This window comes from Pongo abelii, chromosome 14 (genome assembly GCF_028885655.2).
Source record: "Pongo abelii isolate AG06213 chromosome 14, NHGRI_mPonAbe1-v2.0_pri, whole genome shotgun sequence".
Taxonomy (NCBI): domain Eukaryota; kingdom Metazoa; phylum Chordata; class Mammalia; order Primates; family Hominidae; genus Pongo; species Pongo abelii.
Genome location: NC_071999.2, coordinates 49,906,376 through 50,050,554, shown reverse-complemented (window position 1 = coordinate 50,050,554; position 144,179 = coordinate 49,906,376). Strand labels below are relative to the sequence as shown.

At 40.4% G+C, this 144,179-nt stretch overlaps 2 protein-coding genes and 1 long non-coding RNA gene across 6 annotated transcripts; 1 reads left to right on the top strand and 2 right to left on the bottom strand.

Annotated features, from left to right (window-relative positions):
* Positions 1-12,272: 12,272 nt before the first annotated feature.
* Positions 12,273-19,760, bottom strand: LOC129049517 (uncharacterized). The gene is made up of 3 exons (XR_008512653.2): positions 19,666-19,760; positions 15,638-15,775; positions 12,273-12,606 (listed from the first exon to the last, which is right to left on the bottom strand). It is a non-coding gene; the product is annotated as an uncharacterized LOC129049517 (long non-coding RNA).
* A 14,636-nt stretch (positions 19,761-34,396) lies between these two features.
* GPALPP1 (GPALPP motifs containing 1) lies at positions 34,397-79,038 on the bottom strand. 4 transcript variants are annotated; one of them, XM_054528684.2, is made up of 9 exons: positions 78,860-78,999; positions 63,174-63,306; positions 61,303-61,419; positions 58,933-59,017; positions 52,725-52,856; positions 52,209-52,373; positions 47,532-47,630; positions 39,972-40,190; positions 34,397-34,768 (listed from the first exon to the last, which is right to left on the bottom strand). In XM_054528684.2, the coding sequence occupies exons 1-8, from the start codon at positions 78,945-78,947 to the stop codon at positions 39,972-39,974; spliced, it is 1,038 nt and encodes a 345-aa protein (XP_054384659.2). In that variant the 5' UTR covers positions 78,948-78,999; the 3' UTR covers positions 34,397-34,768.
* Positions 79,039-79,130: 92 nt separating this feature from the next.
* On the top strand, positions 79,131-132,705 carry NUFIP1 (nuclear FMR1 interacting protein 1). The gene is made up of 10 exons (XM_024230973.3): positions 79,131-79,578; positions 86,055-86,137; positions 87,398-87,496; positions 88,263-88,325; positions 88,948-89,024; positions 102,217-102,309; positions 114,756-114,949; positions 124,195-124,311; positions 130,046-130,278; positions 132,399-132,705. Exons 1-10 carry the CDS (start codon positions 79,167-79,169, stop codon positions 132,513-132,515), a joined length of 1,488 nt encoding a protein of 495 aa, XP_024086741.3. The 5' UTR covers positions 79,131-79,166; the 3' UTR covers positions 132,516-132,705.
* Positions 132,706-144,179: the final 11,474 nt, after the last annotated feature.

Below are 144,179 nucleotides of genomic sequence, written 5' to 3'. Positions count from 1 at the left end.
GTGGGAGGGTGGTGATAACCAACCATCTGGAAACATGGAGCGAGTGCCTGTGTCCCAAGTACTGACAGGAAAGGCACAAGAACAAAACATGGTTCCTGCCTTTGGATGGCTTATGATCTGGTGAAGAATGCATGTGGGCAGCAGAAGTTAGCTATTGAAGATAGCTCTCAATATACCTAGCCCCAAATGTACACACACTTTCTCCCACTTAGTAAACCAAAGAATAATCTAGGCATTGCTGTGAAGAGATTTTGAAGATGTAATTAAGGTCCCAAGTCAGTTGACTTTTAAGATAAAGAGATTTTATCTAGATGGGCCTGACCTCATCACATGAGCTCTTTAAATCTGTGTCTAGGTCTAGAGGTCTGAGACAGGGGAAGTCAAAACTTGAAAATGTGAGAGGGGGCCAGGTGTGGTGGCTCATGCCTATAATCCCAGCACTTTGGGAGGCCAAGGTGGGCGGATCACTTGAGGTCAGGAGTTCAAGATCGGCTCGGCCAACATGGCGAACTCTGTCTCTACTAAAAACACAAAAATTAGCTGGGCGTGGTGGCATTCGCCTGTAATCCCAGCTACTCAGGAGGCTGAGGCAGGAGAATCACTTGAACCTGGGAGACGGAGGTTGCAGTGAGCCGAGATCATGCCACTGCACTCCAGCCTGGGTGACAGAGTGAGATTCCATTTCAAAAAAAAAGAAAGAAGAAAAAAGAAAATGTGAGAGGGATTTAATGTGACGAAGACTCTTCATTGAAGATGGAGGGGTCATGTGGCCAAGAACGTGGGTGGCCCCTAGGAGATGAGAGTGGCCCCTGGCTAACAGCCAGAGAGGAAAGAAGGACCTCAGTTCTTCAACTTCAAAGAACTGCATCGAGCCAACAACCTGAATGAGCTTGGAAGAAGTTTTTTGTTTTTTGTTTTGTTTTGTTTTTGAGAGCTTCCAGCAAGAAATGTAGCTTGGCGAACATCTTGATATCAGCCAAATGAGACCATGAGCAGAGAACTCAGTTAAATCTGCCCAGACTTCTGGCCTATAGAACTGTGGGCTCCGAAATGAGTGTTGTTCTAAGCCACTAAGTTTGTGTAATTTGCTACAAAATAATAGAAAACTACTACATGCATGAAAACATAATACTATAAAAAAACTTTCATGTCAGACATGCTACTGTATTACAAGTGGAGCTGCCTCTATCTCTAGAGCGGGTTATATGTGCAGATAGTGTGAAGGAGTATGGAGGATTTTTTTTTTTTTTTTTTTTTTTTAGATTGGGTGTCTATGTTATTTTGCCCAGGCTGGACTCAGCTCCTGGACTCAAGTGATCCTCTTGCTTCAGCTTCCTGAGGAGCTGGGACTAGAGGCATGCACTGCCGCACCCTCTGGAGGATATTTTTGAGAGTCTGTGTTTAGTAATTAAGAGCTCAGGCTTGAAGTCAAAATGAGCAGATTTAAACCCTGACTGCACCTCTTACAAGCTGCTTGATCATCTATAAACTACATAACATCTAGGAATATTGTGAAAGGTAAATAAAATGATGTTTACAGAACGCTTAGGTAGTGACTGCACAATACATATAAATATATATTTTAAAAAGAAACATTTGTGGTGCAATCATGCTCACTGCAGCCTCGACCTCCTGGGCTCAAGCCATCCTCCTACCTCAGCCTCCTGAGTAGCTGGGACTACAGGTGTGTGCCACCATGCCTGGCTTTTTAATTTTTTCTTTTTTTTGTAGAGACAGAATCTCACTATGTTGCCCGGGTTGGTCTCGAACTCCTGGACTCAAAGGATTCTCCCACCTCAGTCTCTGAAATTGCTGGGATTATAGGTCTGAGCTGCCGTACCCAACCAAAAACATTTATTAAGTGCGAAATTATTGTTGTTTGCTAGAATTTCCACCATATGGTCTTTAGAACACTCATCGTGAAAGATAGGCTGGGCATGGTGTTTCATGCCTGTAATCTCAGCAATTTGGGAGGCCGAGGTGGGAGGAACGCTTCAGCCCATGAGTTTGAGAACAGCCCGGGCAACGTGGTGAAACCCCATCTCCACAAAAAAATTTTAAAAAATTAGTCAGGTGTGGTGGCACACACCTGTAGTCCCATCTACTCTGGAGGCTGAGGTGGGAGGATTGCTTGGGCCTGGGATTTGAGGCTGCAGTCAGTGAGCTGTTAATTGTGCCATTGCACTGCAGCATGGGCAACAGAGTTAGACCCTGTCTTGAAAGAAAGAGAGAAAGAGAGGAAGAGAGAAAGAGAGAAAGAAAGAAAGAAAGAAGAAAGAGGAAGGAAGAGGAAGGAAGGAGGAAGGAAGGGAGAAAGAGAAAGAAAGAAAAAGAAAGAGAAAAAGAAAGAGAGAAAGAAAGAAAAAGAGAGACAGGGGCTAGGTGCAGTGGCTCACGCCTGTAATCCCAGCACTTTGGGAGGCCGAGGTGGGTGGATCACCTGAGGTCAGGAGTTCGAGACCAGCCTGGCCAACATGGCGAAACCCTATCTTTACTAAAAATACAAAAATTAGCTGGGTTTGGTGGCGCGTGCCTGTAATCCCAGCTACTCAGGAGGCTGAGGCAGAATTGCTTGAACCTGGGAGGTGGAGGTTGCAGTGAGCCGAGATTGCGCCACTTCACTCTAGCCAGGGCGACACAGTGAGACTCTATCTAAAGAAAAAAAATAAATAAGAAGACAGTAAAATAAGGATTCTATAATGTAACTTGTTTGAGAAACATCACATACACTTCCCCTTTCATGTTCTGTATTCACAGTGTTCCTTGATAAATTATAGGCTCTGAGATGTCCTGCAGTACAGAAACCTGTTGAACTTTGTTTAACTCAGTTATTTAACAAACTTATTTGACCGCAGAACTCTTCTGTCTAGAAACATATATTGTCATCCAAGAGAATGATTTCTGTGGCCCTTACTTTACGAAACACAGATATGGACAATTCACTCCTTCATCCAACAAATCCTGAGCCCCTGCTTTGTCATAAGCACTCTGCTGGGCACTGACAGCAGGAGCCAGGGTTCCTGTTTCCTCCACACTCACACATGGGCTGGGGGGCCAGGCAATGCACGGGCAGTCCTCAGACACACCGTGAAAAACTGTGATGAGCACTGTGACAGAGAAGTATGGGCACAGGAGAGAATGCCATTTGGATTGAGAGAGGGTCAGAGAAGGCCTGTTTGATAAAGTGACATTTAAGCTGAAGATAGACAGAAGCCATTCAGGTAAAGAGTGGGAGAAGTGCATTGTAGGCTGAAGGACAGTGTGTGTGGTGCCTTCCAGAGTCCAAAAATAGAGCAAATGGGTGAATATTGATAATATTTATCAATATGAGAAGATTGGTGGAAAAGCAGATTTGAAGAGAAAGATCAAGAATTCAGTTTTGGACATAATTACCTTGAGATGCTCATGAGAAATTTAAAAGATGTCAGAAGGTGGCCAGGTGCAGTGGCTCACACCTGTAATCCCAGCACTTTGGGAGGCCGAGGTGGGTGGATTGCCTGAGGTCAGGAGTTCGAGATCAGCCTGGCCAACATGGTGAAACCCCATCTCTGCTAAAACTACAAAAATTAGCCGGGCGTGGTGGCTGGCACCTGTAATCCCAGCTACTCAGGAGGCTGAGGCAGGAGAATCGCTTGAACCTGGGAGGCAGAGGTTGAAGTGAATTGAGATTGTGCCACTGCACTCAAGTCTGGGCAACAAGAGTGAGACTCCGTCTCAAAATAAATAAATAAATAAATAAATAAATAAAGTCAGAAGGCAATTGGATTTGGGAGTTTGGAGCTCAGAAAATATTAATAGATTTAGGCTAAATAGTTAAATTTTAATTTGCTGATATTTCAATTAAGAATTACTAAAATTATAGTAACTGAAAAAAAACCACTAGTGGGTATTAGGAAGTTAATCACCAAATTCTGTGCCTCTTCTAACCAGGAGAAAAATACCTGAGTTTGTCTTTAATTTAGTCTTTTAGATGGGGGGGGGGGTCTCACTATGCTGCCCGGGCTGGTATTGAACTCCTGACCTCAAGCGATCCTCCCACGTCAGCCTCCTGAGCCTCTCAGATCACAGGCATGAGCCATCATGCTCAACTTAATTCAGTCCTATTTTCCTTAAAAAAGAACAAAGCATATTCTGGTGATTAATGCTCTTAAACCTCCTGGGAATCCCAGCTGGCAGCCATAATAGCTGTTCTAAAGGCAAAGAGGAAAAGTATTTGCTTAAAAGTGGAGTAATTAATGATGTGGGAAAATATTTTTCCTTCATTTGCTACTCAACATGGTAGATTTATATGGCGAAAGGTGGAGTATTATGGTTCCATATGAATACTATGAGGGGAAAATATGTGAGTTGATATGCCTGAGTTGTATGAAAATGTTTAGATGTGTCACAGATACGCTGCAAAAATCAAGATGGCATCTTAAAACATCTAGAGAATTCTCAATATAGGCTAGGCACGGTGACTCATGCCTGTAATCCCAGCACTTATGGAGGCTGAGGCTGGAGAATCACTTGAGTCCAGGGGTTCCAGACCAGCCTAGGCAACAATGTGAGACCTCATCACTACAAAAAATACAAAAACTTATCCAGGTGTGGTTGTGTGCACCTGTGGTCCCAGCTACTTGAGAAGCTGAGGTGAGAGAATCGTTTGAGCCTTGGGAGGTCGAGGCTGCAGTGAGCCGAGAAGCGCCACTGCACTCCAGCCTGGGTGACAGAGCAAGATCCTGACTCAAAATAAATAAATAAAAGAATAAAATAAATAACAAATAAGAAAGAAAATTTTCCATGTAAAACTCTTAGAAAATGATAACATCCATAAGACACTTTGGGCATCTAAGAATTGAGAAACTAAGGCTATTGAAAGGGGATGTGGCTGGGCAAGTTTTCCTGGTAACAAAGTAATGGTGGGAATATTTTTGGGGGGGGAAGGACATGAGAATGTTAGAGCTAAAAACACTGGAGATGAGATACAACTGCTTGGATCACATCCTTCGTCAAGTTACTTCATATTCATCCTTGAGATCTGAGCTCAAATTCAAGGAAGCCTAACCCAATCGCCTGCTGCCCCCTTTTCTCCCAAGATCGGATGCCCATTACAGGCTCTCATGAACGCAGTCCTTCTTTCACAGAGCATGATACCATTATAATACACTCATTAACTGCATATAGGAGTAGGGGTTTCAGTTCACCTCAGGTGAGCAAGAAATATAACTTAATTTATATTTGAAGATCCCATTCAGCCAGGTGCGGTGGCTCACACCTGTAATTCCAGCACTTTGGGAAGCTAAGGCGGATCACGAGGTCAGGAGATCGAGATCATCCTGGCTAACACGGAGAAAGCTCATCTCTACTAAAAATACAAAAAATTAGCCAGGCGTGGTGGCGGGTGCCCGTAGTCCCAGCTACTCAGGAGTCTGAGGCAGGAGAATGGCGTGAACCTGGGAGGCAGAGCTTGCAGTGAGCCGAGATCGCGCCACTGCACTCCAGCCTGGGAGACAGAGCCGGACTCCGTCTCAAAAAAAAAAAAAAACTCATTCAACCATGGTGATAGAATCATAATTTCAGTCAATTTGGGAGTCCCAAAGGTTTTTTTTTTTTTTTTTTTTCTGAGACAAGAGTCTCACTCTGTCGCCCAGGCTAGAGTTCAGTGGCATGATCTCTGCTCACTGCAACCTCTGCCTCCCGGGTTCAAGCGATTCTCACCTCAGCCTCCCAAGTAGCTGGGATTACAAGTGCATGCCACCACAGCCAGATAACTTTTGTATTTTTAGTAGAGATGGGGTTTCACCATGTTGGCCAGGCTGGTTTTGAACTCCTGACCTCAAGGGATTTGCCCACCTCAGCCTCCCAAAGTGCTGCGATTACAGGCATGAGCCACAGTGCCCAACCCCAAAAGTTTCTATAGTTAAGTAGGACTAAGCCTCTATAGTTGGAGTGAAGAGTAGAAGAGTGGAAGGTATTGGGGGTGCCCACCTTATCGTCAGTGTTACCTGTCTATAAAGCTGTCGGTTAAGATAATCTAAAGTCCTATATGGTTCTACTTAAGTACCTAGGCTATTGGACGCCATGGCCAGAGAGACCCTTGGAAAAGGCTTTTTACTGCTAACACCTCCTCTGAGCAGTGAACATGGCCTCACTATTTTTTTTTTTTTTTTTTTTTTTCTGGAGACAGGCTCTCGCTCTGTGGCATAGGCTGGAGTGCAGTGGCATGATGTTGGCTCACTGTGACCTCTACCTCCCAGGTTCCAGCGATCCTCCCACCTCAGTCTACCTAGTAGCCAGGACCACAGGCATATGCCACCATGCCTAGCTAACTTTTTGTATTTTTTGTAGAGACAGGGTTTCGCCATGTTGCTCAAGCTTTTTTTTTTGGTAAGAGATGAGAGTCTCTTACCAAAAGAGATGAGACCATCCCAGGCTGGTCACAAACTCCTGGGCTCAAGAGATCTTTCTGCCTCGGCTTCCCAAATTGCTGTGATTACAGGTGTGAGCCAGTGTGTCTGGCCAGCCTCGCTATTTAAATGGGGAGAACACAGGGAGAGGAAGGAAAGAGCTAGAGAGAAAAAACAATGGTTAATATTTTAAAAATAGTAGGTCAAATATATATTTACTCTGTCTGGGAATGTGCGGTTAAAGTTATGTGAGAGGAATAATTTGCCAGTGTTTACTGGCTCTATAAGTCTAGTGTGGAAACTTAAACCTCTTTTAAAAAATTTTAAAATACCTCTTTTTCTTTTGAGACAAGGTCTCACTGTTTCCCAGGCTGGAGTGCAGTGACACAATCATGGCTCACTCGACTTCTCTGGGCTCAGGCTCCCACCTCAGCCTCCCAAGCAGCTAATTTTTTTCCCGTATTTTTTGAGAGCTTGAATGGAGGTTCTGGTAGGGGAGTGCAGCTACTCATATACCCTTGACCGAAGACCAGTCCTCCTCTGTTGGGGATGGTCGTCCCCTTTGACTGAGCGCACAGAGGGACGCACATGGAGCCGTGAGGGAGGACGGGGACACCCTCCTAGCCAGCCAGATTAGCCACATCAACCCTGGTGATCAGTGGGGTGACAGATATTGACACCTTCCTAGCCAGCCAGATTAGCCACATCAACCCTGGTGATCAGTAGGGTGACAGATATTGCAGCCAGATTGCCCTTACATCCCTTTTTTTGTATTTTTTTAGAGACTGGGCCAGCTAATTTTTTGTTGTTATTTTTTGTAGAGATGGGGTCTCCATATGTTGCCCCACTGGTCTCAAACTCCTGCACTCAAGCGATCCGCCCACCTCAGCCTCTCAAAGTGCTGGGATTACAGGAGTGATCCACCGTGCCTGGCCAAAAATAGCTTTAAAATATTATCCAAAAAGTGGAGGTGACCCAAGTGTCCATTAACAGTTGAATGGATAAATAAAATACAGTGTATGACTACAATGGGATTTTATTCAGCCTTCTAGAGGAAAGCTATTGTGACACACAGTTCAACATGAATAAACTTTGAGGACATTATGCTAAGTGACATAGCACAAAAAGACAAATACTGTGACTCCGCTTGTATGAGGTACCTACAGTAGTCAGTTTCATAGGGATGGGAAAGACTGGTGGTTACTAGCAGGTGGAGAGAGAGGGTGGTGAGTTACCATTTAATGGGTACAGAGTTTCAGTTTTGCTAGATGAAAAGAGCTCTGTGGATGGATGGTGGTGATGGTTGTACTACAATGTGAATGTGCTTAATACCACTGAACTGTACATCTACAAATGATTAAGATAGTACAGTCTATGTGTATTTTACCCCAATTAAAATAATATTATCCGAAAGCATGCATAATTTGTTGTTCACTATTTTTTCCTTCTACTAGGCATTCTGTGAGAATGGGATCTTGTCCATCTTATTCCCTGGTATGTGCCCCACATCTAGTACAGTGCCTAGCACATAACGATAGCTGTATAGATATTTGCCAAACGAATAAATCATCCTAGGAGTGGGATTTGGGGGCAGAGGATTCTCCAGAAAAGCAATATCTCGTATAATTAATTACCTAGGAAACTTTGGCAGGGGACTGCATAATTTGCTACTGATAATATTCAGTTACCAAAGTGTTTGAGAATTTGTGAATATATCTTTTGATTAACTATGAAAGAGAGGAAAAATAGGTATCATATTACAAACCTGTAGTCGCATTGTTGATTACTTGGTCTCACGCAGAATAGGGCTTCTTTCTTTAAGTCTTTTAAAACAATGGGGATTTCTTTATTATACAATATTTATTGCATTTTTATATAGTAGCACAATTGTTTTACATTTTAGCCTGTAAGATTGACCTAAAATAAAACATTTCAGCCTTTTAATTTAATTATAGAAAATAGAAGCAAGAAAGGATGTAGCAGGGAAGAGGGGAAAATGGAGAATTGTAGGAAGCCAGGGAGAAAAAAAGGATGATGTGAAGGAATCAAGCCATTGCAATTGAAGACAATGTTGATTAAAATTAAACATTCTTATGGCTTTTGACCCAGCAAGCTCACGCCTGGGAATCTATTTCACAGAGATAAAACCACTAGTTCACGTGGATGCTATTGCAGCATTATTTGTTGTGACAAAAAGCACAAAACAAAGCCCATGGCTGAATAATTTATGGCATACCAATATAATGAATTATTAATCAGCCATTAAAAACAATGAAATAAATCTAAACCAATGGATTTAAACAGATGTTTATGAGGTATAGTTGAATGAGAAAAGGAAGATGCAGAAAAGTGTATATAATATGTTCTCACTTTTTTTTTTTTTAATGGAGTCTCACTCTGATGCCCAGGATGGAGTGCAGTGGCACAAATTTTGCTCACTGCAACCTCCGCCTTCTGGGTTCATGCAATTCTCCTGCCTCAGCCTCCCAAGTAGCTGGGATTACAGGCATGCACCACCACACCTGGCTAATTTTTTGTACTTTTAGTAGAGACAGGGTTTCACCATGTCGGCCAGGCTGGTCTTGAACTCCTAACCTCAAGTGATTCACCCACCTCGGCCTTCCAAAGTGCTGGGATTACAGGTGTGAGCCACCGTACCCAGCCACGTTCTCACTTTTATGAAGAAGAAAATGTCCAAACTCCCAATTTCTACACAAGATTTTGTAAGTATGGAGAAAAATACAGGAGTGTGCATACTTGGTTGGTGACCTGGCTTGTTGTGTGTGTTAGTAGAGCAATGGCTGCTGCTGGAGAGGAGAAAGGAGAAGAGAAGGGGGAAATCAAGCAGAAAAAAAAAGAGGAAGCATTGCGCCCAAATAGCCAATGATGTGCATCTATGTAAAATTATATGTGGCCAGGCACGGTGGCTCACGCCTGTAATCCCAGCACTTTGGGAGGCCAAAGCAGGTGGATCACTTAAGGTCAGGAGTTTCATACCAGCCTGGCCAACATGGCAAAACCCCATCTCCACTAAAAATACAAAAATTAGCCGGGCATGATGGTGCATGCCTGTAGTCCCAGCTACTTGGGAGACTGAGGCAGGAGAATTGCTTGAACCCGGGAGGTGGAGGTTGCAGTGAGCCGGGATCGTGCCACTGCACTCCAGCCTGGGCGACAGAGTGAGATTACGTCTCAAAAACAAAACAAAACAAAACAAAAAACAAATAAAATTATATGTGAAACAGAAAAAAAATAAGTTATGCAGAAAAGGCTAACTACTTGCTTCCTGATATCAGGAGGCTTCTCTTTAGCTTTGGTTCCACCAAACTTATAGCAGTGGGGTGGAACAGCCTTGAGTGATGCTGGCCTCCAAGAAAGATCAGGACTCTCCATCATGGTCAGCTTTCCTTTCTCCTGAGTGTGATGGGGCAGGGGTGAGGGCATGCTGGGAACCAAGTTACTTGTTAATAATAATAGAAACAAAGGTGGTCCTGAGGACCTTATCAGAGACTCTCAGGGGTAAAAACATAGATGGAAATGGAGTGAGAAGGAAAAAGTATGTCAAACATACAACGTGGCTGGGAACAGTGGCTCACACCTGTAATCCCAGCACTTTGGAAGGTCGAGGTGGGTGAATCACTTGAGGTTAGGAGTTCAAGACCAGCCTGGCCGACATGGTGAAACCCTGTCTCTACTAAAAGTACAAAAAATTAGCCAGGTGTGGTGGTGCATGCCTGTAATCCCAGCTACTTGGGAGGCTGAGGCAGGAGAATTGCATGAGTTGGAGGGCACCATATTCACTCTGGGATCTAGTACAGATCCAGGAAGTTAGCGCCACGTTCATCAAAGTGGTCTGCTATATGATCTGTGAAATGTAAGATGTATACATAACATGTATAATAGAGAAGAGGCCCATGGTGTGGAAAACATCATGTGGTGGTCATTCAGAGCTTGGATTCTGAGATCAAGTGGCTCTGGGCTCCAATCTGCATTTGCTAGATATAGGCTACTTTCATGAGACTCAGTACGGTGGCTTAAACAGGAAAGTCATGGCCAGGCGTGGTGGCTCACGCCTGTAATCCCAGCATTTTGGGATGCTGAGGCAGGTGGATCACTTGAGGCCAGGAGTTTGAGAGCAGCCTGGCCAACGTGGCAAAACCCTATCTCTACGAAAAATACAAAACTTAGGCTGGGTGCGGTGGCTCATGCCTGTAATCCCAGCATTTTGGGAGGCTGAGGTGGGTGGATTGCCTGAGGTCAGGAGTTCGAGACCAGCCTGGCCAACATGGCAAAAACCCGTCTCTACTAAAAATATGAAAAATTAGCCTGTGTGGTGGCAGGCACCTGTAATCCCAGCTACTCGAGAGGCTGAGGCAGGAGAATCACTTGTACCCAGGAGGTGGAGGTTGCAGTGAGCCGAGATCGTGTCACTGCACTCCAGCCTGGGTGATGAGAAACTCCGTTTCAAAAAACAAAACAAAAAACAAAACTTAGTCCGGCATGGTGGCACGCGCCTGTAATCCCAGCTACTTGGGAGGCTGAGGCAGGAGAATTGCTTGAACCTGGGAGGCAGAGGTTGCAGTGAGCCAAGATCACACCACTGCACTCCAGCCTGGGCGACAGAGACTCCGTCTCCAAACAACAACAACAACAACAACAACCACCACCACCAAACTAGGAAAGTCGTGCAGTTCTCAGGTTCACAATCCAGATAGTGAGTGGAGCTAGTCTGGTGGATTGATGGTGATGGACACCCAGGCTCCCTTTGTCCCTCTGCTCTCCTGTCCCTTATCAGTTCACCGTTACATTTGGCTTCAGGCTGTTGAAGGGAGAAACAGAAAAGAGGAGGCTCCCCTCCTTTCCTTCTAAGTGCTACACTCAGAAGTCGAATGCATGTCATTGGCCAGATTCCAGTCACGAGGCCACACCTAGCTGCAAGGAAGGCTGGGAAATGGGGTTTCGGACAAGCAGCCACCCAGCCAAAACTTCCGTGACTGAGTAAGACAGGAGTTGGCCTTAATCCCCAAATCACACAACAATAGCCTTATAAGCCTAAGAAGGAGTGGCAGCATGAACTCTGAAAGCATGTAACAGGGAGCCCTGATCCAGCCACAGGGGTTGGGGTAAGGAGGTTTAGGGAACTGACTTTTTCCAGAGGAAATGATTTTGAGCGGAGATCTGACAGAGGTCACTGGATGAGGAAAAGAAGAGGGTTCCAGAAGGAGGAACACTGCACAAAGGCCCCAAAATGGGAAGGACAAGGCATGTTTGAGGAATTGAAAAAAGGCTTAATTTAAGGAGAAGCATAGATGGGGTTTCTTCCCAAGGAATGGAGCCTGGCTAGTGAAAGATATTCCAACATGAGCACCAGCTCTCACAGATACCATTTGTTTTCTGTGGCTTGGAAACATCCCACGGTGGTTTGTCTGGCAGCCCAGAGAAAGCTGACATTGGTTTGAGAAGGTCTAATTATTCCTCGTCTAAGACTTGGGTAAATGAGTAAAGTCTTTGTGTGGGTTGCTTTAGAAGAATTTGGCAAAATTGTGCGCCTCGTTTGTGTTATTTATAATTTTAAGAAAGCATAGGAAACAGTCTTAGCATCTTGTCTATAATATATTGAAATGCAGTGGCTTTGAAAATCATTTGCCTTTTTGAATTAAAGGAACAGATCGGCAATTGAGTAATGGATCCACCCTGGGACGTGGGAGGTGAGAGCAAAAGTAGTTGTTGACTCATCTCCATGTATGTGTGGTAACACATGAAAATCAGTTTCATTACTTTATAGCTTCACCTCCTATTAAAGCCCTGTAAAGTGTGAGTCACAGGAAACTTGAGGTACTGGAATTTGAGACAGCCCAGTATAAAAATTCATGAAATCTTTCTGCACCACTTACTCTACTTTTAGTTATTGCAACTGGGTAATCGTTTTTTTAAATTTTAATGTGCTTCTCCTTCGCTTTCCCAAGGACACAACCTGTACTTTAGCTGGCTCCAGGCGTCTGTCTGATTGGAGAAGATGCACATCTGTTATGGGAGGAAAGCCGAGAGAAAGACTGGGTAATTTCGAATTTTTGGCACTCAAAACCAGGATCAGGCAGCTGGCTTTCATCTTGAAGGTGGATTTTGCACTTCAGCATCTTTATCACACCCAGAAACCGGGGCCTGGCTCGGTTTAGGAAAGGGCAGTGCAGCGTAGAGAAGATACTCCTAAGGCGAGCTGCCAGAGAAGAGGCAGAATGCCCAGTTAAATGTGAATTTTAGATAAACAATGAATAATTTGTTAGAATAAATATGTTCCAAATATTCCATGGAACATAATTACACTAAAAAATTTGCTGCTTATTTAAATATAACTGGGCATCTTGTATTTTTTTTTTTGATAGGGAGTCTCACTCTGTCACCCAGGCTGGAGTGCAGTGGCACAATCTCAGCTCACTGTAGCTTCCATCTCCTGGGTTCAAGCAATTCTCGTGCCTTAGCCTCCCAAGTAGCTGGGACCACAGGTGTGTGCCACCATGCCTGGCTAATTTTTTGTGTTTTTAGTAGAGATGAGGTTTCACCACGTTGGCCAAGTTGGTCTCGAACTCCTGAGCTCAAGCAACCTGCCTGCCTTGGCCTCCCAAAGTGCTGGGATTACAGACGTGAGCCACTGTGCCCGACCCGTATTTTTCTTTGTAAACCTGGCATTCCCACCCCTTAAGGCTAGGACAGCTGGATAGATAAGTACCACTCTATCTATAGTGGGAAAATAAACCAGGAGGGAAGAGTAGAGTGTGCTAGTCACACTGACAGGCCAACCTTGAAAGCCCCTTTCTCTATTTGAGCAGAACCCATTCCCACTAGAGAATCAGAAAGTACTAGATCTTGCTTTTCCAGCTCCTTGAGCACAACTGAAGGCCCATGCCAGTCAGGGACATCTTCCCTAACCTTGATTGATGAGAAATCAGGGGTTTGGAAGAAGCAGGTGCGGTGCAGAGCAGATGACGGCAGTGACCGTAGCCACATTATTCATCCTGTGTTGTCAGTGGTGGAACCTGTGGGGTCTAGCACAGAAGTGTTTCTAAGGCTTTCTTGTGGGCAATTATTCCTGGCTGCAGAACCTCAGTGCCTGGCTCTGGGCCTCTCAGGTTCCTGAAAGCCATCCAATATCCTTCTGATAAATTCCTTTGCTCCTTAAGTCCAGCAGCGTCGGTTCTGTTCCTTGCACCTAAAAACTGAGTGATAAATGAAATAAAAGCCTTTTGAGGTGTGAGGAACTGTGGAGAGAACAAGAGGAGTGAGGTGGGAGAACAGAGTGAGCAGAAACGTGCCTGGAGAGCAGGTAGTATACAGTGAATCAGGGGAGGATAGGGGCCTTCTTACAGGACGCCCCTGTACCATCCTGCACTCACAGAGCCACTTGGGGAGGTTGCAGCCAATTTTGATTCATAAGGACCAGTTTCCATGCTGATTGTATGGTGCTTGTACTTTACTGGCTTTTAAGTATTTCAAATGACTCCGGGTGCACCCATTTCATCTTGGAGAGTCTCTGAGAGTTAGTTGTTTAAAGCTTCCCTTGATGCCAGTATGTTACAGATAAAATCTAGAGTTTAGCTGAGGAGATTGACATGGTGGAGGAGAAGTAGTTCCACAGCAAAGAACTGTGCAGTGAACAGCACTCATGCCAGGGTTGAATGGGAAACACAGACAGACTTCACTGTGTTAGGGGACCCAGTAAGTGTTCATAGTCCAGGCAGCACCACTGGGCCAGGTCAAGCTAAGTTAGACTAGGATAGCCCTGGACTTTCAGCCTCAAATGCCAGCCCTGCCAGGAGCACTCTGGAGGAAAGAGATGCTGCCTATGTTCTTGAAGTCCCCAACTCTTTTTGGCCATCATGAGGTTATAAAAACCGTAATCTTCCATGCTCCCTTAGGGAGAGAAGCAGATGGCAAGGTGGGCATAAGACACACACACGGACATAGGTGACCTACATGGATGGCCAAATTATTGTATTAAATATTTAGTCACTTCTGTGGCCCATGCCTGTAATCTCAATACTTTGGGAGGGTGAAGTGGGAGGATCTCTTGAGGCCAGGAGTTCAAGACCAGCCTACGTCACATAATGAGACCTCTGTCTCTACAAAAAATTTAAAACTAATTAGCTGGGTGTGGTGGCACATGCCTATGGTCCAGCTGTTCGGGAGGCTGAGGTGGGAGGATTGATTAAGCCCAGGAGTTTGAGGCTGCAGTAAGCTATGATCAAAACACTGCACTCCATCCTAGGTGACAGCAAGACCCTGTCTCAAAAAAAAAAAAGAAAAGAAAAGAAAAGAAAAAAATAGTTTACTTTCTGCACACCTGAATAATGACATGTATTAACCTTGGTGACCCTGGTTTCTCCACTTCTGAACCCACATCTTGTGCCCCAGCCATCATTCTCCAGACCCAGCACACGTCACCTGTGGGACTCACGAAGCCGATGTTCTCATGTGGAGTTCAGGATAGTGGCTCAGCTGCTGCTGCTTGTGGCCCGGGAAAATCAATGGTTTCCAAGGTGCCTCAGCGTTGGAGCCTATGTCCTCCTTTTCATTCTGTTCCCTCGCTGTGGAACTCTCTCTTCTACACTTGAAAAAACCCATTAGCCCCTCAAGAGCCAGACAGAATGTTATGACTGAGAAATTTCTTAAGACCTGCCTTCCCTTTCTAGACAGAATTAATTGCAGCCCTCTTTCCTTGCCCTTTGCGTTTGAAGGCTGTGTGGCTGTCTGCCTTGCTGGGCCAGGAGCATATAAAGGACAGAGACCACATGGTTTTCATTGTTCCACCCAGCTTCTGACATTGACCCAGCAAAGAGCTGGGCCCTGACAAATGTCAGCTGAGCTAATTGAATGAGTATCCTCCTTTGTCTTCTCCTATTTACCTACCCAGTCTCACTGAAATGGCCTTTAATTGTATTTGTCTTTGATCTAAATACTGGTAAGTGTTCATTCCTATCCATTTATTACAGCATTTAGTGCAATAGTTTGTGCGTCATAAGTGTGCACATGGTGGTTGATTTAATTGAACATCTTGGTTTAATGCCTCCATTCACAGGATGTGACTTTGAAGAGACCTTAGAAATCATCTAGCACTAGCCAGGCGCGGTGGCTCACGCCTGTAATCCCAGCACTTTGGGAGGCCGAGGCGGGTGGATCACCTGAGGTCAGGAGTTTGAGACCAGCCTAGCCACCATGTGAAACCCCATCTCTCCTAAAAATACAAAAATTACCTGGGTGTGGCAGCGTGCGCCTGTAATCCCAGCTACTCGGGAGGCTGAGGCAGGATAATTGCTTGAATCTGGGAGGTGGAGGTTTCGGTGAGCCAAGATCACGCCACTGCATTCCAGCCTGGGCGACAGAGTGAGACTCTGTCTCAAAAAAAAAAAAAAAAAGTCATCTAGTGTAACCGCTCACCTGGTCTGTGCATTGATGAGATCTGTATACCAACGAGTGTACGTCACACACGTGGGGATACTATCTCTACTCACTTGTTCTAACTTACGACACGGTCAGGTCTGTGTTCGGTTACAGAGGCGTTTGGTGTGTGCTTTCTGATGTTGATGGTGGTGACGATGATGGAAAGTGTTAGCTGCCAAGGCAGTTTCTCTGCTGTCTCCTTGATAACAATATTAATATCTAATATTTAGTAAATATCTACTGTTGTCGAGAAATTTTGTGGGGCACTGACGGGAAAAAAAATACAAGGACAACAAATAAGTAGTACGTGTCCTTGAAGAACTAGTAAGTCTAAGAAGGAAAATAGATGAGTCCAACAATTATAGCACAAGCAGAGAATTGTTAGATGAGAGTATGTCAAAGGCACAAGGAAAGCCAGGCCTGTGAGGGAATGGGCAGTGGCAAAGAGGAAGTAGAGAATACGGGGGAGGAGTCTGCCGGATGAACACCCTAGGGAAATGTTCCAGAAAGAAGGAATGGATGTGCCAAGTGGGGAGGTGTGAGAGACATGATTGGGGCCATTCCATCTGGCCCAGTACTGTAGCCACGGTGCTAGAAAGGCAGGGGTTAGGGAGGTGGCCAGACAACTGGTGAGGCTGGAGAGAGAGATGGGACTCAGGTCATATGCAAAGGAATTGGTTTCATTATGTTGGCATTAGGGATCTTTTGGTTTTGTGGAATGGAGTGAGATGCATTTTAGAAAGAAATCACTGGTATCCTTACGGTTGAGGCTTAAGGAAAAGGGAGACTGGTGAGGTGATTTTAATATTTTAGGAGAGAAAGGATGACTAAGACAGTGGTAGAGGGATCAGGACAAGGAACAGAAAGCTACACATGAGGGGTCATGGAGATGCCTGTCAGAGGGATGAAGGACTGGAGAATGACTTCAGATATTGTGACTTGGGCTTCTGGGTGGATGCAGTGTTGAGTTGAGGATGGGGAGTCCACAGATCACGCAGCTGAGATAGTCAATTGCCATTTTTATCCATTGATGTGAATTCAGAATGGAGGCTTAGTTGAAGATACAGACATGATACTGACAGTGCCCAGAGAGAGGAAGAGCAGGTTTAGGGTCCAGAAGCATACCCCAAAGTAAGGAATAGGCCATGAGGGAGGAGCCAATAAAGGAGACAGAGAAGGAAAATCCAGAGTGGAAGCACAGAAGAAGGTCAGGCCAAGGGAGGCGAAGGTTTTAAAGGAGAGAAAGTGATCAATAGAGTTAAATACTGCAGAGAAGAGTGGGACTGAGACTTTTAAAAAACCATTTATCATGAACCCGGGAGGCGGAGCTTGCAGTAAGCTGAGATCGCGCCACTGCACTCCAGCCTGGGCGACAGAGAGAGACTCTGTCTCAAAATAAATAAATAAATAAATAAATAAAAATAAAAAATAAAATAAAATAAATAAAAAGCCATTTATTTTAGCAACCTTGGGGGCCACCAGGAAAGCAACTGCAGTAAAGTGAGGAAGCCAGACCTCAGAGGGTGCAGCACCCATGGGACATGAAGGGGTGGAGACAAGCATAGACAACTCGAGCCAGGAACTTGGCTGTGGAGAGGAGAGAGGACAAGCAGAGAGACTCAAGTGGTGTTGAAAAAAGTAAGGTAGGGGCTGGGCGTGGTGGCCCATGCTTGTAATCCCAGCAGTTTGGGAGGCCGAGGTGGGCAGATCACTTGAGGTCAGGTGTTCGAGACCAGCCTGCACCACATGGTGAAACCCTGTCTCTACTAAAAATACAAAAATTAGCTAGTCATGGCAGCGGGTGCCTGTAATCCTAGCTACTTGGGGGAGGCTGAGGCATGAGAATTGCTTGAACCTGGGAAGGGGAAGTTGCAGTGAGCTGCACTCCAGCCTGAGTGACAGAGTGAGACTCTGTCTCAAAATAAATAAATTAATAAATAAATAAAATCAACAAAATAAAATAAAAAAGTAAGGTAGGACATTTCAGCCAAGTTCAAGAATGGGGAAAAAATATATAAGGCAGGATGGGCTTGCACCTGCTGACATACTGAGAGGAAGGTGCTAAGTGAGAGGAAGGATTGGGGATCAGAAACAGAGGAGTAATTGAGGGAGCAAGGAACTTGAAATTGGGGTGGGAGGATTAGAGGAAGGCTGGTTTTTTCTTCTGAAACATGGACTAGGGGCTGATGAAGATGCAGGTTAGTGCAGGCAGATGTTGGCATTGAACAGGAGACATCTGAGGGAATTCATTCATATCCATTGGACTCTTAATTCACAGTGAACATTATCACTGGAGAAAGCCTGACTATTGAACAGTGGCTGAAAGTGCAGACTTTGGGGGCACTACTAGGGTTCAAATGCTTTTTCTGCCATTCTATAGCTTATGACCTTGGGAAATTTCCCTAAACACCTTGTGCCTCAGTTTTCTCATCTGTATAATGGAGATGACAATAATCCTCAATGGATTGTGGTAAGATTTAAATGAGTTAAAATATGTGAAGTGCTTAGAACAGTGTCTGGTATATAATAAGCCTCATATAACAACTGCTGTTGTCATCATTGTCTCCATCATTTTCTGCTGAGACAGATGGTTGTTTGTTTGTTGTTGTTTTGAGATAGGATCTCACTCTGTTACCCAGGCTGGAGTGCAGAGGTGCATTCTTGGCTCACTGCAACCTCCACCTCCCAGGCTCAAGTGCTCCTCCCACCTCAGCCTCCTGAGTAGCTGGGATTACAGGCACACTCAGCTAATTTTAAAATTTGTTTTGTAGAGATGGGTTCTCACTAGGTCTCACCCAGGCCGTCCTCAAATTCCTAGCTCAAGCGATCCTCCCACCTTGGCCCCGCAAAGTGCTGGGATTACACACATGAGCCACCATGCTCGGCTGGTTTTGAACGCATTGTTGGAAGTTGTAAACATTTAGACCTCCTGTTGAGTAAAATAGGAGAAAGAGCTAAGAACATGAAAGACTGCTGAGTGATATTGGGAAGTAAAGATAAAACCAGAAGATAAAACTTGGTAGCAATCTAAAGTTTCACAGTTGTGTGAAGTTGTCACTGAATAACCTAAAGACTGGTTTTATTTCCCCTTTATAGATGAGGAAACTTGAGGCTTAGGAAGGTTTAATAGCTTGTCTAGGGTGACACATGGGTAAGTGGCAGGCACAGGTGATTTGACACTGCTCTCTACCTTTTCACCACACTGGTGTTCAAAACACACAACAAAGCAGCTCCCCCGACAAACTGTCATCAAGGCCTTTGAACCTGTGGTTGCCGGAGGAGTGATGGGGTTGTAATGCACACAGGGAAAGAAGAAAAGAAATGGGACGGAGAGAATGGTCTGACTTTGTGAAGGACTTCTATGACATTGGAATAATGAGCATTTCCTTCAAAATGAAAGAAGTCTAGTTCTCATCTCACTTACTGAAAGCACAAACCCAAATTCTGTGAGATTCTGGTAAAGAAGCGTTCTGATAAATGGACCCTTTTATTCAGGATTTGCCTGGGCATTAAAGCTGCTAGGACAGACAATGTATATGAACTGGGATATATACAGATAATGTATATATCTGTATATACACCATATTATATAATGTATATGATGGGATCCAGTAGTGCCCAGCACACCAAGGTGATTTCAAGGTAATTAGCATGTGTCTGCTGAATGAATGACTGATTAAGTCATGACTCTGGAGGTGTGGTAAGAGGGTTGGGGAGAAAGATGTGGAGGATCCTTCAGAAATTAGTCTAACATAGGAAGCCCTACGAAAAGGCCTTCTCTCGAACATTTTAAAGCATTAGCAGTAGCCAGAAATTACTTAAATGTCTGTAAAACACTCACCTAAACAATTGACATCACTTGACCATATTAACTAGGGCTAACAGTCCTTCTAATTGCCACAGCCCCACCAGCTTCTAGATGGTAATGGCCCAGCCGGTTTCAATGGGTCTCCATGGTTACACTCATGCTCTGGTTTCCATGGTTACATTTCCAGGTCTCTCATAGGAATTAGATATATATTTGAAATTTAAAAGGATTTTTTTTCTTTCTTGTCAGCCTACACAGAAATCTAGGGTTCAGAGGTCCAGGATGAAAGTTTCAGTGACCTCTTGGGAGGTTACCAAGGAGGAAATGGTAATATTTGTGACAGCTGTGATCTATCATGGAATAAGGAAGAGAGCACTCAATTGGGAAATACTGTGGAGCTAGAATGATAACCCAATATTTTATGAGCCTTAGTGTTTTGCTTAATTAGAGGAGGTGGAAAAACTGGGCTGAGAAAACAATACCCTATTGTTTGGATACGTGGCTCCCAGCGCTGGGAGTAGGATGTTGTCCAGAGGTGGGGGTGGGGGGTTTTCTATTGAAGTCTCTTTAAAATGATCATTTCTTTACCATAACAGTGTTGTGGCCTCCCTGCACTCATTCCTCCCTCAGTCCTCATTCAAATCATCTTTGTTGGTTTACTCGGCTAAAGCAGGTATCTGCTACAAGGTACCAGCCGGGGCAAGACTTAGTTGGCTCCGGCTTTTCTCCGCAGAGGGAGACAGGTGGAACTCTAGTGCCTCCTTGTGGAATCTCTAACATTTCCAGGTCTACCTCACCTAGAAAAGAACTCAAGTTTGTACTGTTAGGATTTAAGAAGTCTTTCTCCATTTCTTTTGATGTATCCATCCCTCCCTCCCTCCTACAAAGTTCGCTGAGTATCTATTATATTTCAGCTAGGCCCTAGAAATAATACTAATAAAAAAGATAGGATATTGCCTTCACACAGTTCATAATCCGTTGCAAAACAAGTAAACAGCTCATAACAGTCCCAAGAGCTAATGGAAGAATGACAATGGGGTGACCTACTGGCTGGGAAAGCTGTGTAAGCTATCGAGCAAGAGGTTTGTTTGTTTTTTTTTTTTTTTTGAGACGGAGTCTCACTATGTCTCCCAGGCTGGAGTGCAGTCGCACGATCTCGGCTCACTGCAAGCTCCGCCTCCCGGGTTCACGCCATTCTCCTGCCTCAGCCTCCCTAATAGCTGGGACTACAGGCGCGCGCCCGCCACCACGCCTGGCTATTTTTTTGTATTTTTAGTAGAGTCGGGGTTTCACCGTGTTAGCCAGGATGGTCTCGATCTCCTGACCTCGTGATCTGCCCGCCTCGGCCTCCCAAAGTGCTAGGATTACAGGCGTGAGCCACCGCGCCCGGTGCTAGAGAACATTTTTGAGCTGGGTGTTCAAGGATTGTGTCCCTCAAGGTTGAAAGATGAAATAATGCAATGTTTTATCAGTAGGGGGACTTTGTCATCAAAATAAACCAGAGAATAACATGTAGTAATTCCTGTCTTCATTTGGGTTCATATGCTTGCTACCTTCCAAACAGCTCTTCAGGCAGAAGCAGGTACACAGACAGTGCTGGTGGAAAACCCTGAGAAGCAGCTATCAGTATTAGACCACATACGAAAGCCTCTTCGGGACATTTGCAAGCATCCAGAGCGGAGATGATAGGCACCTCCTTGCAGGAACAGGCTCTTCACTGGGCAGGGGGAGGGAGGGAAGGGGTGTGAGGAGGGTGGCAGAAATGAATGACTTTAAGTAGGTGAGTAATGTCATCAAATTTGAATTTTACAGATTTGTTTCTATGGCATTACGTTCATAACCAAGTTCCAGAATGACTCTCCGGCCCTGGATTGGGCGACTTCGTTGTCTGTGCTTCTGATTCACAGAAAGAGGGAATATTAGGGGAAGAAGTTGGAACATGACAGCTACACTTACTGGTTTCTTGTGCCTTCTCCCAGAGATATTCTTTGCTTCTATAGGCAGATTTTGATTTAAAGCAAATATTGAATTCTCCTTTGGTCCTGCTGTGTGTGTTTGAAGTGCTCGCGGATCATCCAAGTGGAGAGAGCACCCAGTAGGCCCTCCTTACTTTTTTTTTTTTTTTTTTTTAATGGTAACACATGATTCTACACTTCAGTATTCTTATTATATCTTGGAGATGGATATATAGAACTGACTCATTCTTTTAAATAGCAGTGTAGACTAGAGGTAGAATGGAGGTAACAATGTATTTAACCAGGCCCCTTTTAATGGGCTTTAAAAGGCCACATCACCAGGTGTGGTGGCTCACGCCTGTAATCCTAGCACTTTGGGAGGCCAAGATGGGCAGATCACGAGGTCAGGAGTTCAAGACCAGCTTGACCAATGTGGTAAAACCCCGTCTCTACTAAAAATACAAAAATTAGCTGGGTGCGGTGGCGCGTGCTTGTAGTCCCAGCTACTCAGGCGGCTGAGACAGGAGAATTGCTTGAACCTGGGAGGCAGAGGTTGTGGTGAGCAAAGATCACACTACTGTAGGGAGACAAAGCGAGACTCCATCTAAAAAAGAAAAAAAACAAGCCACACCAGTTTATATTTGACCAGCAATGCATGAGAGAGCCAATTTCCCACCACCTGCTTCTGTGAATCGTGTTCAGATTCTTTGCCCATTTATCTATTAGCTTGCTGGTTTTTTTATTTTCTTATTTTTATCAGCTATTCAAATGCTAAGAACTTAGGCTTTTGTCTGTGATGTGAGTTGCAAATATTCATGTCTTTTGATTATGTTTTCTATGCAGAATTTTTCTTTAATATATACCAATTTATCAGTTTTATTTTTAAATTTATTTTTATCTTTATTTTTTGAGACGGAGTTTTGCTCTTGTTGCCCAGGCTGGAGTGCAATGGCATGATCTTGGCTCACTGCAACCTCTGCCTCCTGGGTTCAAGCGATTCTCCTGCCTCAGCCTCCTGAGTAGCTGGGATTACAGGCATGCGCCACCATGCCCTGCTAATTTTGTATTTTTAGTAAAGACGGGGTTTCTCCATGTTGGTCAGGCTGGTCTCGAACTCCTGACCTCAGGTGATCTACCTACTTTGGCCTCCCAAAGTGCTGGGATTACATGCGCAAGCCACCCTGCCCGGCCTATCAATGTGTTATTTTAGGCTTCTGGATGTTATGTTATTCTTAGAAAGTTCTTGCCAGTTTCAACATTACCAAAAAGACTTTTATTTTGTATCATATATATATATGATACAGTTGCAGTGGCTCCGCCTGTAAACCCAGCACTTTGGGAGGCCAATGCAGGTGGATCACTTGAGGTCAGGAGTTTGAGACCAGCCTGGGCAACATGGTGAAACTCTGTCTCTACTAAAAATACAAACATTAGCCAGGTGTGGTGGCATGCGCCTGTAATTCCAACTACTGGGGAGGCTGAAGCAGGAGAATTGCTTGAACCCGGGAGGCGGAGGTTGCAGTGAGTTGATATGGCGCCACTGCACTCCAGCCTGGGAAACAAAGCAAGACTCTGCCCCAGGGGAAAGAAAGGTTTAATCTATCTGGAGCTTATTTTGATTTACAGAGATCTAATGTATTTTTTTCCCCCACATGTCTACCCAGTAGTCTCAACACTATGTATTGAGTAATCTATTTTTTTCCCACTGATTTGAAATGCTATCTTTATATATATGTCTGTTTCAGAATTTTCTATGGCAGATGAGTTTTTTGTTTGTTTGTTTTTGGGTGGAGTTTCGCTCTTTTTGCCCAGACTAGAGTGCAATGGCATAATCTTGGCTCACTGCAACCTCCGCCTCCTGGATTCAAGTGATTCTCTTGCCTTAGCCTCCTGAATAGCTGCGATACAGGCGCCCACCACCACGCCCAGCTAATTTTGTATTTTTAGTAGAGATGGTGTTTCACCATGTTGGTCAGGCTGGTCTTGAACTCCTGACCTTAGATGATCCGCCCGCCTCTGCCTCCCAAAGTACTGGGATTACAGGCATGAGCCACTGTGCCTGGCCAGCAGATGAGCTTTAATTCCATCCAACCTTGTCCTTGAAGGAAGGTTCATTGTTTCTGTTGTTTTGTTTTTGAATGTGGGAAAGCCTTGAGCATGTTTGCATGTGGAGGGAGAAGAGCAAGTGGTCAGGGAGAGGTGCAGAAGAGACGCAGATGGGATCATGAAGGGAAGATGGGTTATGACAATTAGTGACAGATCCAAAGAGCTGACAGGTGTGCCTACCTCAGCAAGGGAGGAGGTAGGAGCTCTGCATTTTTCCAGGAGTTTTTGGTGTAATGTGAGGTAGCATCCCTTCCAGCTCACAAAGCCCTCTCTCCCAGTTTGTCAGTCCCCTCCTGGGCTGTCTTCTTCCCTACCTGCTCTGGAATTCATGTTAATCACTTCAGTGTTCCTAATGGGCATTCTACTCTCTTAAGTTCCCAGCCTGGATCAATGCTGCAACTCACCTTGGCACAGTTATGCTGACAGACATGTCACACTACTGTTTCTAACCCAGGCCAGGAACTTTAGCTCTGTTGTCTGCTTGTCTTTGTTTTGGTCCCTCTCACTTGGGCTGCAGTGTTTATTCCAAACCTTTAAGCACCCTCTGTCCCCGCAATTCCTTACTATCAGCAAATGACCTGTCTTGCACGGGTAGAATGCAGGCTCTCTGCCTGGTGTCTGTGGTTAGGATTCAGCAGGTTGAGAAACTGAAATTATATGTTAAAATTTGGGTAATGTTTTTTTTTTTGAGACAAGATCTTGCTCTGTTGTCCAGGCTGGAGTGCAGTAGCATGGTCTTGGCTCACTGCAGCAGCGTGGTCTTGGCTCACTGCAGCCTCTGCTTCTGGGTCTCAAGTGATCCTTTCACCTCAGCTTCCCAAGTACCTGGGACCACAGGCATGCACCACCACCCTCAGGTAGTTTTATTTTATTTTATTTTTTTGTACAGACGAGGTCTGACTATATTGCCCAGGCTGGTCTCGAACTCCCAGGCTCAAGTGATCCTCCTGTCTTGGCCACCCAAAGTGCTGGGATTATAGGTGTGAGCCATGGCTCCCGGCCTAATGTGCCTTTTTGAGAGAAAAACATCTGTAGTTTTCAACAGATTCTCAACATCCTGAAAGGTTAAAAACCTCTACTTCAACAAATTGAATATGCCAGGTCTGATCTCCCTTAACTTTCTGGCCCTCTACCTCCAAGCTTATCACTGCCCATAACCATCTTTATCTGCTCTTCTCTGGGTTTGGAGGAGGTTGGGCCCCTCTCCCTGTTTATTCTGGGCCAACCCACTATACTCATCCCATAACTCTAGCCTTCCCGTTGGATCTGTTTTCTCTTTTAGTTACTCCAGCTCTCCCCTTCCATTGCTTCTTCTTTTCAAACTGGCTTCTCTCACTCCTAAATGTACACATAACAACAGCAGCAACAACACCCACAGGCCACTTTGTATTCCTCTCTCATTCCGTCTGTTTTCAGCTCATCCCTAGCCATTCCTAGTGCCTCCCCTCTGTGACCTCAATCAGCGTCCTGCGCATATCTCTGTTCTCTGCTCACCACATTGCATAATTAGAGCTATTTCTGTGTCTCTGTCTCTCCCATTAGACTGTGAAGCTGAGGACCATGTCTTTTATATTTATCTCCAGACCAGTCTCACACATTGTGGAAGCTTGATAAATATTTGTAGACAAGAACTACTAATCAATTTAGTTGTTCTTCTCTAGATCTTCTTTTCTTACCATGTTTTTTTCTTGAGGTATCAAAACTAGAATAATAAACAGGTTTCTGTTTTTGTTTTTTGAGATGGAGTCTCGTTCTGTTGCCCAGGCTGGAGTGCAATGACACGATCTCAGCTCACTGCAACCTCTACCTCCTGGGTTCAAGTGATTCTCATGCCTCAGCCTCCTGAGTAGCTGGGATTACAGGCGTGAGCCACCATGCCCACCTAATTTTGTATTTTAGTAGAGATGAGGGTTTCACCATGTTGACTAGACTGGTCTCAAACTCCTGACCTCAGCCAATCCACCCACCTTGGCCTCCCAAAGTGCTGGGATTACAGGCGTGAGACACTGCATCTGGCCAAGAAACAGTTTTCTAGATAGATCCACCATAGGTTTGTCCAAGTGTAGCACATTGTTTTTCTTTCGTATTTTTCTCTATTATCCAATATTCTACTAGCTTTTTTTTTGGCTATAGCTACCCACCCCCCCCCCACCCTTTTTTTTGCATTATTACTGAGAACTCAAAACTCACACTCTAATAGGTATAATTTGTATTATTAAATGCCTAAATTAATGTCATTATCGCTCATACTGAAGTTCAACTGCTTACTAGGCAGTATAAACAAAGCTCATTTAGGAATATTTACCTATGTAAGAAAAAAAATACCTTCACCTTTTTTTTTTTTTTTTGAGACAGAGCCTTGCTCTGTCACCCAGGCTGGAGTGCAGTGGCGTGATCTTGGCTCACTGCAACCTCCGCCTCCTGGGTTCAAGTGGTCCTCCTGCCTCTCAGCCTCCCGAGTAGCTGGGACTACAGGCACGTGTTACCATGTTTGGCTAATTTTTGTATTTTTGGTAGAGATGGGGTTTTGCCATGTTGGCCAGGCTGGTCTTGGACTCCTGACCTCAAGTGGTCCCCCCGCCTCTGTCTCCCAAAGTGCTGGGCTTACAGGTGGGAGCCACCATGCCTGCCCTTCTATTCTCTTTAGAATAATACATTTACAAGTTATCTAATGGCCATGTATGGGAGGCCAGCAGAATTACAGCATCATATTTGATTGCTAATTATAAACAACAATTTATTAAATACCTACCTCTACAATGCTTTAAGAATTCCTTTTCGAACTACTCTATGTCTGGCTTTTTACTGATTGTAGTTTCTTCCTTCCTCTTTATGTTTTTGCCTACCCAGAATACATTATCTTCTTTTGGTAACAATACCTCCAGTTTCCTTTAGGGAACCATTACGGTGCACAGAAGCTAGAGAACTGCAGAGCAAGCTGAGGAATGCAGTGGCTTACCAGTGCCCTCAACTAATGATAATGGTTAGCTGGGAGCTGCTAACTCTAGGCCCCTTGGGCTTGAGGTGACGGCAAATCTGGTTTCGACTTTGGTTAACCTCTCTCCAAGCCTCCTGTCATTGGACATCTCATATCCAAGAGACACGATTAATTGGCAGAGTCAGGCAGGCTTCCTTGCTATTGATTGGGTTGGAGCTGGTAATCCTTCTTATTTTTTTCATTTCTCTTTCTTCTTCTTTTTTTTTTTAGATGGAAAGGCTGAATAAATCATTTTGAATTGTACTGTGATTTATAAATTGCAGCAGAATGTGGTGAATAAACTTTGACAGCTCATTTCTCATCTACCTTGTTTGTGCTAAATGTACTTCTTGATGTCAGAGGATGTGATGGAAGCAAATCAGGAGGGAGGAGCAGGCATTTTAGAAACAATGCCATCTTACTGGGCGGCACCCACCCTGGCTGAGTCATCTCTGAAGCATGTCTATGTGTGCATGTGCCCCATCCCCTCTGCACATGAAAATTCATAACCATGAGACAGGACTAGCAGATATCTAATGAAAAGGGGGTTCACAATGGCCAGATGCTAACATTGGTAAACCTGAGATGAATGGACAGGTTAGGTGGGTGAGACCCCAGTTTGGTAAACACAGTGTTGGTATTCTCATTAGAAAACTGGTGGGAATCAAAGGTGAGACGGAGCCATAGCATCAGATGTTTTTGCCTTTACAGTATGTTTAATCTTTGTTTCCAATGATAACATTTCCACTTTCTTTTAGGGAACTACCCTGCCAAGTTTTTGTTCTAGGTGGTTTAGATAGAGTTTAACCCACCCTTTGGCTCCATGGGTGGAGATAGGAACTAGCCTGGGCTATTGGGTGTTTTATTTCCTGTCCATGTGATTGATTTAGGGTGAACAAGTGACCAAAAGCGGGCCAATCAGCATCAGTTCTTGGACTTTGGCAGGAAAGAGCAGCTTTCTTTTCACTGGTTGGTTAAGTTGGCAGAACGTCACTTCAGACATGCTGCTATCCAGCTTATCACTGTCCAGGAAGCCCACGTGAGGATGAAGTCCACACAAAGGAAGGCAGGCTGGGGAAGAGACAGAATCCTGTGACACATTTTGGGCACCCAGATCCAGCTGTGCCTAAAGACAGGGCTACAGTCTGGATTTTCATTACATGAGTGAATAAATCTTTATCTTCTTTTTTCTTTTTTTTTGCTTCTTTTTTTTCCTTTTAACTTGTTTTTGTTTTTTATTATTTTTATTTTTTAAAAAAATCTTTTATTTTTAATTAGTTTTTTGAGAAGGGGTCTCACTCTGTCGCCCAGGCTGGAGTCCAGTAGCGTCAACATGGCTCACTGCAGCCTTAACTTCCCGTCTCAGTCTCCCAAGTAGCTGAGATTACAGGCTCACACCACCATGTCCAGCTAATTTTTGTTTTTGTTTTTTTTTTTGAGATGGAGTCTCACTCTGTTGTCCAGGCTGGAGTGCAGTGGTGAGATCTTGGCTCACTGCAACCTCCACCTCCCTGGTTCAAGTGATTCTTCTGCTCAGCCTCCCAAGTAGCTGGGACTACAGGTGCCCACCACCACGCCCGGCTAGTTTTTTGTATTTTTAGTAGAGACAGGCTTTCACCATGTTAGCCAGGATGGTCTCAATCTCCTGACCTCGTGATCTGCCCACCTTGGCCTCCCAAAGTGTTGGGATTACAGGCGTGAGCCACCGCACCCGGCACCCAGCTAATTTAAAAAATTTTTTGTACAGATGTGGTCTCCTATGTTGCTAAGGCTGGTCTTGAACTCCCGGCCTCAAGCAGTCCTCCTGCCTTGGCCTCCCAAAGTGCCAGAATTACAGGTGTGAGCCACTGTGCCTGGCCACATGAGTGAATAAACTATCTTTTTTTGATTAAGCCTATTTGAGTTGAGTTGCTATCACTTGCTGCAAAGAGTCCCAATACAGGAATCTTCTGAGGTCATAAGAAATAAGTGAGCCTGTTTACCAGAGTTGTCTGAGTGCATCTAATAGCCAGGGAGCTACAATAACAACCATCATTTATTGCTGGACTTTGTGCTAATTATTTAAATATGTCATCTCATGTAATCCTGGTAACATCTTGTGAGTTATTATTGCCCCATTTAAGAGACAAAGAAATTACAGTTGAAATAGGTTAAGAAACTGTCTCAGGTTTACATAGCTAGTGTTTACATAGGACTTGACTGCAGGCTGCTGTCTCCAAAGTTTATACCATGGTTAACTGGCATGGTATAACTTCCATATGTTAGTCAGGGCTTAGTTGCAAACAAAGTAGTATACTCTGATTAGTTTAAGCTGACCCAGAAGTTATACAAGCAGGAATGTGTCCACCCACACTGCAGTGCTCCTCTAGAGAAGCCCCAGTCTCACAGTCACAGCAGTTGACACCACTGATGCTTGGGACTGGGTGCCAGACTTGCTGCCTCTGCTGCTGTTGAAGATCTGTCCACGTCCACTAACATGCCCATCAGAAGATGATTCTGGGAATGCCAACTTCTTCCCTTTTCTCTTGGAATACCAATTGCATGTGGGTGCATCTGATTGGCGGAGGCCAGGCCACATACTTGTGCTCTAGCAGCAAGGGAGCCTAGGAAAATGAGTTTTGCCTTCTATCTTTTGAATCAAGAGGCTCAGTGGCCACAATCTGACAACCATCCAACATCTTTGATTCTAGAAATCTTAATCTTGATTCTATTAATCTTAATGTTACATTCTAAACTGTGGTTTGACTGCAAACATTTTAAGCTTTAAGAACCTCTAGAAATGTCATGTTCAGACCAAACCAAGTTGGATTCTCATACTTCAGGGTATACAGAATCACCTGGGCAGCTTGCCCAAAATAGATGGCCCAACCATCTATTGGGCCCAACCCCAAACCTATAGATGGAATCAAAACTTCTGATTGGCTGGGCATGGTGGCTCACACCTGTAATTCCAGCACTTTGGGAGGCCGAGGTGGGCAGATGACTTAAGACCAGGAGTTTGAGACCAGCCTGGCAAACATGGTGAAACCCGTCTTTACTCAAAATACAAACAATAGCCTGGTGTGGTGGTGCATGCCTGTAGTCCCAGCTACTCAGGAGGCTGAGGCAGGAGAATCGCTTGAGCCTGGGAGGCAGAAGTTGCAGTGGGCCAAGATGTGCACCACTGCACTCCAGTCTGGGCAACAGAATGAGACTGTCTCCAAAAAAACAAAACAAAACAAACAAAATCCTCTGGAAGGTTAGGGCATCTATGTTTGTAATAAGCTCCCAGGGGACTCTGATTCACATCAAAGTTGGGAAGACATCGATTTTGCTGACTATATTGGTCATCATTTTTGTTCAACTATCACCTTCCATTCACCTAAGCCTAGATATTACTCAGTTCTGGTAAATACTCAATAAAGATGCAGGCCCACTGTGTGTTCACATATGCTCACTGGAAATACTATAAATGTGATTTTAAAAAGCTCTTTATGATTTGCTGGTAGAAAGAAATATTCTGAAACCATCTTTTCATGCCATTTTCTTAGAGGCAACACAGTATAATGGATTGATTAACATCTTACAAACTGACAGGTTAAAAGATAGTTTTAAATCTTTATTGATAAACTGTCATTTGACTGCAAACATTTTAAACTTTAAGAATCTGTTTTCAAATATGACAATTTTATTAAGCAATATACAAGGCTGTTAGGGAAAAACATTAATTTAAATTCAGTTGAAGAGTAAATAACCACAATTTCTAGATTTATTTGCTGGTCAATATTAAATTAATTATGTCTGTATCTGTTATAAAAATTAGCAATCTTAGGCTGATGATAAATTGCTTTTGTTAAGTGTGTAGTGTGAATTAGGTATTATAGTATTATTTATCCTTAGGTGAGCAAAATGTGTTGCTTTCAGCCTTTACCTAAAAAGACAAAAATCATCATATTATATACATAAGCAACTTCATTTGTTCTTTTGTACCTAGTGATAAAAAAGGAACAAGTTTATTTTCATCTCAGAGCTCTGACTGTATGAAGATAAAACTAGGACTAAATACTTTATCATATAGCCTGTTTGGCCAACATCACCCCATCATAAAGAAAACAAATGGAAGTGCTTTAAAGGGCAGGACAGTGGTAAGTAATCAGAGATATGAAAATGAACTTTGAAATGTTTTTCAATATTCTTGAATAGGTTCTTGAAATTTGTCCAGGTCTCAAAACAATGATGCACCCTTGTAGATTTTATTATTTGTCTTTCATACCTGGTTCTGCAGAATTTTGTTGCTTTTTTTTTTTCTGTTTTATAGATGGTGTCTCTCTGTCTCCCTGGATGGAGTGCAGTGGCACGTTCATAGCTCACTGCAGCCTTGAACTCTTGGGCTCAAGTGATCCTCCTGCCTTAGCTTCCTGAGTAGCTGGGACTACAGATGCATGTCATGCCACCATGCCCAGATAATTTTTAATTGTTATTTTTTTGTAGAGACAGGGTCATGCCATGTTGCCCAGGTTGGTCTTGGACTCCTGGCCCTCAAGTGATCCTCCTGCCTTGGCCTCTTGAAGTGCTGGGATTACAGATGTGAGCCACTGTGCCTGGCCTTTTGTTTCTTTTTAACATTCTACTGTTATCTTTTCTTTGTCAGCAAATACAGAAACTGGTACCTAAAAGTAAACTCAGTTGCTTCTCAAGTTAATACCTTAGCTGCCAAAGCACAGTTATCTAAGACCTCAAAGTAACATTAACTGGTTAATTCCCCAAAGGAAAATAGTCATAAGGTAGAGACCATCCTTTGCAGATCATCTATAGCCCACCAGTGCTCCCTTTTTGTGCTCCCTGCCTTTTCAATGTTCTGCATTCCTGAGGCATTCAGTCGTCTTATATGGCCCCAAGTCAGCCAGGGACAAGGAACTACAATCTGACTATTCCTCTTAGGGACTTATCTATTTTAAAAGGTGCTGAAGAGAGGGAAAAGTGCACTGAAACTGAATTCTCATTGGCAGTAGAATCTTGAGCACTGTAGCAGCTGGCTGGTAGATGTTTGAAGGGTGAATGCTTTTAGGCATTCACTCAACAGAAGTGACAATCCATTCTTCAAGAGGCAAGTATTGCTGGTACTGGTGTTTGTTGCTATGCAACGTAAAGTGATTATGTATTTAGGAATATATAATGGGAAAACAGAACATAGAACAAAGGAGAGGGGATTGTTTATAGGAACACATGTAAGTGCAGTGGTTATTATTTTTTTAAATTTCTTTTTAGAGTCAGGGTTTCACCATATTGGCCAGGGTAGCCTCGAACTCCTGGCCTCAAGCAATCCTCCCACCTTGGCCCTCCAAAGTGCTGAGATTACAGGTGTGAGCTACTTGTCTGCCCATAAATGCAGTGGTTCTTAAACTTGAATTTACAAAGAATGGCCTGGGATAATTGTTAAAAGTGAAGATTCTCTGATGCTAACCCCAAAGATTCCTATTCAATAGGTTTGGGCCTGGAGATCTGCATTTAAATGAACTCCTAGGTGATTCTGATAGAAATAGTTTAAGGATTACAAATTAAGAGACAGACTGATCTACTGTATTTTTTAGTCCCTAAGTAAAAACATTCTGCTATGTCCGGAATTCTAGAGACTTGACTAATAATTGTTGAATTCATCTGGTGCTATTCAGTTCTTAAACAGAATGTAAATAACCCTCAATAATTAGGCCCAGGAGGAAACAAGTAATTTACAACAACTTCTTAAGAAAACAGCTATTCTTAAATATTTATGGTTTTGATGATAAAGTATAGGCTCAATGTTCAGTTCAATGTATTAATGTTCTGATAACTAATGACAGTTATTAGTGGAGTTACATACAGGGTGTTTGCAGAGCAAGGGCCTAAGAGTGAATTCAGACACATTTGGGCAATTCTGGAAGGCCAGCAGAGTAGACCTTTGGTGTAAGAACCATCTGGCCAACTCCAATGTCATGTTTATAACTTGGTTAAGAAGTATTCTCCATTGGAGGCCCGGGGTGGTGGCTCACGCCTGTAATCCCAGCACTTTGGGAGGCCAAGGCGGGTGAATCACCTCAGGTCAGAAGCTCAAGACCAGCCTGGCCAGGCAGGGCGTAGTGGCTCACGCCTGTAATCCCAGCACTTTGGGAGGCCGAGGCGGATGGATCACCAGGTCGGGAGATCGAGACCATCCTGGCTAACACGGTGAAATCCCGTCTCTACTAAAAATACAAAAAATTAGCCAGGCGTGGTGGCGGGCTCCTGTAGTCCCAGCTACTCGGGAGGCTGAGGCAGGAGAATGGCGTGAACCCGAGAGGCGGAGCTTGCAGTGAGCCGAGATGGCGCCACTGCACTCCAGCCTGGGCGACAGAGCGAGACTCCGTCTCAAAAAAAAAAAAAAAAAAAAAAAAAAAAAAAACCAGCCTGGCCAACATGGTGAAACCCCGTGTCTACTACAAATACAGAAATTAGCCAGGTGTGGTGGCGGGTGCCTGTAATCCCGGCTATCAGGAGGCTGAGGCAGGAGAATCACTTGAGCCTGGAAGGCGGAGGGTGCAGTGAGCGAAGATCGTGCCATTACACTCCAGTCTGGGCGACAGAGCAAGACTCTGTCTCAAAAAAAAAAATAAATAAATAAATAAATAAATAAAAATAAAAATAAAAAGCTTCCTTTCACCTCCCAGGACTGGGCTAGATGTTCCTATATAGGCTCCATAGTATCAGTAGACACTAGGAAGACCCAACCCTGATCCATCATATTTCTCACAATATACCCGCTACACTGGTGCAGTTCTTCAAACACCAAAGAACTAAAGCTTCAGGGCATTTGCATATGTGATCAGTCACTTTTCACACTGCTAGCTTTTCATTTTTTTAGGTTTCAGCTTAAATGACACATCTTCAGAGACTTCTTATCACCCTAACTAGATAGAATTCCCATCCTCAACTATTTGTTCTAGTCTCTCACTACCCTGTTTTCTAACACCTATCAACAATGTGCAATTACTTGATCTTTTTTACTCAGATATTTTTCTGCTCTCCCACTAGAATATAAAATCACAAATCAAGGAAACTGCTTTACTTATCTGTGAATACCCTATAAGTGACCAGCACAGAATCTTCTCCCAGGGAGGAAGACTATGCCTGCCTGGCTCACCATTGTGTTCTTAGCACCTAGCATACACTTGCATTTAATAAATGTTTATTGAATAAATGAACAAACATATAACTTCCTCAAGAAATACTTATTATAGGGAAATGATCTGAGAAAGCAAAGGCTCTCTTTTTGACCCTACATGTTCAGATTCCTATCATTCAATGCTTAGCTTTGATGTTGCAAAGCATCTCTTTTGGTCACTTTCAATTTGGGAGGTAGAGAGACCAAACCAAACCAAAGAAACTCATACTCAAACAATCCAGAAAACACCTACCCACTGTTACAGGTCCTGTGATAAGAAGAACAATGGAATCTTGGTTATAACCCAGTGTTACAGTGCTCTCAAGAACATTTCCAGTTTGTCTGTCTTGTGTTTCTAAATAAACAGATAATATCTGTATAGTTATATTAGGATAATGAAAACCTGGCAAGCGAGTTGGAGTTAAAGTTGTTGTTGTTGTTTTTTACAATAGCCTACAATGATCTGGTTGGCCGGAATAAACCTTTACAGAATATTCTCTTTACCAATACTGCCTGCTTCAGAAAAGCTAATAATGTTAAAACAAAAATAAATACTACAACTTCTCAGATATAGATAAAACTTTATTTATACATAAAAAATTACACTTTAGGAATTCTGTTCCTAAAAACATTCTCTTAGTAAAGCTCAAAATGAAAAGGTTGAAAGGGGCAGTGAACAGCTTTTTAACTGTGTACATACTGCAGTCACCAGCAATTTTTTAAGCTGCAAAAATCACCTCTTCTAAGTAGCATGAGCTTTTGAAACTGCAGACTTAAATCTCACGATGGCATCAAAAGCCAAAGCAAAATAAATCAATATTCTGAAATAGAAGACTTGGCTGTCGATGTTAATTGGGTGCTATCTCCAACCACTTTCCAACATGTTACTTCTTCCTCTTAGGTGTAACTCAACAAATAACTTTTTTCTAATAATACCTATCACTGCATGGAAAAAATGAAAAGAGAAGTGATAAGGGCCTCCTATTAGTAGTTTAATATTAACATTATCTACCCTCAATAAGAAACAAAAAATGTCATAATGTTTTAGGATAAAATTATTTATACAATAACCACTGATCTATTCTAAAGCATGTAAGCCTTGGTACCATGCCAATCTCAACCTCACTTCTTTTTTTTTTTTGGAGATGGAGTCTTACTCTGTCGCCCAGGCTGGAGTGCAGTGGCGCGATCCTGGCTCGCTGCAACCACTGCCTCCTGGGTTCAAACAATTCTTCTGCCTCAGCCTCCTGAGTAGCTGGGACTACAGGTGCATGCCGCCATGCCCAGCTAATTTTTTGTATTTCAGTAGAGACAAGGTTTCACCGTGTTGCCCAGGCTGGGTCTCGAACTCCTGAGCTCAGGCAATCTGCCTGCCTCAGCCTCCCAAAGTGCTAGAATTATAGGCGTGAGCCACCACACCTGGCCAATCTCAATCTCACTTCTAAATAAATCGTTAATTCAAAGAATCATTCAGGACAGGCGCGGTGGCTCACGCCTGTAATCCCAGCACTTTGGGAGGCTAAGGTGGGCGGATCACCTGAGGTCAGGAGTTCGAGACCAGCCTGACTAACATGGTGAAACCCCGTCTCTACTAAAAATACAAAAATTAGCCAGGCACGGTGGCAGGCGCCTGTAGTCCCAGCTACTCAGGAGGCTGAGGCAGAAGAATCGCTTGAACCCGGGAGGTGGAGGTTGCAGTGAGCCGAGATCACGCCACTGCACTCCAGCCTGGGCAGCAAGAGTGAGACTCCATCTCAAAAACAAAAAACAAAACAAAGAATCATTCAATGTTAAGATGATAAATATCAAGTGGTTGCTACATCTAAACAAGATTAAAAACTCTTAGATCAGGGCTTTTCTTTTTTCTTTTCTCTTTTTTTTTTTTAGAGCAAGACTTAATTTACTATGTTGTGCCTAATACAAAAAGGATTTCATTTACCTGGTAAGGCAGTCTTACTAGGGGTGTAGCCACCATCTCTCGTGTTTTGTTCACCCCTCCTTACTTCCCCACTTGCTAAACCCAATAACCCCAGCATTTACTTACCAGTAATGTGGTTACTATTTATAGAAGCATCTAAATCTATTGGAGATGACAATTTAGAGAGCTGGACAAAAATCATATAATTTCAAGTATAACAAACTTAAATGGCACATTCAACGGTAAGAACATTAAAAGTATCTGCTCCATTATATGAACTTAGTGTTGCTCTTTTTTTCTTCTTCATTTTTAAATTTCAAGAGGCCACATTCCTATGACACTTGGCCAAGAAATGTAGGAAATTAAAAAGTCCTTATTAAAATGTCTCCTGCCAGATGGAAAGGAGACGACTCAATTAGGCCTTTTGCATCTTTGGAAGTGGGGAAGGGATGAAATAAAGACACCTTTCCATCCTGTGCAATAACTACTTTGTCCTTTTGTTGTCAATATTCTTGTATTGGGATTAGTCTCTCTGTGGGGCAAAACAACCTCTGAAACTGGCCTTACATTTTGTTAAAATTATCCTCAGGTTGGCACAAAAGAGCATTAGCTCCAAGGCCAGTAAGGTAATAACTCCTGGAAGCATTAGGCGGAAAGCAGAAGTTTCTCTCCTTCATGCCAAGGTCATGGTCACTCCAAAGGGGAGGGATGAAACAGTAAATACATAATACAGAAATATCCCTATTCTCTTTAAATGAGGAAAACAAAGAAAAGTAAGTATTCAAAGATAACAATTTTACTTTAAAAAATACAAATTTCTCAAAAATATATGTTAAGAATTAACATAAGGAAGAGGAGCTAGAAAATACTTTTTCCTTTCATTGGGAAAAATTATAACAAAATTAAATTAATGCAATGGAGACATTCGTGTACAAAATTTTGTGTTCAGAAAATACTGCTCATTAAAAATGACATTTTTATTCAAAAGGTAGCTCTGTTCAATTTTGAGTACACAAGAAGCTTTTTCAATTTGCTTAGGAGAATAATTCATCTATTTATTTATTTATTTATTTAGAGATGGAGTTTCACTCTTGTTGCCCAGGCTGGAGTGCAATGGTGTGATCTTGGCTCACTGCAACCTCCGCCTCCCAGGTTCAAGTGATTCTCCTGTTTCAGCCTCCTGAGTAGCAGGGATTACAAGCACCCGCCACCAGGCCCGACCAATTTTTATATTTTTAATAGAGACAGGATTTTACCATGTTGGTCAGGCTGGTCTTGAACTCCTGACCTCAGGTGATCCACCCACCTCAGCCTCCCAAAGTGCTGGGATTATAGGTGTGAGCCACTGTGCCCAGCTAATTCATCTTTTTAATAGCAATGCTCCTTTAGTTTGCTATGGTTTACACTGATGCTATGGAAAAAATATATTGTACTGCTATTATTAGAGGAAGAAGAATTTGTACCATCATAAACAGTATACTCAATTTTCATAAAGCTTACATGAACTGGGAATCAGAATCTTTTTCCATTAAAAATTTGTGTCTTGGCCAGGCGTGGTGACTCATGCCTGTAATCCCAGCACTTTGGGAGGCCGAGGCAGGTAGATCACCTGAGGTCTGGAGTTCGAGACCAGCCTGGAACAATATATAGTGAAACCCCATCTCTACTAAAAAATACAAAAATTAGCTGAGCGTGGTGGTGCACACCTGTAGTCCCAGCTACTTGGGACACTGAGGCAGGAGAATCGCTTGAACCCAGGAGGCGGAGGTTGCAGTAAGCCGAGATCACGCCACTCTACTCCAGCCTGGGTGACAGAGCAAGATTCCACCTCTCAAAAAAACAAAAATAAACAACAACAAAAATTTGTGTCTCATCAAAACTAGAATACTAGTGGAACAATTGGGATTAATCTGCAAGAAAATATAACTTATAGAATTGGCATTTATTTAACAATAGTTTAACAGTTTAAATAGAATTTCTCATCTTATAAATTTATCATCTTAAGAGGCAGTGCTTAAAGCATTACAAACATAATACTCCCAATTAGGGGGGTTATGATTATAAATTTTCCATTTCCATTTTTGTATTCAGGGATTATTAAATTTTTAAAAAAGGCTATTCATGATTGATATGACCCCCATAAATTAGCTAAAAAAAAGAGATGACCCCGTAAATTAGCTACAAACTGTTAAGTACAGCATATAAATGAGTAAAGTAAAGTTGTCCCAAAGCAAAGTTCCAGGACTCAGAAAGCTTTGGTTGAGATCATAGAGATTGAGTCTTACAGATTTCACACTGCTAACAGTTAATGGTATATCTAATCCTGATTGCCTCCCCTAGAAATACTATTAAAGTTGGAAAAACCAAAATAGTTTTTCCTTAGCACATGAGATAACCCAGAGATCTTTCTGACTTAAAAACAATTAAAAAAATTAAATAACAAATAAAAAGCCCTGAGTGCTAAAACAAGCAAACTGATTACAAAACAGGCAAACCCCCATACCCTCTATTTTCAAGTAAATTTGTATTCACTGGCTGCAGTTTAAAGGGAAAAAACAACAAATTTCAAAGTCATGGATTTACAGGAAGGACTTGACACACTGACTCTAGCGCAGGTTAGGTATATTTCACGAGGCTGTCCAGGCTGTGGTAGGGATTTGGTGGTCAGTCCTGACCAGACCTTAGAGGGTACTTGTGAGACACCACAAAAATCAGGGGAAATGGAAGCCTCTTAAAATAATTATTTGAAGAAAAGCCCATAATTCCCCATACTTCCACAGAAGCTAAAGGCACATAGAATATTCTGTTCTACATAAAAAACGTTCGTTTTATGTTTCCACATGACCTTAAAAGAACACACAGAACAAGGTAAATTTGTATGTTTTTTAAGATTAAAGTAATCTCTAATCTTAAGAAGCCAAAAACAAAGAAATAAAGATGGACAAAGAGTATTCTTCAACTTTTCTTCATTGCACAGGGAAATCCCCCTGAGGTAAGAATAAGAAAACTCAGTAAGTTGGAAAATATTTCTAAATTTAACTATATTTTCCTCAAAAATCACATTTCAATATTGATACAGGTTTCATACAATTAAAAATCATGAAGATTTTAAGAAGCAACCTCAGCTTCTATGTAATTTCTTTTCTTCTCTTTTTCTTTCTTTTTTGAGACAGAGTCTCTCAATCTTGTCACCCAGGCTAGAGTGCAGTGGCACTATCTCGGCTCACTGTAACCTCCGCCTCCCGGGTTCAAGCAATTCTCCAGCCTCAGACTCCCAAGTAGCTGGGATTATAGGCGCATGCCACCACACCTGGCTAACTTTTTATATATATATATTTTTAGTAGAGACGGGGTTTCACCATGTTGTTCAGGCTGGTCTCGAACTCCCGACCTCAGGTGATCCACCCGCCTCAGCCTCCCAAAGTGCTAGGATTACAGGTGTGAGCCACTGGCCTCTTTTTTTTTTTTTCTAAAGAGACGAGGTCTCACTTTGTTGCCCAGGCTGGAGTGCAATGGCACAATCACAGCTCACTGCTGCCTCAAATTCCTGGGCTCAAGGGATCCTCCCACCTCAGCCTGCTGACTAGCTGGGACTATAGGTGTGCTCCACTGCACCTGGCTAGTTTTTTGTAGATATGGGGTCTCACCATCTTAAGCAGGCTGGTCTCAAACTACTGGGCTCAAATGATCCTCTCACATTGGCCTACCAAAGTGTTGGGATTACAGGCGTGAGCCACTGCACCCAGCTTTATGTAATTTCTTAATTACCATTCTGAACCCTTGTCAGATTGGGCTATGGATGAATATTGGAATAGTTTTGAACCTTAACTTACAGGGGACCTTTCTAAGCAACAAACATTTCCTAGTTGGGATTTTGTTTAACATACAAACTACCAGCAAGCCTTTCTTCATCTTTAATAAAGCATGCATATTTACTCAAGTATCAAACCACACCTTCCTTTGCCATTTCTCATAAGCTGAATTTGTATTTTAGCATTTTTAATAGCAATGCCCTATTAGGTTATTATGAGGGATTTTTCCAGTAAGCCATATTTTTCATCCCACAAGGCTGACTTTTCAAAAATCACTGTTTACTTATAAAAAATATAAAATTTTTAATCTATTATAAAAGGAAATATATTTCAGCACAATTATTAAAGACAACAGAGTATTTAGAAAAGTTCACATTTATCAGTATTGAAATATACCTCACTGAAATATACTTACTTATAAAAACATATTGCCTTTGCCATGTGAAAATCTGGTGTTTAGTTCTCTAGATTTTTTTATTAGGGCTTTTTTCTGAGCTTCATCAAACCGATTAACCTTGAGATCTTTATCACGATCAAATGGTATTCTCTCTTGAGGCTTATTTTTGTCTTCAGCAGCCTTACTCTTTAACTTTTTATGATGTATGTCCATAAGAGATTCTGATCTTTTTGATTCCTGGAGAGAGCAGGAGAGCAGAAATAAAAACTATAGTTTGTATAGATTATTGACAGAATATGACCATGAAACGGAATAATGAGATAGTAATGGTGCACATTAAGGAGGGCTATTTACAAACCCCAATAGTTTTTTTTTTTTCCAAATCCAAGACAGCATTTATAAAGAAAATATGTAATGAAAAGCATTATGGTTATTTAAATACTAAACATCAGAGTACAAACCAAGAACAGAGGTGTGAAAGAAAGAGCAATCATATTGTCACTTCAGAGATGTGCTGGTCTTTGAAGGCTAAATGGATGGATAGGAAGGGAAGGCACTGTCAGGCTGAAGCAAAACCAAAGGTAAAAGAAAAGTAGTAAGAACACAGATGTGGCAAAATTCAAGGCCTGTGCAGCATATGTTGGCATGTTCCATAAGCTAAGATAATTTTTGTTCCTTTCAGTTTTCTGTCTTTCTCTTTTTCCTTTAATTCCCTCATTTTTTTTTCTTCTTAGCTAGGGTAGGTGTTCACATTTTCAGATGTATCTAGTAAGACAAGGTCTGAGCAAAAACAATTGATTTAATAAACTAGGGATTGATTACAGACCACTGAGTATTGACTAAGGTAAAGGAAAGAACAGTCCTGGATGGAAGGAGCAGGGAGGGAGATGGAAAAGGAGATGCAGGTAGTACAGACCAGCAGCCTTCAATCTGGGGTATATGTATCCCTGGGGGCTACAGAGAGTACAGTCTATGGAGTATGAAGCCATGGGTAATTTTAAGGTTATGATTCTCTACTTCTTCATGTAGTCTTTCTTACAATTCATTTGGCCTAGACTACCTCTTGTGAAGATGCCATCCCTTTCATTAGAGCCCTTTCTCATTTAACAAAGGAGACTATAGAATATTGTTTAGGAAAGCAAAAGTCTTCAGGGTATGAGACAAAAAACCTAAAATACCAGTATGATTGAAACTTCCTTTAATCAATAAACTGTAAACACAGGAGGGTTCTGTGTCCTTCTGTGTCTGAAACACATTTCTCCTAAGAGTGTAGTGTCCTTTAGAAATGGGTATTTTACCTTTTATTGAAATGTTCTGAATTCAGATATATTGAAGAGTGGGTAATGGAAGAAAAGACAATTTTTGCTTAACAACCATATCTCTTCCAGGCCCTTCCTACTGCCAAAGAATGTACTTGAGGGGGAAGGAGTGAAGAAAGCTCAGTAAAAGCAAAATAACAAGGCACTAGTAAAAAATGCTGAAAGTGACAGTATCTTATTTTATCCAGAAGGTAAAATGGCACCTAGATCAGAATTCAAAGTGTCATAGGAATGGTCATTAACACATTTATTTGAATGGAAAAAGTGAATCAGAAAGTAAGTCTGGTCTGGCTGATCTGACAACCAGAAATGACTTTGTCAATTAGATTATGTGACAGACACGTCTCATAAATTAACTGAACTCAATCTGGAGCCATAAGGTTTTAGCAGAATGTACAAAAGATACATTAGTAAATATGTATTTAAATTGACACTATTTACATTTTCCTATTTCTGCTCAGTATACTGGGTTAAGCTAAGTACTTCTTAAGTATTTTATAAATATTGATAAAGTCTTTAGAAACAAACTGATTAGCAAATCAAGTGCTTTCCAATTCTTTAGGTGCAACAAAATTGAAGGAGGTAAAAAAAAAAAAAAATCATCAAATATTGCTAAGAAAAATTAGGTAATCAAGGCTGGGCGCGGTGGTTCACGCCTGTAATCCCAGCACTTTGGGAGGCCAAGGTGGGTGGATCACCTGAGGTCGGGAGTTCGAGACCAGCCTGACCAACATGGAGAAACCCCTCTCTACTAGAAATAGAAAATTAGCCAGGCATGGTGGCGAATGCCTGTAAACCCAGCTACTCAGAGGCTGAGACAGGAGAATCGCCTGAACCCGGGAGGTGGAGGTTGCAGTAAGCCAAGATCGTGCCATTGCACTCCAGCCTGGGAAACGAGCAAAACTCTGTCTAAAAAAAAAAAAAAAAAAAAAAAAAAAAAAAGATAATCAATACATGGAGCATGGAGAAATAAAACTTAAGTTCCAAATTCAGAAAAATCTGCATTGCAATGATGGTCCTGCTGCTTTCAACACTGGTAACAATGGGCAAGTAATTTAAGTCTCATTTCCCCAGCTGTAAAATGGTAGTAGTCATAATAATAATTTCTAAATATTTGAGGGAGGGAGGGAGGAGTAAAATGATCTAATGAATACAAAGGATTTAGTACAGTGTTGGCTATATAAGAAACAATAAATAAATGCTAAATGTTAGATATATTGAGCATTTACTATATCCTCACAACATCTCTGTAAATTAAATGTTGTTATTCTCATTATACAGACTTGGAAAGAATGAGAAAACTTATTAATAGGATCAATGTGGAAAAAGAAATCAAACGAGATCCTAATGACTTGACAGTTAAGAGGCTATTAATAATCGTTTTTGTAAATAGATCAATATGAGGTTTAAGAGAATAACTCAAATTGTTCAAAGAACTGAATGACATCACTATAACAAAATGGGTTCATTCTCATTTACTTCTTTATAAAAACCTGGTTTCTTAACTCTTAGAAGTATAAAAAAACACAATTGATGGTAAAATCTGTCTTAATTTTTTTTTCTTTCTATTTTTATTTCAATAGCTTTAGGGGTACAAGTGGTTTTTGGTTACATGGATGAATTGTACAGGGGGTGAAGTCTGAAGTTTCAGTGTACCAGTCAACCAAGTAGTATACATTGTATGAAACCTGTCTTATTTTTGCAATAAGTAACATTCATCCAAAGACCAGGAACTAACTAGAAAAAAAGTCTTTCACTAAAAGAGTAAATTAAATTTACGTTTTACTTTTTACAGAGTCTTGCTCTGTCACCAGGCTGGAGGGCAATGGCGGGATCTCAGCTCACTGCAAGCCTCCTGAGTTCAAGTGATTCTCCTGCCTCAGCCTCCTGAGTAGCTGGGATTATAGGTGCCCGCCACCACGCCCAGCTAATTTTTGTATTTTTAGTAGAGAGGGGGTTTCACCATGTTGGCCAGGCTGGTCTTGAACTCCTGACCTCATGATCTGCCCGCCTCGGCCTCCCAAAGTGCTGGGATTACAGGCATAAGCCACCATGCCCGGCCCTTATGATGAAAAACTTTAGATGTCAAATTTAAAAATACACAGTTTTAGGGCCAGGTACTGTGGCTCACACCTGTAATCCCAGCACTTTGGAAGGCCAAGGCGGGAGATGACCTGAGGTCAGGAGTTCAACACCATCCTGGCTAACATAGTGAAACCCCATCTCTACTAAAAATACAAAAATTAGCTAGTATGGTGGCATGTGCCTGTAGTCCCAGCTATTCGGGAGTCTGAGGTAGGAGAATCACTTAAACCCAGGAGGTGGAGACTGCAGTAAGCCGAGATCGTGCCACTGCACTCCGGCCTGGGCAATGGAGCAGAGCGAGACTCAGTCTAAAAAAAACACACACACACACACACACACACACACACACACACACACACACACACACACACACACACACACACACACACACACACACACACACACACACACACACACACACACACACACACACACACACACACACACACACACACACACACACACAGTTTTAGGGGATACCAAGCAAAAACACTTGAAGACTGCTGGTCTCTAGCACTGATGGGTTGAAAAGAAATATAGATTGCCTGTCCTATCATAAATGTAGTGAATCAAAACTGCCAACTGTGGGTCTCAGAAACCTTGCTTTTACCACCCAAGTTCTGATAGAGGTGATCCACGGGATGTGGAACCTACTTGTGGATCATTCTTTCTAGTAGTTTGGTATTAATAGGAGATAGGATGCCAATACAAAGGAGTGTAGTAAGGTGAATTTTAGGATGGAAAACCATATATGTAGCATTATATGTATGTATAAATGTAAAAAAGCTACACTATCAAAACTTGATCTTTTAGCTCCATTTCTCCACATTTCTCCTCCCTTCCCTTGCTTTCACATCTTTCCTTGCTAGTGAGATAATAACTCCTTAGTGAGGTAGTAATGATGAAGGCTGACAGGCTAACAAGAATTGGAAGGGGAAGGCCTAAATATATAACAAAGACCTGGAGAAAATAGAGAACAAAGTTTGAGCAGATGTGTGGAGATGTGAGAAAGAATGGAGTTGTAGGGATCTTACTACTTTACCTAAAGCCACTACTGAGGAAAATGATTTATAATGATGAGCAAAATTGTACATAAGGTAACAAAAAGCAAACAAAAATGGAGAAATAAAGATGTCAGGTTTCAATGTACTGATTCCTTATATTAGTAAATTAAACATCAATAGAGACAGAGGAATACATAAAATCACTGGACTACTATTATACAATCAATCCAAACAATTCAAGTGCTCAAATTCATGGTGATAAAAGAAATAAACTTTTATATCAGTTGTTTCAGGTGTACTACTGTTGGTCTGATTTAGGATAATTTGCACATTGTGACACACAGGACCAAACTAGTGCTAAAATATAATAAAATAATAAGTAACACCTAGAAGCAGTCAATTTACTGAAAATCAAAAGCTGAAAGCCAGTTGATGTAAGAGATTAATCTGCTAAATGACTAATTTGCTGACTTACCACATTTAATCATTTAACACAAATGTTTGCATTTTCTAACAATACACAATATTTACAGCATTTTTTATTTATTAAAAAAAAGTCTTTTAGAGACAAGTCTTGCTCTGTGTAGACCCTGCAGTGGAGTGCGGTGGTGTGGTCATAGCTCACTGTAACCTCAAACTCCTAGGCTCAAGTGATCCTCCAACCTCAGCCTCCCAAGTAGCTGGGACTTTGAGTGTGTGCCACCAAACCTGACTAATTTTTCACCTTTTTATTTTGGTAGAGATGGGGTCTTGCTATACTACCCAGGCTGGTCTCTATCTTTTGGCCTCAGAAGATCCTCCCGTCTCAGTCTCCCCCAAAGTGCTGGGATTACATGTGTGAGTCACAATGGTTGGCCAAGAGCAATTCATTTTTGAATAAGATGGGTTTGTAACAGCTTTTGAAAACTAATGCCAAACTTCTACTTGATTGGCTTTTGTCTTCATTAAAGTATTTTAAAGACTGTTCGATTTATCAAAAGCTAAGGTTTCTAGAGTGGCTTAGTCTTAAGACTATATTAATACTTTGAATAGAAAGTATCTGGAATTTCAGCTTTCAGGGTTCAGATTAGAACCCTAATTTTTTGGATGCATTTTAAAGTAAACTGTAAACATCACTACATGTCCCCCTAAATACCTAAGCATGCATTTGAGTTCAATATTTGTTTTTCATATATACATATATATTTAAGATAAATATACATATGATAAAATGCATAAATATTAAGTGTATATTCAATGAGTTTTATAGTTCACATTCCAATCAAGATCTGGAACCTTTCTATCACTTCAGGCATATGCTGTTTCCTAGTCAAATTCCACACCCCTATTCCGACTATTAGCATTCTGATTTTTTTCCCACCATAGATGCATTTTGCTTATTGGACAGCTCCATATAAACATAATAAGAAGTATGTACTTGCTTGTGTAAGATTTCTTTCACTCAGTATGACTTTGAGATTCATCCATGTTGTATTTATTTGTAATGTGTTCCTTTTTATTGGTGAGTAGTTTCATTTATATGACAGTTTGGTTTTCTTTCTCTTACTGATCAACATTTGAGCTGCTTACAGTATTTAACTATTATGAATAAAGCATCTATGAACATTCTTGGATAAGTTTTTTTGAGGCTATTAAGAATAACATGGTCAACCCTTTGTGTGGGTATGTTTTCATTTGTCTTAGGTAAATACCCAGGAGGAAAATAGCAGGGTACGTGTCTGTTTAGTTTGATAAGAAATGCCAGTTTGGAAAAAGGCTTAGTTATTTATCTTCAGCCATTGGTCTTACATAACTCATTATGGCTCTAAATTTTCCCTCTAAATACCACTTCATATGGCATCTCACACATTGTGATATGTTGTATTTTTGTCATTCAGGTCTACATTTTTCTAACTTCCATTATCATTTTTTCTTTGATGCAAAGTTTAAATTTTGAGTTTTTCTGATTTCCAGTTTTTTTTTTAAATCTTTTTTTTGAGACAAGGTCTCGCTCTGCCATCCAGATTGGAGTGCAGTGGCACAGCCATGGCTTGACTCAACCTATCTGTCCGCCTCAGCATCCCAAAGTGCTGGGACTATAGACATGAGCCACTACAACTGGCCAGAGTGGGTTTTTAAGTTATTCTGAATCCAAACTTCAATTCTTTGTGGTCAGATAATTTGGGTTGAATGAAGTAATTCCTTTGATTTTGTTGATATTTGACTTCTAAGCTGGTCAGTTTTCATAAATACTTCAAGTGGCTAAGTTTTTGGTCAATTTCCCAAAATGTTTTAAGCATGCTTCACTGTGGTACTGGTCAACATATATAAACTAAATCAAGCTAACTATATTTTAGAGCTTATGGAATTTTCTTTAATACACTGGGAACAGAAAATAACTTTCCTAAACACCTTTCAGGGACCAATGGGTTTAGTAATTTACATTTATTCTTTGAGCGGGGACATTTATCATTTTTTCTTTTTGTGCAGGCACCATCCAACATTTACCATTTTTTTTAAAGACAGAAGATAACAATACGCCAAATGAATACTGACTGTTTAGTTTATAAATTTAGATTGAACTACATTCAAAAAACATTTTTTCTCCCATATTTAAATATTTACATCCAACATTCCAAATCTGTTTATAATTTAAACATTTATAAATGGAAGATCTCCATGAGTGAGTAGGGGTCTTGCTTTCTCTCATCAAGTGCTACCTATCTCTAATAATTAGATTTCTGCTAATTTAATACGTAAAATGTGAATTGGAAATATTCATGAAAAACACAGAAGAATTTTATAAAAATATATATATGTATGCAACATAGTGTATTTCAGGATAGATGTATAAAAAGTGTATGGTAAAGAGGTAGACATATAAAAGAAAGAGAAATAAGTAAAAGAGAAAAAAATAAACAGAGAACTAAAAGATAGGGGAAAAAAGGCTATATATTTTGTTTCTGGCTTCTTTTTTTTGAGACATTAGGCAGGGAGGCCTTCAAGTGATCCTCCCAACTCAGTTGGCTAATTAAAAAAAATTGTTTTTAGAAATAAGGTCTTGCTATGTTGCCCAAGCTGGCCTTGAACTCTTGGCCTCAAGTGATCCTCCTGCCTCAGCCTCCCAAGTAGCTGGGATTATAGGCAAGAGCCATCACACCTGGTTCTATATATCTTATTTTCTTACTTACATTGTATGAAGATACCTGCTCAGCCAGTCTCTTATCTCTTCCTGATAATATATGTTCTTCATCTTTCTTACTGGATGACTTCCTTGCTTCTTGTGTTTCCTGAGAAATGAACACAGATAACACATTACTGAATCATAAAATTAAAGCAAAAAATAAATATCATTTTTACTTAGACTAAGTAACAAGAGACACAACTAAGCCAGGTTTGTGAAATCCCTTCTGATTAGAAAAATTAACATACTTGGCCAGGCATAGTGACCCATGTCTGTAATTCTAGCACTTTGGGAGGCCAAGATGGGTGAATCACCTGAGGTGAGGAGTTCGAGACACCAGCCTGGGCAACATGGTGAAACCTCATCTCTACTAAAAATATAAAAGTTAGCCGGGCATGGTGGCGGGCACCTGTAATCCCAGCTACTGGGGAGGCTAAGGCAGGAGAATCGCTTGAATCTGGGAGGCAGAGGTTGCAGTGAGCCAAAATTGTTCCACTGTACCCCAGCCTGGGAGACAGAGTGAGACTCGGTCTCAAAAAAAAAAAAAAAAAACAAAAAACAAAATATTAACATACTTGATAAGGGATCAGTTACTGCTCTAGTCTATGATTTTCTTGAAAACAAGGAAAAAAAAAAAACCCACCCCACTCAATCAACGTATTTACTGAACTCAGGATGAGTTTGACTAACAGTGGTGAGATGTAGAAGTGAAAATAAGGCTTAAAAAGATATCCTACATTACTGTTTTCAAAAATAATAAAATCACCCTGGAGGGGGAAAAAAACAAAGAAAAGGAAATAAAAGGTGTACATTTTGAGAAAAAAAAAAGAAAAATTGTGTTTATTCACAGATCCTAGACTGTGTAGCAAACTGTGGACTGTGTAGCAAACTCCAAAGAATTTACGAAAAAAACTCCTGGAACTACTAAGCAAGTATAGCAAAGCTGCAGGATACAAGATCAATATACAAAATATAGCAGCAAGAGGCTGGGTGTGGTAGCTCACACCTGCAATCCTAGCACTTTGGGAGGCAGAGGCAGGCAGATTGCCTGAGCTCAGGAGTTCGAGACCACCCTGGGCAACATGGTGAAACCCTGTCTCTACTAAAATACAAAAAATTAGCTGGGCGTGGTGGCGAGTGTCTGTGGTCCCAGCTATTCGGGAGGCTGAGGCACAAGAACTGCTTGAACCTGGAAGGCAAAGGTTGCACTGAGCTGAGATGGTGCCACTGCACTCTAGCCTGGGCAACAGAGCAAGATTCTGTCTCAAAAAAAAAAAAAAATATATATATATATGTATTATATATATATGTATTATATATGTATTATATATATGTATTATATATGTATTATAGATATATGTATTATATATATGTATCAGCAAGAAACAACTGGAACTTGAAACAAAACAAAACTATCATTTATATTAGCACACACACACACACACACACACACACGCGAAGTGCCTAGTCTAACACATTTTAATTCGAAAAAATGTTACAGGAATATTCTAGAGCATATGCTCTCAAACAGGAATGGGGAAGGCCCATATAAAAACTACTGAAAACCACTGGTCTCTAAGCATATTCTTATATTGTTTTTATTTGCTTAGGTGGCCTCATGGACTAAAACAACACTGTATTTAATAAAGTAAGTTAAAAACATAAAAATAGCTCATTTCTACATTTTCCCAGAAAATAGATGTTTTACTTATAAAAAAAGAAAAGTGATGTTATGGTACAATGGAGATAAAAACCTAACCATTTAATATTAAGAGGTAGTAGATATTGTCAAGACTGGAAAGTGAGGATGTAACTGATCTATTCAATTAATGCATGTAAAACATTTTCATTACTTTCTAAAGAGCAATCTTCTTTTTTTTTTTTTTTAGACGGAGTCTTGCTCTGTCACCCAGGCTGGAGTGCAGTGGCACGATCTCGGCTCACTGCAAGCTCCGCCTCCTGGGTTCACGCCATTCTCCTGTCTCAGCCTCCCGAGTAGCTGTGACTACAGGCGCCCGCCACCATGCCTGGCTAATTTTTTGTATTTTTAGTAGAGACAGGGTTTCACCATGTTAGCCAGGATGGTCTTGATCTCCTGACCTTGTGATCCGCCCACCTCAGCCTCCTAAAGTGTTAGGATTACAGGCGTGAGCCACCGCGCCCAGACAAGAGCAATTTTCTTTTAGGCCATATTGGCTAAATTAATGTGAGAACAGTAGAGGTGTAAGAGGTATGCTGGAAAATCAAATATAAGAAGTAGGATGGAGTGGAGAGAACCTATCAAGAAGGAAATATGGCTAAGATCTGTTATAAAAATTAGTCATGAACTTTACATAGGATCAGAGACAACAGAAAATGAATAGCTCTGTGATACTATATAGTTTGTGAAATAAATATATGTGTGTGGTACTATATTCTGTAATGTAGTATTATATAAAATTTAAGACTTATTAATCCCTTTATGAGTCCACAGTAAATACTAAAAACATTTCAGCACAGAAAAGAATGACCAGGTCTAAAGAACTCAGTCACAGGGATTAAAATCTCTTAAGTTCAAACAATATAGCCTGGTTTCCATGTGTTCCATTATTCCATGATATTTTCCTCCAAGGAAGACTCCCTACATATCTGGCTGTAAGCTAGACATCTATTCATCTACAGTGAGCAACAGGATATAAAAAAGAACAAATAAATATGGACACAAATAAAAAGGCATATAAGCAAGGGAATTAATTGTCTTTTTGGAGACAATCTTAAAGGCTAAATTATAAAAACTCCAATAAATAATTATTATTTCAAAACCAGCTAAGAAATAATAGGCATTCCAACACCACCCCTTTCAAGGTTTTTGTGGCTCTCTTGGATCCACATCCTTTGCTGCCTCTCTTGCCCCTATGTATGCTGGTTCACCTCACCTTCCTATTATAACTCTCAGATTCTCTTTAATCTTAGGACAAAAAAGAAATTATGTATAATGTTGCCCAATATGCAGGCAGGGTGCTCAAGTGTGGAGACTGAAATATGCCCTCCACACTTTAAGGGTACCACTGTTTATTTCACAGGCAATTCTCCACTAAAATGGAAAGTCCTTAAGGAGCTCTTGACTCTTTCTATCACCTGCAACCAAATACAATTCCTGACAAAACAGGAAAATTGATCATTACAGATTGAAAACAGAAATCCTGACAATTCTAGGTACTGATGAGTAATATAAACAGAGCTAGTGGAATGAACTAAGTGTGGAACTGCTTTAGTCAGAACTGATGAATTTATAATCATGAGGTGACAATTAGTCAAGCATTTGAGAATTGAATGGGATGTCTTACAGAAATTAAAACCTTTAGAGAGAGGCTGCGCACAGCGGCTCACGCCTGTAATCCCAGCACTTTGGGAGGACTGCTTGAGCCCAGGAGTTTGAGACTAGCCTGGACAACATAGCAAGGCCTTGTGTCTACAAAAATAAAAATTAAAAAAATTAGTTGTGTGCCTGTAGTCTCAGCTCCTCAGGAGGCTGAGGCAGGAGGATCACCTGAGCCCAGGAGGGTTGATCCTTTGAGGCTGCAGTGAGCTATGATTGCACCACTGCAGTCCAACCTGGGTGACAGAGAGACCTTGTCTCTTAAAAAACAAACAACCAAACAAAAAAAACAAAAAGAAAAAACCAAAACCCACAGATGGATTAAACTGAAGGAGTAGTACTGGGGATACTGGTTTAATTCCTAATATACAATGAAATATTTTGTAATAAACAGAAAAAGATTCAAGAAGAGAAAATTAAAAATAATGTATTTTATGCATACAGATTTTTGTTTTTTTGTTTTTTTTTTGAGATGGAGTCTTGCTCTGTTGCCCAGGCTGGAGTGCAGAGGTGCAATCTTGGCTCACTGCAACCTCCGCCTCCTGGGTTTGAGCGATTCTCCTGTCTCAGCTTCCCAAGTAGCTGGGATTATAGGCGCATGCCACTGCGCCCAGCTAATTTTTTTATTTTTAGTAGAGACAGGGTTTCACCATGTTGGCCAGGCTGGTCTAGAATTCCTGACTTCAGGTGATCCACCCTGCCTTGGCCTCGGAAAGTGCTAGGATTACAGGCGTGAGCCACTGCGGCCGGCTGGTATTTTTTGGATAACTTAATGTATTAATGACAGTGGTTCTTGTCTATCTTGACAGTAACATGAAGCTTTGTGCACCTGAGATATGGTCATTTTGAGAGAGATTCTCTAGGCACCATTTAATTTGCTAGTTAATCTGCAGCTTTGCTTTTTTTTTTCTAAAATATTTTAAAAGATATATGTTTATAAAGATAGTATGGTATAAAAAGACCAGGGAATCTGGAGCTAGAAAGGTCTAAAATGAAATTGTTTTTCATCACTTACTAGCTTTGTGACCCTAGAAACGTTGACCTCATAGAGGATAGTTTCTCCATCTATAAAATAAGGACATTATACCTATGTCTCAGAGTTTTCTTGAGGTTTAAATGAGACTGTTTATTGGGAAATAGTAAGTAAACAGCAAGCAATTCGTGTCACTTTCCTTCCTCATACTCTTCCTCCAGAGGAAAATCTGCATTATCCTTTTGGAATCATAATTTTAAAAAATAGTACCCTTAAATAATTTTGCATTATATCTTTTCAAAATCCAGCCAACATGAACAGAAATACATGAACAAACAAACAAAACCTCTCACCTTAGCTTTCCTTTCCCTATCAGCTGGAGTATCTGTCCAGACTGATCGATCTCCAGATGTGTCATCAGCTCTTCTCTTAAAAGTCCTTGGCCCAAGACCAAAGTCTTTCATTTCTGCAGGAAGTTCAGTCATCCATGACTCTCTTACAATGGGTTTAGATGAATCCTTTAAGAGAAAAAAAAATAACGCAGCATGGAAAGTATATATTGTGTATAAGATGAGTACATATATATGTACAAGCAACTGTGTCATGCAATTGAAGTTTTAAAGTTACTTAACAAACTCTAATATAAAGGATTGATGTTTTTGTCACATATATTTGTCATATACGTTACAAAGACTTTCATCCAATTTGTTATTTTTCTTTTAGAGTTTCTGGGTTCTAACTCCTGAATTAAAAAAAAATCTTATACATAAAAACAAAACATATTAAAAGTTATATAGTTTAGTGTTTATTTCCAAAATTTAGATTTTAAACCTATTTAGTGTATTTCTTAAAGTGTTTTTAAAACTTACATCATCTCCTTTGGTCAGTTTTTCTTTCATTCTCTGGGCCCTTTTTTCAAACTCTGTCGTTACATTATAGTTAACTGGTCCTTTTGCAGGCATTGGTCCAATAATATCCTCATCTTCACTGCTGTCTGTTTCCTTTTAAAACAAGACATTACCTTTAAACCAAGAGCAGAGCTACAGGTTATAAAAAATAATTCTAAATTACTTGCATTTAACTGAAACTTATTATCCATAAAAAATAAAAAAGTAAACAATGCATTGCTAGCTCATCACTGAACCATGAGGACTTTTTCCTCACCTTCCTCAAGTGCCTAGCACAGAGATGACAAATCCATGGTATGCAGACTCTCTCCCACCTCCCACCTCTCTTCCTGTGTCCATGACAGACCTCACTCTCTTCCTGAAGGACACAGATGTAGACTTAGAGCTCTTTTCAACATAGTACAATAATTAGACCATTATATACTGTCTTGTGTCTTACTCTAATACACACACACACAAACACACTCTTAATAACTATGGATTTTGTCATACACCTCATTTGATCTTTGTAACAAAACTGTAAAATGGCACTATTTCTGATTTCTTTTTTTTTTTTTGGAGGAAACTTAGGCTTAGAGTGTAATAAAACTATTATCTAAGAATCAAGTAGTCCAAGATCAAGGCCAGTATATTTTTTCTATGTATACAACAGCGGCCTCTCTATTATTTTATCTCAACTGTTAGTGATTTAGCTTTAAGTGTTTCTAGCTCATATCTACAATAGAAAGCTTTCTGATGTTACAGACATTATGTTAAACATATTTATAACCCCCTACAGATATAAATATTTGGTGATGCAAAATGTTCAGATGTAAAAGCTATAATGAAATTTTAAAACCATGAGACATGAAAACAAAATAAAACACAAACTCTAAGAGTCATGGTACCAATACAGTATTAGTGGAATAAGCTAATGATAGTCTCACTTCCATCTTAATAAGAGATGGTTTAATAAAGGTAGAATTTCAGCATGTCCTGGTAGGATGATGCCTGCAATTTTTAGAAATAAGTATCACTTATGTTCAGGGGCAAACAAAAGCGGGGATGGAGAAGCAAACAGAAAATTAGGCCAAACACACTAAACTGAAAATCAGAAACAGAATAATATGCCCAATTCCTATCTATGGGTATTAAATTATCTTGGTGTCCTGGATGAGTTATTTCTTTTAATAAAAAAATGGTGCACATTTTATCCAGAATTACAATAGAAATTAGGTACCCTACCGGTTTATACTTTGGGCTGACTTTGTTGAAGGCCTCATTTGCCATTGTACTAGCCCTGTGACTTCAGGCATGTTATTTAACCTTTCTAAGCCCTGGTTTTCCTGTCTTTGACATGGGAATTATAATAGCTTCTACCAATAACTACTCTATTGCCAAGAGAAGCCTGCATTTTCTTTATCCTCTTTAAAGCCACACCCTTCTTAGGGAACTGGGGCCTTCTCTATCACCTGGGGAAAAATACTGGTAATTCTAGGCCAGTCACTAAAAAAAAGTAGTAACTATTGCATGGACATGTTTACAAAATATTACAAAGTAGTCACTTTAGTCTTATTCTTCTTGCTCAGCTGACTGGTTTAGGCATGGACACATGACACAATTCTTGTGAAATAAACACAAAAGGTCTGTAGGAAACTGGTAGAGGTTTTCCTTTCTCTATAAAAGAGGCACAGGGAAAGACCATTCCTCTTCTGTGTCTGGACACTGCCAGCTGCTTATAAGTCTTAGAACTTTGGCAGGCTTCTTGGTACGATGAAGGCAGTCAGCCTAAGTCTTAGAACTTTGGCAGGCTGCTTGGTACGATGAAGGCAGAATTAACATACTGTTAATTCTCTTATAGAGCAGGAAGGTAGAAAAACGAGCCTTTGATGATATCATGAGGCGAATGAATTAATCAAGCCTGGGATGATCTTACCTCTTGACCTCTTATTATGTATGAAACATATTTTCCTTATTTTGAGAATACAAAACATACATCACCAAGTAAATTAACCCATTTTCTAACTAAGTAGGTTAAGATAAAGTTCGATTTTGAGTTGGATTTTCTGTTATTTGTAGCTGAAGGCATTCAGCTGATACACTATCTCCCTGGATTGTTGTTTGGATTAAGTTAAGTTTATGCTGCTGTTGCAGTGTCTGGCTTGTGGTAAGTGCTCAAAAAATGTCAACCATTAATATTATTGTGTATGTCTTAATTTGGGGGTATATGCCAGGAATGAGGCTAAGAAAAGCCCATCTTTGAGAAACGAAAATCTCAAAACTGAAAAAGAAAGGTCTTTTGAAAAAGGTTCAATTAAAGGGAAATTATAAGGCAAACAATCAGAGCAAGAATACCTCACATATGGACCTACAGTGTAATCTCTGTCCCAGCCTGACCCTCACCTTCTACCAAAAGAAGCTAGGGAATGTAGAATGTGTACCACCTAGGAAATGATGTAAGCTACTCATTTGCTAACTAGGTAGGTTAGGACAAAATTCCAAGTGTGAGTAATGCTGAATTATGCTACTCCTTTGAAAATTTTTTTCCCCAATTTTTTATTTTGAAAAATTTTGAACCTATATAACAGTGCTAAGATGAGTGCAATAAACACCAATATGTCATCACTCAGCTTTACCAACTGAGTGGCACATTACATTTTAACACATTCATTTTTTTTTGGTTTGTTTTCTGTCCCTCTCCCCATGAGATAGACACACACACACTTTTTTTCAGAACCATTTGAAAGTAGGTTACAGATAGAATGACAAAGCTCTAGGCAAAAGTAAATTTCCTTGCCACCTTCGTAGGGACAGTGGGTTACATTTCTCTAGTCCTCTAGTCCCCTTGTCCTCCTTTTACAGACAGAGCAGAACTTTGAGGCTGCAGGTTTTATGCATGGTGCTCAATTCAATCTCCTCTGGCTGAGTGAGCCAGAAGCCAAGGCTCCTGTTCCCAGATTCTCTAGGGTTTATGACTGGGTTCTCTAAAATGACTGTGGTCCCCTGCTGTGTAAACCTGTGTCTGGCTTTGAATTCCCTCAATGTTGTTAGTATGTGTGGATTTTCCTTTCTTCCTTTTGAGCTTTGCTGTGTTTTAAACTGGTTGTTATTTTATTTCTTCCCCTAGCACTCCTTTGTGTTCATGGCAGGGAAAGCCTAGCCTGACGATGTCATCTCAGTCTTCCATATGGCTGGAAGTCCTTCCTCTGGTAATTTTTTCTTCAACGCCCTTATTAGAAAGGAGTCCTCATACTTAGCCTAAATTCTTCAGTTACGCTCATGGCATCCATAGTGGAGGCAATAAGAACAATGGTAATAATGAGAGCTATTTTAAGTTGAATACTTGCTGATATGGTTTGGCTGTGTCCCCACCCAAATCTCATCTTGAATTGCAGTTCCCATAATCCCCTCGTGTTGGAGGGACCAGGTGGAGATAATTCAATCATGGGGTGGTTTCCCCCATCCTGTTCTTGTGATAGTGAGTTTGTTCTCACAAGATCTTATGGTTTCATCAGGGGCTTCCTCCTTCGCTGGGCACTCATTCCTCTCCTTGGTGCTGCCATGTGAAGATGGACGTGTTTGCTTCCCCTTCCACCATGATTGTAGGTTTCCTGAGGCCTCCCCAGCCATGCTAAACTGTGAGTCAATTAAACCTCTTTCCTTATAAATTACCCAGTCTTGGGTATGTCTTTATTAGCAGTGTGAAAATGGACTAATACAACTACTATTCTGATTTAATCCTTATAACAACCCTATGAGGTAAGTGTAATGACCTGCATGTTACTGCTCATGAAGCTAAGCGTACCCAAGCTAGGCTCAACGCAAAGCTTTGAACAGCTCTTACCTACTTTCCTCACCTTCTCTCTCACCATTCTCCCTGCATTCTCCATTCTAACCATACTGAACTTCTTTAACCCTAACTTTCATCCTCTCCACACTCTCTTTTGCCTTCAAATAAACCATCTGCTCTCTCTGGAACAATGTTCCTTGCCTTCTTTGCTGAGCTAGCTCCAATTCATCAAACTTCAGGTTAGTAGACATTCACTCAGATAAAAAGACCTTTTCTTTTTTTTTCTTTTTTCTTTTTGAGACAAGGTCTCGCTCTGTCACCCAGGCTGGAGTGCAGTGGCATGATCTCAGCTCACTGCAACCTCCACCTCCTGGGCTCAAGCCATCCTCCACCTCAGCTCCTAGGTAGCTGGCACCACAGGCATGTGCCACCGTGCCTAGCTAATTTTTTTGTATTTTTGGTAGAGATGCGGTTTTGCTATGTTGCCCCGGGTGGTCTTGAACTCCCGAGCTCAAGCAATCCACCCGCCTTGGCCTCCCAAAGTGTGGGATTACAGGCATGAACCACTGCACCTGGCTGAAAAAGACTTTTTCTCATTTTCAGATTACATTCCCCCATCATGGTTCCATTTATATTTTGTCTCATCTTTTGAATAATTGACAATGTTAGAAACTGATGTATGTATTCCCCACTACCTTGTAAGTGTGATGAGGGCAGGCACTGTGTTTGATTCATTCATTCATTCAACAAATACTTCTGAATATCTACTATGTATAAGGCACTGGTGATAAGATAAAAAAAGTCTCTGTTCTTATGGAGCCACATTCTAGCAGAAAGAGGCCAACAATAAACAAAAAGCAGCAGTAAAATTAATGGTATCTTCGGTGGTAATAAATACTATGGGGAAAATTAAAGAAGGGAAGAGGAGGTTAGCATATTTTAATTTGGAGGCCAGAGATGACTGTATTGGAAAGATAATATTCCAGCAAAAAACTGAAGGTCTAGGAGGCCAGCCACATAGATATGTAGGAGAAGACCATTTTGCATAGGCTTGGACAGCAGGCATAAAGGCTCAGGAGTAGGAACTGGCCTGCTGTATTTGAGGAGGAACAGCAAGGAGCCCAGTGTGGTCACATCAAAGCAAAAGATAAAATCAGAGTGCTAATGGAGGCCAGACTGTATAGGGCCCTAAAAGGACTTTGGTTTTGACTTAGGGAGAGGAGGAGCAATTTGGTGGTTTTGAGTGTTAGTGACATGATCTGACTTTGATCTGCCTTTGTTTCATCTGGACCCCTTCAGCTGTTGTGTTGAGAAGGGGTAGTAGATGAGAAAGGGCTACATAAAGCATGAAGACCAATAAAAGGGGTGAAATTTGATGGTTATTTGGACCAGGGTGGGAGCAGAAGTGGCTGAGTCCTGGATGTCTTATGAAGATAGGAACAAAATAATTTACTGACAGATTCATTTCTGTGACTATGTGCCTGCCACACTGCGGGTGTTCTATGAGCATTTGTTGAAAGAATAAGCAAATGACTCTGAAATTCATAATTTCAACCACTGCATTATACATCCTTTGAGTAACAACCTCAGTGTAACTGTTGAATTCTTAGTGGAGATAAACAGGAGTCTCTGGAATATATGAATTCATATATAGGAAGGCACTGCAGTATAACAGATTGAACAAGTGATTTAAAGTCATAAGAACTGGGTTTGTGCCATGGCTTTGATCAGTAAAAATTGTGTAATCTTGGGTAAGGTACCCAATTTTTTTGGTCTTTAGCATTTGTAAGGTGCAGATAATATCTATTTCATGAAACTGTGGAGAAGATAAAATAAGGTCCACATACGGGGAAAATGCATTACAAATTATAAAGTACTCTACAAATCTCAACTCTTGTTAAGGAGAAAAACAGCCTCTATACTTTATTCCAAAGTCATTTGGTCTATCTTTTCCTAAAATCACTTATCCACCAGTGCATTTTTTTATACACAGGTACTAGAGCTCAGTTAGGAGAAAGTAAATTTCAAGGTAAAGACCATTGTTAAAAAGCTCTTCAATCTTCTCTCCTAAAGGCCAAATCACAATCATTCCTTAAACTTTTCTTCATGTTCCATCCTTCTAACACCTTAAAGTCCCCCTTCAAAGATAAGAAGTATGAATAGGTAACACCCCGTCAACCCTGTTATTTTCCTAACAGAATCTCAGGTTTGTGAACAGCCTTTTATTTCATCTACTTATGTTACAATCTTAAATTAATCTGAATATAACTGAGTCTTACATTACAGTTGAGTCCAGTGGTTGTAGTAACTGCATGCATAAAGTTTGGAGTTTGTTACAACACATCTTATTCTTTCAATGATAACTTTCCAAACCTTAGAGTTGAAATGGGATGATGATACCTGTTGTCCTGGATCATCTCTGCCCTTGTCACTTTTCTGTGTAGATTTAATGAAACCAGGTGGCAATGCAGGACCTATTATGGGCCTGAAAAATAAAATGTACTTTTATCATTCTCCCTGACTTTAAAAAGCAGTTTTCAGAATAAAAGTTCACAAAAATAATAAAGGCAAATAGTGACAAATGTTGAAAATAAAAATTTTATTTAACACTTTATTTTTACTAGTATTACCTACTATCTTTCTGCTAGATGCCTTGGCTTTCCTTCAGTTTTGAGATTCATTATCCCGTGAAAGATACTTTAGGGGCATTATAATTATGGTCAGAACTACTGAAGTAGAAATTGAGTTCTTCTAAGGACATATATAGCATGTGCAGACAATGCCAGCAATCTGCAGTCTATACAACATGGCAGTATTAAAAATCTATACACTGTCCTCAGTAATGATGTGGAACTGTAGAAGAATGCAGCTAGTTCATTAAGACCCACAGAAAGGGAAAAGGGTACTGTGCTAACCACATTTCAAGCAGTGCATCTGTTTTCTTAAAACAATCCTGGTCAGTGAGTCACTCCACTTTTAAGATGAGCAAAATCATGTCCAAGATTAACACAATTAGTAAGTGGCTGAGCTAGAGTTTAAACCCTGGTCTACTTGATGTCAAAGCGCGTTTTCTTTCCAGCTGCCCTACTGCCACATAATGAGGCAACTGTCATCACTTCAAAAGAGAGACTTGCCTGAATACTGGGTCTTAAAAGGAGACAGCCTTACTTTATGAAGGAAAAAACTAAAAAGATAAAAATAAAAAAATGCTCTCTTTCACACTTTTAAGATTCTTCATCCTTGCTTTTGTACAAATGTTTTTTCCATAGTTGTCACTGTGCCAGTGTTACCAACCCAGATGGCACTGAAGTCCTAAGCTAAAATTTCCAGGTTGCACCATGTTCTATCAGAACCCCACAGACAGGCATCCTGGCAGGGGAAAAAACAGTACTGACAGTCAGAAAGTCTGGGTTCCCATCCTGACCATTTAATAATCTCTTGTCTTGATTCATGAAACTTCTTTGAGCAAAACAATTTGCTTATGAAAGACAGGGAAGTTTGGCACTGTTAAAAAGATAAAATTAGGTATCATTTATAAGCTACGAGTACAGCATAGGTTTTTTCTGAGTACAATTTTTAGCAATCTACAAATGCAATTATAGCTTAACTTTCTGGCCTCAGGGGATTGGTGGTGATAAAATTACTGGTATATAAAATCATAAAACATAGTAAAGGAATAAAACCATGGCATGTTATGATACTATAAAAGGTTTCTAACTCCAATATATAATGCCAGCTGTTTATTTTACACATATATTTTATTATTGCCAAAATAATATTCTGAAGAAAAAAATTGCTATACATTTAAGTAATGTGTTTTCTTAAAAGGAATGTTACATCCTAGGGGTCAGCAAACTTTCTATAAAGGGCTAGATAGTAACTCTTAGGCTTTGAGAGCCACATGTGGGTCTCTGTGGCATATCTGTCTTTGTTTCTTTAGCTACTCTCAAAAATGCAAAAATCATTTTTAGTTTGGGGACTGTAGATTGCCTATCCCTGTATATCTAAAACAACTAAAGTTAATGGAAGTTAGGAGCTGCCAAATGTGATTATAAACTTTGAATATAAAATAAAAAGCCTCTTCTGCTTGTTCTTGCATATTGGTATACAGTATTATGAATTATAAACAATTTGATGTGCAATCTTATATTTGGCATTTAAAAATTTTACAATTCTGGGAAGAAGACAGGAATAAATATTTATTATATACTTACTCTGTGCCAGGCTCCATATAAATTAAACACACACACACAAAGTCTAGGTATATAACTATGAAACCTCAATCATCACAATTCTGTAAAGTACATGCTGTTATCCTAGCTTACAGATAACAAATTTAAGATTCAGAGTAGTCCAATTATCTAATATGGCACATGGGGAATTGTTTCTTCTATTGATAAATAATTAAGAAAACAACTGAATTAAAAGTCAGAACACCAAGATTCTAGCTCTAGGTCTGTTACTATGTGTGTGACCTTATCTGTTTATAAAGTGGGGAGAGGGATGATCCACCTCATTTACCACAAAACACTTTTGTGAACATCAAATAACAGATGTGGAAGTTTTTTGTAAACTATGAAAGTGTCATAAACATGTAAATAATTATTTTTATTGTAGGAAACAACTTCTTTTCCCGGTGAATGACCCATTTCAAAATGTTGTATGAATATTTCAGTTAAAACATAATTTCAGACAATTCTTTAATTCATTAAAGATTCATTAGTTAAAATATTTAAAAAAAGACTAGCCTAAAATATTACACATTATCACCTTGGAGGAGAATCATCCTGCTTTTTAAATCCAGGAGGAAGGGCTGGTCCAAAAAACCCATCATCATCATCATCATCATCATCATCATTGTCATCATCCTGATTTTTCCTCTGTTTTCTGAAAACACAGTAGTATAACTTTATGCATATATGTCAAAATTTTTTTCACAAAAACACATTTTAATTTTTTTAAAAAAAGCATTAAATCTAGTTGTATAAACACTGCAACAATAAATTAATCTTGCCAAATAAAAACTGGATACTACGATAGTTGTTTTTGTTTTTTTATTTTTTGAGAGGAAGTCTTGCCTTGTTGCCCAGGCTGGAGTGCAGTGGCGTTGATGTTGGCTCACTGGAACCTCCCACTCCTAGGTTCAAGCAATTCTCCTGCCTCAGCCTCCCAAGTAGCTGGGATTATAGGCAAGCACCACCACGCCCAGCTAATTTTTGTATTTTTTAGTAGAGATGGGGTTTCACCATGTTGGCCAGGCTGGTCTCAAACTCCTGACCTCAAGTGATCTCCCCAACTTGGCCTTCCAAAGTGCTGGGATTACAGGCGTGAGCCACTGCACCTGGCCTATGACAATAGTTCGTAACTAGTCTTTTCCTGGAATTTATTTTTGGCCTAAAATACAGATTGGTTATTTCTTTACAGCAGTAATATATCACTATTCTATGTTTTCTGTGGTATTAAAGATTCCCCTCAATGAAGTTTCAAAGTCTATTGGTCAGACGTTTCTCAGTAAAAAGTTTATGACTGTGACTTTTATTCTCATTTAAGGAAGGGTTTTAAGTTGCTATTTCCACCTGATAATATTTAAAATGAATCAAAAAAGCTTGTTACTCAATAATAAACAAAGATTTGACTTCTCATTTACATAGACCCATAGTGGGTAAGTCCAGATTAGAAGAAAATCATTCGGCTGAGCATGGTGACTCATGCCTGTAATCCCAGCACCTTAGGAGGCCGAGGCGGGTGGATCACTTGGGGTCAGGAGTTCAAGACCAGCCTGGCCAACATGGTGAAACCCTGTCTCTACTAAAAAATCCAAAAATTAGCCAGGTATGGTGGCACACACCTGTAGTTCCAGCTACTTGGGAGACTGAGACAGGAGAACCACTTGAACTTAGGAGGCAGAGGCTACAGTGAGCCAAGATCGCACCACCGGATTCCAGTCTGGGCTACAGAGTGAGACTTCGTCTCAAAAAAAAAAAAAAAAAAAAGAAAACCATTAGTTTATTCAAAGAAAACATACACTGCATATATAATTTTAAGAAGAAATTCTATGGTTTATGTAGCCTATTTTGTCACTTCAATGACATCTTAAGAAAAATCATTTATGTAGGAATTTTATTGGCCGGTGTGGTGGCTCATGCTTGTAATCCCAGCACTTTGTGAGGCTGAGGCGGGCAGATCACTTGAGTCCAGGAGTTTGAGACCAGCCTGGGCAACATGATGACACCCATCTCTACAAAAAATACCAAAAAATCTACAAAAAATACAAAAATTTGCCGGGCGCCTGTGGTTCCAGCTTCTCAGAAGACTGAGGTGGGAGGATCGCTTGAGCTTGGGAGGCAGAGGCTGCCGTGAGCCAAGATCGTGCCACTTCACTCCAGCGTGTGCGCCAGAGTGAGCCCCTGTCTCAGGAAAAAAAAATATATATATTGAAATTCTAGATATCTCTATAGCTGCATACTACTAGGATAAATTTCTTTGTAAAAGGTATAGTTCAGGATGAAATGCCACACAAAATGATTTCTCCCTGTGCTGTATAAATGGAAATATGATATCCCCTTACTAGCTATCTGTTCCAGCCAACTTATACTAGCTCTGAAGTTTGGTCTATCATTTAATTTAATTTAATGACTGACCTTGCAGTTGGACCAGTGTCATCTTCTTCAGATTCTTGATTTCCTTCTTCGTACAAAGAACTACTGTCTTCATCGCTGTCTGATGAATCTGAACTACTGCTTTTATAATTAGGGGGCAGAGCTGGTCCTGCAACTAAAGAAGACTTGTTGTTTGTCATCACTAGCCACTACTGTTTCAATGAACCCTTCTAGCTGATATTTTCACTTTCTTTTCTGAAATAAACAGCACTGGCTGTCTATCATTTATTATTCACTTTAATCTCACTTGCTGTTGTTTGTGTACAGTGGTTTTGTCTTTCCAGCTCTAGGAAGGCAGAAATCATGTCTTACACAATCTTTTTTATGAGATTCATAAAAGCTTTGTTAATATCTGAACTTATAAACCCGAACTTATAGATATAGCAATAGCATGTAATTTCCTTGATAATGTGCAGTTTTTGCATTGGTTGGTGCATCTGCCAAAAAAACCCAAAAAAACCAAAAAACAAACAAAAAAAACTCCAACGGCTTCATGAATTTTTTTTTTCCTTACAGTTCACGGTAGAACCACTACTTAAAAAAAAAAAATCTTTCCTGGCATCCCCATATTTCTTGGTTAGTTTTCTTTTTGAGATGATTTTCCAAGCAGATATAAAATTAGAGTCACTCTAAGTTTTACTGCTTGCTAACAGAGACACAGGGAAGAGAATGAGGCTGCACTGTAATGGGGATGTTAGGGAGAGTGGTAAGGTCTTCTAGGTCCACTTATCAGAATGACTTGCTCTCACTTTACGTCTCGCAAAATTACAAATTACTACATGGTGTCACTGCAGTGTCATGATGTCACTGATGATGTCACACAGACACAACTGTCCAGGTTGATCCTAAACAGTGATGCTAAAAGGCTACTGTCATAGTTCCCAAGGTTGGATATTTATCAGACTCCCTAAAATATATATATTTTTAAAAGATTCACGGGCTCTTTTCTCAGGTATTCTAATCCAGTTGGCCTGGAGGAGGGCCTGGAAATATGATTTTCCTAAGAGTATTCTGGGTATGCCATTCATTCAATATTATAGTAATAGTAATATTTGTTATTACAAAAACTTAGGTGTAATAAATAAAAAACAAATAACATGGTTTGGGTTCTTAGGTGTTATGAATTGTTTTAAGAGACATACACATTATTCTATTTAATTCTGATAACAATCCTATAAGGGAGGTATTATTTCTATTTTACATATGAAGAAACTGAGGCCAAGAATTGTTAAATGACTTGCCTAACTTCATACAACTAAATAGTGGGACTGGGATATGAACTCAGGAGTCTGATTTCAAAGCCTATATCCTTAACCATTATACTAGCCAATACTCAACAGTCAGCAACCATCCATCCAACAACAGTTATTAAGTAAATACTTCTAGAGAAACAAACATTAAAAGAATTAAGATCAATTCAGATAATGTAAATGCTGCTATGAAAATAGGAAAAAGGTGACACTGTATATATGGGAGGGCAATTTTAAAGACAGTGGTAAGGCAAAAATCTCTCTGAGAAAAAGACATTTGAATGGAGACTTAAATGATGAGATGACAGAGGAACAGCCAGTGCAAAACTCCTATGCAGGGACCAAGCCTGATGTGCTTGAGGGACAAAAAGGCCAGTGTGGCTAAAGAAAAGCAAAATGATGAGATCAAGTTGGATGGTATAAAGGGGCCAGACTCTTGCTTTGGAGTCAGACTCTGTGCTTTGAATTCCAGGTTGGCCACTTACTAGCTGTGTGATTTGGATAAGTTACTTAACCTTCCTTTTATACTCTTGCTTTGTAAAATGAGATTAATAATAGTTTCAACCTCACAGGACTGTTGTGAAGATTACATCAGTTAATATATGCAAAGCACCTAACAAAGTCTTTGGCATATAGCAAGTGCTCAATAAATGCTAGTACAGGCTACAATAAGGAGTTTGGACTTCTCTTTCCCTTTCCCTTTCCCTTTTCTGTTCCCTTTCCCTAAGAGGCAAGATCTCACTATGTTGTCCAGGTTGAAGTACAGTGGCTATTCACAGGTGCCATCCCACTGCTGATCAGCACGAGAGTTTTCACATGCTTTGTTTCCGACCTGGGCTGGTTCACCCCTCCTTAGGGCAATCTGGTGGTCCTTCACTCCTGGAGGTCACCATACTGATGTTGAACTTAGTGTGTACACCAGATTGCATAGTGCACTATAGCCCAGAACTCCTGGACTCAAGCGATCCTCTTGCCTCAGCTTCCTGAGTACCTGGGACTACAGGCATGCACCACCACATCCAGCAGGAGTTTGGATTTTAATTACAACAGGCAGTCATTGGGAGGTTGTGGGTCAGGACAGACATGATATGAATTACCAACCAAACAAAAAACTGTCTGCTTGTGGACAATAGACAAGAGAGATCAGCAATAGGGGATATGCATTAGAAAGCTGATAAAAAATGGTTTGGGCCAGGTGTGGTGGCTCACGCCTGTAATCCCAGCACTTTGGGAGGCCAAGGTGGGCAGATCACCCGAGGTCAGGAGTTCGGGACCAGCCTGGGCAACATGGTGAAACCCTGTCTCTACTAAAAATACAAAATTAGCTGGGCGTGGTGGCGTGCGTCTGTAATCCCAGCTACTCGGGAGGCTGAGGCAGGTGAATTGCTTGAATCCCGGCAGTGGAGGTTGCAGTGAGCCGAGATCATGCCATTGCACTCCAGCCTGGGCGACAGAGCAATATTCCATTTAAAAAAAAAAAAAAGAAAAAAAAAAAGGTTTGATTTGCAACATACTCTGATGTAAGGGCAAAGAGGACTGCTAATTGTTTGGATGTTAGAGGTGAGAAGAAAAAAAAAGGAACCAAGCATAGGTCTTAGGTTTTGTGCCTGACTAGCTAGGCAGGTGAATGGCAATGCTATTCTCTAATATGGGGAAGGCTGGGAAGAAAATAGGCTGGGAGGGGAGAGTTGAGAGTTTGTTCTTCACATTTTAAGTTTCGTACAGCCTTAAAAATTTAGGTGGTGCTATCAGTGGTACTTGGGCATACTAGGGTGTATAGGGTGTATAAGTCCGTTCTCATGCTGCTATGAAGAAATACCTGAGACTGAGTAATTTATAAAGGAAAGAGGTTTAATTGAGCCACAGTTCAGCATGGTTGTGGAGGCCTCAGTAAACTTACAATTATGGTGGAAGGGGAAGCAAACACATCCTTCTTCACATGGCAGGAGGAAGGAGAAGTGCTGACAGAAAGGGGGAAAAGCCCCTTACAAAACTATCAGATCTCATGAGAACTCACTCTCTATCACGAGAACAGCATGAGGGTAACCACCACCATGATTCAGTTACCTCCCACCGGGTCCCTCCCACAACATGTAGGGATTATGGAAACTATAATTCAAGATGAGATTTGGGTGGGGACACAGCCAAACATTATTACAGTGTAAAGCTCAGGGGAGAAACTAAGGCTAGTTTTGGAATCGTTGGCCTATTTCAAAAAAATTTTTCCTATCTCTCTTGGTGCATTACTATAGAACAGGCACATAACATGCCTTAGAAAAGAATAACTCTAAGGCATTCTGCATTACAGCAAAAAGGAAAACATCAAGCATCATGGATGGGATTCCTATCTCCAACTGCTGTTTAGGGTTTACTGAAGACTTAATGTCTTAGTATGTAAGTGTTCCCCAATTATAAATAGAGACTCTATGTGACCTCTAACCTCATGTGTGACCCCATAGGAGTGATTGGCTCTTTTCATCTTCTTGATTCTAAGTACATTAAAGAGGGAAGATATGTTTTTTCCTCTTCTGCTTCTTTCTCTTCTTATATGTGACTGCTATCAATGTAATTTATCAATTGTATACTATTGGCCAATTTTGGATAAGTTTGTATCAAGAAAAAATTTTATTATTCTTTTATATATTTTAAGCAATTAGATGTGTAATATGGTCTAAATATGTGCTGTTCTTGGTATTATAACATACATACATACCTTTTATTTATTTATGTATTCATTCACTCATTTATTTATTTAGTGATGGGGTCTTGCTCTGTTGCCTGGCTTAGAAAGCAGTGATCATGGCTCACTGTAACCTTGAACTCCTGGCCTCAAGCGATCCTCCCATCTCAGCTTCCTGCATGGCTAGGACTACAGGTGTTTGCCACCATGCAGAAATAATTTTTAAATTTTATTTATTTTTTTGAGACCAGGGTCTCACTATGTTGTCCAGCTTGGTCTTGAACTCTTGGCCTCAAGTGATCTTCCTGCCTTGGCCTCCCAAAGCACTGGGATTATAGGCATGAGCCACCACACCTGGTGCTATTACAACTAAAAAGTTGCCTTGGATTTTTAAAGAAACAAATGGGATATACATTTTTTAAAAAGATAACAAGCAGATGAAGATAAAACTCATCTAAGAAAACCTGGCCTTCTAAAAATAATCACAGGAAAAATAGTATAAAAAAGTAACATTCAGCACATAGTACCATTAATTTCTATTTGAGTTGTTCAAAATAAACAACTATTTCATCATGAAATGACAGAATACTGAGATGGCGATATAAAAAAGAAAAAAGGGGCCAGGCGCAGTGGCTCATGCCTGTAATCCCAGAACTTTGGGAGGACAAGGCAGGTGGATCATGAGGTCAAGAGATCAAGACCATCCTGGCCAACATGGTGAAACCCCATCTCTACTAAAAATACAAAAATTAGCCGGGCGTGGTGGCACATGCTTGTAGTCCCAGCTACTCGGGAGGCTGAGGCAGGAGAATCACTTGAACCCGGGAGGCGGAGGTTGCTGTGAGCCAAGATCACGCCACTGCACTCCAGTCTGGTGACAGAGCGAGACTCTGTCTTAAGAAAAAAGAGAAGAATATTAAAAGTGTCAGTCAGTATACGCCACAATACAGACCTCCTAATAAAAGTAAGGACATGTCTGGCTTCACTTTTTTATAGATATCCTTCTGAACTATGAATAATCTCAAAAAATTATTTTGGGAACATGTAATGAACTATTCCATATCTCTCCTAAAGCAGTGATGCTTGTCGTCATTAAGGAGGCTCTCCTATTGCAATGATAATTTTCCAAACAGATTATAAATTCCATGAGAACAGGAGTTATGCCTTCCTTATATTTCACTTATTTCCCTTTTCATATCACACAGAATTATGCATATAAAAAAATGAACTCAGTATAATACATAAAATCTCATTCCAGATCAGCATTAACAGATGAACATCCACAACTGATTTTGATGACTAGGAACGCTAACTTGAACCCCGATGAAATGAAATGTTACTCCTCCAAAACCAATTCTATTCTTCTCATTAGTAGACCTGTATTACAAAAAAATTATATGGTATTATGTTTTAGATTGCAACAATAAAATTTTGTGAAGTTTGCTTCCTTCTTGTTGTACACATACTTTCACAATAATCTTGATTTTGCCTACTGACCTGAAAAGTCAAAAGTACAGCTGTCCCTCAGTATTCTCGGGAGATTGGTTCCAGGACCAACTCCCCAGTTTGCAACTACCAAAATCTGTGGCTATGGCCTTGGTTCCACTTCCCTTGAATATTGTACTTTCAATCTAGAGTTGGTTGAATCTGAAGACTCAGAACCTGCAGATCTACAGGGTCAACTGTATTTACTATCTGGTCCTTTATAAGAAAAGTTTGCTGACCCCATGACATGGTTAAGTCATGCAAATATAAAGAAGGGGCACCCGACCCATCTTTTACAGGCAGTAGGTAGTTAACATCAAAGAATGTTTCCTAGAAGCAGTGATGTAGGGGTGGGACCTGAGTTAGCTGGGCAAAGAAGGTGGGGACTGGAGGAAGAGTAGTCCAGGCAGAAAGAAAAGCATCTGCAAAAGCCTGAAAGCAAAAGAGTCATCACATTTAGAAAACTGAAAGGTGTTCAGGATGGTTGGAACCAAGAGAGCATAGAAAGAGGGGCCAAATGTTGCTGTGAGGTCAAGGAAGGCTGGGACTGAAAAGGGAGCCTTGAATTGGTGAGGGTCTCAGTGCACTGGTGAGGGCAGAAATGCAATGGGTTAAGGAGAAAATGGAAGACCCAGAGACAGTGAGAAAGAAAAAGAGGCAGTTAGAGGGGGATATGAAGTAGAGTTTTCTTCAAAGATGGGAAAGAGTTGAATGTTTTGGTTAAATGCTAAGGGCAGGCGGCCCTAAGGACAGGGAAGGCAGTCAGAGTAAAAATGGAAGGATTAGCTTTAGAAGGAAGCAGTATACCTCTTCCATTGTTACCAAAGGGCAGACAAAAAGCTTGGCATGGATTTAGGAAAGTTTTTAGATATAGTAACAGAAAATTGAGGAAGTTCTCTTATGATGGCATCTACTTGTTCAATGAAGTAGACAGAAAAATAAAAGTTTTAGAAAGAAAGGGAAAGTTTTAAAAAGCCAAGGTTGCAGATTGGGGAAGAGGAGGGAGGTGAAGCCTGTGAGGATTACTGGACAGACCTATGGACCAGTTAGGGAACAGGCTATCTTTTAGCAGCATTAGCTTGTGGAGGCATGAGGTTTCTTCTAGTAGCATTAGGCAGCCTGGCTGTAGGCTCATAAGGGGTAAACACTTGCACTGATCCAGGGCTGGGCTTTTGTTAGATGGGTTTGGCAGAATACCCAATGGGATAAAGCAGTTGAGAGCACCAGCAAGAGAGTGGATGAATGGATGGACCATGGAGTCTAACAGGAGTAGGGATGTAAGCACTCCTCTCAGATGGAAGTACTTAGGGATAGAAGTACTTAGGGACGGAAGGCTCAATGAGGTTAAAAAACAAAAATAAAAAGCAAATGAAATGGGAGTAACTTGAGTGAGAACAATGAATGAATAACGGGTTCTTGCTGAGAATGAGATTTGAATTTGAGTTTTTGGAGCTGGAGTAGGGTAGACTCCCTACTCCAGCTTAAAATGTAGGTGAAATTAGTGGAGGTGAAGGTCACTGTAGATAGTAGACTGGAGTTAGAGTCAAAATGGCCAAGGCTCCACTCAGCTTCCATAGAACAGCATATGGAGTGTGTGGACCGCTCTTGAGAAAATATTTGTACCCCAAGGTTTCTAATGACATGACTTCGGGGGACATTTCCCAGCAGTCAATTTTCAGAGTATTCAAATGAAGTTAACTTGTTCCATCTCAGACCTGTGTGCTCCCTCACTCCTCTTTACTCTGGTCATGCTTGTCAGATCTTTCTGGGACAGCAGAGTGTGAGGAACACAGGGCAGATAACAGACTGGATTCAGAAATCTTCACTTGAAGGTAATCCTGACACCTGCTACCACATGCATGAACCTTAAGGACATTATGCTAAGTGAAATAAGCCAGTCCAAAAAAAAAAAAAGACAAATACTGTATGATTCCACTAAAATGATGTACTTAGAGTAGTCAAATTCATAGAGACAGAAAGTAGAATGGTGCTTGTCAGGAGCTGGAGGGGGGAATGAGGAGTTATTACTTAATGAGTACAGAGTTTCTGTTTTACAAGATGAAAAGAGATGTGGATATGGTGGTAATAGTTGCTCAGTCATCTGAATGTATTTAATGCCACTGAACTGTACATTTAAAGATGGTTAAGACGGTACATTTCATGTTATGTGTATTTTATCACAATTTTTAAAAACTGAAAAAAAAAAAAAAAAAAAGAGGCTGGGCACAGTGGCTCACACCTGTAATCCCAGCACTTTGGGAGGCTGAGGCGGATGGATCACTTGAGCCCAGGAGTTCGAGACCAGTCTGGCCAACATGGTGAAACCCCATCTCTACTAAAAATACAAAAATTAGCCAGGTGTGATGGTACATCCCCGTAATTTCAGCTAGTCAGGAGGCTGAAGCAGGAGAATCACTTGAACCAGGAGGCAGAGGTTGCAGTAAGCTGAGATCGTGCCACTGCACTCCAGCCTGGATGACAGTGAGACGCTGTTTAAAAAAAAAAAAAAAATAATCTCCTTCCCAGCCAGCCATTAGGTTTCTTCCAGACTCCATATACAGGATTATGGTTAGCTGCATTCATGCAGGTCCTGGCTTCCCCAACCCCCATAAATCCTGGGCCCCTCTTAAGGAATTTTTTTTTTTTGAGACAAGGTCTTGTTCTAACACTCAGGCTGGAGTGCAGGGGTGTGATCACAGCTCACCGCAACCTCAAACTCCTGGGCTCAAGCAATCCTCTTGCCTCAGCCCCCTGAGTAGTTGAGACTGCATGTGCATGCTACCATGCCTGGCTAATTTTTAAATTTTTAGTAGAGATGAGGTCTTACTATGTTGCCTAGGCTGTTCTTGAAGTCCTGGGCTCAAGCGATGCTTCCACCTTAGCCTCCCAAAGTGCTGGGATTATAGGCACGAGCCACTGCGCCTGACCAGGAATTTTTACTCTGTCCTCTACTTGGCCAAAAGGAATCTACTGAGTACCCAGTTTGTGCTGGGTACCCTGCTATATTGGGGATTACAGAGGCTTAGGACGTGATTCCTTTCCTCATGGTTTAGTGGGGCAAACCAGCAAACAATCCAGCACAGTAACTACAGATAGAGAAAGCCACGTGTGCTCCCATCCCTCACCACAAACACTGTGGTCTTGGCACCAGCAGGACCAGCAGTAGCAGCAGCAGCTGGGAGCTTGTCAGAAATGCAGAATCTCAGGCCTCACCCAGATCACCTGATCAGAGTTGGCATCTTAACAAGATCTCTGGGTAATCCATGTACATGTTCAAGTTTAAGCGGCACTGCTACAGAAGACAGAAATAGGGTGACCAATTGCGCTGGTTTGCTTGGGATTGAAGGGCTTCTTGGGATGTGGGATTTTTACTGCTGAAACTGGGACAGTCCCAGGGACTGAGGGGGTAATTTTGTCTTTGCTCCTGAACTTGGAATACATTAAAATCCTGTCAGGGGAGGAAAGAAGAGACTGGCTAGAACATTGAAAGATTTTTTTTAGAAGTTCATATCCTTTTTTAAAGATTCTGATAGGAACTCTCATTGGGAATCATTAAACAAAGATGTTAGATAAGCATCTAAGTTCTTATATAAAAACCTTCAGCCCATGGGTGGGAATATCATCACTTAAAAGAGAGAATAGGGTATAAAAAAAAAAAGAGGGCTTAGGAGTCAGCTTTCAGAATCTTTAACACCTGAAGGTTTAATCGAAGATAAACTATTCGAGATGAAGAGGAGCTGCCCAAACAGAAGACAAAAATGAGGGGAGTATGGTATCACAGAAACCTAAAGAAGAGAAGGGGTGTGTGTGTTTAAAGATAGGGGCTTGCGTCTGGGTGCAGTGGCTCACGCCTGTAATCCCAGCACTTTGGGAGGCCAAGGCGGGATCACCTGAGGTCAGGAGTTCAAGACCCGCCTGACCAATATGGAGAAACTCCCTCTCTACTAAAAATACAAAATTAGTTGGGTGTGGTGGTGCATGCCTGTATCCCAGCTACTTAGGAGGCTGAGGCAGGAGAATAGCTTGAACCCAGGAGGCAGAGGTTGCGGTGAGCCGAGATCATGCTATTGTACTCCAGCCTGGGCAACAAGAGCAAAACTCCGTCTCAAAAAAAAAAAAAAGCTCTCTCTCCAATGCCTCACATTTCTAATTATCTAATGATATATATGATGTGATACTCTGAACAATGACCCTAAATCAACAGCAACAACAAAAAACCATGAATAAATAATTTCAAGAATACTTTTATTAAGAAAACCATGTATTTTGGAAAACTGTGTGACTTTATATTTATCACGTGAGGAGGCCCATAACACCTGAATCCCAAGATTAAGTTTTGTACTGAGCTCTGAAAACTAGCAAAATGAACGAAACTAAGGGATGGGAGGGAGCACTCAAACCGAGGGAACAACATGTATGAAGACTTTAAGGTAGGATGGGACATGGTAGGCAGCAGGAACAGAGAAGACCAGGTAATTCAATTCTCCTGCCTCAGCCTCCCGAGTAGCTGGGATTACAGGCATACACCACCACACCCGGCTAATTTTTGTAATTTTTTAGTAGAGACGAGGTTTCTCCATGTTGAGGCTGGTCTCGAACTCCTGACCTCAGGTGATCCGCCCGCCTTGGCCTCCCAAAGTGCTGGGATTATAGGCGTGAGCCACTGTGCCCGGCCACGAGAGAGCATTTTTTTTTTTAGAAATTAGACTCTAAATTCAAGTTTCTTTCTCTCTCTTTTTTTTTTTTCTTTTGAGACAGGGTCTCACTTTATCACCCAGGCTGGAGTGCGTGGCATGATTGTAGCTTACTACAACCTCCAACTCCTGGGCTCATGCGATCCTCCCACCTCAGCCTCCCAAGTAGCTGGGACTACAGGCATGCACTACCTGTATTTTTTGTAGAGTTGGGGTTTTCCCACATTGCCCAGGCTGGTCTTGAACTCATGGGTTCAAGAATGCCTGCCTCAGCTTCCCAAAGTGCTGGAATTACAAGCGTAAACCACCATGCCTGACCCAAGTTTCTTAAACCTAGATGCACAAGCCAATAAGCATATGAAAAGGTGCTCAACATCACTAATCCTTAAGGAAATGCAAATCAAAGCAATGAGATACCACTTCACACCCATTAGGATGACTATTATTTAAAAAAAAAAAAACAAAGACAAACAGAAATTAACAAGCACTGGGAGGATGTGGAGAAACTGAGACCCTTGTACAGTGCTAGTGGTAATGTAAAATGGTGCAGCTGCTGTAGACAACAGTATGCTAGTTCCTCAAATTTTTTTGTTTTTTTTGAGACGGAGTCTTGCTGTCACCCAGGCTGGAGTGCAGTGGCGTGATCTCGGCTCACTGCAACCTCTACCTCCCAGGTACAAGTGATTCTCATGCCTCAGCCTCCCCAGTAGCTGGGACTACAGGTCCCAGATCACCTGAATCAGAGTTGGCATCTTAACAAGATCTCTGGGTAATCCACCACGCCTGGCTAATTTTTGTATTTTCAGTAGAGATGAGGTTTCACCATGTTGGCCACGCTGGTCTTGACCTCTTGACCTCAGGTGACGTGACCTGCCTTGGCCTCCCAAAGTGCTGGGATTACAGGTGTGAGTCACTGTGCCTGGCCTCTCAAAATGTTGTAGAATTACCACATGGTCCAGCAATCCCATTTCTGGGTATACGACCAAAAGAAATGAAAGCAGGGACTTGAACAGATTATTTGTACACCCATGTTCATAACAGCATTATTCACAATAGCATACATAGCAACCCAAGGGTCCAGCAATAGATGAATAAACAAAATGTAGTCTATACAGTATATACATACACGGAATATTGTTGAGTCTTAAAAAGAAATTCTAATGTGCTACAATAAGTGAAACTTGAAAAAATTATGCTAAGTGAAATAAGCCAGTAACCAAAGGACAAATACTGTATGATTCCATTAAATGAAGTACCTAAAATAGTCCAATTAACAGAAAAAGAAAGTAGATGGTAGTTACCAGGAACTGGGTCAGAGGGGAGAACGGGGAGTTATTGTTTAATGTATATAGGTTTCAGTTTTGCAAGATGAAAATAGTTCTAGAGATGGATGGTGGTGATGACCACACAATGATGTGACTGTACCTAAGTGCCACTGAACTATATGCTTACAAATGGTTAATATGACAGATGTGTATATTTTACCAGAATAAACAAGAAAAAAAACTAGATGCATATATATGGTTGCCTGATTTATAAGGAAGGTGATAGTGGAGAAAGGATGGTCTGTTCAATAAATGGTGCCAGGATACCCTTACAGGGGCAAAAAATTTTCATCCCTATCTCACACCACAAACAAACATCAATTCCAGATGAATTGCAAATATAAATGTGAAAGCTGAAAGAATACTGCTTTTAGAAGAAAACACAGAACAGCTTTATAACCTTGGGGTGGGCAAAGATAGCTTAAATAGGATGCAAAAAATTCTACCATAAAAGAAAAAAATGAAAAGTCAGAATATATTAAAATTAAAAACTTATGTTAATCAAAACATACCAACATGAGTGAAAAAACAACCACAGAATTAGAGAAGACATTCTGATACACCTATCTGGAAAATGACTCATATCCAGACTATAAAAAGAACTCTATAAATCAATATGAAGACAGACAACTCAATGGAAAAACAAGCAAAAGACTGAACACAGCATGTATTCATACGGTCAAATAACACATGAAAAGGTGGTCAATTTCATTTGTCACCAGGGAAATACAAATTAAAACTACCATGAGATATTGCTACAAACCACCGGATTTAAAAGAGAAAAACTAAGTATTAGAATGTGGAACAACTAGAATTCTCATACATGCCAAGAACTTTGGTGACTTTGGAAGCTGGGAGTATCTACCATAAGACATATACTACAATGCATAGCAGCACATTTTATAACAGCCTCCAAATGGAAATTACTCAAATGTCCATCCAATGTAAAATGGATAAATTGCTGAACATTCATCCAATGGATGACTATATAGCAATGTAAAGAAACAACCTATAATAATTCTATTTGTTTAAAGACCAGATTATGAACTTCAACAATCTATAATAATGCTAATCTACATGAATGAATCTCACAAAGTAATGTAGTACCAAGATAGGAAGCCAGTTGCAAAAGAGAAAACGTGCAAAACGAATCTGTGATGTTATAAATCAAGAAAGCAGTTACCCTTTGGTTGTAGGAGGGGTGGTGATGCAGGTAATAACTGGAAGATGGTCTAAGTGTAGCTTCTATGGTGTGATATAGTGGATGTGAAGGCCATTGGTACTGGCAAACTTCTTAAAAATCCAGATAGATGAAATAAAAATGATATAGGAAGATTTTTTGGCAACTGTTTTAGGTTCAGCCATCTAGGCGTTTATGAAGGGAATGGAATTATAGCAGGGGAGATTATGTGTTAAAAATGACACACTACATGTAAGATATTGTGCTTGACGAAGAGAAGTCATTCAACAAATATATACGAAGAATCTTTCTTTTTCTTTTTTTTTTTTTTGAGACGCAGTCTCACTCTGCCGCCAGGCTGGAATGCAGTGGCACAATCTCGGCTCACTGCAACCTCCACCTTCCAGGTTCAAGCAATTCTTCTGCCTCAGCATCCCAAGTAGCTGGGACTACAGGTACGTGCCACCATGCCTGGCTAATTTTTGTATTTTTAGTAGAGACAGGGTTTCACCATGTTGGCCAGAATGGTCTCGATCTCTCGACCTCGTGATCCTCCTGACCTAAGGTGATCTGCCCGCCTCGGCCTCCCAAAGTGCTGGGATTACAGGCGTGAGCCACCATGCCTGGCCCCAAGAATCTTTTATGTGCCAGGCAGGTTGTAATACAACTCCTTCAAGTAGAGGGCAATATACACATTACACATGCACAGCCTTAAGTGCTGGGGGGAGTGGAGAACGAACACACAAAAGAAACAAACAGAAGAGAGTAGACAAAGATGTACTTGACATAAAAGCTGGTAGAATGATGGAAGCAAACCATAACAGAATTATCTATGCAGGAGATGGTGGTTGCTTATCTGCAAATCCTGTGTTGGTTTAAAATCAGGGAATATGGGCCGGGTGCAGCGGCTCGCGCCTATCATCCCAGCACTTTGGGAAGCTGAGGTGGGCAGATCGCCTGAAGTTGGGAGTTGGAGACCAGCCTGGCCAACATGGGGAAACCCGGTCTCTACTAAAAATACAAAATTAAGTCGGGCGCAGTGGCATGTGCCTGTAATCTCAACTACTCAGGAGGCTGAGGCAGGAGAATTGCTTGAACCCGGGAGGTGGAGGTGGCAGTGAGCTGAGATTGCACCACTGCACGCCAGCCTGGGCGACAGAGTGAGACTCCGGCTCAAAAACAAATAAATAAATAAATAAAATAAAATGAAATAAAAAATAAAATAAAATCAGGGAATATGGTGAACCAGAAACAACACACACATAGGAACCCAACAAGCTAAATTGGTTAACCACACCTTTCATCAACGTTGGTCGAATGGAACCTTTCTTGCTAAAATAAAATCATTATTTTTTAATTAATTAATTAATTTTTTTGGGGACGGAGTCTCGCTCTGTTGCCCAGGCTGGAGTGCAATGGCACGATCTCAGCTCATTGCAACACCCACCTCCTGGGTTCAAGCGATTCTCCTGCCTCAGCCTCTTGAGTAGCTGGGATTATAGGCGCGTGCCACCACGCCCAGCTAATTTTTGTGTTTCTAGTAGAGATGGGTGTTTCACCATGTTGGCCAGGCTGGTCTCGAACTCCTAAACTCGTGATCCGCCCACCTCGGCCTCCCAAAGCGCTGCGTTCACAGGCGTGAGCCACCACACCTGGCCTTATTTTATTTTTTTAAAGCTATCTCCTACAGGAAGGAAAGCATAATTTTTCATATTTACTTTTATTTATTTATTTTTTGAGACTAACTCTCGTTCCGTCGCCCAGGCTGGAGCACAGTGGCACTCTCGGCTCACTGCAACCTCCGCCTCTTGGGTTCAAGCGATTCTCCTGCCTCAGCCTCCAGAGCAGCTGGGATTACAGGCGCCTGCCACCACGTCCGGCCAATTTTTGTATTTTTAGTAGAGATGGGGTTTCAACACGTTGGCCAGGCTGGTCTCGAACTCCCGAGTTCAAGTGATCCGCCCCGTCTCGGCCTCTCAAAGTGCTGAGATTACAGGCTTGTGCCACCTCGCCCAGCTGGAAAGCATAATTTTTAAAGTGGTTATGACAGAAATTAGATTGGAAAGGGGCCTGTAGTAGAAACATAGCCTCCGGGTAGACCAGGAAGAAAAATTAGATTCAGAAATGGCAGGGTTACTCTTTCAGCTTTACTCTTCTCCAACTGGGTTGTCGGTGCTAGTCTACAAATGTGAACAAACATTAAAGCAGATAGGTATGCATGTCGGAATCCGAGAAGCATTCGTTTCGTATAGACCAAGTGCCTGTTGCCTGTTCAGGTAGAAGACCATAGTGCAATGGTGGAGACAGATTATGTCCACAAATTATTCAAATACAGTGTACTAAATATGCAATGTAATTAGGAAAAAACCCGAGGGCAAAAAGAACGGCATGACAATGCTTCGGGGAATCTGGAAAGGTTTTATTGGTGGGACATTTAAGTTGGGCCTTGAAAGATGGGGAGAAGTTTGTCAGTTATGTTTAGAAATGCAACCAGAGGAAGCCCAGAAGCCTAGAGCGTTAAGGAACTGCGCAGCAACTGTCAGATGCAATAACAGAATGAGAGGCTAGGAAGGCAGGTCGGGGGCTGGAGAGAACAGGATCTGCAAGGTTCTTGTAATCAGAAGGCAATATGGCACAGAGGTTAGGAGAACCGCTTCCTTCTAAGTCGCGCTCCATCACTTGCTAGCAGTATGATCTAGACACTGACATGGGCTTGGGCGTACCCATTTGCAACATGGGAAAATAGTTTTTTTCTTATACGGCTTAAATGACTGAATGGGTATCAGTCAGTTAGGGCAGCGTGCAGCTCATATTAAGGCTAAATGAGAATGTATTGTCATCACGAAGCCAAACCATGCCAAAGCTCGTTTCTAGGAGGGTCCCCCAGCCTCCTCCCCCCTGCTACTGTTTGGGAAGAGAAAAGTTCTCTCGGGTCGGGCCGCGCCCACTTCCCATTCCTCCGCCCTCCTAGGCCTCCGACTTTCTTCAGCGAGCAGGGCCCGGCCAGGGAGGGGGTAGATGGGCCTGGTGGGCAGCGGAGACGTCGCCGCTTACCAGGGCTCGGGTCCCGCTCTTCGTCCTCCGCTGTTCCGCGGGCCTTGAAGCCGGGCGGCAGGGCCGGTCCGATCAGGTCTCTTGCCATCCGCGGTGGCGGACACTGGTCACAGATATGTGTCTATCCACGAACGTCAAACCTATCCAAAAAGAATCCCGCGATCAGCAGCGAAGAATGGCAGGTTTCCCGGCGCCGACCAATGACGTAAAGCCTGTGGTTGGCTGAGCTGCGTAGCTCACGGTAAAGGAAGTGACGCCTAATGCTTGCTCCACAGTCGCGTGCTAGACTCTGGACCCGGCAGGTGGTATGGCTGAGCCGACTAGTGATTTCGCGACTCCTACCGGGTGGCGTGCGTCTCCCGAGCTGACTCCTGGGTTAGGGCCCCTGAGCGACCCTGCCCCGCCGCGGGACAGCTGGATGTTCTGGGCAATGCTGCCGCCACCGCCACCACCGCTTACGTCCTCGCTTCCCGCAGCCGGGTCAAAGCCTTCCTCTGAGTCGCAGCCCCCCATGGAGGCCCAGTCTCTCCCCGGGGCTCCGCCTCCCTTCGACGCCCAGATTCTTCCTGGGGCGCAACCCCCCTTCGACGCCCAGTCCCCCCTTGATTCTCAGCCTCAACCCAGCGGCCAGCCTTGGAATTTCCATGCTTCCACATCGTGGTATTGGAGACAGTCTTCTGATAGGTTTCCTCGGCATCAGAAGTCCTTCACCCCTTCAGGTAGGCTATTTTTCCACGTGAGTCGACCCCTTTACCTTTTTCCCCCGTTCTTTCCTCTCCCCTTTCTCCGTTTCCTCTTTCCACGCTGCCTTGCCTCTGCACTCTTGGAGTCTGGTCATTAGTATCTCAAAACAAAGTGAGACCCCCGTCTCTACAAAAAAAATAAAATTAGCCAGGCATGGTGGCATGCCTGTGGTCCCAGATGCATGGGAAGCTGAGGCAGGAGGATTCCTTGAGCCCAGGAAGTCGAGGCTGCTGTATTAACTAAGTTTATATAATATTGTAAATCCTTTGTTCTCAAAATATGTCTGACTAGAATGTTTTCCTGTTGCCTGTTAATTCCATTTAGCAGTTATTTATTGAATTCCGACTATGTACCAGAATCTGGGTATATAGCAGTGAGCAGAACATACAAAAAATATTATGGACCTTAATATCTCTCGTGTAGGAAGACAGACAATAAGCAAAATAAAATATTGTGCATTAGAAGGTTATGAGTGCCGTGGAGAGAGATAAAACAAAGAAGAATGGTAAGTAGTGCAGGGTTTTCTTGTTTTCTTTTTTTTTGGAGACAGAGTGTCGCTCTGTCGCCCAGGCTGGAGTGAAGAGTAGCGCGATCTACTTCACTCCAGCCTGTGCAGTCTCTGCAGAGAGGCTCACTGCAACCTCTGCCTCCTGAGTTCAAGCAATTCTCATGCCTCAAACTCCCGAGTAGCTGGGACTACAGGCCCGCGCCACCACACTTGGCTAATTTATATTTTTAGTAGAGAGGGGGTTGCCCCGTGTTGGCCAAGCCTGTCTCAAACTCCTGAGCTCAGGCATCCGCCCGCCTCAGCCTCCCAAAGTGTTGGGATTACAGGCATGAGCCACCACGCCCGGCCAGGTAGTGCAGTTTTAAATGTCATTGTTAGTCATAAGGAAGGTGACATATAAGCGAAGACTTCAGGGAGGTGAGGGATCACAGCCATGCATACAACTGGGAGAATACGGGTACAGGCAGAAGGAACTGCAAGTGCAAAGGTCTTGAGGCTTAGAAGCTGTACATCAGAATGGGAACCAGTGTGGCTACAGAGGACTGAGTCTGGAGTATGTAATTGTAGAAGATGGAGGAAGAGGGTAAGACCTGGTATGTCTTTGTAGATCGTGGGACTTTGACTTTTACTGTTGTGAGGTGGGTAGTACAGGAGATTGACATGATCTGATTTACGTTTTAAGAGGATTAATGTGTCTGTTGGTGGGAACTGACTGAAAGGGAAACTGCTTAGGAAGCTATTGTAGTTACTTTTCTAAACAAGAGATATTGGAGACTTGGACCAGGGTGAAGCCCAAGGGATGGTGAGAAGTAGTCGGATTCTAGATCTAGGGATACCTTGGAACTCTTATGGGTTCAGTTACAGACCACTGCAGTAAAGCAAGTCACACAATTTTTTTTTTTGGTTTTCCAGTGCATGTAAAAGTTATGTTTTCCTGCAGATCATATGGAGCAAAAAAGGTATTTTTACATTATACCATAGTCTAGTAAGTGTGCAATACCATTATGTCTTAAAAAACAACTTACATACCTTGATTAAAAAATACTTTAGGCTGAGCAGGGTAGCTCACACCTATAATCTCGACACTTTATTTATTTATTTTTTTAATTTGTTGAGACAGAGTCTCTGTTGCTCAGGCTGGAGTGCAATGGCGTGATCTTGGCTCACTGCAACCTCCACCTCCCAGGTTGAGGTGATTGTCCTGCCTCAGCCTCCCGAGTAGCTTGTCCCGAGACAAGGTTTCACCATGTTGGCCAGGCTGATCTCGAACTCCTGACCTCAAGTGATCCGTCCACCTTGGCCTTCGAAAGTGCTGGGATTACAAGCATGAGCCACTGCACCCAGCCTAATCTTAGCACTTTGAGAGGCAGAGGCAAGAGGATTGCTTGAGCCCAGGAGTTTGAGACCTGCCTGGGCAACAAAGTGAGACCCCCAGCTACAAAAAAAAAAAAAATTAGCCAGGCATGGTGGCATGCCTGTGGTCCCAGATGCGTGAGAGGCTGAGGCAGGAGGATTCCTTGAGCCCAGGAAGTCGAGGCTACTTTATCAACTAAGTTTATATAATATTATAAATCCTTTGTTGTCATTTCAACAGTGTTCACAGCATCTTCACCAGGAGTAGATTCCTTCTCAAAAAAGCACTTTCTTTCCTCATCCATAAGAAGCCACTCCTCATCCATTAAAGTTTTACCATGAGATTGCAGCAAATCAGTCACATCTTGTGGCTCCACTTCTTTTTTTTTTTTTTTTTTCGAGATGGAGTCTTGCTCTGTTGCCCAGGCTGGAGTGCAGTGGCGCGATCTTGGCTGATTGCAAGCTCCGCCTCCCAGGTTCATGCCATTCTCCTGCCTCAGCCTCCCTAGCAGCTGGGACTACAGGCGCCCACCACCACGCCTGGCTGATTTTTTTGTATTTTTAGTAGTGATGGGGTTTCACCATGTTAGCCAGTATGGTCTCGATTGCCTGATCTCGTGATCCACCCACCTCAGCCTCCCAAAGTGTTGGGATTATAGGCGTGAGCCACTGCGCCTGGCCCCTCCACTTCTAATTCTAGTTCTCTTGCTGTTTCTACTACATCTGAGGTGACTTCCTCCACTGAAGTCTTGAACTCCTCAAAATCATCTATGAGGGTTGGAATTTTCTTCTTTCAAACTCCTGTTAATGTTGATCTTTTGACCTCCTTCCATAAATCATGAATGTTCTTAATGGTGTCTTGAATAGTGAATCAAAACCTCCTTTCTAGAAGGTTTTTAATCTACTTTGCTCAGATCCATTGGAGGAATCACTGTCTATGAATCACTGTGAATTTCTTTCAAGAATTTTCAGCCAGACACGGTGGCTCACAGCTGTAATCCCAGCACTTCAGGAGGCCAGAGCAGGAGGATGCCTTGAGCCCAGGAGTTTGAGGCCGCAATGAGCTATGACTGCACCTTTATATTCCGGCCTGGCTGACAGAGTGAGACCCTTTCTCAGTAGTTGCATTCACAACTTGGCTAGCCGTTTGGCACAAGAGGCCTGGCTTTTGGTTTGTATCAGCTTTCAACATGTCTTCCTCACTAAGCTTAATCATTTCTGGCTTTCGATTTAAAATGAGAGACATGCGACTCTTCCTTTTGCTTGAACACTTAGAGACCATGATAGGGTTATTAATTGGCCTACTTTTGAATATTGTGTCTCAGAGGATAGGGAGGCCTGAGGAGAGGGAGAGGAGAACCACCGGTTGGTAGAGCAATTAGAACATACACAGCATTTATAAAGTTCACCATCTTATATGGCCATGATTCATGGTGTCTCAAAACAATTACAGTAGTAGCATCAAAGATCACTGATCACAGATCAGTATAACAGATGTAATAAAAATGAAAAAGTTTGAAATATTTCGAGAATCACCAAAATGTGACACAGAGACAGCACATTGTTGTTGGAAAAATGGTGCTGATAGACCTGCTTGATGTAGGGTTGCCACAGACCCTTAGCTTGCAAAAAGCTGTGTAAAACAAAGTGCAGTGAAATGAGGTGTGCTTTTATACCTTAAAGGTGGGGACTGCATGATTTACTGAAAGGTAGGATATATGGGATGCAAGATAAAGAGGAGAGAAGGATAATTTAAAGTTTTTTTGCCAAACAATTGGAAGGATGGAGTTGCTATTAATTGAGATGGGTAAGAATGTGGATGGAGCAGATTTGGAAGGAAGTCCAGGAATTAAAGTTGGAATATATTTGTGTCAGGTAGAGATATTGAATAGGCTTTTAGCTATTAGTCTGTACTTTCAGGGGAGATTTGTGGCTGGAGCTATAAATTTGGGTGTTGACACATATAGATCATATTTCAAGCTACAAGATTGTTCACTTAAAACCATTCTCCAACTTTGCATAAAATTCAGTTCTGCATTAAACTGAATCCAAACAATTAGTGTTTTATTTATTTTTATTTTATTTTATTTATTTATTTTTTTAAATAGAGTCTCTCTCTGTCACCCAGGCTGGAGTGCAGTGGCACCATCTCGGCTCACTGCAACCTCCACCTCCTGGGTTCAAGGGATCCTTCTGCCTCAGCCTCCTGAGTAGCTGGGACTATAGGCACGCACTACCACACCTGGCTAATTTTTTGTATCTTTGGTAGAGACTGGGTTTCACCATGTTGACCAGGCTGGTCTCGAGCTCCTGACCTCAAGTGATCTGCCTGCCTTGGCCTCCCAAAGCACTGGGAATACAGGAATGAACCATCACACCTGGCCCAAACAGTTAGTGTTTATTGTATGGCAGATGCTGGAAATACAGACTTGGCTAAGTCAGATGAGATATGTTATAAGTATGAATCAAAATACAGTGTGACTGATGATAGAGGCATATAATAGCTGATTTCAGAATGTAGAGGAAATTGGGAAAAGCGTTTGGAAGAAGTGTCTTAGGAGATGTATAGAATTTGGGAAGAGATATTTCCTAGGTAGAGAAAGAGGTGTCAGTACAAGGCAAGTTCTGGAGATTGCAGGGTTCTGGTGTGACTGAAGCAGAGTATGTGAAAGGTATGGGGGAAGGGTAGGGTAAGAAAATAAATTAGAATCTCATGGAAGGTCTCTAGGAAGCTGTCTTAGTCCCTGTTGTGCTGCCATAACAGAGTATGACCTGTTGGGTAATATATAATGAACAGAAATTTATTTGGCTCATAGTTCCGGAGGTGAAGTCCAAGATCAGGGGCTGTTGAGGACCTTTTTGCTGCATTGTGACATCAAGAAAGGCATCACATGGTGAGAGACAGTGGGAGAAGGTCAAACTCATCCTTTATTATTATTACTTTTTGAGACAGGGTCTTGTTCTGTGGCCCAGGCTGGAGTGCAGTGGCACATATATGGCTCACTGCAGCCTCAACCTGCTGGGCTCAAGTGATTCTCCCATCTCAGTCTCACAAGTAGCTGGGACTACAGGCCCACACACCACCAAGCTTGGCTAATTTTTGTATTTTTTGTAGAGACAGAGTTTCACCAGGCTGCTCAGGCTGATCTCAAACGCCTGGGCTCAAGTGGTCTGCCCACCTTGGCTTCCCCAAGTGTTGGAATTATAGACGTGAGCCATCATGCCAGCCCCTCCCTGAACCTTTTTTTTTTTTTTGAGACGGTGGGGGCCAGGTGCGGTGGCTCACGCCTGTAATCCCAGCACTTTGGGAGGCCGAGGCAGGTGGATCACTTGAGGTCAGGAGTTCGAGACCAGCCTGGCCAACATGGTGAAACCCTGTCTCTACTAAAAAATACAAAAATTACCTGAGCATGGTGGCACATGCCTGTAATCCCAGCTACTCGGGAGGCTGAGGCAGGAGAATCGCTTGAACCTGGGAAGCAGAGGTTGCAGTGAGCCAAGATTGTGCCACTGCACTCTAGGCTGGGCAACAAGAGTGAAACTCCATCTTCCCCCCCAAAAATAAATGAATAAATAAATAAGAGACAGGGTCAGCTGGGCATGGTGGCTCACGCCTGTAGTCCCAGGACTTTGGGAGGCCGAGGCAGGCAGATCGGTTGAGCCCAGGAGTGTGAGATCAGCCTGGGCAACATAGTGAGACCCCATCTCTATAAAAAGAATAATTTTTTAAAAAGAGACAGAGACAGGGTCTTGTGCTGTTGCCCAGACAGGAGTGTAGTGGCATGGTCATAGCTTACTGCAGCCTCAAACTCCTGAGCTCAAGTGATCCTCCCACCTCAGCCTCCACAGTAGCTAGGACTACAGGTGCATGCCATCATGCCAAGCTAATTTTTAAATTTTTTTGTAGAGATGGGGTCATGTGAGGTAACCCAGGCTGGTCCTGAACTCCTGGCCTTGAGCAGTCCTCCTGCCTCAGCCTCCCAAAGTGCTAGGATTATAGGCATGAGCCACCACGCCTGGCCCATATGCAAGTTTTTGAGCCAGGTTGTGACAGGATTGGAGAATTTTTTTTTTTTTGGTGTCAGTATGCAAGGTTTGTTGGAAGAGGGGTCTTAGGAACTGGAAGACAATATAGGAGTAATATGGTGGAAGATCAGAATTTCTGACTTGGGGCATGGTGATAAGAATGGAAAAGTAAAGTGGGATTTGAGAGGAGATATATTTCACAAGGTTCTGTTTTCCTGGTGCGAAATTGATGCTGAAAGAGCAGTGTTGGGGATTTTACTGGTTACATTTCTAATATTTGAAATAACCGAAGGAATTTCATCAGGTTAGGTTGTCCATTTCTGCACTTTGACGCCTAAAATTTCTGTGGACATATAATCACACCAGTCTTTCTTTTTTTGAAAAATAGTCCTTTGGTAGACTAATCTTAATCTTTGTTATTTTGTTTGAACTACTATTCTTCCTAGAAGGGTGGTTTACTAGTGTTTTTACTGAAATATTTGTAACGTGCTGTAGTAGATAAAATTTAATTATAATTTAAATAATTACATTGTTGCAAACATTTATGGATCTCTTTTTTTTTAGTTAAAAATTCTTATTATCCACGAAAGTATGATGCAGAATTCACAGACTTCAGCTTACCTCCCAGTAGAAAACAGAAAAAAAAGGTATTTGAAAGATGTTCTTGAATTTGACCCCTTGGTCCCTATGTTACTGTTTCATATCTTGCATTTCTGTCATGTCTTCAGTGTTTTGCTTTCAGTAGTGACACAGTGGAGCCTTGCTATAAAAAGGAATTTTATGGTTAAACATGAATATAGCAAATTGGGATTCAAAAATAATATTTACCTAATTTTTTTTTCTTTTCTGTGGTTTTAAAAATAGATATATATTTGATACTTTTATTTTACCTAATTTTTTTTGAGATGGAGTTTCACTCTGTCCCCCAGGCTGGAGTGCAGTGGTACGATCTTGGCTCACTGCAACCTCCGCCTCCTGGGTTCAAGCAATTCTCCTGCCTCAGCCTCCCAGAGTAGCTGGGACTGCAGGCACGCACCACCACACCTGGATAATTTTTGTAGTTTTAGTAGAGTTGGGGTTTTACTGTGTTGGACAGGCTAGTCTCAAACTCCTGACCTCAAGTGATCCGCCCACCTCCGCCTCCCAAAGTGCTGGGATTACAGGCATGAGCCACCATGCCTGGCCATATAGTTGATACTTGAACTACGCAATAGTTAGGGGTGCAGTCAAAAGTTTGTGTGTAACTTTTGTCTCCTAAAACTTAACTACTAATGGCCTACTGTTGACTGGAAGTCTTACCAATAACGTAAATAGTCGGTTAATATATAAATAGAATGGTGTCCACATATATTTTATACTTTCATGACATACTTAACTGTTTTTTTTTTTTTTTTTTGATATTTCTAAGGCTATGTGGTTTATCTGTGAGTTTTTCCAAATTGTCACAAATCTCCAAAAAAATTTTCCAATATATTTATTGAAAAAAATACTTTTATAAGTGGACCCTTGCAGTTCAAACCTGTGTTGTTCAAGGGTCAGCTGTAGTTATTTTTTTTCTAAAAGATGAGCTGCTGTTTTTATTCTATTTATTTTCAAATCATTTCAACATATTCTGTACTGAGTCTTAATTAGATAACCAATTTGCAATCCGCTCATAATTTATATTAGCACTATTTGGATTAAAAAATTTAAAATTATGCCTGGGTTTCACTAATATATTTGTTAAAAACAAAATGAAAGAAAGAAATAGAATAATCTCTTCATTGGAAATATACTCACAAGCTTCTCCCACGTGAAAGGGTTATTGGAAACATCAAAGTGTGTATTACTAGAATGACAGTTATGTTTTTATTATTGATTAGAGATTTTTCACCAAAAGCCTAATTCCTCTCTGTTTTTGTTTGCAGAAAAGAAAGGAACCAGTTTTTCACTTTTTTTGTGATACCTGTGATCGTGGTTTTAAAAATCAAGAAAAGTATGACAAACACATGTCTGAACATACAAAAGTAGGTTTCCTTAGTTGTCCTGAAACTGATGTAGCAAAGTGGCTTTCTTCTGTCTATTTGGTAGAAATGCCAAGCTTGTTTTCCTTTAAACTTTATAGTTTCCGTAGAAATACAGTTTGACAACTTGACAGATAGGGGCAGTGACCCTGGGGTTTGAAAGTGGGGATCCCACTGCTTCGGGGACGAGGTAAGGTGGTAGCAAAGAAGGGAGCTCTGGCAGCTTTTTGTATGTGTGTACCTCTACTGCTTGGGAAGAGGCTGCCTCTCCTCTAGTTACCTTGTGCATCTTGATGAGTTCTTTCCCCTTTTAGTCTGCCCTTGACCATTAAACCATACTGTGTAATGTGGCCGTGCCTATCACCCTCAAAGGCTGGTCCACACCTTGTCAGGTGCTATCTAGAAAACTTTAACCAAAATGTTTAAAAGGTTAAAAAGGAAGCCTTTGGTTTTGAAAGGTTCTTTTTCTGTTTTTGGGAATGCCCCTCAACTTTAGGAATTAAGAACATTTCACAGGTTTATTGATGTATGCCTTTGCTCAAATGGAGAAGTAAATAAGATGTATTATTGTGCCATGTACTCTGAGAGTGTCATTCCTTTGCCTAAAGGCAGCCCTGTTTTGGAGTCATTTTTGTATGCAGAGATAATACTATATAGATTGGATAACTATGAAATATAGCCAGAATATGTCTGTGTATGTATAGTGGGGTAAATTTAACATGGAAACCATTTATTAAATAGTTTTTTTTTTTCTTTTAAAAACTCATAGTGCCCTGAAGTAGATTGCTCTTTTACTGCACATGAGAAGATTGTCCAGTTCCATTGGAGAAATGTAAGTTCTGTTTTTTATCTTATTTTTAAATACATGCTGTTTTTATTGATCTGTTACCTTCACAACTGTTCATTTATATACCTAATAATAGGTAACACTAATGGAGTACTTTGTAAGGATTTTGACATCATTTATTCAACTTTTTCCTCACAAACAACTATGGTTGTTTATATTGGCCCCATTTAAAATATTTTAAAAAATGAATTGCCCAAGGCCTGAGAATTGATTCTTGGACCTCAGTTTCTTGACTCCAAATTGTATACTGCTTTACTACACCATGCTGCTACAGATTGTCATGTCTACTCATATCTTTAGTGGCCTCTCTAGGTTTTGATTGTTAAGTCATTCATTTGGGTGTTTAATGTCGTTTGAGAGAATGGGTGACATACCTACTTTGTAATCAAAATTATGTTACCCCTTTTCCCTCTATTAATAGCACTAATTAAATACATGATAGATTCTTCTTCCTTTAAAGGAAAAGTTATAATACAGATAGATATAACCTGCTTACTTAGTTTTAAAATTGTATCCAACGTAAGTTTATTTGTAGAAACAAAGTCTCCAAATAAGTCAAAAGCATATGATATTGCCTCCTGATGTTCAGCAGGCTTTTTCCCCCTAGATGCATGCTCCTGGCATGAAGAAGATCAAGTTAGACACTCCAGAGGAAATTGCACGATGGAGGGAAGAAAGAAGGAAGTGAGTAGAGTTCAGAACTGGTGAAATAACTATTTTACTGTGACAAGGCTTATTAATGTAGTTAAATTCATTGAATTCCCTTAGAATGTTGGAACTAGGGAACAGGACCATAAAGCATATTATATAAGACTATTATTGAATGTAGTTTTAGGAAGACCTGATAAGAACTCTTAATTTAAGTGGCAAATGTGTCATAATGGGACTGTATGTTGCTCTTTGAGGGGGGCTACTGCATGTCACCTGTTAGATGTTCAGTGGTTGAGGCAATAATGGGTGGGTACTCTTACCAAAAAGTGTATTATACAGAAGTGTATTATCACATAACAGTACATCAGGCACATCACCACCCATGTCAGTGTGGATTTAAACTGAAACCTTAAACTAAGGTGAGCTAAGTACAAATGTAACCTGCTGCTCAAAAGAGTTTGAAGTATCTTTCTTGATCTTTAAGGATTGTTCTTCTTGTTTTCATCCCAGGCTTACCTCTAAATAAGATATACAGGTGCTAAGGATAAGAGATACAGGTGCTTGTTCCTAACAATGAGAAGATCAGGAATTCATTCCTATAATTAAAGAAATTTGAGCATCACCATGTAACTTGTGGTTTTACACTTACTAAGGAAGAAAGTTTAGTTGATGTCTAGCTGTAATATACTTAAAATTCCACTAGGGCACTGTTACACTGCCTTCTCAGAAAAGACTAGAACACTTCATCCTGAAGCAGAAGACTATGCAGAACTACTGTAATGATCAGTTGCACTTTTAAAGTCAACTGCTCTTTTCCTGGAATTAAAAAATGAAGAGAGCCTGGGATGAAAACAAGAAGAACTATCCTTAAAGGGCAAGAAAGATACTTTAGACTCTTACGAGCAGCAGGTTACGTTTGTACTTGGCTCACCTTAGTTTAAGGTTCAGTTTAAATCCACTGTCATGGGTGGTGATGTGCCAGATGTACTCTTCTGTGAAAAAGTTAGATGCTGCCCTTTAAGGCTTTAGAGGTAATTCTGAGGCAGACCAGCAGAAGCACGAAGATTCAGAACTAACTGAGAATAAATACAATTCAGCAAAAGTGTATCAGGTATTAATACTGTGTACAAAGGAAAGAGTTGGATAAGGGTGAAGGGACAATTAGAGGAATTCAATTTTTTTTTGAGTCAGAGTCTCACTCTGTCACTCAGGCTGGAGTGCAGTGGCGCAATCTCAGCTCACTGCAACCTCCACCTCCTGGGTTCAAGTGATTCTCCTGCCTCAGCCTCCCAAGTAACTGGGATAACAGGCGTGGGCCCCCACATCTGGCTAATTTTTGTATTTTTAGTGGAGCTGGGGCTTCGCCATGTTGGCCAGGCTGGTCTCGAACTTCTGACCTCAAGTGATCTACCTGTCTTGGCCTCCCAAAGTGCTGGGATTACAGGCATGAGCCACCACACCCAGCTGAGGAATTCAATTTTTAAACAAGTCGGGTCCAACCAGTCAATGGGGACTTGGTGGACATAATACAGCATTTCAAGAGCATCTGTGGCTAGCAAATGAAGGAATCTAGGCCACCTGTAGTAGAGTATATTAGAATGCCTTTTTCCTTTGATCTCTTTGGCAAAATCTTACTTATCTTGTAGGCCTGTTTTAAAGGTTGCCTGACTTACCACTGTCTCCTTACTTTTCACCTCTTCTATGTCAGTGCTACCAGAGTGCCAGTCTATAACAAAAGAGCTTGTACCAGAATGTAAATCAGTATATTACTTCCTTTATTGATAAGAAAAAATGAAAAAATACCAGCTGAACTAAATATCATGCTAGTGATGTAGTTGATTTCTACTCTGGTGTGTGTGGATTGGCTGGTTGCCAGTCCCTGAAACACACTACCCTAAAGCATTGTTTACTACCTCCTTTGCAACTACATAGCTTATTTATACAACCATGGTACATTTGTCACATTACATTGTAGTTGGCCCTGGTCTTATACATCTTTGATTCTGCTGTGCTTTGCACAGTGCCTAGAATTTAGTATGTGAGAAATACATATTTGTTGACTGAAGTACTTAAATAGTGTAGTGTGGGAATACTTAACCTTGGCAGTGATAAGGGAGCCTTAGCCAATTGCAAAGTCAAACTTAGAAGTTGAAGGAGTGTGGACCATGCTGTGGTTTAAATGTGTCCCCCAAAAGTTCATTTGTTGGAAACTTGGTCCCAGTGTGGCAGTGTTGAGAGGTGGGAACCTTTGGGAGGTGATCGGGTCATGAAGGCAGAACTCTCATAAATGGATTAATTCATTCATGGATTGGTGGATTAATGGATTAAAGGAGTAGTGAATTATCAAGGGAGTGGGCTTGTTATCATCAGAGTGAGTCAATTATAAAGATCAGTTTGCCTGTCTCCTGTGAGCCCTCTTGCCCCTCTGCTGCCTTGGGCCTCTACAGAGAGTTCCCACCCAGCCACCAAAACTGTAAGAAATAAATTTCTTTTCTTTATAAATTATCCAATCTTATGATATATTCAGTTATAGCAACATAAAATGGACTGAGATCATGAAGTAGTTTGACATAGGAATTTTGAAGCACGGTATCTGAAGTTCCTTGGCTTCTGTAGGTAGCTTCTTTATAGATACAAGGTTTTCTCCTCATGACACCACTCCCCAAGTAGCTGGACTTTTTAAAAAATGTTTTGTTCTGCTTGTTTCTTTTCTATCTGTTGGTTGTTTCTTCTTCCTGCTTCTCTTGTTGTTGTTGTTCCTCTTCTTTTTCTTCTTCCTCTTCCTCCTCTTCCTCCTCCTCCTCACCTTCAGCTTCACCTCCTCCTCCTCCTCCTCCTCCTTTCTTCTCCTTCTCCTTCCTTCTTCTTCTTTCATTTTTTGCATAGAGCAGTAATCAAACAAGAAGTTAACTCCACTTCCTTTCTGATATATGCATTATAAAGAGCTGATGACGATGGTATGGAAGATTGTATCCTGCTGGATGAGATGGAAATGGCCTAACTGCTAAGACACTAGGTTTTTTCCCCCTACTACTTAGCCTGGACTTTGATCAGTTAGAGGTTGGTTCAACTCATTGGTGTCAGTCCCTTTTATAAATGTTTAATTCTCTTGAGGGGAATGGTAGTGGTTACTAGTCAGCATTGATTGTAAAGCAACTTAAAAGTTATCTAACTAAACTGTTAAATTTCTGAAGCTTTGAGTTTACTGAAGGGTATAGGGAAGGTCTGAAGTGACTTCCTGATTTGCCAGCTTTGGTTCTTCTATCTTGTGGTTGTATAAATTAAATCACTTAAACTGGGAAATGTGGAACTGCTATTAAATTAATGGTAACCAACTTTACTCTTTTCTACGATGTCTATAGCACTTTCACTCTCCCACTATCCTCTGCTATTCCCTAGCTCAGCATATAAGAGGCAGGGGACTTCATCTAGTCTGGAAGATTAGGGTGTTTCATGACAAAGGCAGGGGTAGCTGAATTCAGAACAACTAGGAGAAGATAAGGGGAGGCAGGGATTAGTGGTCAGACAGAGGTTAGCATGTTCAAGGAACTGTGAGTATAGGTAAGAGAAAATAGAAGCTTTACAAAGATGGCAATTGTGGGGATGGAGAGAACTAGGTAGATGTAGAACATTTGGGAGGTGAAAATGGGCAGTGTTTGGGGATTAAATGATTGTGAGGTTGAAGAGGAGAGAGGTTTTAGGAGACTTCCAGGTTTCTAGGCTGAGCACCTCTATGAAAAGTGGTTCCTATTACTGAGGTGGGGAACACTGGAAGAGGATGGGGTTTGGAGGTATTGGGTTGGACATTGTTGAGTCTGAGGAGATCCTGAGGCATCTATTTGAAGATGTTGAGCAGGCATTGGGACTTGGACCAGACTAGACTGGAGATAGTTTTTTGAGTCATGAAACTGGGAATGTGGAAGAGATTCCCCACAGAGACAGGGTAGAGCGAAAAGAGAAAGTAGCCTAATATTGAACCTTGAGCCCTTCCAACATCTGAAGGTCTAATAGAGAATAAAATTCAACAAGCCTGCTGAGTGGGAACCACAGAGGTAGAAGAAAACTTCCTCTGGAAGCCAGTGGAGGGGAAAATTTTGAGAAGGAAGATATGGTTAGCAGTGCAGATTGCGATGGAAAAGTCAAATAAAACAAAAACAAAAAGTGACTGATGTTGTGACATACACAGGGCCTCCTTGATGAGGATTCCAGATGATTACTCCTTGGCCCTTCTCCTTTGAGCTCTGTGCCATCTGCCTTCAATTCTCACGCCCTCCTCAGGGATTGATTGCCTTTGTCACTTGCCCTTGGCATGTTAGATGCTGCAGTGGAATTGTGTATATTTTGAATTCATTCAGTACCTTTTCACTTTCAGATTTCTAACGGCCAAGCCTGAGCAACCAAGTGATACCCTGTATCTACAAAAATAAAAAATTAGCCAGGTGCAGTGGTGGGCACCTGTAGTCCAAGCCGCTCAGGAGACTGAGGCAGGAAGATCCCTTGAGCCCAGGAGTTTGAGGTTGCAGTGGGCTATGATCACGCCACTGCGCTGCAGCTTGGGTAACAGCGAGACCTTGTCTCAAAAAAACAAAACAAAATAAATTTCCAGTGCCCTTCATGCAGTTTCAGCCACTTACTTTCATGGCCACATCCTGGATTCTAAAGTTGGACATACTCCTCTTTCCATCCGTCCAGCTCACTGTCACCTCTACCAGGGCTTGGAATAGTTGAGGCTTCCCATCCTCTTTACCTTGTTTTTCTTTCATCTTCCTTCTTCCTTCACTTCCTTACCCAGCCTAGTTCACTTCAGCTGCTCTTGTCGATATCTCAGCTTCCTTCTTCCGTTATCCTCCATTGCACTCATCTGGCAAAATCCCAGCTCTGGCTCAGTTGCTACATCCTGTTCAAGAAAACCACACAATTGAAATGTAGTCTGCAAGTGAACACTTGGGCAGTGCTATCTGACTTAAGGAGTTGACTTGACCAAAGAGAAGTTTAGGGTATTTTCTTTGTATTTGTTGTTTTGTGGTGCAAAATTAGATGTTCAATATGCATATGTTTCTTAGTTATGTAGATGACTGTGCAGTGTAAAATTTAAAAGTTTGTTAAACTGATTTTGTTTTTAAGCAGCTAAAATGCCCATGAGAATACAACTCCATAGAACTGGCAACCAGAATCCTATAATGTGGGCTTAACTTGTCTTTTCTGATTATTTCCACATTATTTGCTTATAGGGGTTTTTTGTCTCAGTCAAACTTGTTATTTATCATATCTCATACAGGGTTTGTGAACTTTCGCCCTTTTAGTTTTGTTCATGGTGCTGCTTCTAGAAGATCTTACCTTCTCCATCTTTAAAGTTCTGCTCATTGCTCTTAGCTCATCTGAAATCCATCCACTTTTGCGGATATTTTTTCTCATCTGTCTAGAGAAATGTCTTGCCCTTCTTTGAATATGGTATCTCCTTTCTGCCTCTTTAGCACAGATATCTTTTATTATGACCCTGTTGGTGAACTTCTTTGCATATGTGTCTTTTATTCTTGAATTAAGTGTGAGCTCTGAAATGTAAGAACCAACTTTTACCTGGCTGCTTCTATCCCATAGTGCCATAGTTATAGGGAATGCTTGTAAATGTTAGTGTGTGTAAATGGCGCTTGAAGATATTTTTCTTATGGGTATAATTCTGTTTTGGTACACACAAGTAAGTGGTTGGAGAAATCTTACTGAGACTTGTATTTATAAGTCATGTTTGAGCTGTATCTTTGTTGTTTTTAGAGAAATTGGGCAGAAATGTTTTGATATGATTAATAATTATGCTTGGAAATTATAGTGTAACTAATAGTACTTAAACTGCTGTGGTTTTGAACATTAAATTCTTACTACATAGGGTAGACCATCACCGGGACAAACCAAATTCATCCGTATTTTAAAGTATTAATGGCTTTTCCCTACACGATTGTGAACTATGCCCCCTTGTGGTTTTGTGAACAAACGATTAAAGGAAAAAATTTCCACTGGCTAGAGAAACTTTAGGAATATTAATATTTGAAGATGAAAACTAGCTTAGGCAGCATGTATTAAAGTTCCTGGTAGAAGACTAGTTTGATTTTCTACTGCTAGCAAGAAATCTCAGCAACCTTTCAATATATGTTAACAGACATTTTGCTTATCTTTGAATAACTTCTTGACAATAGTTTAGTTTGAAAATTAGAGGTAAACATTCAGTATTTGAAAGGACAAAGATTTTGCTATATATGGCTGAGTTCACCAAAAACAGACACGAGTAACTTCTTGCCTTTAGGGTTCTCACTGTAGTGTGAAATGAATAAATATACATGAGGTGACCATAAGACCACAAGTAACTGAAGCATTAATTTTAGCTATGTAGGGACAATCCTGACTGGTCAAGGGATATTTGAGTTTTTGGAGGGGAGGGCCGTCAATTTGTTTTTCAAGACTTCCTATAAGAGGTGATGTGCCTCCCTCCCCCAATTTATCTTAATGTATATTGTACGTATAGTGAAATTCACCCTTTTTAGTGGATAGTTCTGACAAATATATACTGTCATATAAATACCACCAGAATCAAGATATAGAACAGTGTTTCTTCACCTGGAAAAATTGCCTTATGCCCTGATGGCAGCCTCCCCTCCACCTACTGGCAACCACTGATTTATTTTTTGTTCTTATATTCATACTTTTGCAGCAACATCACATAAATGGAATCATACAGTATGTGGCCTTTTTAGTCTGACTCACTCATTTTTAGTCTGCATTTGAGAGTTATCCATGTGGTTGCATGTAGCAGTTGTTTGTTTTTTATTGCTGAGTATTACTCTTTTCCATTGTATGGCTGTATCTCAGTTTGTTTATCCATTCTCAGTTGAGTGTTGTTTCCAGTATTTAGCCTTTATATAAAGTCTTCATAAACATTCATATATAGATTTTTGTTTTGAATATAGGGTTTTATTTGGCTTGGATAAATATCTAGGAGTGGGATTGGTTGGTCATGTGATAAGCATATGTTTAACTTTATGAGCAACTGCCAAACTGTTTAGGAGGATAGTTTTAAATCCAGATATGCCTATTTGAGCATGGAAAGTATTCAGATAAAAGGAGATGGTAGGGTGCAGCGGTGCTTGCATCAGCTAGTCATGTTCTAGGAAATGGAATGGCAACCTTACTACCATGGCTTAGTGCAAAGAGGTGTCATTTTCCCAAGGTTAAAAAAAAAAATCCAGGGCTACTGTTGCTGCATGACAGTACCATGGACGTAGGCTGTCTCTTGTTGCACCGGAGTAGGCGGCTCTCTGCTTGCCTGTCACCAGAATGTTCTTGCATATGCAAATATTAGGCCACAGAATAGGCAGAAAGAAGAGAAAAAGACAAAAGGTACATGTAGCCTAGTTTCCCCCCTTTTCATTGGGAAAACAGTAGCTTTGTTTTTAGTTCCAACCAGGAGATAATTTATATGGATCTCATTGGCTAGAAGTGGGCTGCTTGACCACCTTCAGTGGCAGTGGAGTTGATGGGATGCCCGAAACAAAATTGTTAAGGAATGGGGGAGAATAGGCAATTAGCAGTGTTTGCTTTAGTTCTTGGTGGCACAGTGGAATTTCAAAACTATAAGTGAATTTTGGAAGCAGCTCTGTCCTTCTGAATAAAGGATTGACTTGAGCAAGCGTTTAATAGGCTTGCTGGTGACTCTTTTTATGTAGGACAGGTGGGGGCTGAGGGGATAGAGTCTAGCTCTGGTTTCCAGAGGTATGCTATGACAGCAGGCAGAAGTGCCTTGGAAGAGGAATGGGCAAAATCTGTTGAGGGAACAAGTGAGGTTATAGGTTTGTGAAATTTAGAGGTGTTTAAAGAGAATGAGGAAATGGGGTGAAGATGGCAATTTTGGATGAAGTTTATTTGTACCTGTGATGTTGCTTTGTTTAGTAAGTACTCTGAAAATTCTTTGGGCACTGGCTGAGTTCATCTGAGGTTCTTCCATAGTTTGTTTCTCAGGTTCTTGCTCTTTAATATATTCTGAAGAGTTCATATATATTTTTTCTGTATGTATATTTTATTAGAGGATATGGGAAATACTGCTCTTCTTTTGGTATGTTTGATAGATTTCTCAAAAATGCACAAATACTATCCCCACTAGCAATTTTTTAAAAACCTATTACGGGCCGGGCGCGGTGGCTTACACCTGTAATCCCAGCACTTTGGGAGGCCAAGGCAGGCAGATCACTTGGGGTCAGGAGTTCGAGACCAGCCTGGCCAACATGGCGAAACCCTATCTCTACTAAAAATACAAAAATTAGCTGGGCATCATGGCACGCACCTGTAATCCCAGCTACTTGGGAGGCTGAGGCAGGAGAATTGCTTGAACCCGGGAGGCGGAGGTTGCAGTGAGCCAAGATCGCACCACTGTACTACAGCCTGGGCAACAGAGTGAGACTGTCTCAATAAAAAAACAACAAACAAAAAAAACCTGTTACGAAAATATACTTACTTTCTACATTCCTGTCATTCTCAATTTTTAAAAAATATTACTTGAACTCCTAAAAAGAGTAAGTTCCACATTGGTGTGGCAGAATAGTCCTTATTTCATGAATTTAATCTTTGTGTGAGAGCTACATTCTTTCTGATGTATTTCCACTATATTCTTTGACATGCAGGAAAAATAAGGTCTTTATGTAGTTGCTCTGTTAGGAAAAGCTTGTGAAAGATTTCACAGAGTAAGAATTTTAAAGCTTAAAGAAAACTGAAGGTTTGCTTGGCATATGGCTTCCTTATCTTTGACAAAAGTACATCTTTGTCTTTACTTCTACATCTCTGTATTTTTCAGGTTAGTCAGACTCAGAGGTACCAAGTGTATTTAATTTAGTAACTTTTAAGGCTTTCCACTAATAACCTTTCCCCTACCTCCCCAAAAAAGCCACCAAAAAAAGTGATTCTTTCTTAATTCCTGTCCTATGCAGTACCAATGCTGTATGATTTGGCTTTAGGGAAAATGAGTGGTAGAGGTTTGTTTCCAAAACCTTGCTTTTATTATGGAAACAGTGGAACATTTTCTATAATTTCCCAGCAGACTGGGAGTCCACTAGGTGGAGTAGTTTTACAATTTATTTCAATGCTTATTGTGGCTCTGAGGAAATCCTTTTGTTTCCCTGGTTCATGCAGAATTCCAGCACAGGAGATCTGCTCCTAAAGAATGCTGTATCTTTTTGATGTTCAGAAAGAAAAGTACAATAGTGTAGCTTGTGTGGAAGCAGTTGTGGTTCAGTGAGAGTGGGAAGAGTAACTATGTTTTATAGAACAGGCAGAGGGGAAAAGCCAATAAATGGGTTGTGATTTGAGCATAAGGAAAAAATTGGAGAGAATAATGTGACCAGAATGGTCTGTGCTAAGATAATGGTTAGGACGGTTTGCCCATGTGTTGGCTCTGTAGTGCTTAAAGATTGTCACTGGAGGCAAAAGGTATAGGCAATGGGGAAGGTGAAGAAGAGGTAAAAAATGAAAGAAGAGAGGAAGGAAAAGAGCATAGTTTCAGGACCATTTCCTCTTAGTGAACTGAGGAAAGATAGAAGTACAGGGAGAAAATGATTTTAGTAGATAAAAATATAGAAAAACCAACTGTGAAAATTTCTCTTGTCACGGTCTTTATAACTTCATATTACCCATTCTCTAACAGGAGATATTGGACTAAGCTTTACATGTATGTAACTGCAATGTAAGACATAATTTATGTTTTTTTCAATAGTCTTTGGATTTGTTATTTCTTGTACTTTAGGAACCTGATCTCCTTCATCAGAACTCTTTTTTTTCGTTATTCATTTATCTCAGCTTCATGTTGGTGGAGTGGGGCTTCCTACTGTTGTTTATGTGTGTAATTAGGTCTTGTGTTTCTGATTTTTCTTTTTTGGGATAATTTGCTTTCTAGCAACCGTTTTTCCCTCTAGTTTTAAATATCTGGATTCTGTGTAAATAAGAATGTAATAAATTTTGGAAGAGGATTTTACTGATTTCAGCACCAAGAAAAATAAAATCTTACAACTTTTTAAAACTCTAATCTTACTTTTAGGAACATGATACTAAATTTTAGGAAGACAAGTTTCCTTACCTTTAGGAACATGATACTTAATTTTAGGAAGTTAAGTTTCTTTACGTTTAGGAACATGATACTGCAGTCTGCCTGAAAGAGAAAATTAGAAAATTAGCTGTTTTAAAAGGCTTCCATCAAAGGAATTTCTACACATCACATCTTTGATGTTTCACTTAGGGAACTCTTTCTTATATCTTACTTAAAATCCACTTGCTATAACAAGTTTAAATTCTTTGCCAATGAAAGCAGTTACCTAGCATCTGCTCTCTGGTACGTAGTACACTGTAGTGCCAAATTTTATCATGTAACATGTATCCCAACATGGTAAGAGTCTGCAATACTCTGCAAAAATGTTGAAGAAACTTAAGTAATAAGTAAATTTGAGAATTGTGGAGGGTGTTGAGTAGCTGTGAGTTATGTGTCTCGCCACTGTGAGGCCTGTGAAAGTCATTACTGTTTTTCTCATTTCTACTTCTGCATATTCTCTTCAGTTTGAGAACAACTGGACCATCCTCTCTGTAAAACTATTTTTATTGTCGCTTCTCATCTTCTTTTAAAGGCTGCAAATAGTTCCTTTCATCTTTCTTTGGAGGTTTTATTTTTCATCCTATTAATCATCTTTGAGTCTCTTCTGAATCCCTTCCAAGTCTTTTTTTTTTTTTTTTCTCAGTGTTCCTGTAGTTTAGAAGTACAGAACTGGACACAGTGCCCTGAGAGTATCTGACCGCTTTTGAGTATCCTGGAGGAAGATTTCACACTCGTACAAGTGCCAGAGTCTACTTCATATAACCTTAGATTATGTTTGCTTTCTAAAAATGTAGTCATGTATTGCTGACTGACTGTCAGATTTTTATCTGACCTTGATCTTTTCCTTTTATGTTTATTTATAGTTTGTACATTAATCATCTTTTTTTTATGGAGTCTGTTTTTCTTGACTGGATATATATTGCTTCACACTGTCCTCATTGAAATTCATTGTGTTTTTTTCTGATTACTTAACCACTTACCCAATGTCATTTCCATTCCTGTCTTTCCGTATGGCCCACCCATAGGCTTTCTATATTATCTGTGCTATTCAAGTCAGTAATGCAAATGTTAAAAAAAAAAAGGCAGAAGGTAGAGAAGTGTCCTAGAAGCAATGGCAGAACACATTTGTTGATGTTTCTCCAAACGTACTCTGATCAGCAGCCAGACGGGGTAGTAGAGAGCTGTGTTCCCTTCCTTCTATGTTTTTTATACTCCTAGAATCTATTGCCCTCTTCCTGAAAGTTTGGTGTCTGCATCTCCACACAGCTATGCAGAGAAACAAAGAAAGCAATTCATCTTGCACACTTCTGTCAGATTTCATCTTAATCACTGCTTTGTACATATCTCTCCCTGTTCATAACTTTCTGTGGCTCTCTATCACCTGCTGAATTAAATATAAACTTTCTAGTTTGGTATTGAAGACACATTTTGGCCTGAGTCTCCCTTTCCAGTCTGATTGCTTATAACTGTGTTTCATACCATATTAACTACTTGTCATTCTCCAGATATCTCTTTCACTTTTTCTTTTTTTTTTTTTGTGAGACAGAGTCTTTCTCTGTCGCCCAGGCTGGAGTGCAGTGGCGCGATCTCAGCTCACTGCAACCTCCGCCTCCTGGGTTCAAGCAATTCTCCTGTCTCTGCCTCCTGAGTAGCTGGGATTATAGGCATTCGCCACCATGCCCAGCTAATTTTTTGTATTTTTAATAGGATGGGGTTTCACTATGTTGGCCAGGCTGGTCTCAAACTCCTGACCTCCCAAAGTGCTGGGATTACAGGCGTGAGCCACCATGCCTGGCCTCTTTCACTTTCTGAAGTCTTGGTTTGTTTGCATTGTTTGGCCTACTTAACACACTCTGATTTCTGTTACCATTTAAGACCAATTTCTTTCACTTCTTTTCTTTATGGATTTTTCCAATTAGATATAGTCTTTCCATTCCACCCCCACCCCCCAATCTTTATACCCTCTTGGGTACTTTTGTCTTATGTTATCACTATTTATGTGCTTTTCTTATCCTCCTGGTAGACAGTATATTTTTTATTTTATTTATTTATTTATTTATTTATTTATTTATTTATTTTTTGAGAGAGAGTCTTGCTCTGTCACCCAGGCTGGAGTGCAGTGGCACGATCTCAGGTCACTGCAACCTCCACCTCCTGGTTTCAAGAGATTCTCCTGCCTCAGCCTCCCGAGTAGCTGGGATTACAGGCGCCCGCCACCACACTTGGCTAATTTTTGTAGAGATGGTATTTCACTACGTAGGTCAAGCTGGTCTCGAACTCCTGATCTCAAATGATCCGCCCACCTCAGCCTCCCAAAAGGCTAGGATTACAGGTGTGAGCCACTGTGCATGTTTTTTGAGAACTATCTCCTTCTTATCTTGGTAACTTCGATATACCTAGCATGTATTTGCATAAGAAATTGAATAGACTTGGCCGGGCGTGATAGTTCACGCCTGTAATCCCAGCATTTGGGGAGGCTGAGGCGGGTGGATCACCTGAGGTCAGGAGTTCAAGACCAGTTTGGCCAACATGGTGAAACCCTGTCTCTACAAAAAATACAAAAATTAGCTGGGCATGATGGCAGGTGTGTGTAATCCCAGCTACTTGGGAGGCTGAGGCAGGAGAATTGCTTGAACCCAGGAGGCCGAAGTTGCAGTGAGCTCAGATTGCGCCATTGCACTCCAGCCTGGGTGACAGAGCGAGACTCCGACTCAAAAATAAATAAGTAAATAAGAAAGAAATAAAAGGTAGTGACTAGAATAAATTGAATAGACTTAAAAAAATTTTTTCAGTATTTATAGGTACATGCCATATAGATGAATTAGATCAGTTTGAGCACATTGTATGATATATTTGATTTAAATTCCAGTGTACACTTATCTAGTTGCAGACTGCTAGCAAAGTTTGTGGATCAGCAGGTGGTCCACACTTTGAGTAACATTGTTATAAGTACTTTTTTCCCTCTTAAAAAATTGTAGAAGCAGTTAAAGGTTTATAATTTGCTGTGTTAGTTGTTAAACAAAATTGCTAAATTCAGCAATTGCTTGATTGCTTATTTAAAGTTGTACTCTAAAAGCCCTATTATGATTAACTTTAATTATTTTCTAGAAACTATCCAACTCTGGCCAATATTGAAAGGAAGAAGAAGTTAAAACTTGAAAAGGAAAAGAGAGGAGCAGTATTGACAACAACACAATATGGGTAAGTTCCTTATGCTTATGAATAATGAAAAGGAGCACAAAACAAAATCTTAAAACCCTTATGTACTCAATTCTGAAATCTTTGCTTTTGTAACTTATTTACTTAAAAAGACAAATTTATTTATTTTTATTTTTATTTATTTATTTTTTTGAGACAGAGTCTCGCTCTGTTGCCCAGGCTGGAGTGCAGTGGCGCCATCTCGGCTCACTGCAAGCTCCACCTCCCGGGTTTGTGCCATTCTCCTGCCTCAGCCTCCCGAGTAGCTGGGACTACAGGCATGCGCCACCACGCCCAGCTAATTTTTGTATTTTTAGTGGAGATGGGGTTTCACCATGTTGGCCAGCATAGTCTCGATCTCTTGACCTTGTGGATCTGCCCACCTTGGCCTCCCAAAGTGATGGAATTACTGCACCCGGCCCCATGCCTGGTAATTTTTGATTGGATACTTGACACTGGAAATTTTACATTATTGGGTGCTGTATTAGTCCATTTTCATGGTGCTGATACAGACATAACTGAGACTGGGCAATTTACAAAGGAAAGAGGTTTAACTGTACTTAGAGTTCCACGTGGCTGGGGAAGCCTCACAATTGTGGAGGAAGGCAAGGAGGGGCAAGTCACATCTTCTATGGATGGCAGCAGGCAGAGAGAGGAGAGCCTGTGCAGGGAAACTCCCCTTTTTAAAACCATCAGATCTCATGAGACTCATTCACTCACTATCACAAGAACAGCTCAGGAAAGACCCACTCCCATATTTCAATCACCTCCCACCTGGTTCCTCCCATGACATGTGGGATTGTGGGAGTTAAAATTCAAGATGAGATTTGGGTGGGGGCACAACCAAACCACATCAGGTGCTGTATATTTTTGTGTTTCTATAAATGTTCTTGAACTTTTTTCTGGGAACACAACTGAGTTACTTAGAAACAGTTTGATCCTTCTGGATCTTGCTTTTAAGATTTGTTAGATGAAACCAGAGCAGTGTTTAGTCTGAAACTAACTACTCACTACTGATGTAAGATCTTACTGGGTATCTTACCCCATGCCCTATGAAATACGAGGTACAAACAGGCCCTAGTTATGACTCCAAGTGAAGATGAGGTGCTGATAACTCTGATCCTTTTGGGTGGTTTTTTTCTCCCCAACCTTGGGTAGTTTCCTGACAAATACATGCCAGTCAGTCTTCTGATAAATAGTCCAGGGTAATTCCTCTGCAAATCTCTAGAGTTCTCTCTCTCTCTCTAGTTTTTTCCTCTCAGGTATGTCCTGTAGCTCTAGATGTCTTGCTCTCTCTGGTGTCTCAACTCCAGTTCCTCAACTCAGGGATTCTACCAGGTCCCATCTGGATTCCTCTTCTCCGCAGTCTGGAAACTCTTTAAGGCTGTAAGCAAGGGCAGTTGCAGGGTTCACTATTCATTTATTTTCTGTCTTTCAGGGCTCACTGCTCTTGTTGCTTCATGCCCTGTGTCATAGAGACCGTTGTTTATTCATTTTGGCTAGTTTTTTGGTTATTTCAGGTAGGAGGATAAATTCAGTCCCTGTTACTTTATTTTGGCCAAAAACAGAAGTTCTTAATTGTGTCTTTTATAAATAAAAATTTCAATTTTCATGAAGTCTGATTTATTAATCTTTTATTTTTATGGTCAGTGCTGTGTGTGTTCTGCCTTAAAAAAAACTTTTGCTTACTTGGAGATCATAAAACTATTTCCTTATGTTTTCTTTTAGAAGATTTATTGCTTTGCCTTTTTGGTATATGTCTAGAATTAATTATTGTACATAGTGTAGGGTTTAAGGGCCTTTAAAATTTTTTCACATGTGAATTACAGTTGATCCAGCACTAATTGTTATACCATGCAAACCCCAACCAAAAGTAACCTGGTATAACAATATTAATGTCAGACCAAATAGATGTTAAAGCAAGATGTGTTATTAGGGATAAATAGGAATATTTTGTAATGTTAAAAGAGTCAGTGCAACAAGAAGACATACCAATTCTAAATCTATATGTGTCTAGAACATAGCTTTAAAATATGTAAAGTGAAAATTTTGAAACAAACACAACTCTTGAGCAGAGAGACAAAAATCCTATACAAAATGTTAGCAAATAAAATCTGGCAATATGTAAAAAGGATATAACATCATGACTAAATGGGATTTATTCCAGGATCATGTTTATTTATCACATTAACATAGTGAAGGAGGAAAATGCTATTAACTTAATGAGTAAGGAAAACAGTTTGATAAAATGTACCACCAGTTCATAAAAAAGACATATCAGCAAACTAGTAATAGAAAATAATTTCTTTAATCTAATAAAGGATATCTATCAATACTCTGTAGCCACATCGTACTTAATGGTGCAGTAGTGATCACTCCCCCACCTCCCCTAAGATTAGAAGCAAGATAAGGATGTCCAGTGTTACCACTTTTATAAATGAATTTAGCAAGGTTGCCAAATACATGTAAGATCAATATTTTTAAAATCAACTCTATTTCTATAAAGTAGCAACAAACAATTAAAAAGTAAAAATTTAAAAGATACCATTTAGAATAGCATCAAATACCTACGAATAAACCTAACAAAAGTTTTGTAAGATTCTACACTCAAAACTACAAAACATTGCTCAGAAAAATTCAAGGCCTGTATAAATTGAGCAATATATAATATTCATGGACTGGAGAACAATATAATTATCTTAATTCTCTCCCAAATCCAATTAATTACAGTCAAAATTCCAGCAAGGTTTTTTTTTGTTTTTTTTGTTTTTTGGTGGAGGAGGGATGGGGGAGATTGATAAGCTTTAAAATTACAGTGTGTCACTTAATGACAGGGATACATTCTGAGAAACAGGCAATTTTGTTGTTATGAACATCATAGAGTATACTTAAACAAACTTAGCTAATATAGCCTACTACACACCTAGGCTGTGCAGTAAAGCCTATTGCTCTTAGGCTACATCCCTGTACCATGTGTTACTGTATCCAGTTGTAACACAATGCTAAGTATTTGTGTATCTAAATATAGAAAAGTTTCATTAAAATGCACCATTAAAAGCAAAAAATGGTATACCTGAATGGGACACTTAGCATGAATAGAACCTGCAGGACTGGAAGTTGCCTTGGGTGAGTCAGTGAGTGAGTGGAGAGTGAATGTGAAGGCCCGGGATGCTACTATACACTACTGTAGACATTACAAACATTGTACATGTAGGCTACACTAAATTGTTTTATAAAAGTAATTTTTTACTTTATGATGTTATGATATTACTGGGAATTATTTAGCTCTGCTATAATCTTACAGGACTACTGTCATATATGTGGTCCATTGTTGATCAAAATGTCATTATGTGGCGCATGATTGCATATGAAAGTACAAAGGATCTAGAACAGCAACTAAGAAAGCTAGAGTAATGAAGATAATTGTGGTGTTGTCCAAGCATAAATAGATAAATAGAGCAGAATAGAGCCCACAAACAGATCCACTGAGAAACAATCACCTAACTTATGATAAATCTGGCAGTATAATGCAGTGGAGAAAGGATCATGTTTTCAACAACCTATTCCTTTTAAACTTTTTGTGTCTCTATTTAAAGTGTATCTCCTATATATTATGTAATTTTGTCTTCTTAGTAATCTGAACTGAAAATCTTTGCCTTTTAACTAGTGCTTAGTTCATTTACATTTAATGTAATTCCTAATGTAGTTGGGTTTTTAATTTGTTCTTCCTTTCTTGCCTTCTTTTGGATGGAATCTTTTTTTTATTACTTAATCTCTCCATTTTAGGTACATCTACATTTTTATTTACATTATGCCTTTTGTAACTATTTTTACACGGTTGATTAAATGAACTTTTCTTTTCAAATGATTGTCAAGTCATAGTATAACAGAACTACTCCCTTGAAGGTGAAATAGAGTGCAAATAACAGATACACTACTTTCTCAATTAAGTCTTATAGATGTCATTAGTGAAGGATCTTCTTAACTCATTACTTATTAGTGAATACCTTAATGATGATCATTCAGAAGCTAGCTGTGGTCAGATGCTATAAGAGAAAAATACAGAGAAGGCATCTGTGAATGGGAGCTCAAAGAAAGTGGCATCTCTTCATTATCCTTATGGGGCCAGTGGGCCGGAGGCAGAAACTAGGCCTGTTTTCTTTGCAGTGACACTGTTAGGTTCTTAGCCTGACATCTGTGGATGGACATAGGAGATTGGTCCATGGCTTTCTGCAAAATTTGGACTATACATATATATTAATTTTTGTAATGAGATTCTCCAAGGGTTATTATGACCCTAAAGGGATTAAAAATCTCTGGATTGCAGCTATATAAATTAAACATGTTGATTTAACAAATTATTTCAAAAATGTTATGATAGTAAACTACCATTTATTAAGGGCTTAATGTGTTATCTTACTCTGTGAAGTACTGTATTTATATTATCTTAATTCTATGTCCCCGTAATTCCCATTCTGTTTAAAGGAGTAAACAGGCTTAGGCATACAAATATTTGTACAACAGACACAGCCTATAAGTGACAAAGTTGAGATTTAGATGCAGATTTCTAATTATTTACTGCATCCTCCATTATTAATGAAAAATGAATTTTGCCCAATAAATGGCAAACTGTCAAAAGCCTATCTTTGCGAAAACTCATTCCCACCAATGAGTACCTTGTGTTATTGTCTACTATGAAGGAACCTTTTTTTAACTGTCTTCCCCGCTCCCGCACACACACACATAGTTTAAATTAGAAGATGCTCGCATAATTTTTTTTTTTTTTTGGAGACAGAGTCTTACTTTGCCCGGGCTGGAGTACGGTGGCACAATCTCGGCTCACTGTGACTTCCACCTCCCAAGTTTAAGCAATTCTTGTGCTTCAGCCTCCCGAGGAGCTGGGACTGCAGGTGCCTGCTACCACGCCCAGCTTATTTTTTGTATTTTAGTAGAGACGAGGTTGCCCAGGGTGGTTTCGAACTCCTGAGCTCAAGTGATCCGCCCACCTTGGCCTCCCAAAGTGCTGAAATTAAAGGCGTGAGCCACCGCACCTGGCCAATACTTGCTTTCTTTCTAAAAGTAGTTGTAGCTGTTGAGAGGGCACTTGATTTGAGCTGGCTGTGAAATTGCAATAGGCTTATGTGTTGTGATAGGCCTATAAAGCAGAGAAAATAGTACCTGTCTTACCTATTTCAGAGGGTTCATGAAGGTTCAACAAGTCATATTTGTAAATGCTTCAGAAACTTTAACTCCTTAAAAATGAGTAGACAAGGCCAGGTGTAGTTGGCTCATGCCTGTAATCCCGGCACCGTGGGAGGCTGAGGTGGGTGGATCACCTGAGGTCAGGAGTTCGAGACCATCCTGGCCAACATGGTGAAATCTTGTCTCTACAAAAATACAAAAATTAGCCGGGCTGATGGTGGATGCCTGTAATCCCAGCTACTCGGGAGGCTGAGGCAGGAGAATCACTTGAACCCAGGAGGTGGAAGTTGCAGTGAGCCAAGATCATGCTATTGCACTCCAGCCTGGGCGACAGAGTGAGATTCCGTCTCAAAAGAAAATAAAATGAGTAGACAAGAGTGAACATACTTTATAAACTCTAAGAAACACTTTCAGCTGGGCACGGTGGCTCACACCTGTAACCCCAGCACTTTGTGAGGCTGAGGTGGGCAGATCACGAGGTCAGAAGATTGAGACCATCCTGGCCAACATGGTGAAACCTTGTCTCTACTAAAAATACAAAAATTAGTTGGGTGTGGTGGCACGTGCCTGTAATTCCAGCTACTTGGGAAGCTAAGGCAGGCAAATCGCTTGAACCTGGGAGGTGGAGGTTGCAGTGAGCCAAGATCACGCCACTGCACTCCAGCCTGGCGACAGAGCAAGACTCTGTCTCAAAAAAAAAAAAAAAGAAAAGAAAAAAGAAACTTTCATGTACAATAGAAGAATGAAATAATGCTGCCAGTTAAATTGACCTTTTTTTTATTTTAATTTAATTTTTATTATTATTATACTTTAAGTTTTAGAGTACATGTGCACAATGTGCAGGTTAGTTACATATGTATATATGTGCCATGCTGGTGTGCTGCACCCATTAATTCGTCATTTAGCATTAGGTATATCTCCTAATGCTATCCCTCCCCCCTCCCCCCACCCCACAGCAGTCCCCAGAGTGTGATGTTCCCCTTCCTGTGTCCATGTGTTCTCATTGTTCAATTCCCATCTATGAGTGAGAACATGTGGTGTTTGGTTTTTTGTCCTTGCGACAGTTTACTGAGAATGATGATTTCCATTTTCATCCATGTCCCTAGAAAGGACATGAACTCATCATTTTTTATGGCTGCATAGTATTCCATGGTATATATGTGCCACATTTTCTTAATCCAGTCTATCATTGTTGGACATTTGGGCTGGTTCCAAGTCTTTGCTATTGTGAATAGTGCCGCAGTAAACATACGTGTGCATGTGTCTTTATAGCAGCATGATTTATAGTCCTTTGGGTATATACCCAATAATGAGATGGCTGGGTCAAATGGTATTTCTAGTTCTAGATCCCTGAGGAATCGCCACACTGACTTCCACAATGGTTGAACTAGTTTACAGTCCCACCAACAGTGTAAAAGTGTTCCTCTTTCTCCACATCCTCTCCAGCACCTGTTGTTTCCTGACTTTTTAATGACTGCCATTCTAACTGGTGTGAGATGGTATCTCATTGTGGTTTTGATTTGCATTTCTCTGATGGCCAGTGACGATGAGCATTTTTTCATGTGTCTTTTGGCTGCATAAATGTCTTCTTTTGAGAAGTGTCTGTTCATATCCTTTGCCCACTTTTTGATGGGGTTGTTTGTTTTTTTCTTGTAAATTTGATTGAGTTCATGGTAGATTCTGGATATTAGCCCTTTGTCAGATGAGTAGGTTGCGAAAATTTTCTCCCATTTTGTAGGTTGCCTGTTCACTCTGATGGTAGTTTCTTTTGCTGTGCAGAAGCTCTTTAGTTTAATTAGATCCCATTTGTCAGTTTTGGCTTTTGTTGCCATTGCTTTTGGTGTTTTAGACATGAAGTCCTTGCCCATGCCTATGTTCTGAATGGTAATCCCTAGGTTTTCTTCTAGGGTTTTTATGGTTTTAGGTTTAACGTTTAAGTCTTTAATCCATCTTGAATTAATTTTTGATAAGGTGTAAGGAAGGGGTCCAGTTTCAGCTTTCTCCATATGGCTAGCCAGTTTTCCCAGCACCATTTATCAAATAGGGAATCCTTTCCCCATTGCTTGTTTTTCTCAGGTTTGTCAAAGATCAGATAGTTGTAGATATGCGGCGTTATTTCTGAGGGCTCTGTTCTGTTCCATTGATCTATATCTCTGTTTTGGTACCAGTACCATGCTGTTTTGGTTACTGTAGCCTTGTAGTATAGTTTGAAGTCAGGTAGCATGATGCCTCCAGCTTTGTTCTTTTGGCTTAGGATTGACTTGGCGATGCAGGCTCTTTTTTGGTTCCCTATGAACTTTAAAGTAGTTTTTTCCAATTCTGTGAAGAAAGTCATTGGTAGCTTGATGGGGATGGCATTGAATCTATAAATTACCTTGGGCAGTATGGCCATTTTCACGATATTGATTCTTCCTACCCATGAGCATGGAATGTTCTTCCATTTCTTTGTATCCTCTTTTATTTCATTGAGCAGTGGTTTGTAGTTCTCCTTGAGGAGGTCCTTCACGTCCCTTGTAAGTTGGATTCCTAAGTATTTTATTCTCTTTGAAGCAGTTGTAAATGGGAGTTCACTCATGATTTGGCTTTCTGTTTGTCTGTTATTGGTGTATAAGAATGCTTGTGATTTTTGTACATTGATTTTGTATCCTGAGACTTTGCTGAAGTTGCTTATCAGCTTAAGGAGATTTTGGGCTGAGACAGTGGGGTTTTCTGGATATACAATCATGTCATCTGCAAACAGGGACAATTTGACTTCCTCTTTTCCTGATTGAATACCCTTTATTTCCTTCTCCTGCCTAATTGCCCTGGTCAGAACTTCCAACACTATGTTGAATAGGAGTGGTGAGAGAGGGCATCCCTGTCTTGTGCCAGTTTTCAAAGGGAATGCTTCCAGTTTTTGCCCATTCAGTATGATATTGGCTGTGCGTTTGTCATAGATAGCTCTTATTATTTTGAGATACATCCCATCAATACCTAATTTATTGAGAGTTTTTAGCATGAAGGGTTGTTGAATTTTGTCAAAGGCCTTTTCTGCATCTATTGAGATAATCATGTGGTTTTTGTCTTTGGTTCTGTTTATATGCTGGATTACATTTATTGATTTGCGTATATTGAACCAGACTTGCATCCCAGGGATGAAGCCCATTTGATCATGGTGGACAAGCTTTTTGATGTGCTCCTGGATTCTGTTTGCCAGTATTTTATTGAGGATTTTTGCATCAATGTTCATCAAGGATATTGGTCTAAAATTCTCTTTTTTGGTTGTGTCTCTATCTGGCTTTGGTATCAGGATGATGCTGGCCTCATAAAATGAGTTAGGGAGGATTCCTTCTTTTTCTATTGATTGGAATAGTTTCAGAAGGAATGGTACCAGTTCCTCCTTGTACCTCTGGTAGAATTCGGCTGTGAATCCATCTGGTCCTGGGCTCCTTTTGGTTGGTAAGCTATTGATTATTGCCACAATTTCAGCTCCTGTTATTGGTCTATTCAGAGATTCAACTTCTTCCTGGTTTAGTCTTGGGAGAGTGTATGTGTCAAGGAATTTATCCATTTTTTCTAGATTTTGTAGTTTATTTGCGTAGAGGTGTTTGTAGTATTCTCTGATGGTAGTTTGTATTTCTGTGGGATCTGTGGTGATATTCCCTTTATCATTTTTTATTGCGTCTATTTGATTCTTCTCTCTTTTTTTCTTTATTAGTCTTGCTAGCGGTCTATCAATTTTGTTGATCCTTTCAAAAAACCAGCTCCTGGATTCATTAATTTTTTGAAGGGTGTTTTTTGTCTCTATTTCCTTCAGTTCTGCTCTGATTTTAGTTATTTCTTGCCTTCTGCTAGCTTTTGAATGTGTTTGCTCTTGCTTTTCTAGTTCTTTTAATTGTGATGTTAGGGTGTCAATTTTGGATCTTTCCTGCTTTCTCTTGTGGGCATTTAGTGCTATAAATTTCCCTCTACACACTGCTTTGAATGTGTCCCAGAGATTCTGGTATGTTGTGTCTTTGTTCTCGTTGGTTTCAAAGAACATCTTTATTTCTGCCTTCATTTCGTTATGTACCCAGTAGTCATTCAGGAGCAGGTTGTTCAGTTTCCATGTAGTTGAGCAGTTTTGAGTGAGTTTCTTAATCCTGAGTTCTAGTTTGATTGCACTGTGGTCTGAGAGACACTTTGTTATAATTTCTGCTCTTTTACATTTGCTGAGGAGAGCTTTACTTCCAACTATGTGGTCAATTTTGGAATAGGTGTGGTGTGGTGCTGAAAAAAATGTATATTCTGTTGAATTGGGGTGGAGAGTTCTGTAGATGTCTATTAGGTCTGCTTGGTGCAGAGCTGAGTTCAATTCCTGGGTATCCTTGTTAACTTTCTGTCTCATTGATCTGTCTAATGTTGACAGTGGAGTGTTAAAGTCTCCCATTATTATTGTGTGAGAGTCTAAGTCTCTTTGTAGGTCACTCAGGACTTGCTTTATGAATCTGGGTGCTCCTGTATTGGATGCATATATATTTAGGATAGTTAGCTCTTCTTTTTGAATTGATCCTTTTACCATTATGTAATGGCCTTCTTTGTCTCTTTTGATCTTTGTTGGTTTAAAGTCTGTTTTATCAGAGACTAGGATTGCAACCCCTGCCTTTTTTTGTTTTCCATTTGCTTGGTAGATCTTCCTCCATCCTTTTATTTTGAGCCTATGTATGTCTCTGCACGTGAGATGGGTTTCCTGAATACAGCACACTGATGGGTCTTGACTATCCAATTTGCCAGTCTGTGTCTTTTAATTGGAGCATTTAGTCCATTTACATTTAAAGTTAATATAGTTAAGTGTGAATCTGATCCTGTCATTATGATGTTAGCTGGTTATTTTGCTCGTTAGTTGAGGCAGTGTCTTCCTAGTCTCGACGGTCTTTACATTTTGGCATGATTTTGCAGCGGCTGGTACCGGTTGTGCCTTTCCATGTTTAGTGCTTCCTTCAGGAGCTCTTTTAGGGCAGGCCTGATGGTGACAAAATCTCTCAGCATTTGCTTGTCTGTAAGGTATTTTATTTCTCCTTCACTTATGAAGCTTAGTTTGGCTGGATATGAAATTCTGGGTTGAAAATTCTTTTCTTTAAGAATGTTGAATATTGGCCCCCACTCTCTTCTGGCTTGTAGAGTTTCTGCTGAGAGATCCGCTGTTAGTCTGATGGGCTTCCCTTTGTGGGTAACCCGACCTTTCTCTCTGGCTGCCCTTAACATTTTTTCCTTCATTTCAACTTTGGTGAATCTGACAATTATGTGTCTTGGAGTTGCTCTTCTCGAGGAGTATCTTTGTGGCGTTCTCTGTATTTCCTGAATCTGAATGTTGGCCTGCCTTGCTAGATTGGGGAAGTTCTCCTGGATAATATCCTGCAGTGTGTTTTTCAACTTGGTTCCATTCTCCCCGTCACTTTCAGGTACACCAATCAGACGCAGATTTGGTCTTTTCACATAGTCCCATATTTCTTGGAGGCTTTGTTCATTTCTTTTTATTCTTTTTTCTCTAAACTTCCCTTCTCTCTTCATTTCATTCATTTCATCTCCCATCACTGATACCCTTTCTTCCAGTTGATCGCATGGGCTCCTGAGGCTTCTGCATTCTTCACATAGTTCTCGAGCCTTGGCTTTCAGCTCCATCAGTTCCTTTAAGCACTTCTCTGTATTGGTTATTCTACTTATACATTCGTCTAAATTTTTTTCAAAGTTTTCAACTTCTTTGCCTTTGGTTTGAATTTCCTCCTGTAGCTCGGAGTAGTTTGATCGTCTGCAGCCTTCTTCTCTCAACTCGTCAAAGTCATTCTCCGTCCAGCTGTGTTCTGTTGCTGGTGAGGAACCACGTTCCTTTGGAGGAGGAGAGGCGCTCTGCTTTTTAGAGTTTCCAGTTTTTCTGCTCTGTTTTTTCCCCATCTTTGTGGTTTTATCTACTTTTGGTCTTTGATGATGGTGATGTACAGATGGGTTTTTGGTGTGGATGTCCTTTCTGTTTGTTAGTTTTCCTTCTAACAGACAGGACCCTCAGCTGCAGGTCTGTTGGAGTTTGCTAGAGGTCCACTCCAGACCCTGTTTGCCTGGGTATCAGCAGCGGTATCTGCAGAACCGCGGATTTTCGTGATCCGCGAATGCTGCTGTGATTGTTCCTCTGGAAGTTTTGTCTCAGAGGAGTACCTGGCCGTGTGAGGTGTCAGTCTGCCCCTACTAGGGGGTGCCTCCCAGTTAGGCTGCTCGGGGTTCAGGGGTCAGGAACGCACTTGAGGAGGCAGTCTGCCCGTTCTCAGATCTCCAGCTGCGTGCTGGGAGAACCACTGCTCTCCTCAAAGCTGTCAGACAGGGACATTTAAGTCTGCAGAGGTTGCTGCTGTCTTTTTGTTTGTCTGTGCCCTGCCCCCAGAGGTGGAGCCTACAGAGGCAGGCAGGCCTCCCTGAGCTTTGGTGGGCTCCACCCAGTTCGAGCTTCCCGGCTGCTTTGTTTACTTAAGCGAGCCTGGGCAATGGCGGGCGCCCCACCCCCAGGCTCGCTGCCGCCTTGCAGTTTGATCTCAGACTGCTGTGCTAGCAATCAGCGAGACTCCTTGGCCAAGGACCCTCCGAGCCAGGTGCGGGATATAATCTCCTGGTGCGCCGTTTCCTAAGCCCGTCGGAAAAGCGCAGTAATCGGGTGGGAGTGGCCCGATTTTCCAGGTGCCGTCTGTCGCCCCTTTCCTTGACCAGGAAAGGGAACTCCCTGACTCCTTGGGCTTCCCGAGTGAGGCGATGCCTCGCCCTGCTTCGGCTGGCGCTCGGTGCTCTGCACCCACTGTCCTGCGCCCACTGTCTGGCACTCCCTGGTGAGATGAACCCGGTACCTCAGATGGAAATGCAGAAATCACCCGTCTTCTGCGTCACTCACGCTGGGAGCTGTAGACCGGAGCTGTTGCTATTCGGCCATCTTGGCTCCAAAACCAGTTGGCCTTTAATGATAATACAACGCATCCCAATTTCAGAGGGATAACAATATGGGTAGAAATTTGCAGCATAGCATCAATAAGGTGTGGTATATTGTGGGGTACTGTCCTTCTAAAGTTGTATCATAGGCTTCCCTGTCTTTGAAAGTCACTGGAATTTGTTTTATTTTGGTCTCTTTAATGTACTAGGCTACAAGTGATCAATTTTACAACTAGGTTTCTTTTGTATCTAGTAGTCTTTTTCAAAATTTTCTTGGAAGGTCAGTGCCTTTTATATTAAAAATTGCAATTTTCTTACTCCAGCAAGATGAAGGGGATGTCCAGACATTCACAAATGGCAAAGATCAGAAGTCCTGGCAAGAATCACAAATGGAAAAACGACAATTCTAGACAGAGAGCAGTCACTGGATCAGGCAATCACTTGTGTGATTTGAAGCCAGAAGGTCCACCTGAGGCAAATGCAGATCCTCTTAGTGTTTTGATAAACAGTGATTCTGGTAAGCTAAACAGGAAAATAACGTATTTATAAGTGTATAGACAATGATGCTGAAGTTGATTATTCACAGCCTTGTTTGTGGAAAGTTTAATATCAAATGTATAACAGTGCAGAATGATGCTTTTGTTTTTGTTTTTAATAGGAGCATCTTGTTTAAAATGTCATTTCAGAACATCTTTTCTGAGTCTTGGGTGGGTACATGGGGCAGGGAGGCTATAGGAGAAAGACTGTATTTGCTGGATAATTTTCATTAGTATGATGTAATCTTAGAAATTTCTTAAGATTGTTTTGAATGTATTAATGCTGTAGATTCAAATTTGCCCAAATATGTGGATTTTCCCTTTACCTATAAAGCAGCAATTCTAATGGAAGTCAGTATACTTTATGCTACTGAGCATGAGCATGATCTCGGGCAGAAAATACTAATTCATTATGTTTGATTAGTACTGTTCTTCTTCAGAGCATAGATTATATTTATATATGTTTGTCCTTGAATTTCCTCTAAAACGTATAGGGCTAGTTAACTTGGTTATTAGTTGAAAAATAAAAGCATTAAAATGCTGCTGTCACATATAGATATCATTTAGCCTTTGAGACTCCATTTCTCTTCCTGAGAAATGAAATGTATATGTAAATATTTTTACTACCTTTTTCTCCAGTAACATTGTGAGGCTTTATCTAATTGCATATGCTTTGTACTGCAAAGAAATACCCAAAGATTATTAGTGAGTGAACTGACATTAGTGACATTGTAGATTTGATTGTAGGCTGTTTAGCTTGGATGATGTTGGCTTCTGTGATAATCACATGGCAAGTTTTTGAACTTACGAATGGCAAGAAAAGAGAGGATAACTAATTCGTTGACTGAATTAGGATGGAAAAAGATCATTGCATAAGGGAACATTAGGCTAAGTAGAAGATAAAATTTAATAACATTAATGATGATAAATTAATATCAACTAACACTTATTGAATAAGGCACTTACTGAGTTCTATATGCTTTATATAGATGAAGTCTTCTTATGACAGCCTTTTACACATATACCATTACTGTTTCCATTTTAGAAATGAGGAACATAGAGACTAAGTATGTTTATGCCATTGAAAGTAATAGTAAAAAATGCAGTTACTTTTGCATCAACCTAATAGTTTATCTTAGTCATTCTGCTCATTAGTGGAAGAATGAGAATTTGAACATATGAGTCTCACTCCGCCAGTACACTACACATCCTCTAAATATGAAGTCTGAATTTGTGTAAAAAAAAGTACTGTTTGAGTCTAGGATCGTTGAGATGTGAGAGAGAGCAAGAAAAAGGCAGATGATATTTTGAGCCAGTGCTGAGTTTACTCTTGGGCACTGATTTTTTGTTTGTTTTCTTTCAAAAAATTTTAGAGAGAGCTCACATGCTTCTTCAGACTTGTAATGTGAGGCCTTGATGACAAAAGACCATCTGTACTCAAATATAAGCTTTTATGTCATTAAAACACTTAAAACACAAATGTGAAGACTACCATTATAATCAGTAAGTTACTAATTTGAAAATTATGTAATTCTTTTACTTTGTGCAGTTTTCTAAATGAACACTTGAAGGACTCTAAGACTGATATTGGATAGTCTTTGTTGTTCTTCATTTTGTTAACTTAGCTTTGGTAGATGATTAATTCTGTTTTCCCTTTTTTTTTTTTAAAAAAAAAGTAAAAAGTATTTCAATATATACTAATCTGGTAAAACACCAACTAAAAGACGATTGTATCTTGCTTCTATTTAAGCCTGTCTTAGTCCTCAGTAGATGCCTTAGACATGAGAAACAGTGGTAAATCCTCTCATCCTTATTGGTAGAAATAATTCAGTTGGCTTCTGAGGAGCAGTTGAAAGAGAGATCTCAGGCTGGGCACGGTGGCTCACGCCTTGTAATTGCAGCACTTTGGGAAGCTGAGGCAGGTGGATCAACTGAAGTCAGGAGTTCAAGACCAGCCTGGCCAACATGACGAAACCCCGTCTCTACTAAAAATACAAAAATTAGCTGGGTGTGATGGTACATGCCTGTAATCCCAGCTACTTGGGAGGCTGAGGCCGGAGAATCGCTTGAACCCATAAGGTGGAGGTTGCAGTGAGCTGAGATCGCACCATTGTGCTCAAGCCTGGGCAACAAGAGCAAAACTCGGTCTCAAAAAAAAAAAAGAAAGAAAGAGAAATCTCAAATAATTTTGTTTTGGTTTAAATGTTCAGACCCTTACCTATAATGAGGGTCAAGGATGGGAACATGCCTGTTTCGAGTGTCAAAGATGAGAACATATATCTTGAATATAAAAATTACCCATATAAACTACAAATTTATAATTTTGAATATTTAAAAATTTATTAATTTTTATAATATTGTATTATAACCAAGGAAATCACAATGCCAATGATCAAATTATGGTAGCTTAAGTTTGTAGGAAAGCTGTCATTTAAATTCACCTTATCCTTTACCTGGGATTTCCTCTGGACTTTGACATTTTCCAAATCTGTTTTAGACAAGGGGTTCTTAACCCCTGGGCACAGACTGGTACCCGGTACAGTTCCTTAGCCTGTTAGGAACCCCAGCGGGGAGCGGGGATGGGGAGGCGGGGAGCAACGAGCAAGCATGGCTTCATCTGTATTTACACCCATTCCCTTTTGCCTGTCTCACTACCTGTGAGCTCCGCCTCCTGTCAGATCAGCAGCAGCATTAGATTCTCATAGGAGCGTTAACCCTATTGTGAACTGTGCACATGAGGGATTTAGGTTGTGTGCTCCTTATGAGAATCTAATGCCTGATTATCTGTTGCTGTCTCCCATCATCCCAAGATGGGACTGTCTAGTTGCAGGAAAACAAGCTCAGGGCTCCCACTGATTCTACATTATGGTGCATTGTACAATTATTTTATATATTACAATGTAATAGTAAGATAAAGTACACAATAAATGGAATGTGCTGAATCATCCTGAAACCATCCCCAATCCACCCCCCACCCTCTGTCCTTGGAAAAATTGTCTTCCACAAAACTGGTCCCTCGTGCCAGAAAGGCTGGGGACCATTGTTTTAGGCCATAGGTTCTTTAACTTTTCACTGCAGGTATCGCTACGGACAGTCTATCCCCCTGTTTTCATATGTCCTAAGTCAGGCTTGTCCAAACCATGGCCCACAGGCCACATGCAGCCAAGGATGGCTTTGAATGCAGCCCAACAAAAATTTGTAAATTTCCTTAAAATATGAGATTCTTTTGTGTGATTTTTTTTTTAAGCTCATCAGCTGTTCTTAGTGTATTTTATGTGTGGCCCAAGACAATTCTTCCAGTGTGGCCCAGGGAGGCCAAAAGACTGGACACCCCTGCTCTAAATATTCTCCACTCTCCAATACGTGTTTTCCACTTGTTTGGAGGCAGCTTCTCTTACCTTGGGCAAGAGCCAGCCAACCTTAAAATCTGGTTATTCAAGTTGTCAGTGGCAGGCCAGCCGCCAGCATTGTGATAACATGACCCACTGTTCTCATATGGCAGTTGATACTTTTCAGCACTAGCTCACTTTAATAATAAAGTTCTCCCTATTGCTTCCATTTTTTGCCTTTTTCTGGCTCAGAACTTAATCCAGACATCAGCACTCACATTTTAAACAAGATTCAAGTTTTAGAGGATCTTCATAACTTTCAGATCATGCTTGGAAAATCATTGCCTGGGTTCACCTTTTCTTTATTGTGTTTGGTGCCATGTGTACTCTCAGTAATTGTGCAGCTACTTTGAATTGAGAATTGACATTGTTTTGATGGGAAAGCCTTTTATTTAAAGAAGTCTCCCAATCGATCAGTTTTGAGTGTGGCTTATTGTCTGTCATTAGATTTCCTTACTAGCATATTTTTTTATTTCCTTGTGTATTCTGCTGACTGGCCTAACTTAAGGATTGTTTTTTCTTTGTTTATTTTGGTATCTCATTAGTTAGCATACAATTCATTTTGTTGCCATTGTTTAAATATATATGCAACAAGTTTATGGCTTTCTTAGCCTGTAGTTTTAAACAGTAAGTCAGTTGTTTCAGCTAGGAAGAAAGCGGGTCAGTAAGGTGGCATTGAGCATCTGTGACTGAAGTGCCTCAGTATCCACAAGACAAAGGCAACCCAACTTATTAATCATTTGTTGAAATATAGCTATTGTCATAGAACACTGGGACATAAGTCTAACTATGCACTCACATAACCCAGGTTGTTTTAAAGGTAGGCATTAAAATAAGAAAATAAGCTGGCCCAGCACATCAGGTGTCATGGATACCCATTGGTAACTGTCTTCTTTGAGAGTTGGAGACTATAAAGCAAAGTCCCTATTTTTGAGGGTGACTTTGAAAATATATTGCATTTTTTAAAGAATACTTAATTGCAAATCTTGGGCTAGAGCATATAATTGTGCTTTGCTCCATAAAGGCAATAGGAAATCGTGGGATGGGGGTTGGTGGGCGGGGGGTACGGAGAAGTAAGTAAAGAAATAAGTTACAGAAAGAAGCCAGATAGGAAGCTTTTACAGCTGGTGTTTAGAGTGGACAAGGCATTCAAAGGGCAATGTTATTTTGCTGCTTTCCTTTGAGTGGGGATTTATAAGGTCCTGCGTTTGGCTTACCCAGCATTGTAATTCACTACAATGCCGAGGATTTCAAAGGAGTCTCCCTGCCTTCCAGAAACTCATAATCTAAGAATAACTTTTAGATCATTGCATTAGATTTTTTGGTGGGGGGGGATGGTGGGAACATGATGTGTATATACGAGAGAGAGAGGTGAGATTTACCCTAAGAAAAGTGTCGCTAATGTTTTAATGGTAAGAGAAATTGTTTGAGCTCGTATTTTATAAAAATGCTAAAGTCTGGTTCTATCAGATCAATTGCTGCTATCTCTATACTGGTATTTTCAGTTTAGAAAGATGTTTTAGCTGTTTTTATAAAATGAAGTTTCTTGAGTGTTTGTCAGCCAGTACAATGCCTTCAGCATAGTCTTTCCCGATAGGTGCTAAAAATGCCTGCATTAGAATTACTAGGTAGATCCCAGGGACTTTTCTTTCTTTTTTTTTTAAGATGAAAAATTATTGTAGGAGATGTTCTGAGAGTGCCAAAAGGACAGTATTTTTCAGTGTTATTACATGTGGTTTGTCCCTTAAACATTTAACTGAGTGGAGAAGAAAAAATAGGGAAAGAGTTGTTTATTTGTGTGAATTTGTAACTTACCCTTTAGATAAGTCAAGTATAGTGAGCTTTGACACTCCTAGGAACAAGTACACCTAGCACTCTAATTGTGGTTTCCAAATACTATTCTCCAGGTAAAGGAACCACAGCCTGTTGGAGAAATGGCTGATTCTGGGGTTGGGACAAGGAAAATATAAGCTGAACCTAGAGCATCTCATAGCACCAGAAAGTAAGAAAATGCTCAAAAAATGTGAAGATGTGGGTATGTCAGAAGGATACTAGAAAGAGTTCCCAAGGGCCAAAGTTGGAACAATTGGTGCCACAAAATAAATAATAATAAATTATAACCCTCAGAATAGAATAAATACCCATGAGTCTATACTGATATGAGTGCCTAAATAAATAAATAAATAAATGTGGGGGAGGAGAGATAAGTCTTTCTTACAAAATAATTCTAATTATTAAATGTAGAAGAAATGAGAGAAATAGCAAGTCAGCATTAGAGCACCACAGTAATAATTGTTTTTGGCAAGATCCACTGATGAATGGTAAAATTAGTGGTGAAACATTAAAATGAAACAATATTTGTTATAGCCTCAAAATATCTCCTCCCAAAATATTTATTAATTACAATAATTATTAATTACCATGGTTTTAACATATGTCCAAAATTCTTTGATATTCCTTACTTTAGAGTTGAAGCTTAATTCTTCTTCCCTGGAGTGTGAGCTAAACTTAGTAGCTCATTTCAAGAAATAGAATAATGAAAGAGAAAAATAGTAACTTTGTAATAGAGAAAGCAGGCAGACCATCAAGTGGTCAAGGTCAACATTACCAGTAATAAGTCCTACTGATATCATGGACCTGGGTTGTGATGAGAAGGGCACATCTCTGTGGTATTCCTCCCCAAAATCCATAGCCTCAGTCTAATCTTCAAAAATGTCAGACAGACCCAAACTGAGGGACATTCTAAAAACACCTGACAATAATCTTCAGAGTATCAAGTTCATGAAAAACAAGGAAAGACTGAGAAACTGTCACAGATTTAGAGAAGATTAAGGAGTCATGACAACTGAATGCAATGTAGTATAGCAGATTGTATCCTGGAACAGAAAAAAGGACGTTAGTGGAAAAGCTGGTGAAATTACATTACAGTCTGTAGTTTAAATACTAGCGTGGTACCAGTGTTAACTTCTTAGCTATCATAAAGTACTTTGGTTATGTCAGATGGTAACATTAGGGAAGCTGGATGAAGGATATATGGAGACTCTGTACTATCTTTGCAACATTTATATAAATCCAAAATTGTTTCAAAATACAAAGTTTAAAAAAGAAGGGAGCAGGGAAAGGACATTAAAGCCTTGCCCTTGGCTTCATGAATTGGATTGTGAAGAATACAGTTTTCCAGAGTCAATTTCCCTGTGTTTTAATTTTTTTCTGTTATTTTCTGATTATAAAAGTAATACAGAAAATGTGGGAGCTGGGCATAGTGGCTCACGCCTGTAATCCCAGCACTTTGGAAGGCCAAGGTGGGCAGATCACTTGAGGTAAGGAGTTCGAGACCAGCCTGGCCGACATGGTGAAACCCCGTCTCAACTAAAAATACAAAAATTAGCCCGGTGTGGTGGCAAGTGCCTGTAATTCCAGCTGCTTAGGAGGCTAAGGGGAGAATCGCTTGAACTCAGGAGGTAGAATGCACTGCACTCCAGCCTGGGCAGCAGAGTGAAACTCCGTCTCAAACAAAAACAAAAACAAAAAAACAATTATAAAGATGATTGAAGCTGAGTAAAATAATAGAGAATGGTGGTCAGAAAAAGGGGATATGCGCTTTTATCTGAAGTGATCAGTAAAAGCATCTCTGATAAGGTGACGTTAAGACATCTGAATGAAATGCGGGGCTGATACCTAAGGGAATAGCAGTCAAGGCAGAGAGACTGCCACAGTCACCCCAGCCTTTAGTGACTACAACCCTCATCAGTCAGCAGCCAGCAACATCAAGAAAATACCCTCCATCAGCAAAAATATCACAACCTCCTGAAGTCTCAGATGAGTTTTAGCATTTTTTAGCAATGAAATATTTTTAAATTAAGGTACATTTTTTAAGACATAATGCTATTGCACACCTCATATGCTGCAGTGTAGTGTAAACATAACTTTTATATGCCCTGAGAAACCAGAAAATTTGTGTGACTTGCTTTATTGCCATATTCATTTGATTGCAGTGGTCTGGAACCAAATCCACAATATCTCCAAGGTATGATTGCATATCAAATAACTGTTTGGAGTTTTACTATAAAAGGGAGGAAAGAAATGGAGCTATAACTGGGAGACATTATTAGCATTATTGTGGACCATAAAAACACTTTGATAGGATGGCTTCATTTTAAGAAGACTTTATTTGTCTGTGGGAAGCATTCTAGCTCACTGATAACAATTTGGATTTGGAGTCAGATAGCCAGGCTTTAAATTTGACCCAACTGATTTAGTTATCTTAAGGAAAAGTTACTCAAATTCTCTGGATTTTTATTTCATCACTCATCACATACCTCATAAGGATTAGGTCAGATCATGCTTTTGAAGAGCATAATATTCAAGTATTACTGTACTTTTTGTTACCTCTCTTTGAGTCTTGGAAATAAATGCTACAGTTTGGTCTTTCATCATTCAACCAATGAATGGAAAGTCTCCATACCAACACTGTGGTGGATTTCTGCTTAATCTACTAGTAATTCACATAAACTTCATACTTTCCTTTCCCTTTATTAATCAAGGAGAAAAGGTAATTTAGCTTAAAATTGACAAGGAGTACTTTTATAGGTGTGATGGTGTGTAGTGAGGAGAGAGGATTTAGCTTCATCCAGCAGAAGGTGGCAGTTGAACATTCACATAGAAAGATATTCCCATTTCCTACTGGCATGCTTTGGTTTCCCCTAGACTGACTTGGTGAACATTAAATGCTTAGTCTTGAAACATTTTATATTGGTTTTGGGTTGAGTTGGTTAATTAAATAGACAAATTACTTATTGTCTTCAATGAGGCCTTATTTTTATTGGTTGTCTAGAATAGAGTTAATAGATTTTTAGAGCTGCCAAAAAGAAATGTAATAGGTGGTGTCCTGGGGCTACAACTAGGCTTGCTGGGCCTGGATCAAACACTTTACATTTGGCAGGCACTTTAGTATTATGCTTGGTAAATTCTCATGGTTGCCTTGTTTATTTAAGTTCTTAGAAGTTTTAAATAATAAAAACTTTGGGTGGGCTGGTCACAGTGGCTCACACCTGTAATCCCAACACTTTGGGAGGCCAAGGCAAGCTGATCAACTTGAGGCCAGGAGTTTGAGACCAGCCTGGCCAACATGGTGAAACCCCATCTCTACTAAAAATACAAAAAATTAGCTGGGGATAGTGGCACACGCCTGTGATCCCAGCTACTTAGGAGGCTGAGGTAAGATAATTGCTTGGGCCTGGCAGGCAGAGGTTGTGGTGAGCCGAGATTATGCCACTGCACTCCAGCCTGTGTGACAGAGCAAGACTCTGTCTCTAAAAGAACTTTGGGTGGATTAATTTCAGCATTACTGTTTGACTAAGCCTATAGAATGCTTTGAATATTATTTGGATCCCAAAAAGCAGTCTTAAAAACAGTTAAAAGCATAGGTATTTTAATACTTCATTTATTTCTAAACCTAATTTTCAGAGGCAGTGATCCCAATCCAGTGAAGTTAAATAAAGTTTGGGCCTTCCTACTACCTGTAAATGAACAGCAAAGACTACGTAATTAAGTTAATTAGAGTATACTCAGATTGTATAACCTGTGAAGCATGCTAAGTAACTGAGCTCTATATAGCTTCCTTTTCCCTCACTGTCTCCTCTGGGGCAAATGGTTTCTTGGCCCATGAAGATGTCTAAACCAAGGGGAAGTGTTTCTGGCCCCCTAGAATTAGTTTTTTGGAAAGATTAAGGAAATGATCAGAAATTACTTAATTTTCACTAACAAATGAGGGAGTGGGGGATGGTCAGCTTTTTTATGGTGGTAGATGTTTTGAATCTGACTTCTTTTCCCTTCAGAGTCTGATAAGGAGGAGAAACCACAACGTTCTGTGATACCCAAGGAAGTGACACCAGCCCTATGCTCACTAATGAGTAGCTATGGCAGTCTTTCAGGGTCAGAGAGTGAGCCAGAAGGTAAGTCATGGTGTGTGTTGTTACAGGGTTTTGTTTTGTTGCTTTTTGCCTTTGGTGCATGCTGCGCATTAATAACATCCAGGATGTGCATTCTTTATTTGGTTTTCAAATTCCTTTTCCATTTGAATCAGAAGTAAAGTTAACATGGGTTAAAGGACCTCTGGAGTAATAAAGAAATGTGTTGCTACTCTGGGAATAAAAAAGCAAAAAATACAATATAATGAAAGAATAGGAAGGAAAAGAGAAAATATCCACTAACAGAATTGAAGAAAATTCTAAAAGAAATGGCAAAAAGAAAATTCATTTTTTTCTCTCTGCTCTCAAGAACCCTTGTTATAACGTGTTTATAGCATCTTTGGTAGATGGTGAGAGATCCTTTATGACAAAGAGTGTGATACAATTTTTTTAATGCATATAGGGCATTGTTCTTCCTAGAGCATATTTACATAAATTATCTCATTTGGAAAACACAGCAACCTTATACTTTTGTCCACATTAGCTTGTGCATTTTAAAGGTCGGAAGAAATTGAATCTTTTCAAGAGTCTTTCTGAGAAGTCAGTAATGTTCAGGATACATGTCTTACCTTTAAAGATGATGTTACAGATGGTAACGTGTGAGGCTTCATTGTGAAATTTAATTGTGATAAACCAGTTTAATTTCCTTCAGCATCTCTTTCAGGGCTACCTGAAAGAGCCGTGAGTAGGCTCTTGATCTGATGCAGTGTAGCAGTTTTTAATCCAAGGTTTATATCAATAATCCAGCATATGTTTAATGAATAAATCTATGTTCCACTATTGTGGACACCTGGCTCTGTGTGGTCATTTTATTTAGACTTTACTGGCCGTGAGAGAATTCATGTGTATGTCTCAGGACAAGATGTGTAATCAAAGTAGGAGCTGTACTGAGGATAAGAATACAGGTCTAAAAGTGTTTATATAGAATGAAGAGAAGATGCAAATGTAATTGGATGGGCCGGGTACAGTGGCTCACGCCTGTAATCCCAACACTTTGGGAGGCTGAGGAGGGTGGATCACCTGAGGTCAGGAGTTTGAGACCAGCCTGGCCAACATGGTGAGGCCCCATCTCTACAAAAAATACAAAAGTTAGCCGGGCATGGCAGTGCGTGCCTGTAGTCCCAGTACCTAGGAGGCTGAGGCAGGAGAATTGCTTGAATCCAGGAGACAGAGGTTGAGTGAGGTGAGATTGTGCCACTGTACTCCAGCCTGGGTGACAGTGAGACTCTGGCTCAAAAAAAAAAAAAGAAAAGGAAATGTAGTTTGATGGAGATGGCAGCACTTTTAATGTTGACTAGGCTAGAGATAATCAATGTTTATGTATTTGGAAGATGTTGAATAAGGAGCCGTTAGGCTTTAATATGAAAAATGATGTTTATATGTATCTGTAACATGGGAAGTTTTTTCTTTTCTAAGTGGGCCATGGCTTACTATGGTAGCTTCTTAATAGCTACTTGAATTTTGAAATATAAGCTACTTTGGCTTTATCAGAGTATTCCTTAACAGATGGTTGCCTCATTTTAATTTTAAGAAAAACAGCATTTTTTTGTGCTCTTGTTTCTCATACGTTGGTATGAAGATGGAGTTATTCTTTAAACACATATTACATTTCCTACTTATCAGTTGTATTCATAACAGGTGATAGCAAAGAAAACTATTACCAGAATTACAGAATCCCATAAAAACAGGCTGGACTAATGCTTGCTTCTCTGTTTCTTAAGATGGAACAGTATTTTTATACTCATGTCTTCATTTTGAGACTGGCATCATTTTAAATTGGAAGAAAGGGAGGAAACTGGAAGGGATCTTTGAGATCACCTCTTTATTTTATAGAACCTTAAGCATGGAAAGGATAAGCTTGGTTGGGCATGGTGGCTCATGCCTGCAATCCCAGCACTTTGGGAGGCCGAAGCAGGTGGATCACCTGAGGTCAGGAGTTCAAGACCAGTCTGGTCAACATGATGAAACCCCATCTCTACTAAAAATATAAAAATTAGCCTGGTGTGGTGGGTGCATCTGTAATCCCAGCTACTTGGGAGGCTGAGGCAGGAGAATTGCTTGAACCCAGAAGGCGGAAGTTGCAGTGAGCCAAGTTTGCACCACCGCACTCCAGCCTGGGCGACAGAGTGAAACTCCATCTCAAAAAAAAAAAAAAAAAGGAATAAGCTTGGCAAGCTGGTATGTAGCAGACCTGACATATAGGTTTGGAGTCTTAAAAGTCCAAAGAAGCCAACTTTCATTGCCTTCCATTATAGTCTTTCTCTCTTTGGCATTTACTGTCATCCTGCACAGTAATGCGTAGACTTTTCTCTTATAGATAACAAATGATATTATCTGTTAAACTATATATAAGATTTTGTATGAATATATTTTGACTAATTGTTAAAATGTCCTGCTTTAAGGAAAAAACCCTTGCTTCACATTCCTAAGTCTTAAGAATTATTTTATATAGTTTGAATTCAGCTTTATTAAGCCATCCAGGTCACTAGCAAATTTCTAGCTTTCAGTATTAATTCTGGGCTCTAGAATGGGATATTGACACATAGGGAGTTTTAAATAAATAAACCAAGGAAACAAAGTGGTCTTTTAACCATGAAATAGTATCTGGAAGGCTGCTTATTTATCTGGATTCTAAATATATAGGAACAATCTGTTTCTTCCTAACAGAGTTTAACAATTGTGTCTTCATAATTAAGATCTGTCTTGACTTAAGAATTAGCATGAGAGTGTTTGGAATCTTAAACATGGATAGCATTTTTCTGGAAAGATATTTAAACAAGGAAAGGGTCCCTCAAGTAAGACTGAAGCAAAGGAAGAGGTAATACTCACATCAGGGTCTGTAAGAATCACTAAGATACAAATTTAATAAGAAATACTTCCAAATGGGTTGGTTTAATATCTATTCTGCATGTTAGCATTTTAGCATTTTTTTAAGTGTATTAGAATTTAAGCACAGTTTTACAACTCCCCAAAATTATGTTTCCTCAAACTGATTTGGCTATGATGGGGAGATTTCCAAATTAAAGACTATTTCAGAAGGCCACAAACCAAAAAGGGTGTTTAAATGTTTGGTAGAACTGAATGAGCTATATTTAAAATTTAATTGGTGAACATTACATTAATATATGATACTTAGCTGGGAAATGTAAATCTCAAGAAAGAGAAAAATATAAATGTTAGTCCCCGTCCTCATTTCTTAGCAGAAAATTCACAATTATAAGCTCTGATTCATTTGACTTTGTGTTCCTGAATTGAGTGATCGATACTTGAGGGGAAGGAAATAATAGAAAATAGTGTCCTGGTTTTTCTTATTTATCATCTCTATTTTATAGATGAAGAGATTTAGGTAGAGATAAGTAGCTTGCCCAAAGGTCACACAGCTGGTAAATGATGGAACTAGGATTTGAACCTAACAGTCTGGCACCAGAGTCTGCTTTTAACACTTGTCCCTGTACTTCTTTTCAAATATAATTTCTACATTCAGTCCTATGTAATGTTTGAGTATTATGGGTTTTGCCACTCTTGTCTAGGCAATTGAACCCTGTCTCCCAACTTCTAGAATAGAATTCTTTACATCATATCATACTGATTTATAGTAAGTAAATAGTATAACCATTGGGGAGTGGGGAGAGGTGAAGATTCTGAGCTTAAAATTTGTGAATTTTCAACTGTTCATATGGTTTTTCTCCTTTATTCTGTTAATAATGGTGAAATGTCAATTGATTTTCAAATGTCAAACCAGCCTGTATTCCCAGGATAAAATCTACTTGGTCATGGTCTATTACCCTTTTAATACATTGATGGATTTGATCTAATATTTTATTAAGGAGTTTTGCCTACATGTTCATGAGGGATATTGGTCTATGGTTTTCTTTTATTGTAATAGATTTGGTGTGAGTAGGGATCTATTTCCTCCTCTTTTTTAAGGGTTTGTGAAGGATTTCTACCAGTTTTTCTTTTTGTTTCTTGTTTGTAGAGTTCAGTGGTGAAGCCCTCTGAACCTGGCATTTTGTTTTTGGGAAAGTTTTAAATTATGAATTAAATTTCCTTAATAGGTCCAGAGCTATTCATATTTTCCTATTTCTTCTTGAGTGGGTTTTGATGATTTGTGTTTTTCAAAAGAATTTGCTTCACATAAGTTGTTAATTTTTTGGTATATAGTTCATATTTCCTGTGATATCCGTAGGATCTATAATGATGTGCTCCTCTTTTATTTCTCAAGTTAATTGATTTTTTTTCTCTTTTTCTCAAAAAGTCTTGGTGCATTTATTAATTTTATTAATCTTTTCAAAGAACCAACTTCTGGCTTTGTTGGTTTTTCTCTGTTGTCATTGATTTTCACTCTAATCCACTGATTTTCACTTTTTAGTATTTCCTCTTTCCTCAGACCCTACCACATTACAGTAGAAGCTTAGATAATTGATTTTAGACTTTTCTCATTTCTAATTTAAGCATTGAAAGCCATAAATGTACTTTCATGAACTGCTTTAGCTGTAGTCCACAAATATGATACATTATGTTTTCATTTTTATTTATTTCAAAATATTTCCTAATCTCTCTTAAGATTTGTTCTTTAACTCATGGATTATTTAGAAGTGTGTTGTTTAGTTTCTAAATATTTGGGGGTTTTCTAGCTAGTTTTCTGTTAATGATTTTAGTTTAATTCTGTTACAGAGAACATAACTCTATACTTTCAATTTCTTCAACGTATTGATACTTATTTTATGGCCCAACACAAGGTGAATGTTCATATGAACTTGACAAGAAAATGTATTAGGTCGGGTGTTCTTTGTCAATTTGAGTTAATTGTTAGCGGTATTCTGTATCCCTACGAATTTTCTGTCCAATTTTTCTTTAATTACTGAGATTGGAATGTTCAAGTATTCAATCATAATAATGGATTTGTCTACTTCTCTTCTCAGTTCCATCAGTTTTTGCTGCAACGCATATTGAAAATCTGTTCTTAGGTGTTATTCTTTGTCTTATTGATGAATTGACCCCTTTAGCATTATGAACTGTTCCTCTTTATCCCTGGTGATGTTCACTGTTCTGAAGTCTTTTTTGTCTTGACATTAATACAGCCTTTCCGGCGTTCATGTGATTGGTATATGCTCGGTATCTTCTTTCATCCTTTTAACTTCTTTGTTTTACTTTTTAGGAGTTGGTCTGCAGTTTATAGTATGCGGCTTAACTTTTCATAGTGTACTTTCAAATGATATTATCTACTTCACATGTAATTTAAGATTTTACAGTGTATACTACTTACATATTCCTTTTGCCTTCCTTTTTACTATTGTTGTCATAGATTTTATTTCTATAGATGTTATAAATTGCACATACACTTAATATTTTTGCTTTAGTTTTAAAATTTTTCCAATGAGGAAAAAAAAGTCTTTTATATTTATTCACATATTTACTTTTTCCAGCACTTATCCTTCCTTTGTATAGATCCAAGTTTCCATCTGGCATTATTTCCTTCATAGAGATCACTTTCTGTAGCTCTTCATGGTAGTCTCCTCAATTTTTGGTAGTTAACAGCTTCCAATTTGAAAAATACTAGAATACATTATAAATGCCTTGCAAAAATCTTTCATGGTTTTAAATTATTAAGTGAACAATATTATGGCCAGGAGGATTATTATGGATTTGTTGGTTGCTTTTGAAAGGTCTGTTTTGTTTTGTTTTGTTTATTTTTGTGTTTGTTTTTCATCACACTTAGAAACTCCCATCAAGACTGAAGCAGACGTTTTGGCAGAAAACCAGGTTCTTGATAGCAGTGCTCCTAAGAGTCCAAGTCAAGGTGTTAAAGCAACTGTTAGAAATTTTTCAGAAGCCAAGAGTGAGAACCGAAAGAAAAGTTTTGAAAAGACAAACCCTAAGAGGACAAAAGATTATCACAACTATCAAACGTTATTCGAACCAAGAACACACCATCCATATCTCTTGGAAATGGTAAATTATTTTTCTTTAGGTTCTAATCTTTGTGTTCTCACGTCATAAAGATAGAGCCACTGGGGGGTGTGTGTGTGTGTGTGTGTGTGTGTGTGTGTTTTAAGGTTACCAGAGACACATTGACCTTGGAGACTTTGTATCTTAATTCTGCAGCTACATTTGGCATATAGCTGGTATATTCAGTGAATGTGGAATAATGTAATTTTTACAACCACTTAAAATAAATTTAGGTTTCACTAGTTGGTAAGGAAGTATCTATTGAGGTTTATTGACTTTCTTTCCAGTGAAAGCACAGCTAAAAGTACAATGGCAAGCTGAAGGGAAAAAAAGATTTTTAGTACAAATGTCTATTGAGAACCATACAGTAACAAAAAGGAAAAGCCTAAGGTTTTCTGACAATTCTCATTTGTTATTTTCTGGGATTGTCTTCCTTCCCTCCTTCCTCCACCTTTTTTTTTTTTTTAGAGTTGAGGTCTTGCTTTGTCACCCAAGCTGGAGTGTAGTGGCGTGATCATAGCTCACTGCTGCCTCAAATTCCTGGGCTCAAGTGATCCTACTGTCCCAGCCTCCCAAGTAGCTGGGACTATGGGCATGCACTACCATGCTAATTTTTTTTCTTGTATACCTTTATTTATTTGTGTTTATTCTGTGCATTCGTGGCTTTATTCTCAGCATTATGTGCTCAAAAATCTAATAGCTTTCTTCAAATTATAAAGAGGAAGCAATACATCTTCAAGTTCTCAGTAGTGGACATGAAGCTGTTCAAAGATCAAAGATTTTCATGTCTAAGCAATAGAAGTATTTTACATTTTTTAGTGAAGTTATAAAACTGTTGACATTCTGTGAAAAGTCTGTTTGGTTTTGACTTACAAGTTAAGTACTTATTTTGTAGCTAAAGTGTTCAGTGGCTACACTCTTGAGGTGCTACGTGTAGCACAGTTGCTTCCTATTAAAATGGATCTGAAATATACGCTCCATTTTGTATATATAGCAAATTACATTTTAAAAAGTTACCTTATAATTGGTAAATTAAGTGAGCTTTCCACTGAAAGTTTCTGTATGATGTTTCTGAACTCTATCAATAACATCAGAAAATAAAATAAATTCCTTTTTGGCAAACTACATGTGATTCCTTGATTATGTGCTTGTTCTAAATACCAGGGGTTTTTAGCTTTCTTTTAATTACAATAAGCACAAAAATGGAAAGTTATAAAAGTCAAGGAATGTTGGAATTTTTTACTGCTATTTTCATTGTTACATGTAAATAGATGTACTTACCAATTTCTAGACTGCTTATGAATTTGGGTTTGGGCAATCCTCTTTGACATAATTTTAGATTAAAGAATTGCAGACTTTTTAGCCAGGTGTGGTGGTGCATGCCTGTAATCCCAGCTACTCTGGAGGCTGAGGCAGGATAATTGCTTGAACCTGGGAGGCGGAGGTTGCGGTGAGCTGAGATCGCACGATTGCACTCCAGCCTAGGCAGCAAGAGTGGAACTCTGTCTCAAAAAAAAAAAAAAAAAAAGAATTGCAGATGTTTAAACCTATTTTCCTGTCCTATGCTAGATACTCTTAGAGAGGACTCCAAATATAAGCGTTAGTACTGTTTAAAAAGCTGGATAGTCTTGGCCGGGCACGGTGGCTCACGCCTGTAATCCCAGCACTTTGGGAGGCCGAGGCAGGTGGATCACGAGGTCAGAAGATCGAGACCATCCTGGCTAACACGGTGAAACCCCGTTTCTACTAAAAATACAAAAAATTAGCTGGGCATGGTGGCGGGCGTCTGTAGTCCTAGCTACTCGGGAGGCTGAGGCAGGAGAATGGCGTGAACCCGGGAGGTGGAGCTTGCAGTGAGCCGAGATCTCGCCACTGCACTCCAGCCTGGGCGACAGAGCGAGACTCCGTCTCAAAATAATAAATAAATAAATAAAAAGCTAGATAGTCTTGATGTAAATTAAAAGGACATGTTCTTGCATCGTTTTTTAGCAAAATAGTGAATATAATACATATTTCTTATTGTTCTGTCTTCTTTATATGGAGAGGGTACATGCAATATTTTAGATTGTATTTCCCAGATATAATTTATTTACCAGCTCATCTTTTTTTAAATTGTGTTTTAGCTTCTAGCTCCGGACATTCGACATGAAAGAAATGTGATTTTGCAGTGTGTTCGGTACATCATCAAAAAAGACTTTTTTGGATTGGATACTAATTCTGCGAAAAGTAAAGATGTATAGGCGTCTGGTGTTTCAGCATACATAACTGAAGCATGTGAAACAGTATCATCCTCGTTAGTAGAGGAAAACGAAACCCTTTTTTCCCTCAAAACTGGATTTGTAACTAAATTGTAAGCCTCGTAGGATGTATGTTGGAATTTTAAGTCTTTCCTTTGGTTCTATGCAAATAAATACATAACTGATTTTTTAAGACTGTGTCTGTATTGTTGGGATTGAATCTAGTATTTGCCGGGAGAATTTTTTCTTTGTATTTATTTTAATGTATTGTTCTCATGTAAGAATGACTGATGTTGTGTCAGTTAAGAATTGAAGATAAGTTTAGCAGTAAAGAAGAAAGCTTTTAAAAGGATTGATTCAGCTAAGCAAAGTTGGGCAGAGAAATACAGCCATTTTGTTTTTAATGCTGAAAAGGAAGATGTTCTGTAGCAAGGGGGAATATTTTAAAAATAAACCAGATCAAATTAATACAATCAGAAGGTTTCGAAATGTAAATATTCCTTGTTTAAGACATGTTTAAATTCACCTACTAGCACGACTTACATAGCTCAAATATTGAATGTTTAAAATATTAATACAGGTGGGGCCTCTGTTTATGTTTAGATACAATTGAAGTACTTAATTGAAGCTTTTTAAAAATTGTAAATGAAAGCTGTTGAGATCTTTTTGTCTCCTATAACACCAGGGAATTTGAGCTTGTGTTCTAGTCATTGTACTAGCTATAGCTATTGGTCTGCCCTTTTGACATACAGCTAAAAGGGACTAAATTTTTAAAAAATTAGTCTGTTCTAGTTGAAGATTAACTTTTCCTAACATTATGATTATTGAAGTTCATGAATCTTGCTGTCAAGGAAGAAAGGTAAGAAAGCTTTCTTTCTTGACAGCAAGAAACATGATAGCTCCTCCATGTTGATAAAATCCTCTCCAGAATCTTGGAACACCTGGCCTGTGACCCTAGTGATGTCACAGACCTGAGATGAAGATTATGTTTAGCCAGTGTTTTCCAGCCTTGTACCCACCATACAGATCTGTTTTTTCTGTTTCACCCTACTCCTCCAGTGAGCCCCATATTTTGGGAAATTATCTGCCTCATACATTAACTAATTCAATTCATATAAAACTGTTGAGTGCTTACTCTGTGTACCTCTATTGTGCCTATATTAAAGGTATACAAATAAATAAGGCCATGTCTGACTTCAAGGAACTGTTTAATTTTGATATATTCAAAGATGTGATTCCCAGCCAACTCAGGATGAAGTAACTAGTGTTACAACTGAGTTGGTATTCTAAAATATAACCCAGTTTGTACTTTTATTACTAGTTAGCATACACATTTTGTAGGCTTATGGTTAATAAATGAATTCACGGACTCCTGGACTACTTTCATTGATGACCATATCTCCAGGGATGTTGTTGATCCCCACACTGCCTTAAGGTGTATTATATAAACAGTTTTATTTTCCGTTTTTCTTGTTTCCTGATAATGAATGTATTTAGGACTGAAAATACTCCTGAGTACTCCCTTGGCTGTATGTCTGACAGTCTTTAGCTATGGTGACTATTGTTTATTTTTAATGAGTATTTCAGATTCCAAGTGTATTTAAAATTTCTAAGGAGATATAATATAGCCTGTATGGTTTCTACTTTATGGAATTATATGGTCAATATTTGTAAATATTCTATGAGTTTTGGGTGGGTAGAGGGGTGCTTTGCCTGTTTTGGGTACAGGTTTGTTTGGATTTAGCTTGTTAATTGTTCAAACTTTCTGCCTTCTACATTCCTATCTTATTGTTCGTTTAATCAATTTCTGAAATGTAAGCATTACATGACTATTGGTGAGTTGTGCCTTTTATAACTGAAATACTTTACTTTTTCTCATATCCTCTATAATTGACTTCTATTTTCCTTAATCAAACCAGCTCTGGGAAATTTAATACATTTATATTAATTGAGATTATTAAAACATTTGGACTATTCCTGGCTGTCTTACTTTGTATTTTCTATATTTCATGCTTTCTTGTTTTTATTTTGTCATCTTACTGGCTTGCTATTTTTTTCTCCTTGTTTTTCCTCCAGTGGTTTGGAAGTAATTAAACCTATTGCTATTTCTTTAGTGATTACCTTTTTTCTTTAAGTTTAGAGTTAATTAGTAGCCATATCTTCCATCCATCTCCCAATTAAGTCAGTAACCTTAGCGTTGTTTCACTTCCCCACCTCAGCCTCTTTTTGTGATGTAATCAGATACGATTTTAGTTTTAGATTAATCTCTGGGATCTTGGTGTGTATGTGTAAATAGTTATTAGGCCACTATGAGTTTTACTGTTTTCTTCTGATTGCTTTCTCTTGCATCCCAGGATTAGTTTTCTGGTGTGCTGCTGCATATCTTAAAGTAATTAAATGTTGAATCTTCAATTTAAAATTTTTTAAATTGAGTTATGGTTTTAGACTCAAAATCATTTTCCTCTGGAATTTTGAAGCTATAACACAATCATTTGCTATTATCCAGTATTGCTGATTAAAGTCACACCAATCTGATTACCTCTCTTTATTTATTGATAAGTAACCTATTTTTTCCTCATGAAAAACTTTTGGGGTTTTCTTTTTATGCTTGGAGTCCTAAAATTTCACCAATTTGTGTCTAGATCTCTGGGACATTTGTCATTCATGCTGCTTACCCCACGGTCCTTTCATCTGAGTCATTGTACCATTCTTGTACTAAAAGGCAATTTTAAATAAGATTTTTAAAATTATTTTTCTTAGGTGGATGTCAGACCTATTAACTTACCTCTTCACTATACTTCTGTATTTTGTCTTGATCTATTTATTCTGAAAGATTTCTTCAGATATCACCTTCCAGACCACTAATTCGCTCTTTGAACATATCCATTACCTTATTATTCAGCTCTTCTATTTCATTTTAAATTTAGTAATTCTTTATTTTTTAGAGACAGGGTCTCACTCTGTTGCCCAGGCTGGAGTGCAGTGGCATGACCATAGCTCACTGTAATCTCAAACTCTGGTGCTCCAGTGATCCTCCCACTTCAGCCTCCTGATTAGCTGGGACCACAGGCACGCACACCACTATTAGCCTGGCTACTTTTTAAATTTTAATTTTAATTTTTTGTAGAGATGGAGTCTCACTATGTTGCCCAGGCTGGTCTCGAATTCTTGGCCCCAAGTGATCTTCCTGCCTTGGCCCAAAGTGCTGGGATTACAGGTGTGAGCCACCTCGCCTTGCTAGTAATTTGTATTTACTTATTAAAGATTGCTGTCTCTTTCTAATTCTTTTTTCTTTTCTTTTTCTTCCTTTCTTTCTTTTTTTCTTTTTTGAGACAGAGTTTCACTCCTGTTGCCCAGGCTGGAGTGCAATGGTGCGATCTTGGCTCACCACAGCCTCTGCCTCCTGGGTTCAGGCGATTCTCCTGCCTCAGCCTCCTGAGTAGCTGGGATTACAGGCATGCACCACCATGCCTGACTAATTTTGTATTTTTAGTAGAGACGGGGTTTCTCCATATTGGTTAGGCTGGTCTCGAACTCCCAACCTCAGGTGATCTGCTCTCCTCGGTGCTGGGATTACAGGCGTGAACCACCATGCCCAGCTCCTCCCCCCCCGCCCTTTTTTTTTTGAGACGGTCTTGCCCTGTCACCTAGGCTGGAGTGCAGTGGCACTATCTCGGCTCACTGCAACCTCCACCTCCCGGGTTCAAGCGATTCTTCTGCCTCAGCCTCCAGAGTAGCTGGAGTGACAGGTGCGCACCACCACGCCCAACTAATTTTTGTATTTTTAGTAGAGATGGTGTTTCACCATATTGGCCAGGCTGGTCTCAAACTGCCAACCTCAGGTAATCCACCTGCCTCGGCTTCCCAAAGTGCTGGGATTACAGACGTGAGCCATCACGCCCATCCTCTAATTCTTGTTTCATACATGTAGTACCCTTACATGTCAGAGGAGATCAATCAGAATTTTCACATTTTCTGTTCCTTGTTTTCCCCTTTGATTATCATTGGCTCTGTGTGCTGTCTGTTGTCCTTAAATGTTCCCTCTTAGCTAGGAAAGAGGGATTCCCTCTTGGTAGTTGGTGTGTTTTCCCTGCATTTGTATAAGCTGTCTTTCTGCATTTAACCTTGACTGAGAAGGGAGCTTGTTAACTGGCTGAAGATTTAGAGCAGTGGTCCCCAACTTCTTTGGCAGCAGGGACCAGTTTCATAGAAGACAATTTTTCCATGCACAGGGCAGGGGGATGGTTTTGGGATGAAACTGTTCAACCTCAGATCATCAGGCGTTAGATTCCCATAAGGAGTGCACCTAGATTCCTCGCATGCACAGTTCATAATAGGGTTTGCACTCGTATGAGAATCTAATGCTGCACTTAGATTCATGTGCAATCTAATGGCGAAACCTTGTCTTTACTAAAAATATAAAAGTTAGCTGGGCATGGTGCATGCTTATAAATCCCAGCTATGCCGGAGGCTGAGGTATGAGAACCACTTGAACCCAGGAGGCAGAGGTTTCAATGAGCTAAGATTGCGCTTTTGCACTCTAGCCTGGGTGACAGAGTGAGACTCTGTCTCAAAAAAAAATTAACAACAACAAAAAAGTTTGAGAAACAGTGTACTAGAGCATTGTCAAACAAATTCACCTAATGGGTAATTGACATATTGTGACTATGATTTAATGTTGTTAAGGCCCAGACTCTAGAGCTAAATGTTAACTTGTACATCGTTTGATAAGCTGCAAACAATGATCTGGTAGAGTGGTATGTTATTTTTCTGTGATAGAAAAGAGGTTACAGTTTTTTAGCCTTGTAGAACATTAACCACATTAGCATTTAACTATGAGATCTTATTCCAGCATTCTTGTGTGACATTCTCTTTTGTCATCTTGCGGGGTCCTTTGGTAATAAGTTTAATAAGTTTTTTGATCTGTGCTTGCTTTGTTATGTTTTTTACTTTCTGAAAATTATTATTTGACTAGTACATGAGAATTTCTTTTTACCCATGTTCTTACCAATGTATTACAAATCTTTTTACTAGTTTTGCCAATGCGTGAAATATGCCAGTGTGTAAGACGCATCCTAATTTAGAAAAAAAAATTTAAATTTTCCTCAGAGTTCAGCTGGGGCTTATCATTCAGGTGCTTCAGGAGAGTGTGAGACTGGAAGAAGGACCAGGTAGTGTCCAGGCCTCCTTTTTCATACCCCACATGGCTTTTGGTTGGGGAGTTGTGCCTTTCCTTCTGGAGCACCCTCTACCCTGAGGACTGATCCAGTCAGTCAGCAGCCCCCAGTCCAGAACAGTAGTGCAGGGATCCCAGTGTCGGACTTTTCAAACGCAACACAGGTTACATTTAGATGACCTTACTGAGAGTCAAGAACATCCCACAACAGCAAATATGGTAATGTTACTCTGTCAGGTGAGAATGCCTTTTTTTTTCCTTGCATTTCCCTGACACTAGTGAAGCCATGCATTTTTTCAAATATGTATATTTTTGGCCCTTGTATTCTGTGACTTGTGTGTTCTCATCCTTTCTCTATTTTCCTGTTGTTTTGCCTTTTATTCTTGATTTGTACAAATACTTTATTATAGATCTCAATCTTTTGTTAAATATTTCAATTTCTTGCTAGTATTTTAACTTTTGCAGAGGTTGGATCTATTACTTTGGCTTTGGGGCTTTGTGTCATCCCTAAATACATATTTTTTTCTATTACTTTTGTGATACTACATATCAGTCTTTAATCTGTTTTCCATATGGTATGAGATAGGGATCTGTCAGGTTTTTCTTTTAAATTCTCTATTTTATAGTAGTAGAGAAGAGGACCTTCAACTTTTTTTGTTTGTTTTTGCTCTAATCCCCTTACTTTTACAGGTAACATGGACTATCTTCTTGATAATGCCTTCTAGGTTTTGTAGGGTTTTTTTTCCTTTGAACATGATAATACCATATACCACAGCAAACAGTTCATTATTATTATACAATTTTACATTTAGTGTTTTTTTTTTTTTTTCTATCTTCAGGGGCAGAGTAATTTACTCAAGCCTATCTTTTCTTCCTTCCTATGCTCTTTTCCATTTTCTTAAAACTATTAAATTGCTTCCTTGTTTTATTAGAGTCATAGCAGCAGCCACTTCATAAATTCTGATTTTATGTACTCAAAGGTTGCTGCCTGTAACCATTAAACTTTCTGAAACTATCCTAACCAATAATTAGACACTTTTTACATGTTAAGGTGACCACTCATTTTTTTTTTTTTTCACTTCTTACCAGGGCTGTGGCCTTCTTAAATCTTGTGGGACGTGAGTCACATATCATTGTCTTGCTTAAGAGCTTCTGAGAAATGTAAAATTACCTCTAAGAGACCAGTCAATATTATTTGTAGATCAGCTGCATAAATTTCAGCATATGGGAAAATTCTTGAAACTGCTGATACTTGAAAATGAATCTGTGATATTATCTGTTCTTTCAGCTCTGGAAGGTTTTTTGTTTGTAAACATAATATTGTCTTAATTCATCCCATATTTATTTGTATATTTATTTAAAACAGTGCTGAGGCTGGGTGTGGTGGCTCACACCTGTAATCCCAGCACTTTGGGAAGCCAAGCTGGGCAGATCACTTGAGGTCAGGAGTTTGAAACCAGCCATAGCCAACATGGTGAAAACCCATCTCCACTAAAAATACAAAAATTAGCTGGGCATGGTGGCAGGCACCTGTAATTCCAGCTACTCCGGAGGCTGAGGCATGAGAATCACTTGAACCTAGGAGGTGGAGGTTGCAGTGAGCTGAGATCGTACCACTGCACTCCAGCCTGGGCAACAGAGTGAGACTCTGTCAAATAAATAAATAAATAAATAAATAAATAAATAAAAAACACTGAGTCACAGTAGTAGAAAATCCATTTCCTCGCAGAGGCAGAGAAAAGAAAAAGTTCTGAATTGGATGCGGCTGGATGATTTTCTTTTTGATATTTTGAAACGGACATTTTCCAGAACAGATTTTTAGACTGCAGCTAAAAGCATAATGCTTGAATTTGGTAAGCACTTATTAAGTCTCATACAGTTTGTGGTGGCTGTGATGATATGAGACTGAGAGACAAGGAGAAATTTCTCAATAAATGTCAAAATTGGAAGTGTCTTATATTGTTTTAAAATTGGGAAGAGCTAAGGAGATGGAAGATATCAATCAAATAATGTACTGAGTTTGACTGGCAGAGCCTGAGGTACTTACTATCCTTAATTACTTGGCAAGGACAAACGACACTTGAAATTAATTGCTCACTGTGTCAGACAATGTGTTACTTCGATATAGACCAGTGGTTCTCAAACCAGGATGAACATCTCAATATAGATTCCCAGGCCTTGCCCTGAGATTTCAATTTTTGTAGGTATTGTGGTGTGGCCCAGGAATATTTTAACAAGCTCCCAGTTGCTTCAGATGATCAGACAGGTTTGGGAAGCACTGATTTAGACTATTGTCTCTGCAACAGGAACCCTTTTTATGGGGCTTTTTGCATGTTAAAATTCAGATTGCTGAGCTCCACCTCCCATATTTCTGATTCATAGGTTTTGAGTGGGGCCTTTGAATTTGCTTTTCTAATAAGTGTTTAGGAGACGCTGATGTGGCTGGTCCTGGGACCACACTTTGAATACCACTGACATAGACCATCCCCAAGACTCCTGGGCACACTCAACAAAGAAAAATTCCATAGCGAGGTCTCCAGTTTTTGTGGCTCTAGTTTTTGCATTTCCTTTTTATGTTCTACTTCGTGATTTCTTTTTTACTCTGGAATGAGCATTAACTGATGGACCTCTGTCCCAGGGGAAGGTTTGGAGAGGAAAGAAAATGAAGTCTGTTGACTAGGAAGGTGGTAGTATAAGGAAAGTATCCCAGAAGTTGTGTAGCTGTGGGCAAAATCCTCGTTCTGTGACCTCGGTTTTACTGTGATCTGGCAGGTCTCCTCATCTTCCTGAGCTCCAGCCATGCTTCCTCAGTGTGCTTCCGCCTGCCAGGAGGTGTTTGCTCTTCTCTAAGTCTGGAAAGCTCTTCCCGTTTCCCTATTGTCTTATTGCTTGCTTAAACTTGAGTCTCTGCTTGCTCATCGCTTCCTCAGGAAGCCTTTGCTGACCTCCCTCAGTGGGTCAGGTCCTCCTTTTATACACACTCAGCACTGTGTACTTGCCTATCTCAGCAGTTACCACAGTGGCAGTTTTTTATTTCCTTGCGTGATAATTTGATTTGTCTCTCTCCACTAGACTGTAACCTCTGTGCTTTACAATGTAAAAAACCGTATCTGTTTGTGTTCCTATTGTGTTCCGGCCTCAGGCACTGTGCCTGGCACATAGTAGCTGAATGAGCAGCAATGAATGGGGTCACACTGTACAAACAGAGTGGCAAGGGCAGGGTAGGTATTCCAAACTTGGCTGCATTTCTGCCTGCGTGTTTCTAGAAGATACTGCTATTCTTATAATTTCCTATTTTTTGCTCAGATTCATTTCTCTTATTTTCCAGAGTCCTGACAGTACGACTACTATTTATTGAGTGCTGACTACATAGGCCAGGCATCAGCTATGATCTCACATTTGACACTGATTTAGGAGGTCAAGAATCTTAGTCTACTAACATTTAGGATAGCATTTTTTTCCCTGAGATTCTAAAAGCCACAATGTGTGTTGTAAAGATATAATCTATAGATAAAAGTAATTTTTTAAAGTTTTATATTAAGGAAAAACAGCAGAAAGCAATTTTATTTTTAAACTAAGGCTTTTTATGGAATTGGGGATAGGTGGTGCCAAAGGATAGATAGTAAGGTAATTTCCAGCGAACTGGAAATAGGACTGCCCTCTAAATCTCATAATTGGTAATGTCCAGAAAATGCACTCACTTTATAGAGACAGGGTAGTTTGGTTACTGGCTAGAACAAGGCTTGACTAACAATACTTAAATATCCAAACCATATGTATGTCAGTAAGAAAGGGATTGGGGCGTGGTGGCTCATGCCTGTAATCCCAGCACTTTGGGAAACCAAGGGGTGGGCAGATCACCTGAGGTCAGGAGTTTGAGACTAGCCTGGCCAACGTGGTAAAACCGCATCTCTACTAAAAATACAAAAGTTAGCCAGGTGTGGTGGTGCACACTTGTAATCCCAGCTCCTGGGGAGGCTAGGCCAGGAGAATTGCTTGAACCTGGGAGGCAGAGGTTACAGTGAGCCAAGATCGCGCCACTGCACTCCAGCCTGGGCAAAAGTGCAAGACTGTCTCAAAAAAAAAAAAAGAAAGAAAAATTGGGGGGAGTTGATATGCTAAAAAAAAAAAAAAAAAAAATCTAGATTCAGAGAGTCACAATGGCACTAAATAAGAAAGGATCGGGGGGACCCCGGCCCAAAGACTCAATTACTCTAGTTCCTGTAGATAGATCTTTGCTATGGAAACCAATTGAATTATCCAACTAATTACCCTCACTGGAAGTCCATGTTTACTTGCAAGCTCTAGATGAGTGTTGGGAGATAGTTCTCCAAGGGTCCCTCATGCTTCCTTTGTGCTGGACTATCTTTTCAAGGATGTTTGTGTAGCACACAGCCTTGGAAAAGAGACATGGTGGCTCCCTATGGAGCACAAGGCAGGCAGGCTTACTGCCCATTATAAAATATATGAGTTTCCTAAGAGCAGGGTTCCCTATGTAACTCGATCCACTGCATATGCAGATGTCACCTAGTCCTCTTCACGGTGTCATGTGGCAATTGGGGCTTGAGGAACCAGTACAAATACTGAGACTCTGGCTACTGCTAAGGCCATGAATAGAAAGCCCTTTGTCTCTGACTCAGAGGTTTTGTGCCTTCCAGCATCCATGAAATTGTGGCAGGCTAATTGTGGTCATGCTGGCCCAGATATCTCTCTCCTCATGACAGTGACATGAGGGACAGATTTCCTTTTGTTTTTTGCTGACACAGCCAATTTCTGAGCCTAACAAGTTGACCAGCCCCTGGAACAGGAATTAATAAAGATAAAGACCTCCTGGGAGATTGCAACAGCAGCTGTGTTCTTAATTGTTCATAAGAAGGCAGATGGAAAGAATTCCTATAAGGGACTTGTGTCGGTCTGAGTCCGGTCAGGAGACAGAAACCATGACAGGAATTTCAACAGATAACTTAATAGAAAGGATTGTTAGCCAGGTATTAGGGAAGAGAAAGGCAAAGTGGGGATACTCAGGTATCACAGAGGTAAGAATAATAGGAAACAGGTTGGGTGCGGTGTGGTGGCTCACACCTGTAATCCCAGCACTTTGGAGGGCGGGGGTGGGCAGATCACTTGAGCCCAGGAGTTCGAGACCAGCCTGGCCAGCAAGGTGAAACCCCGTCTCTACTAGAAATACAAAATTTAGCTGGGCCTGGTGGTGCACGCCTGTAATCCCAGCTACTTGGGAGGCTGAGGCTGGAGAATCACTAGAACCAGGGAGGCAGAGGTTGCAGTGAGCTGAGATCATGCTGCTGCACTTCAGCCAGAGTGACAGTGTGAGACTGTCTCAAAAAATAGAAAAGAAGAATAGGAAACAGCAATCACCCTTGGGGCTGGGTGAACAAAAGTCAGAAAAAAGATTTTTTGAAACTTAGGGGCTTGGAGCAGGGCCCTGCAGGGTGAGGACTCAGCCCTCTGGGCTAGGAAGGTCCCGCTTGGCTGGCCCCGATGCCTCATGCTGAGGAGGGGATGCCAGCCAGTAGGTGCTGGTGTCTCTGAGCAGAGAGAGATGGGGAGGTGGTGGTGAGGCTGATTCTGGAAATGTTGGAAAAACTGGAAGCAACTGCTGCTGCCGGGATGAGGTGGTGTGATCATGGTCACTCTTAGGAACAGGAAGCCAACAGTTCCCTTCCTCTAGTACCCCTCCTGGCAGAGCCAAAGAGACAGCCAGTTGCCAAAAGAAGCTTGGGCTGCAGAGTCCCAGTCCCAGCATCCCAAAGGATAAAAAATAATCAGCACAGGATTTTTAAAGGCTGTTTGACTACAGGTTAGAAAGTGGGAGGAGGGAATGGCCTGGGAGGGAGTTGGGCAGTTGCCTAGGGGTCTCCAGCATTAACTTGAACTTGAATCTTTCTTTAGGTCGGGGAAGGGAGCAGCCATGGACAGCTGACTTGGTAACATGGGCGATTACCGGGACTATTTTGTAGTGCAGGCTGGAAGGAGGCAGAAAGAAACATGTTCATATGCTGCAGGGAAGATGGCCCCACTGGCTACTTTATAAGATTGCATACAATTTTATGGGCTTTGCAGAGAACTGCGCAAATTCCCGTGTCTGTCCCCCACCCTGATAATGACTGCCATATTGTAAGAGAAAGAACTCGGCAGATGTTTGATTATGCCTCACCCACCATTTGTGGCCCACATGACTTTCACATGAACTGATTTGTAAACTATAAAGCAGGATGCAAATGAGAAGTGGTATTTATTATTTGTATCCTTTCTAGCCATTGGCTGAGTTCCAGGCAGATGATGGGGTTCTGTCTTCAACAGAGGATTTCAGAGGAGATCAAGATTACAGAGAGTAAACACTCAGAACTTACAAATTTTTTTGTTGTTGTTTTGTTGTTTTGCTTTGTTTTTTGATTTGTTTGAGATGGAGTCTAGCTCTGTCACCCAGGCTGGAGTGCAGTGGCTTGATCTCGGCTCACTGCAACCTCCAC

Bases quoted from the DNA above. Each gene is read 5' to 3' on its own strand.
- GPALPP1 (XM_054528684.2), bottom strand. From the start codon at position 78,947: ATGGCAAGAGACCTGATCGGACCGGCCCTGCCGCCCGGCTTCAAGGCC. The intron at 59,018-61,302 runs GTGATAATGTGT...TTTATTTTTCAG, and splicing joins CAGGATGATTCTCCTCCAAG to GCCCATAATAGGTCCTGCAT. The intron at 40,191-47,531 runs GTAAGTAAGAAA...TGCTCTCTCCAG, and splicing joins AGCAGGTATCTTCATACAAT to GAATCAAAAAGATCAGAATC.
- NUFIP1 (XM_024230973.3), top strand. From the start codon at position 79,167: ATGGCTGAGCCGACTAGTGATTTCGCGACTCCTACCGGGTGGCGTGCG. The intron at 87,497-88,262 runs GTAGGTTTCCTT...AAAAACTCATAG, and splicing joins ACATGTCTGAACATACAAAA to TGCCCTGAAGTAGATTGCTC. The intron at 124,312-130,045 runs GTAAGTCATGGT...CATCACACTTAG, and splicing joins GTCAGAGAGTGAGCCAGAAG to AAACTCCCATCAAGACTGAA.